The sequence below is a fragment of the Capra hircus genome, chromosome 19 (genome assembly GCF_001704415.2).
Source record: "Capra hircus breed San Clemente chromosome 19, ASM170441v1, whole genome shotgun sequence".
Lineage (NCBI taxonomy): Eukaryota > Metazoa > Chordata > Mammalia > Artiodactyla > Bovidae > Capra > Capra hircus.
In genome coordinates this window covers 40,135,736-40,271,081 of record NC_030826.1, presented here as the reverse complement: position 1 = coordinate 40,271,081, position 135,346 = coordinate 40,135,736, and the positions used below count along the sequence as shown (strand labels likewise).

The following is a 135,346-nucleotide window of genomic DNA, read 5'->3' as shown; positions in this document are numbered from 1 at the left end:
CTAGGAGATGAAAATTCTAGTTCCAATAAACTTAGTGTTTATATACACTTAAACCCTTTAGAGAATATAGTGATTTCCTACACATATGAAACATTGCTTAGATACATAAGCGCATGTGTGCCAAGTTGACTGAGTCATGTCTAACTCTGCAACCCTATGGACTAGCCCACCAGGCTCCTCTGTCCATGGGATTTGCCAGGCAAGAATACTGGAGTGGGTTGCCTATGCCCTCCTCCAGGGATCTTCCTGACCCAGGAAAATAAAATATATTTAAATAAAATTTTTTTAAAAAACAATTTCTTACCAGGTCCACCCCAGGACTACTGACTTTTTAAAAGCACTTGTTTTAACAAGCACTCCACCTAATTAATCATGATGGAGAACCAATGCGATGTGCATTGAAAGGCCTTATTGTAAGTTGCAGCGAAATTCAGTTGCTTTTCTCTGGATAATGGGATGTGGGTGATTTTTGTTTTCTTCTTTCTATCTTCCTATGGTTGACAAAAATAGTAAATATTACATGTGCTCTTTCAAAATGAAAGTAACTATATATTTTTTTCTGCTTCTGAAAATAATGTGAACTCCCAGGTTGCTCAGTGGTAAAGCATCTGCCTGTGAATGCAGATATAAGAGATGTGGGTTCCATCCCTAGGTCAGAAAGATACCTGGGAAATTCATGGACAGAGGAGCCTGGCGGGCTACAGTCCATAGGGTCAGCTGCGACTGAGTGAGTGAGCACGCATGCACAAGTAATGTATGGGTTCTGGTTCTAATATGATGCTGAACTGTTAGCGCTCCAGGAATTGCCCTCAGGGCTTTTTCTCTTTCACTCAGGGGCTGTACCCTTGCAAATCTCAGCAGGATGTCTGCAGGCTGTATTGAAAACTGTGATGGTTAACTGTATGTGTCAACTTGACTGGGTTAAGGCATGCCCAGATAGCTGGTAAAATAGAACTTCTGAATGTGTTCTGTGAGGATGTCTCTGGAAAAGATTAGCATCTGAATCAGTAGACTGAGTTAAGATGATTCCCACCAGTGCAGGTGGGATCAACCACTCCACTGAAACGAACAAAAATGTCGGGGATGTGGTGAATCCGCTCTCTCTGAGCTGAGGTGTCTGTTTCCTTCCCTCGGACCTCCATACTCCTGGTTTTCCGGCCATGGGACTCAAACTGAATTACACCCCAGCTTTCCCGATTCTCCAGTTTGCAAATGGCAGGCTGTGGGACTTAGCCACCTTAATTATGTGAGCCAGTTCCTATAATAAATCTCCTCTTATAAATAGATATACATCCTATTGGTTCTGTTTTTCTGGAGAATCTTGCCTATACAAGCTCCAAAGTCCATTTTGGTACCGAAAGAACCGAAAATGACCTAGGATAGTGGATGTGGCAGCCTTGGTTCTGAATGCTGCAGAGAAGATCACATGGACATGAAAAGAAATGCAAATAAAAGCTACAGTGAGGGGTGACTGCTTAATCCCAGGCCTTGCAGGTTAGTTTTTTCTAGGTTTGGACTCAAGGCTTCTGTTGAAACCATGCTCTGCCAGATCATTGGTCAGGCCAAGAAGTATTCTAGCTTGATCCCCCTCTTCCTATTTATTGGACCAGGAGGTACTAGAACAGCATTGTATATCACGTGCCTGGCATTGTTCAGTTCTGTTGTCCGCTGGGACGGAAAGAATAACCCAGACCTCTGGAACCAGCTGGGACCTAACGATCAGTACAAGTTCAACTCTGTGAGTGTAGATTACAGCAAACTGAAGAAAGTCCAGACTTCTAAATGAAGCATTTCACTATAAAGTTGCTTAGAATGAAGGTCTTCCAGAAGCCATTCACACAATTTTCCACCTAACCAGGAAATATTTCCCCTCTAAATGCACAAAACCATGTTAGTGTATTGTGTTGGGGTTTACACAGATTAATAAGTAGTCTGAAACTTAAAAAAAAAAAACTACTACAATGAGGGGCTTCCCTGGTGGCTCAGCAGTGAAGAGTACATTTGCTAATGCAGAAGACAGAGTTTCCACTCCTGATCTAGGAAGATCCCACATGCCGAGGAGTAACTCAGCCCGTGTGCTACAACCACTGAGCCTGTGCTCTAGAGCCCAGGAGCCACAACTACTGAAGTCCGAATGCTCTAGAGCCCATGCTCTGCCACAAAAGAAGCCGCCTCAGTGAGAAGCCCACACACCATACCTAGAGAGTAGCGCCCACTCTCCACAACTAGAGAAAACCTAATCACAGCAACCAAGACCCAGCACAGCCAAAAATAAACGAATAAAAAAAATTAAGGCAATTTTTAAAAAAAATCTACAATGCAGGGGACCTCCCTCATTAAAACTCCATGCTCCCAATGCAAGGGGCCTGGTATCCATCCTTGGTCAGGGAATTAGAGTCCGCATGCCCTAACTAAGAGCCCGTTATGCCAAGACTAAAGATCCTGTGTGCCACAGTGAAGACCCAACACAGCCAAATTAAAACAAAAGCTACAATGAGGTATCACACTGGTCAGAATAGTCATCATCAACAAATCTACAGCCAGGCCTTCCCTGGTGGGCCAGTGGCAAGACTCGGCAGGCATACTCCCATTGCAAGGGGCCCAAGTTTGATCCCTGGTTAGGGATCTAGATCCCACATGCCACAACTAAGACCAAGTGCAACTGAATAAATAAATTTTTTAAAAATCTACAGCCATCAGACTAAGGAAGACCTGGAAACGTAGGGGCCACATGAGCTACATCCTCAGCTGCATCAGCAAACACCGGGAGCACCCAGGAGGCTGGGACAATGCTGGTGGCATTGATCACCACAGACGCAACTTCAACAAACATCACTCAGGATACTCTGGGCCAGCTGGTATGAGGCATTACCACTTAAAAGAGGAACTAGAGCAGAACTTCCCTGGAGTTGAGGGTGACCCCGTGGTTGGCACCCTGAGCATCCAGTGCAGGGAGTATGGGTTGGATCCCTGGCTGGGGAACTGAGACCCCACATACTGTGTAGCCAAAAAAAGAAGAAGAAACAGAACTTCTGCCCAGATGTCAACCTTGATAAATTGTGGACTTTGGTCAATGAACAGACATGGGTATAAACGCTGCCAAGAACCCAAAGCAGCCTGTCATGGTGAAGGTCAAATTCTTCAGCCGAAGAGCTGAGAAGGTTAAGGATGTGAGTAGGGCACGTATCCCAGTAGCTTGAAGCCACGTGATAGGAGATGCCTTAAATGTTAACAACTGCTTTAAAAAATAAAAGGTCTAAATAATAAACTCTGGAGAGAGTATGGAGAAAAGGGAAACCCTCCTACACTGTTAGTGAAAATGTAAATTGGTGCAGCCACTAAAGAGAACAGAATAAAAGTTTCTTAAAAAACTAAAAATAGAGCTACTATATGACCCAGCTATCCCACTCCTGGGCATGTACCTGGAGAAAATCATAATTCAGAAAGATACATGCGTCACTGCAGCACTCTTTACAATAGCCAGGACATAGAAGCAACCTGAATGTCTATCAACAGAGGGATGGCTTAAGAAGATGTACACATATACATTGGAATATTACTCAGTAGTAAGAAAAGAGCAAAATAAGGCCATTTGCAGCAATATGGATGGACCTAAAGATTATCACAGTAAGTGAAGTAAGTCAAAAGAGAAAGACAAATACCATATGATACCACTTACATATGGAATCTTTAAAAAAAAAAAAAGAAAAGAAAAAGGGAGCAAATGAACTTATTTGCAAAACATAAGTAGAGTCATGGATGTAGGAAACAAAGTTACCAAAGTGGTGGGAAACTGGGAGATTTCCAAAGACCCGGAAGCTTTTTGTCCATATGTATTCATCTGTGCTTTGCTGTGACGGCTACAGCTATAAACTGGAGGAGAGCGTATGGACAGGGAACTTAGGGAGCCGCTGAAAGGTGTGACACAGGAGGATGAACAGGCAAGGGTGAGCCACGGTCGGTGCTCAGCAGTCATGGTCCACACTGAAATCATGTGATGATACTGAACCTCCTACAGAGTAGCTTCCCAAGGTCTGAAACAGTGGCCACAAGGCAGACAAGCACATCCTTTGCCTGGGCTGCAGCTTTTGGTAATAACATTTTGTGTCGTGCACAAAACTCCATTCTGATGGAGTAGACAGGTTTTTCATAACTGTGGAAAATCACAGTGTTAATTTAAAAAGTGAATGGGAGGGATTCCCTGCTTTCAATACATGCTCTTGTAAGCATGGAAGTTCAGTTCAGTCGCTCAGTCGTGTCCAGCTGTTTTGTGACCCCCTAGACTGCAGCATGCCAAACTTCCCTGTCCATCACCAACTCCCGGAGCTTGCTCAAACACATGTCCATCAAGTCGATGATGCCATCCAAGTATTTCATCCTCTGTTGTCCCCTTCTCCTCCTGCCTTCAATCTTCCCAAGCATCAGGGCATTTTCCAAGGAGTCAGTTCTTTGCATTGGGTGGCCAAAGTATTGAAACTTCAGCTTCAGCATCAATTCCTCCAATGAATATTCATGATTGATTTCCTTTAGGATTGAGTGGTTTGATCTCCTTGACATCCAAGGGACTCTCAAGAGTCTTCTCCAACACCACAGTTCAAAATCATCAATTCTTTGGTGCTCAGCTTTCTTTATCTTTATGGTCCAACTCTCACATCCATGCATGACTACTGGAAAAACCATAGATTTGACTAGATGGACCTTTGTTGGCAAAGTAATGTCTCTGCTTTTTAATATGCTGTCTAGATTGGTCATAGTTTTTCTTCCAAGGAGCAAGCATCTTTTAATTTCTTGGCTGCAGTCACCATCTGCAGTGACTTTGGCGTCCAAGAAAACAAAGTCTGTCACTGTTTCCATCGTTCCCCCTTCTATTTGCCATGAAGTGATGGGACCAGGTGCCATGATCTTGGCTTTTTGAATGTTGAGTTTTAAGCTAACTTTTTCACTCTCCTCTTTTGCTGGGGGCCAGCGCGAGGAACTCCGCCCATAGCAAAAGTCATGAGGAAGGAGGCCTGGCATACGCAAAGGCGTGATCAAGCCTCAGGAAACCCCCCATTCCCGAGCATCTACACCAAAACCAGAGTCTGTTTTATGCTCTCACCTACACCTCTGACTTTACGGGGGGCTCTCCCCCATCACCATTTCTCTTGGAGAAGGAGTTAACTTGCAGCTCCAAGGCAATAAAAATTCCTGGGCGTGACAAGAGTGTTTCAGCTTACAGACTCCTCTGAAGGTTATCTAGCCCACCTGTATAGGTTCGTCCGGCCACGGACGATTGTTTACAGCCTCCCAATCTGAGAGACACGAGATGTTTTAGACTTACTAAAAGCATATTCTTTTGGGGAGTTAGAAATTATTAGTATAGTGGGTTGGTTAGGAATTATATTGGTGAAGGTTTTTTCATTTGTTTTGTCAATGATTGCTGCTAATTCCCTCCCCTGGGTGGGACAAGGATGTCTCAGGTCAAACCTCTCTGCTGACAGACTAGCTTGTATGACAGGATTATCCATACTCCTGCCACATGATTGTTTACTACCTCTTAACCATAAACAGCACAGAGAGTTTTGAAGTATTTTGAGAGTCTTAATTAGCATAGGGCTTTTTCTTCTTGTTGAGTCAATGATTGCCGCCAGGCCTCCATATCCTTAGGCACCTGGGAATATATTAATCAATGTATTTGGAATATAGCAAAGGAAATATAGTAGTTTTTGATGTTAGCAATACTAGACTTTTTTAGTTAATGAATTTTCTCTTTTGTAATAGATCACTGTGCTTTGTTATAAATCACTGTGTCCTTGCTATGTAAAAATGTAACTTTATCATATCTTAAGACTAAATAGATCTTAAGGGGAGCATTGATGAAAGGATTTTCATTTGTTGGGCTGATGTTTGCTGCTAAATCTCCATATTCCCTGCCCTTATAATGAATATAACTAACATATAGGAGAAATAAGTATTAACCTTTAAGCATATAGGAGAAATAAGTATTAACTTTTAAGATTAATCATGTTAACCTTGGGTTAAATCAATTCCTTTCTTGATTGTAACTCACTACACCCTCACCCTATAGGAATACAACTTTATTTGGAGCGTGGTGCCTGGTTTAAGAAAAAACACCCTTGGAAGAAATAAGTTTTTTGGTTATCAGAAAGAAAGGATCATAAAATGTCAGCAGGTCTCATGGCCAGATGATGTAAAATTCCTAAGACCTTTTTATGTGAAGCACCTGATTTTGATAAAGGTCAGGACTGCTGACCCCCGCGTGACTCTGTATTCATACCTATATGTAACAAAAGGTATGTAAACAAACCCAAAAATAAAGAAATCGGATCAGTTTCCGGAAAGACTGATTCCCCCATGTCGCTTCTTTCTTGCTCCCGTTTTTCTGGCTAAATTCCCATCTGGAGCATGGATGCTATTCCACATAATCCAAGTTATTCAGCCTCTTTTTCTCCACTAATCTTCCTACTACACTATCCGTTTCTAATCTCTCTCTATATCTGTAATTAAATATGTATTTTTCCATGGATGCCGACTCCGTCCCCACCTTCGAATCACCCTGGATCCACCGGGGCTGAACCCCAGCACTCTTTTACTTTTAAGAGGCTCTTTAGTTCTTCGCTTTCTGCCATAAGGGTGGCATCATCTGCATATCCGAAGTTATTGATATTTCTCCCAGCAATCTTGATTCCAGCTTGGGCTTCATCCAGCCCAGCATTTCACTTGATGTACTCTGCATATAAGTTAAATAAACAGAGTGACAATATACCTCTTTGGTGTACTCCTTTCCCAATTTGGAAACAGTCTCTTGTTTCATGGCTGGTTCTAACTGTTGCTTCCTGACCTGCACATACAGATTTCTCAGGAGGCAGGTAAGGTGGTCTGGCATTCCCATCTCTTTCAGAATTTTCCACAGTTTGTTGTGATCCACACAGTCAAAGGCTTTAGTGTAGTCAATAAAGCAGAAATAGATGTTTTTTCTGGAACTCTCTTGCCTTCTCTATGATCCAGTGAATGTTGGCAACTTGATCTCTGGTTCCTCTGCCTTTTCTGAATCCAGCTTGACCATCTGGAAGTTCTACGTTCACACACTGTTGAAGCCTGGCTTGGAGAATTTTGAGCATTACTTTGCTAGCGTGTGAGATGAGTACAATTATGTGGTAGTTTGAGCATTCTTTGGCATTGCCTTTCTTTGGGATTGGAATGAAAACTGACCTTTTCCAGTGCCGGGGCCACTGCTAACTTGTCCAAATTTGCTGGCATGTTGAGTGCAGCACTTTCACAGCATCATCTTTTAGGATTTGAAATAGCTCTACTGGAACTCCATCACTTCCACTAGCTTTGTTCATAGTGATGCTTCCTAAGCCCCACTTGACTTCACATTCCAGGATGTCTGGCTCTAGGTGAGTGATCACACCATCGTGGTTATCTGGGTCATGAAGATCTTTTTTGTATAGTTCTGTGTATTCTTGCCACCTCTTCTTAATATCTTCTGCTTCTGTTTCTGTCCTTTATTGAGCCTATCTTTGCATGAAATATTCCGTTCGTATCTCTAATTTTCTTGAAGAGATCTCTAGTCTTTCCCATTCTATTGTTTTCCTCTATTTCTTTGTATTGATCACTGAGGAACACTTTCTTATCTCTCCTTACTATTCTTTGGAACTCTGCAGTCAGATGGATATATCTTTCCTTTTCTCCTTTGCCTTTAGCCTCTCTTCTTTTCTCAGCTATTTGTAAGGCCTCCTCAGACAGCCATTTTGCCTTTTTGCATTTCTTTTTCTTGGGGATGGTCTTGATCACCACCTCCTATACAATGTCATGAGTCCATAGTTCTTCAGGAACTCTGTCTATCAAATCAAATTCCTTGAATCCACTTGTCACTTCCACTGTATAATTGTAAGGAATTTGATTTAGGTCATACCTGAATGGTCTAGGGGTTTTCCTTACTTTCGTCAATTTATGCCTGAATTTTGCACTAAGGAGTTCATGGTCTGAGCCATAATCAGCTCCCCGTCTTGTTTTTGCTGACTGTATAGAGCTTCTCCATCTTTGGCTGCAAAGAATATAATCAATCTGATTTCAGTATTGACCATCTGGTGATGTCCTTGTGTAGAGTCGTCTGTGTGGTTGGAAGAGGATGTTTGCTATGACCAGTGTGTTCTCTTGACATAACTCTGTTAGCCTTTGCCCTGCTTCATCCTGTACTCCAAGGCCAAACTCGCCTGTTACTCCAAGTATCTCTCAACTTTCTACTTTTGCATTCCAGAACATGTGAAAATGAAAGTTGCTCAGTAATGTCTGACTCTTTGCAACCTCATGGACTATACAGTCCATGGACTTCTCTAAGCCATAATACTGGAGTGGGTAGCCTTTTCCCTTTTCCTTCTCCAGGGGGTCTTCCCAGCCCACGGTTCAAATCCAGGTCTCCCGCACTGCAGGCAGATTCTTTACTAGCTAAGCCACAAGGGAAACCCAAGTATACTGGAGTGGGTAGCCTATCCCTTCTCCAGCAAGTCTTCCTGACCCAGGAATAGAACCACCTGCATTGCAGGTGGATTCTTTACCAACTGAACTATCAGAGAAGCCCATTCCAGAATATACATTGCAGTTATTGGGGAGAGATTTGCAATGCACCATGGGGAAATAGCAACGTACTCCAGTATTCCTGCCTGGAAAACCCCATAGACAGAGGAGCCTGGAGGGCTACAGTTCATGGGGTTTCAAAGAATCAGACACAACTGAGAGACTAAGCACTAGCATGACGGGGAAACTATCGATCCCGCCTTCAAGAATCTCCATGGAAACCACAGTTGTATCTTCTCTTGCTGGATGGAACAGACAAGTCTGAATTGGATGGAGAAATAAGTGCATTACCACCTGTATGGTTACAGAATTCCGGGGCACATATTCAAATTATATGCTTTGTAATGGTCTTTGCCAGACAAAAACCATGAAGCAATGAACATGAAAAGGCTAAAAATGGGAACATAAACACATACTTTTAATAAATTCCAAAGCAAAAAGTTTGGAGAACTACATGGTGGAGAAGAGCTCTGGCAGATGCCACATTAACTAAGAAATCAGTGTAGGAACCTCCTACACTGTTGGTGGGACGTAAGTTGGTGCAGCCACTATGGAGAACAGTATGGAGACTACTCAGAAAACTAAAAATAGAGCTATTATATGATCCAGCAATCCCACTCCTGGGCATATATCTAGACAAAACTCTAATTCAAAAAGATACATGCACCCCTATATTCATAGCAGCAGTATTTACAATAACCAAGACATGGAATAAAACTAAATGTCCGTTCACAGATGAATGGATACAGGAGATGCGGTACCTATATACAATGGAGTACTACTCAGCCATAAAAAGAACAAAATAATGCCATTTGCAGCAACATGGATGCCACTAAAGATTATCAGCAAGTCAGTGAAGTCAGTCAGAAAGACAAATACCATATGATATCACTTGTATGTGGAATCTAAAAACCACTTATCCACAAAATAGAAACAGAAATAGACTCATGGACACAGAGAACAGACTTATGATTGCCAAGGGGGAAGGGGCTGGAAGAGAGACAGAGGAGGAAATTGGGGTCAGCAAATGTAAGCTATTATATATAGATTAGATAAACAACAACATCCTGCTGTGTAGCATGGGCAGCTACATTCAATATCCTGTGATAAATGGAAAAGAATATTAAAAAATGCATATGTATGTATAACTGAATCACTTTGCTGTACAGCAGAAATTAACTCATTATAAAAAAGAACTATACTTCAATTTTTTAAAAACATTTCAGTCCACCTTACATGATTAAACTGTTCTGAGTTGGGTAAATGACTCTACATACAAACTGGAAGATAAAGATAGAACTATAGAAATGATGAAGCAATCAAACTCACAGTGTTATGATTTTGTGTTAAATTTAGGAACATTTCATAATCATTCAGAATGTATTTGTGTTACATATATTTTTAAAGACTTATTTATTCATTCATTTATTTTTAGGCTGCACCACATGCGGCATGTGGGATCTTAGTTCCCCAACCTGAGAACAAAACGTGCCCCTCCCACACTGAAAGCACAGAGTCCCAACCACTGAACCACCAGGCAAGACCTTGTATTACATATTTTTAATGTTCCTAATGTTTAAAAGAATTTAAGAAGAAACCTGATAGATTAGCCCAGTAATTTCAATTTAAATATGTAACATATTTTTAGATGATATTTTAATTTTAACTTTGGGGGAGGTATGCCACACAACTTGCAGGATCTTAATTCCCCCACCAGGGATTGAACCTGCACCCTTGGCGATGAAAGTGCAGAGTCCTAACCGCTGAACTGCCAGGGAATTCTCAAAAGTTTAACAGATTTGATTAAATTTGTAAACACTACTATAAAATTGAAAAGAACTTGAATTTGTACATTTGGTTTGTTAGGTTTACAGAAGTTATTTTAATGCATCAGAAGATAATTATTTGTTAGAGTTTTCAGTTCCATCAGGCTTGGAAGTGTTTGGATTTAATTAAACAGGTTTGTAATTAGTGTCTATTAAGCAGGGGCTGCAGCCGGAGGAGCTACCCCACGCCCAAGGTCAGGAGGGGCGGTGGTGAGGAGATACCCCTCGTCCAAGGTAAGGAGCAACAGGCTGCGCTTTGCTGGAGCAGCTATGAAGAGATACCCCGTCCAAGGTAAGAGAAACCCAAGTAAGATGGTAGGTGTTGCGAGAGGGCATCAGAAGGCAGACACACTAAAACCATAATCAAAGAAAACTAGTCAACCTAATCACATGGACCACAGCCTTGTCTAACTCAATGAAACTAAGCCATGCCGTGTGGGGTCACCCAAGATGGGCGGGTCATGGTAGAGAGGTCTGACAGTATGTGGTCCACTGGAGAAGGGAACAGCAAACCACTTCAGTATTCTTGCCTTGAGAACCCCATGAACAGAATGAAAAGGCAAAATGATAGGATACTGAAAGAGGAACTCCCCAGGTTGGTAGGTGCCCAATATGCTACTGGAGATCAGTGGAGAAATAACTCCAGAAAGAATGAAGGTATGGAGCCAAAGCAAAAACAATACCCAGTTGTGGATGTGACTGGTGATAGAGGCAAGGTCCGATGCTGTAAAGAGCAATATTGCACAGGAACCTGGAATGTTAGGTCCATGAATCAAGGCAAACTGGAAGTGGTCAAACAGGAGATGGCAAGGGTGAACATCGACATTCTAGGAATCAGCGAACTAAAATGGACTGGAGTGGGTGAATTTAACTCAGATGACCATTATATCTACTACTGCAGGCAGGAATCTCTTAGAAGAAATGGAGTAGCCATCATGGTCAACAAAAGAGTCCGAAATGCAGTACTTGGATGCAGTCTCCAAAACGACAGAATGATCTCTGTTCGTTTCCAAGGCAAGCCATTCAATATCACAGTAATCCAAATCTATGCCCCAACCAGTAACACTGAAGGAGCTGAAGTTGAAAATTTCTATGAAGACCTACAAGACTTTTTAGAACTAACACCCCAAAAAGATGTCCTTTTCATTATAGAGGACTGGAATGCAAAAGTAGGATGTCAAGAAATACCTGGAGTAACAGGCAAATTTGCCCTTGGAGTAAGGAATGAAGCAGGGCAAAGGCTAATAGAGTTTTGCCAAGAGAACACACTGGTCATAGCAAACACCCACTTCCAACAACACAAGAGAAGACTCTACACAAGGACATCACCCGATGGTCAACACCGAAATCAGATTGATTATATTCTTTGCAGCCAAAGATGGAGAAGCTCTATACAGTCAGCAAAAACAAGACCGGGAGCTGACTGTGGCTCAGATCATGAACTCCTTATTGTCAAATTCAGACTTAAATTGAAGAAAGTAGGGAAAACCACTAGATCGTTCAGGTATGACCTAAATCAAATCCTTTATGATTATACAGTGGAAGTGAGAAATAGATTTAAGGGACTAGATCTGATAGAGTGCCTGATGAACTATGGACGGAGGTTCATGACATTGTACCGGAGACAGGGATCAAGACCATCTCCATGGAAAAGAAACGCAAAAAAGGAATATGGCTGTCTGGAGAGGCCTTACAAATAGCTGTGAAAAGAAGAGAAGTGAAAAGCAAAGGAGAAAAGGAAAGATATAAGCATCTGAATGCAGAGTTCCAAAGAATAGCAAGGAGAGATAAGAAAGCCTTCCTCAGTGATCACTGCAAAGAAATAGAGGAAAACAATAGAATGGGAAAGACTAGAGATCTCTTCAAGAAAACCAGAGATACGAACGGAATATTTCATGCAAAGATAGGCTCAATAAAGGACAGAAATGGTATGGACCTAACAGAAGCAGAAGATATTAAGAAGAGGTGGCAAGAATACATGGAAGAACTGTACAAAAAAGATCTTCATGACCAAGATAATCATGATGGTGTAATCAGTCACCTAGAGCCAGACATCCTGGAATGTGAAGTCAAGTGGGCCTTAGAAAGCATCACTATGAATAAAGCTAGTGGAGGTGGTGGAATTCCAGTAGAGCTATTTCAAATCCTAAAAGATGATGCTGTGAAAGTGCTGCACTCAGTCTGCCAGCACATTTGGAAAACTCAGCAGTGGCCACAGGACTGGAAAAGGTCAGTTTTCATTCCAATCCCAAAGAAAGGCAATGCCAAAAAATGCTCAAACTACCGCACAATTGCACTCATCTCACACACTAGTAAAGTAATGCTCAAAATTCTCCAAGCCAGTACATGAACCATGAACTTCCAGATGTTCAAGCTGGTTTTAGAAAAGGCAGAGGTGTGTGGGGCGCTCCGCAGAAAGAGAGAAGCAGTGGAACTTCCCTCAGCAAAGCCGAGGGGTCCCGAGGAGAGGTGAGCCTGCTCTCCGCCAACCCAGCCCCTTGGCAAGCAAGAGACAATCAGACGCGACAGGGGTTCCGTCTAAGCAGTTCTGCTTTATTGCCGCAAGCTCCCGACTTATAAAGGCGAGCAGGGGGTTTGCGAGGGACTTTCCATAGTTGCACCAATCACATTAAAGGTCAAATCGTCATGTGCCATCATTATAACAGGAGTCTATGGTGATCATGCACTGTCCACGTGCACGAAAATCAAGAGAGCCAATCAAAAACTTTGACAAACAACTTAGGCCACGCCCTCATCTCTTCCGCCAGGTGCCATCTTAGTTTCTGACCGCAAAGCTAACCCATCTTTTTTAAGGTTTCCCATTTAGGGCCCCACACAGAGGAACCAGAGATCAAATTGCCAACATCCACTGGATCATCGAAAAAGCAAGAGAGTTCCAGAAAAACATCTATTTCTGCTTTATTGACTATGCCAAAGCCTTTAACTGTGTGGATCACAATAAACTGCGGAAAATTCTGAAAGAGATGGGAATAACAGACCACCTGACTTGCTTCTTCAGAAACCTATATGCAGGTCAGGAAGCAACAGTTAGAACTGGACATGGAACAACAGACTAGTTCCAAATAGGAAAAGGAGTACGTCAAGGCTGTATATTGTCACCCTGCTTATTTAACTTATATGCAGAGTACATCATGAGAAATGCTGGGCTGGAAGAAGCACAAGCTGGAATCAAGATTGCCAGGAGAAATATCAATCATCTCAGATATGCAGATCACACCACCCTCATGGCAGAAAGTGAAGAGGAACTAAAAAGCCTCTTGATGAAAGTGAAAGAGGAGAGTGAAAAAGTTGGCTTAAAGCTCAACATTGAGAAAGCGAAGATCATGGCATCTGGTCCCATCACTTCATGGGAAATAGATGGGGAAACAGTGGAAACAGTGTCAGACTTTATTTTGGGGGGCTCCAAAATCACTGCAGATGGTGATTGCAGCCATGAAATTAAAAGACACTTACTCCTTGGAAGGAAAGTTATGACCAACCTAGATAGCATATTCAAAAGCACAGACAGTACTTTGCCAACAAAGGTCCGTCTAGTCAAGGCTGTGGTTTTTCCTCTGGTCATGTATGGATGTGAGAGTTGGACTGTGAAGAAAGCTGAGCGCCGAAGAATCGATGCTTTTGAACTGTGGTGTTGGAGAAGACTCTTGAGAGTCCCTTAGACTGCAAGGAGATCCAACCAGTCCATTCTGAAGGAGATCAGCCCTGGGTGTTCCTTGGAAGGAATGATGCTGAAGCTGAAACTCCAGTACTTTGGCCACCTCATGCGAAGAGTTGACTCATTGGAAAAGACTCTGATGCTGGGAGGGATTGGGGGCAGGAGAAGGGGATGACAGAGGATGAGATGGCTGGATGGCATCACCGACTCAATAGACCTGAGTTTGAGTGAACTCTGGGAGTCGGTGATGGACAGGGAGGCCTGGTGTGAGTCGGACATGATTGAGCGACTGAACTGAACTGAACTGATGCAAATTTAACTTAAAAATTATAATTGAACATGAAACAGCAAGTGAAAATGATTATTCTTATTTTTATACTCAAATTATATTACCTGTATAAAATAGCAAAGTGTAGAAGTTGAAGACTTAAAAAGGAAAAAGTTAGAATTTTTTTGTTTTAATAAATTGAATAAATTCAAACCCAAGGATATTGATTTTGTGCACAAAAGCGTTCTTCAGACATCAAACTCAGATTGGTAGGAACAAGCCAATTTGCTCTATTTCATAAAGAATGGGAAAGAGGCAGTTGTTAAGGGGGAAAGGATGACCAGAATGGATAGTGGAGGGACAAGAGGATGAAGGGAGAGGAAGAGGAAAGAGAGTTGCCAAAAGAGCTGGAGAGAGAGGTGTAAAAATGACTTTTAAAAAGTCTTAATCACTCTCATCACTCCTGCAAAATAATTTCAACACAAAGCAACATTACTTTTTTCTTTTTAAATCAGCTTTCAGTTCAGTTCAGTCACTCAGTCGTGTCCGACTCTTTGCGACCCCGTGAATCGCAGCACGCCAGGCCTCTCTGTCCATCACCATCTCCCGGAGTTCACTCAGACTCACGTCCATCGAGTCAGTGATGCCATCCAACCATCTCATCCTCTGTCGTCCCCTTCTCCTCCTGCCCCCAATCCCTCCCAGCATCAGAGTCTTTTCCTATGAGTCAACTCTTCGCATGAGGTGGCCAAAGTATTGGAGTTTCAGCTTTAGCATCATTCCTTCCAAAGAAATCCCAGGGCTGATCTCCTTCAGAATGGACTGGTTGGACCTCCTTGCAGTCCAAGGGACTCTCAAGAGTCTTCTTCAACATCACAGTTCAAAAGCATCAATTCTTCAGCACTCAGCCTTCTTCACAGTCCAACTCTCACCACAGGAAAAACCATAGCCTTTACTAGACGGACCTTAGTCAGCAAAGTAATGTCTCTGCTTTTGAATATGCTATCTAGGTTGGTCATAACTTTTCTTCTAAGGAGTAAGCGTCTTTTAATTTCATGGCTGCAGTCACCATCTTGAGGTATAATTTACATACATAAAATGCACTCACTATAAGTACACATATTGATGACTTTTGATAAATGTATACTCCTGCATATCCACCATCATGATCAAGATATAAAACTTTTCCATCACTCCCCAAAATTCTTAAGTGTCTCTTCAACCCTGACCCCCAACATTGATCTGATTTCTACCATTATAGGTTAATTTTATCTATTCTAGAATTTCATATATATATATGCTTTTAACTTCATATACATATATTAATGCACATGTACGTATGCTTTTGTGTCTGACCTTTCATTTGACATCATGTTTCTGAAAGTTAACCATATTTAGGTATCAAGTAGTCGTTCTTTTTTTTTAATTGCTGAATATTATTCCATTGTAGGACTTCTCTGGTGACTCAAATGGTAAGGAATCTGCCTCAGGTTTTATCCCTGGATCTGGACAATCCCCTGGAGAAGGGAATGGCAACCCACTCCAGTATTCTTGCCTGGAGAATTCCATGGACAGAGGAGCCTGGTGGGCTATAGTCCATAAGGTCGCAAAAAGTCAGAAACAACTGAGCGCCTAACACACACACACACACGCATTCCATTGTATGGATCTGTTTATCCATTCACCTGTTGACAGACATTTGGGTTGCTTCCAGTTTGCGCCCATTATAAATAAAACTGTTATGAACGTGAGAATACATACCTTGTTTAAAGCATATTTTTTCACGTCTCTTGGGTAGATACCTAGAAGTGGAATTGTTGGACATTTGTTTAATAAATCTTTGCCTAAGAACGTGCCGAACTTTTCAAAGCAGTTGTATCATTTTACCCTCCCCCTTACATTTTTCCTCAGTAATTTCTAGAATCAGATTTCTTTTGAGTAAGCCAGTAACTTCAATGGCCTCAAGGTGGCCCCAGTACATCCTGGTGAATACAAAAGATATTTTAACTGGAGGAAAGGAAGCCGATTCCATAAGTGACTTTGTCTACTGCATCTAGTCTTTCTGTAATTTTCCAGGGCCTGGTGGGCAGCACTCCTTTGAACCCAGGAGTATCTCTTTCAGGGAGGGAGTTACTTTGGTCTGCCCATCAACTGATCTGGAGTCAACCTGATCCCACTTCCGTCCCCGGAGTGATGGAGAGAAGGTCACAGGTCCACCAGCAGCGATTGTAGCAGCTTACGGATCTTGGCAGTTGTATCAGCTATTCAGAGCTCCAGGGAGGGAAAAGGGACTTGGAAAGAAGCCTCTTGATAACAAACCTGTCCCCTTCCCCACCTCAGTCCCAAAGTAGTTTCTCTCCTCCATCTTTCACTCTAGGCTTTCGAGGAAAGGAAGTGGAACTCCCAAGCCTCTTTGTCTCTCAGATGAGGCTGCCTGCAGGGCCCAAGCACCCTCAGGCCCAGTCATCGTCCTCAATGAACAAAGCTGCCACACGTACAACCTAGAAAAGCGTGACATGGGGCAAGAGACCAGGTGGGGCAGAGGCACGTGAATGAAGATGCGCCGGTTTGGTAGGAGCTGAGGTGACAAGGTAGACTGAGGCGGCCTCCTTCCTCAGGGAGCAGCTGGTGGGGGCAGACCTGGGGCAAACCTTATCTGCCTGACTCCCATCTCAGTGCGGAAGGTGAATACTAGAGGTGGACTTCTGACAGTGAGGGCTACATTCTCGCTTCTTCCACTCAAGGCCACTCAGAATAAAGATTCCTTTTCCCAGGCTTCCTTGCGGAGGGCAGGCCAATGATATGCGAGCAGGTGGGTCACGTGGCAGCCTCTCCGGACTTTTTAGAGAGATGTTCTTGCGCCTGTTTCTCCCACTTTCATCGCTTCCTCCCTCCGCTGCCTGGAATATGATTGATAGATTCTGTGAATCCTGCAGGAGGGGGCTACACCGCAGGAGGGGTTTGGAAGGAGCCGCCTGTCCTCTACTTAGGACTTTGGGGCGCAGAGCTGCTCCGCCAGTGCTGAACAGCCCCCGCCCTCCTTTTATGTGAGAAACAAGGTTCTTTCTGGTTTGAGCCACTGTTTAGTATTTTTGCTCTTAGAGCCAAACCTCATCCTAAATAATTATAGAGCTAAGGGAGGAAATAAGCCTGAACAGGGAAGCAGGTCCCAGCTGGTGATAAATGCAGAGCCTGAGGAGTCTATGGGGAACCAAAGGCTGAGGACAGAGGGGAGGAGGCAGAGAGCTGGGGCGACCAGTGACCAGGAGATCATCTGGTCTGGAGGCTTTTCAGACCAGCCTGAGGACCGGCTCAGAAACGGCGCAGCTCTGCGGGGGAAGGGCTGCAGCGGACTTGAAGGGAGTAACCAAGGAGAAGCGGCCATGCCCCCCTGCCTCTCACCCACTCTTCCTTCCTGCTGTTTGAGCTGGGACAGATTTTCACCATTAACCGATTTTGGAGTTTTCTTTTCTACCCAAGACTGTACATTCTGATTGCGGATCTCAGACTGAATATTCACTTAAGTGATCACAGGCCCTGGAGGAGATCAGAGGGAACAACGGAGGCGTGGGACCCAGCAGCGTCATCCTCTTGAGGCAGAGAAGATCTGCACCCTCTAAAACCCTTCCACCCCAGTTCACTCATTCAGCCACCACACAGATCTACTAAAGTGCCAGGAACTGTCTAGGCATTGAGGGCAGGATAGTATATAAAGCACCAAAAATTTCTGCCCTCCTGGAGCTACCATGCTAATAAAGGAGACGGATGCCACACAGAATAAATAAGAAAAATATAAAGTGTGTTATGAAGTGGTCAGTGCAAAGGAGATAAAGCTCAGAAAGGAGACAGGAAGTCAGAGGTTAAATTCCAGTTAGGGCAGCTAGAAAAGGCCTTACTAAAAGGCAGCATTTATATAAAGATCTTTTTAAATGTTAGAGGGACAGAGTGGAGAGAAAATATAGTTGTGGGTTGCTGATGTCATGGGTATTAATTTACCCATGTGTGTGCCTGCCTATGTGTGTGCCTGCCTATGTGTGTTCATGTGTGATGGACATGGGAAGTGGTTCCACGGTCCAACGGACCAGGGTTAGGTGTCTGGGATGGAGACCGAGTGTGAACCAGTCTGAGCCCCACACCAGGCCGCAAGTTGGGCCAAGAATGAGGCCAAGTGCCACCAGCTCTGGGCAGCATCAGTGACACCTCCTCCCAGGCTGGCACTATCTGAGAAGAAGGATGGACCCTAGAGATTGCTGAGTCTCCTGTGTCTGGCCCTGCGGTATCAAGGGCCGGGGACAGTGCAGGGGAACCACGGCTCCACGGCTCCCCCCTTGCCCACCCGCCACCTCTGTCACTTTCCACTCTCCACAGGCAGATGCGTCTGGTCTGATGAGGATTTTTCCAGGCTGGGCTGGTGGGCTGACCCAGCAGGGACTATTCCAGGGGCGATGAGGTGTGTCCCTGGGCCCCCATGGCTGGGGGCAGGAGTCATGGGTCAGGGAGCAGCTTTGCCAGGAGCAGGTGGAGGTAGGGAATGGGGAGGTCACTGGTGCTCCCAGCGTACATCCTGTTTTTGGAATGGGCCCCAGCATGTGCTTTCCTTTGGACTTGATCCAGGCTGGTGTCTCCCCACCCAGGCCCTGTCCCTAGGGAACCCCAGCACTCCCGAGCATTAACCTAGGGTTTTTCCAGGCAGGGCTGGGCTGGAGCCAGTGTGGGTGAAGGACACATTTCCCACCCCTTCTTGAAACCAGCCAGGGGTCCCCATCAGCACATGGAAAACCAGACAGGCCCCCATGGCCGGAGAGGAGACCAAGTGTCACCAAAGAGGTGAGTCCTAGCATGGCCCCACACAAAGCCCTAGGAACTGTCAGGCCCTGGGAAGTCCAGGCAGGCTAGAACCAGAACAGTTCCACCATGAGCTTCAGAACGTGGGCTCCAAACTAGTGAGGCTGGGTGTGAGGCCAGGACCCTCTCTCTCTTGCTGCATGACTGTGCCTTAGACCCTCTGAGTCTCAGCTTCCCATCCTTGTCAGGAGGATGAAATAAGCTAATTCTTATGATGAGTGGGGCCTGGGGCCCGACCCAGAGCAATTTCACAGGCGAAGGAGGAGAATGGTGTGGGTCCAGACTCCTGGAAAGGCAGAGAGGACAAATGAGCACTTAACCTGGGAGTGTCCCCTCCCTGGCCACTCAGGTCACCCTTGGTCATCCGAACTGCCCTTCTCTATGGGACAGCTTCTCTGGCTACCTAGAGCAGTAGAAGGTGACTCAGTTCAAAGCCTTGTGAGGGAAAAGAAACCTTTCTATTTACTTTTCACATTATAAAATGACACCCTCATTACAGTAAATCTGGAAGTTACAGAAAAGCAGGAAGGAAGCAAAAGCTTTTATTCAAGTCCCAAGGCCAGACACCCTTGATACCCTAATGTTTTTCCAAAAGGAACATTTTTCTGGGCGTGAGCTTTTCTGTGACATGGTTGGGACCTCAGCATTAAGATGCAGAGCTGGAAGGGAACTTGGGGATCAGCTGGCCCAGGCTCCTCAGCTGACAAGCCAGGAGACTGGCCCAGAAGAACTAAGGGACTTGTAATGTCAGAGCTTGAAGAAGAGTTAGCAGGTGTCTGTTGCTTAAAACACCAGTGCCACCAATACCAGCATCAAACCCTGTGCCAGCCCTGAAGACTGCCTTCAGGGGGGATAGTCACATGATAGTGGATCTAGGCCTTCCAGTTAGGAGAGTCTGTTAGAGATGGGCTTCCTTCAACAGGGATGAGCGCTGGGTAACCCCATTCCTCATTTCCAGTGGGGACTCAGCCCTGGTGTGGGGGTGGGGGTGGGGGGATGAGGGGATGGGAAGGGAAGGCTGGCAGAATCCAGCAATGGGCGTGGCCCTGTGTCTGTTCCCAGGGGTGGAGCCAGTCGACAGGGTCACCCTGTCCCTTTAAGAGAAGGGGGAGCACTCGCCCCTCTCAGGCATCCTGTCTTGCCATCCATCCTGACCAAATCCAAAAGGAAAAATGAAAGAAGGATCAGGAGAAACAGGTCCCAACCATTTCCCAAGGTTCTTCACTCGGCTTTAACATCCCAGCGCCAGCTGCAGGGTGAGTGGTTACGGGTGAGGGTCTGGGGGCCTGTGGGACCTGTGAGGGGGGTGTTGGGGAGTCTCTCGGGAGATTCGAGAAGCTGGAAGCAGAGAGACACCAGGGAGGAGATGGGAAGAGGTGGGCCAGCATTCCCACTGCACAGATGGTAGGAGACATCTAGGACAATGAATCCTGATGGAAGTGGGGTTCCTTCCCTTTGTGTCCACTCCCCAATTTTGAGACGAGTTCACTGCAGTAAAAAAAAAAAAAAAAAAAAAAAAAAAGGAGGGAGGCAAGAGAAATGGTGGGCGGAGAAAGAAGAGGGTGAATCCTTCTGGGTCTGCTGGCTCCACTTCACCCAGAAGTACCAAGCTGGGTCAGAGCCTTGGGTTCAGGGCACTGCTCTTGCCCACAGAAAGCATCCTGGAGCACACGAGGGCACTGCTGGGTTTCTGCTTCCACACATGTAGTCAAGGGCCAGCACGGCTCATCTCTGAGGTCCTTTCCCTCCAGCCTGGCCTCGGAGGAGCGCAGGATCCAACCCAGCAGTTCCATGGGTGTCTGACCAGAGCACCGGGGCTGAGCTCCTCCCCAGCGCCCCTGAGCCCTCCTAAGCTAAGCCCTTTGTTCCCTCAAAGCCCCTGCTAAAGCCAGGTCTGGCTGACCCCCTGGCTCACCTCAAAGTTAGAGGCGGTCCAGCTGATCCCACCCCGATGGGCGCGGAGGGTTGGGAGGGTTGGAAGGGTTGGGACCCTGATCCTTCCGCCTCTTAACTGCCCGCCCCGCGTCTATCTCCAGCGCCATGGGGGAGTGGGCGTTCCTCGGCTCGCTGCTGGACGCCGTGCAGCTGCAGTCGCCGCTCGTGGGCCGCCTGTGGCTGGTGGTCATGCTGATCTTCCGCATCCTGGTGCTGGCCACGGTGGGCGGCGCCGTGTTCGAGGACGAGCAGGAGGAGTTTGTGTGCAACACGCTGCAGCCTGGCTGTCGCCAGACCTGCTACGACCGCGCCTTCCCCGTCTCCCACTACCGCTTCTGGCTCTTCCACATCCTGCTGCTGTCGGCGCCCCCGGTGCTCTTCGTCATCTACTCGGTGCACCGGGCCAGCAAGGAGCCGGGCGGCGCGGACGGCGGGGCGGGGGCCTCGGGGCGCCCGGGGGACCGCCGCGCGCGCCGCTGCTACCTGCTGAGCGTGGCGCTGCGCCTGCTGGCCGAGCTGGCCTTCCTGGCGGGCCAGGCGCTGCTCTACGGCTTCCGCGTGGCCCCGCACTTCGTGTGCGCAGGTCCCCCGTGCCCACACACCGTGGACTGCTTCGTGAGCCGGCCCACCGAGAAGACTGTCTTCGTGGTCTTCTACTTCGCGGTGGGGCTGCTCTCGGCGCTGCTCAGCGTGGCCGAGCTGGGCCACTTGGTCTGGAAGGGCCGCCCGCGCGCCGGCCGCTGTAGCCAGGCCGCCGAGTGCGACAACCGCTGCAACCTCGCGCAAGAGGAGGCGCGGCAGCTGCTCCAGCCGCTGCCCGCCCTGCCCACGCGGCGATCGGGCACCGACCCCTACGCCCCACCGGCTTATGCGCACGGGGCGCCGGCTGGTGACAGCGAGGGCGGCAGCGGCCGCAGCAAGGCGTCGCTGGCCACCATCCGTCAGGACCTGGCCATCTAGAACTGCCTGGGGCGGGAGGTGAGGCCAGAGGCCGGACCCCCCCATCCCGGAGCAAGAAGTGTCTCCTCACCCACTGTTGGTAGGGTCCCCTGCCCCAGCAGATGACACGCAGGGTGCATGGCCCTCCAGGCAGCACCCACACTTCCCAGCGGAGCTAGGGACATCGAATCAACTAAGGCCTGTCCTTGGTGCCCTGATCCAGGCGGAAAGGAAGGAGGCCCGGGAGGCTGAAAGAAGGTGGACCAGAGGAGGGCAGAGTCAGTGGAGAGTGGACGTTCTGGAGGAGCCCTGGGTGTTTTACTGGAAAGGAAAACAGCTGTGATACCAGCATCCCCTGGGGACTCTCCTTGTTCAGACTGTAGCCTCTACTAAGGCTCTGTGTGCATGCACACACACGTGTACACACATTCGGTGTGAGCATAGGTGCCCTCGCATGTTGTAAAACCTGTGTAAGCACTTTGTGTGTGTGTATGCATGCATATATATCCTGTGTGAACTCTGGATGTGCACAAGTGTGCGTATGCACATGTCCATCTTGTGCAGGCTTTCTGCACACATGTGTGCCTACCCCTGTGTGCATTCTGCATCTGTGCGTGTGACGGGGTGTCCTGTGTGAGTTGTGTGTGTGATCTGTGACATGCCCCGTGTGGGTGGCCAGGATCCAGGGCAAGCAGCAGCCACGGTGGCGCCTCCCTTCCTCGGAAGATCTCCCCTCCCGATCGAGCCCACGCAGGAGGGGTGCTGGAGGGGAGGCAGTCCTTCACCCTGGGCGGGCCTCAGTCCAGGTACCAGCTGCACTCTCAACCTTGCCACCTGGGCAAGGTGGCTGGGCCCTTCTTTCATGAAGACAGAGTGGGGCTGGGGCTGGGGTCAGAGGGCAGGACTCTTTTCTAGCTTCCTCCTCCTCACCCTGCTGCTGTTACCCCAGTCCATAAACATCCTCCTGGCCCTGCATTTTCTTCCTTCACTTCTTCCCTCACTCCCACCCTCTGGAAATACAAGGAACTGTTTACAGGGCTGCCTCCTGTTCATTCCTGTCTCTCCTCTGCCCCTATCAGCTTCCTCCTTCACCACACCCGTGGGGATGCTGTCCATAAGCAGCCAGCACCTTCTCTGATGGCTCAGACAGTAAAGAATCTGCCTGGAATGCAGGATACCTGGGTTTGATCCCTGGGTCAGGAAGATCCCCTGGAGAAGAAAACGGCAACCCACTCCTGGCAAATCCCATGGACAGAGGAGCCTCGTGGGCTACAGTCCATGGGGTCGCAAAGAGTCGGACACTACTGAGCAACGAACACACACACACATACACACACAGACCCCTAAGTGAAAAATCCAGGGGTCACCATCTAACCACACCTCTGGGCCGTCACCAGACTCTGCTGAGCAGGCTGCCAGGGACCCACTCTGCACAATTTTCTTCTACACCTCTGGTCATTCCCTCCCTACCCTCCATTCCTTCATGCCTCTTCCTCAGCTTTCCTGCCCGGACTGCACACAAGCAGAGGGAAGAGTCTTTCTAAACAGGTGCCCCTGCTTACTCTTTGGGGCTCCCCTGTCCTCAGGTAAGTCAAGCACCTGAGCGAGGCTTCTGAATCCCCCACGTCTGGCCCTGTTACATCAGGTCTTCCCCAGCCCCTTCACCTCAGCTCCTCCAAAGTTTCCATGCTCCAAATCAATCTAAACTTTCTGTTCCTACCAAGGGTACCCAGATTTGCTTCTAATGTTTCAACTTGCTGTTCCTTTGCCTGGAGCAGCCTCCCTCTCTGCTGCCCCCCTTCCTCTAGTTAACTCCTCCCTGCCTTTTGGTCTCATTTGGGAAGAAAATGAATGCCTTTCTGGACAGACAGATCAGCCCCACAAAACCAGAGCTAAGGCCCCAAGGCAGCACTTCTGTTGGATACATAGCTCTCTCCTCCTGACAGGCCCATAGTAGGTATTTGGTAAACTTGCACTGGGGGGCTTCCCAGGTGGTGCTAATGGTAAAGAACCAGCCTGTCAATGCAGGAGACATAAGAGACACGGGATCAATCCCTGGGTTGGGAAGATCCCCTGGAGGAGGGCATGGCAACCTACTTCAGTATTCTTGCCTGGAGAATCCCATGTAAATAGGAGCCTGGCGGGCTACAGTCCATAGGGTTGCACAGAGTCGGACACGACTGACCTGACTTAGTACGCACACACACAAACTTGTGTTGGACGTGTTCTCCAGGCCCAAACACTTATCCACGCTCACAGACTGTGCCGCCATCTCTCTGCCCAGGGTGAGTTCTGTGTTTGCCTCCCAGACCCTTCCACATAGACTCAGACATGAATGTCCAACTGCTTCCCATGTATATTCATTCAACAAATACTTTTGAGCACATACTATATGGCAGGCACTGTTCTGCAGAAAGAGGACACGAGCCGCCTATGTCATTCCAAGTTTTCCATTAGTCACATTACAAAAGGAAAGGAAACATTTGTAATATATTTTGGTTAACCCAAAATATATTTTTAACATCTAAAATATTATTTCAAACACATCATCAGTATAAAAACAATTTCACAGAGATGCTTTACATGTTTCATTTTGTACTAAGCCTGGTGTGCTTGAAACCCTTCTCAATTTGGACCACCCACGAATCTCAGGTTCGGCTGTCACCTGTGACAAGTGGCTGCTGTATTAGCAGATCCATGTGCAAACTTGCCCTCTCAAAGCTTACATTCTGGTGGAGAAGGCAAACGATAAACATTAACTGTGCTACCACCCAGGGTAAGAGTCAAGGGAGAGAGCGCGACACCTGGGGGGTGTCGGGGAGAAGAACCAGCAACCCTCTAGCTGGAAGTCTCTCCAGGGAGAGCACTCACATTGGAGGAAATGGCAAGAGCAAAGGTCCTGAGGCAGGAATAAGCTGAAAGTGTTGGAGGCCCAAGAAGAGACTGGTGTGGCAGGAGTGGAATGAGGGGGGCAGAGGGGGTCACCAGTAACTCAGATGGCATCTCAACTTCCTTAGCTCTCGCCTCAGTTGCTGGGGCCCCCGGCCACCCGGGCCACCTCCATCCGCTGTTGCCATAGCCTGTCTCTGCCCGCCTTCCGCATCCTGTCAAACATCTGATCCTCCCGTTTCTCCACCTAAGCATTTTCTCCCCTCGTCACCTGTTGAGAAGCTGCCCAGGAGCAGCCATCACCGATGGCTTGGTGTATGCCCTCCCTCAGCCTCTGCTCTGGCCCCTGTGATTCTAATCCAAACACTTCTCTCACCAGCTTCAGACCCTTCACTGCTGGGGCCCTCAGGATCCAGTCCCACACCTGAGCTAGCCTTGTCCTGATTCTGTCCCAGCCTCTACACCCTCATCTCTTTTTATTTTTTTAATGGAAGGATAATCGCTTTACAGGATGGCATTGATTTCTGCCAAACATCAGCATGAATCAGCCATAGGTATACACGTATCCTATCCCTCCTGAACCTCCTTCCCACCTTCCTCCCCATCCCACCCCTCTAGGTTGTTACAGAGCTGGGTTTGAGTTCCCTGAGTCATATAGCAAACTCCCATTGGCTCTCTGGTTTACATCGGTAATTAAGTTTCCACGTCACTCTCTCCATACATCCCGCCCTCTCCTTCCTCTTCCCCTCAGTTGTGTCTGCAAGTCTGTCCTCTGTGTTTCCATTGCTGCCCTGTAAATAATTTCATTGGTACCATCCTCCTAGATTCCATATATATGTGTTAATATATGATATTTGTTTTTCTCTTCTCTGTGTATAATAGGCTCTAGGTTCATCCACCTCATTAGACCTGATTCAAATGCGTTCCTTTTTATCAGCCTCACCTCTTTTACTGCTTCAACCAAAGCCCAAAATGGTTAAAACACAGAGCTGGGGATAATGTCTGAGCCCAGAAGCTTTTTATTACCTCTGCATTCCACCTAGCTAACTCGTCCCCTTACAGATTTAGGTGGGCGGCGGGGGTACCTCTTTCAGGAAGGTGTCTAAGGCCTGCTCCAGGCCTGGTTAAATGTCTGAGTCTTGTGTTCCCCTAGCACACGTCAGCCGTTGATGACCAAACTCCACAGCACTGGTTCTCAACTGGGGGCGATTTTGTCCCCGAGGGGACATTCGGCAATGTCTGGAGACATTGATGGCCCCTCACGACAAATAATTCCCAGTGCAAAATGTCCCTTGTGCCATGGATGAAAACTGCTCTCTGATGGTGCACTGTGAACCATCCAGAGCGTCCTCAGACCCCAGAGGTTCCCAGCAGCAAAGTTACTATCCCAAGGTGGGCATTCTGTATGTTTGGGGGTCACTGACTTAGTCATCACAAGGAGGGGGATCCTTCTGGCATTTGGTGAGCAGGGGCTAGGAATGCCAGTGTCCCCCCACAATAAAGAATTGTCACACACACCTTTAGAATGTCCCACTGACGTTTACATAGTGAAAAACCTCTTTATAATTACCTGAGCCCAAAACTTGACTCTGTTTTACGTACAAAATATTGGGGGTTTAGTTCGGGTTTTTTTTTTCACATGGTTGTATTATTCATTATCTGTTTTTATTTCAACATACACCCATATTCTTTAACTTTCCTGGGCTTCCTGTACAGGATAACTTCTGACCTTCTTCTTTTAGATCCAAATATTTGTTAAAAATAAACAAATGTAGGACTATGTCCTATTGTCTGGTGATCGTGCCCGTGCGTTGACATATTGAAATTCACGGTTCAGGTCAGTTCAGTTCGGTTGCTCAGTCATGTCCAACTTTGCAACCCCGTGGACTGCAGCACACCAGGCTTCCCTGTCCATCACCAACTCCAGGAGCTTTCCTTTACAGGACAGTGTGACAGCATGGTGATTTTTTAACGCATGTGTTTGATATGTTATATTAAATTTCTGTCTAGTTCATAAAGAAACCTAATGGGAAATGTTAGAAAATATTTGCTAGAGGAAGAGAACCTCTGTCCCACTCCAACCGAGGCGAGACTGTGACATAAGTGAGAAGCTGGCACCACCTGGTGGCTGAAGTAGAAATGGCAGGTGGATCCCCACAGAAGAGACTTCCCACACAGGAATCTCATCCTGCAGGGGCGCCTGCTAACCTTCCCCAAACACAGCCTCTACTGCCAACTCCCTAGACCTCCCCCAGGCCTCAGTGCTTGACACTTCTTCACGGGCTTCAGAGATCCAGGAAAGAGCTCTGGCTGAGAGGTGGGAGCCCACACTGTTGTTAAGTTGTGTCTGACTCTGTGACCCCATGGACTACAGCATGCCAGGCTTCCCTGTCCCTCACTATCTCCAAGTTTGCTCAGATTCATGTCCATTGAGTTGGCGATGCCATCCAACCATCTCATCTTCTGTTGCCCACTTCTCCTGTCTTCAATCTTTCCCAGCATCAGGGTTTTTTCCACTGAGTTGGCTCTTTGCATCAGGTGGCCAAAGTAGTGGAGCTTCAGCTTCAGCATCAGTCCTTCCAATTAATATTCAGAATTGATTTCCTTAAGGATTTATTGGTTTGATCTCTGAGTCCAAGGGACTCTTAAGAATCTTCTCCAGCACCACAGCATCAGTTCTTCGGTATTCAGCCTTCTTTACGGCCTCAAGTCTCAGGTCTGTGCATGACTCCTGGCAAAACCATAGCTTTGACTACACAGACCTTTGTCCACAAAGTGATGTCTCTGCTTTTCAATACACTGTCTAGGTTTGTCATACTTTTCTTCCAAAGAGCGAGTGTCTTTTCATTTCATGGCTGCAGTCACTGTCCAGAGTGATTTTGGAGCCCAATAAAATCAAACCTGCCAGTCTCCACTTTTTTCCCCATCTATTGGCCTGAGGTGACAGGATCCCTTACTGCCATTCCCTGATCTGCCACTTGCTTGTCAGGTGACCCTGGGCAAGGGCACTGCCCTCTCTGGACCTCGATGTCTAGTGTGAGGGAGTTAAAACTGGTTTCTAAGGACGCCCAAGGCCTGTCGCTCCATCCTCTCAATCAGGAGCATCCAGGTGCCCTGCCACCTGCCTGTCCCCTGTACCTCCTGCCCACAGGGATGACGTTAGGGGTGAGACAGGGACAGTTCTTCCTGGAGGTGGAAGAACAAGTGGGCCGGCCTCCCAGGTTCCATCCCAATCCTAACGTCTTCTTAGATTGCAATGAGCAAGCCCCTGACTCAAGCCCCCCGGGCCAACTGCCACTCTTGCTGTGAAGGTCATCGGCGGTCACTAAAGATAGAACTCTGCCACTAAATGACTCTGACTCAAGCTCCAGCTTCCCAAGGGCTAGAGACTCTCAGAGAGCTGAGGTGGCTTTCTCTCTCGGGCTGGGGACTCCCTGAAGGCGGAGGCGGTCTCTCTCCCTCCCCCTCCCGCCTCTCTACATGGGTCCCTGACAGGCTGAGACCCACAGACCAAGGGCTTCCTAAGGGCAGGCCTGTCTCCTTCCAGTGTTTCCAGAGCTCTGAGCACAGCAAGGCAGGTCCCAAAGGCAGCTTGGGCCCCAGTCCCTGCCCGGACACCGAAAGAAGGCGGCGAGGCAGCGAGGCTCTGAGGCATGTGTAGAATAAATATAACTTTATTCTTTATCCAGTAGATCTCAGTGGCAAGTCCAACAGTAACAGGTGCACCAGCGGGCTCTGGGGGGGATGAGACCCCCAACCCCGGGGCAAGGAGGGCAGGGCAGAGCCAGCTCCCCCAGCCCCAGGGGAGCAGGGGTGAAGTGAGGGGACCCCCTGTAGGCCCGTCCTGCGGGGCAAGGAGGGGGCACGGGTGTGGGGTGGGGGGCAGGCCAGGGAAATGGAGGAACTCAGGCCCCAGTGTCTGTCGGCCTGTCTGTCCACTGTGTGTGTGTGCGTGTGTGTGTGTGTGTCTGGGGGCCCTGTGGGCGGTGCTGGTGGCCATGAGGCTGGAGGGCAGGGGAGCTTGGACCCCCTGGCCAGCCCCTTCACGGGGAGGGGAGCACTGGAGGGCTTCGGTGACGTGGGCTCTGATGGGGAAGCAGCTACGCCGAGGACACAGGGCAGAGAGACACATGCCTGGAGGTCCTGAGGCCCCGGTGCTCTGCCCCCAGCCCCATCTCGGGGGTGGGCCACTCCTTCCAGGGGTTGCCGGGAAACTGTCCTTGCCCAGTGGTTAGGCAGAGAGAGAGGAGAGGGCAGGCCTTGGAAAGTTAGTACTTCACAGTTTTAAAGAGAAAACTGAGGAGGAAATGGCTGGGGAGGGGGCCTTGGGGGGCACAGGGACTTGGAGAGAGAGGGGAAGCCCCTTTCAAATCACTCCCCTCCCCCAGGGCCCACCACCCCCCTCCAGCTCTGAATCCAGCTCCCCCCAATACACAGCACACTTCAGTATAAATGTGCTTAAAATGAAAATTCTTATTTAAAAAAATCAAAACCAGAAAAAAAAATTAAAATAAAAACAGAACCAGCGAGAATTAATACCTGGGGGTTGGTATGGCAAAGTATGTACAGGGGATTCCCCCACCCCTGGCCCACCCCCTCTGTCACCAACCGAGGCAGGGGGGTTCCCCAACCGGGGGGCAATGGCTTGAGAGTTCTGAGGATGGGGGAGCCAGGTCCTGGCATTTGCTGGTGATGAAGATGTGGCGAGGTGGGCAGAAGGGTGTCTTGATGAACACGAAGCCCCCAGGCCCCATCCCAAGGCCTGGGACCAGGGGTCCTCACTCAGTCCACGGCCACGCCCCTGACGTCAGCCCAGGCTCCAGGAGCGGGCAGTCCAACGCAGGCCCGGGTCTCTGTCTGAAGAGTCGCCGCCACCTCCTCCCTCCAGTCCCCCGGGCAAGGGAGGACAGGTGGGGCGCAGGGCTGGCGGGGGTTGCATGGTTGGTAGAAAGGCAGAGAAAAGCCAGGGCACGGGGTGAGGGCTGTGTCCACCGGGCAAGGGCAGTCACGGGGAGTGGGTGGCCGGGCTGCTTCTGTTTGAGCTGGGGCTGAGGCTGGGGCTACAGCTGCCGGGCGGGGCAGCCAGGCCGCCCCCATCCCGCCCCCCACTCCCCGCTTGTCCGCTCAGAGTGTCCAGACCCTCTGAGTTCTCCAGCATTTCCTGGATGAGAGGTGGCATGGAGCCCGGAATCTCCATCTTCAGCGTGATCACTCGCTCAGCCCCTGCAGGAGTGGAGAACAGGTCAGTGAGCCCACCCTGCTCCTCTAGCCCTGCATGCAAGCCTGGCCCAAGGAGGGAGCATGTAAGGGGTAGGAGGATCCACAGTACCAGTATCAGCTCCCGCCACACACCGAACCCTGCGCTCAGTTTTCTGACCTAAGCCAGCTCTCCTCAGCCCCCACAGCTGAAGGGCAGCAGGGCAAAGTGGCTCCCAACTCTGGCTCTGGGGTCACTGGGCTTGATGCCAGGCCCTTCCTACGTGCTGCTGACTCTCCTACTGACACCTCAAGACAACTCTGTAAATGTTATCCCTGCTCGGCAGATGGGTAACTGAGGCTCAGAGCCGTCGTATGACCCGCTCAAGGACACACAATGGTCTGGTTCCAGAGCCATGCCCTAAACTAGCATGCCAAGATGACACTGCCACCTTGGGGCTCACAGGCAGGGAGGTCACCTGGGCACAGTGGGGTCCAGGTGAGTGGGGCATCACATGGGCACAAAGATGTGGGGTACTGGCTCAGATGCAGGAGGCCTGACTCTGGACATGGATGGCAGACACACAGGGAGAGAGCCTCACCCTTAGCACTGATGCTCCGGAGGTCTGTGATCTTCATCAGCATCTTGGGGAACATGTGTGGGCGGCTGGGCCTCCGTTTCCGCACATAGACCTTCAGTGCCTCAAGCAGCGGCTCCTGCAGCATGTCCACCCTGTCTGGCTGCTCCAGGTCCTGCCGGTCTGAAGAAGCAGAGAAGCCCGCTCAGTCCAGTGAGGAACACAGCTGCGGGCCCCTTCGTGACCACCAGGGGGCGCCCCTGTCCAGGCCACAGGCAGAGTATCGTTGCTCCCCACGCCTCCCCACACACAGAGGCCCTAAGAGGCCCTCAAATGTGAGCGAAGAGGGGCTGGGGACAAGGGTGTCCCAAAGCTCACCCTGAGAGCCCACACCCCTAAACACAGGCAGTGCCATCTTAAGTAGAGGCAGGTCTCCCACTCCTGCTGGTTATTCTGGACACCAGCCCAACATGGCAGCACTCATGTCAATAAAATAGTAACAGCAGCCAACATTTCCTGGGTCTTACTCTGGGCACACTGTGCCTTATTTATTACCTCCTAATCCTCCCATCAACTTTATGAAGTGGAGACCATTACTGCCCCCATTTTACAGAAATGGAGGCTCAGAGAAGTTCAACGACCCTGCTGAAGGTCACATGTTGGCCAGGATTTGAATCTGGGTGGTCTGACCTCCAAGTCCTCACTCTTAAGCCCCCTGTAAGGAGCGCTGCCTGGAAATAGGGAACCAGAGCTCAGGTCTCCATCACTGTTCCCTTGCCCTGTGGCCACAGACCAGACCCTACTCCACTGGGACTCAGTTTCCTGTCTGACAGGTGCCTTTCTGATCAAATGATCCCCCAGCTTCTCCCTGGGAGAGGCTCTGCAAACCACACCACCACCCCTGAGCCTGGCCCCCAGACCCAGGGCCCCTGCCCACCTCCACAGATGAGGCAGATGGCGCTGAGCAACCCAGTCTCAGCGTCATCCATCTCCAGGGGCAGCAGCTGGTTGGCGAAGGCGAAGACCAGGTCCGTGAGTGGGCCAAAGCCGGCGTTGTGCATCTGGGTCCGGTTCAGGGTCAGCCCGTCCGAGAAGGTCATCGTGTCCTGCTCGGGCGTGTACCGCGTGCAGATCCGCAGGATCTGGGTGCAGAGGGTTCTCGAGTTCAGGAACTCACATCCGCCAGCACTTCCGGCACCAGCATCCCCCCCCAGGACCACCTGGCCAGCAGCCAGACCACTGCGGTTCTACAGAACCTTCTGTGCAACACAGTAGCCACCAGTCACACTGGTGACCGCTGGGCACTTGAGACATGCTGAGTGCAACTGAGAAACTGAATTTAATTTTAATTAATTTCAATTTAAAACAGCCATACATGACCAGCGGCTACTGTATTAGACAGTGCAAATCTACAGCATCCTGCCTCCACACAGAGAATTAAGAGGGAGACAAAACATTTCCAGGAAGGCCCAAACCAAAGGGGATTTTGGTCTATGGTTCCCAGGGCTGGGTACAGAACAAGAGCTCAGTAAATGTACCTCATCTTCAGCTCTCTCAAACCCTGACCCTGCCTCTTGCATCTCCCTTCCACCAGGAGCAGCAGCCTGGTCACACCCCAGGTTCCCGACCTTGGAGGTCGCCAAGAGGGAACAGGAGGGCTGAGGAAGACAAGAGAGGACAAGCCTCCCTCCAGCCTTGGATTTGACAGTCTCATCCGCCCCCATCCTGCCTCAAGTCCAGCCTACCCTCTGGCCCCACCAAATGCCCTGCAGGCCCCTGAATCCCACTGGTCCCACACCAGCAGGCCTTCCACATACCGCTCTACACACCTCTAGAGGCTACCTCCTCTGGGGCTCTTCCCTAGGGTCCAGCAGTGCGGCTCTCTGTCCTGCAGGGAGGGGACAGCCTTCCCCCATCTGCAGCCAGCACTTATCACAGTTTTGCAACCTCTGTTTACCTATCTGTTGCCTCCACCAATGGAAGATTCTCGAGAGGGGACAGTGGTGTGTTCACCTCTGTTCTGACACCCAGTTCAAGGCCTGGCCACACAGGGTCCCAGGTGAACCTTTATTAGACTAAATAGATGGGAAGATGGGTGGCTGGACGGAAGCACTGAATCAAAGATGGGCTGAGGCTGGATGAATGAGAGTACAGGTGAATGGTGCACACCTGGGTGCTGGGTGGCTAAGCAGACAGGTAGACATGCGGGGGAGAGCAAAGGTGGCTGTTTGGGTGGGTGGGCCTTTGGACAGGTTGACTCCAGACGGATTTTTAGGAAGGTGCTTATCTGAGCGGCAGGACATCCTCCAAGAACACAGGGGGCAGTGCCTAGGTGGGCAAGGTGCAGACCCTCACCAGGATGTCCAGGCAGGCAGCCTTGAGGAGGGTGATCTGGTCCGCAATGGTGAGGGTGGTGAAGCCGGGCAGTTGCTTGGCGAACTCCACAGTCTTAATGATGCACTTGGTGGAGAGTTCACTGAACTTGTCCCAGAGGTCAATGTCCAGGGAGACACGCTGTTCTGAGCTGTTGTTCTGGGCGGATGGGGGGGCGGGGGGAGGAAAGTGAGGGCCTTCCCCTGGTGGCACCCTTCTGGGCCTGGCTCTACCTGCCCCGCCCCACAGGCCTGCCCTCTACTGGCCTTCACTTCCTGAGAGGCGGGGAAGGGGCAGGCAAGGCAGCCCAAGCAGGGCTGTGGAGGGGCGGGCCTGGAGGAAGCAGGTGTGCCCCTGGGGGGCTGTACCGAAGTGTATTTGCCCAGCTGGGGGAGGGGCAGGCCTGACAGCTGGAGGGGTATGAGGCTGGCGGGGAGTGGGCCATACCGTAGTGTATTTGCCCAGTTGGCAGAGCGCAGGGAAGGTCTCCTGATGCGCTTTGCGCACCTTCTCGATGAGCTCCCCCACCTCTGGTGTCAACGTGTAGCTCTCGGAGCACTCGGGCTTGGGCACCTCCTTCTTCTTCTTGTTCCGGTCATTTCTCACGGCTGTGGAGGGCCCAGGCCGCACAGTGAGAGGGCAGGTGGGGTCAGTGGTCCATCCCCCCAGCCGTCCAACCCCAGCCCAAGCTCCTCCCACCAGACTAAGAGCTGTCATTGCACAGAAGTGCACACACGTTGAGTGCACAGGCAGGCGGGACATCCACACAGCCGGCCCCTTGGCCCCCCGCTGCGGTGCCCACCCGGCCCTCACGCTGAGGCCTGCCCCAGGGCCTGTGACCACAGCATGCGTGCCCCAGACCAGCTCGCTCTCCGGGCATCTGCTCCAGCTCACTCTCCAGGGTGAAAGCCCGTGTGCAGGTGTCCCAGGTCTGTGCTCCCAGCCTCCCTGCCCCCGGCCCTCCTGGCAGTGCTCGGGATGGGCTCAGAGCAGCTCCCTGGGCGGGCAGACACGGAGTAGGGCTCCCCAGCCTGAGAGTAGGGGGCCAGGTGGGAGACTCTCTCGGCCCATTAGCCGGGGGAGCTGACAAATCGCCGGGGGCGCTGAGCCGCACACACCACTCGGCTTTAAAGAAGCGATGGGGTCGTTACCAGCCGATTATCCCAGACACACAATCACTCACGGGGCCAGTGGTGGCGGCTGCTGACGCTGGAGGAAGAGAGGGTGGGGGGTGGGGGACCCAGGGAGGGGGTAGCAGGGTGGGGGGGGAGCTGGCATAATTTGGAGATCACTCATGTCGATTCTGCAAATTCAATAAAGTGCAAGGGAGAGAAGGGAGCGGGAGAGAGAGAGAGGGGGGATAATTTGGGAAGAGAAAATTGCAGCTGTGACAAGACGTTTATCATTCGGAAGCTTTAATTCTATTGAAATGGCAGCTGCTCAGCTCCGGGGCACAGAGCAGCCAGGGAGGAGGTGGAGGGAGGGGAAGGGGGAGTTGGCAGTGGGAGGGAGAGGGGGCCCCACCCTGGTCCCCCTGCCATGAAAAGCTCTGGCATCCGAAGGTGGCAGAAGCAGAGGAGGAGGAGGTGCTGGGCCTGCAGAGAAGGGTCCCAGGTCTGCAGGTCCCAAGTTGTCTCCCGCTCTGCAGCGTGGAGCCACCACTTCCTACGCTGCAGAACAACACAGCCCTTTCCTCCTGAGGCAGGAGGTGGCCGGGTACTTCAGGGTCCCTCTACTCCTGTCCCCCAACCATGTCCCCTCCCCACTTCCTTCTTCCACTGCCCTGCCCACAAAGGGCTAGAGGGTCCTGCAGCCCCCTCCCCCACCCCTTCCCCCAAGGCTCGGGCTCCATGGCAACGGCCACGCAGACAAGGAGGCGTCTGTCAGCGTCATTTATCTCTGACATCATCAATCACCGGTCACCAAGGCAACACCCATGATTCAACACAAGAGGGTCTCCCTGTCCAGCCCTCCTTCTTTCCCTCCATCGGGCCTCAGCTGAGCCCAAACTGGAAACCCCCATTCCTCTGGGACTAGAGAAGTCCCAATTCGCTCCTCCAACTCCAGGTCCCAGGCTCCACGAGACAAAGGCTCTTAGATCCCGGTGCCTGCAGCAACCCTAACACATGCACACAAATACCCAGCAGCACCCCTGTCCTCAGATGCACGATCGGGGTGGGGGGACTCCGGGATGCTTCCGAGCCCAGCCCCAAAGCCAGTCAGAGCCTGGAAGCAAGCTGGCAGGGGCAGACACGTGCACACACGTGAGCAAGCCCACACAGCCCGCCTCACACGAACAGGAAGGGCTGTCCGCCCATGGACACACAGATGGTGAGACAGACAGGTCCGTGCAGCTATACATGAACTGTCCTCAACCATGAGCCAAGGCACCGCATCACGGTAAGGTCCATTTACACCCACACGTTCATCCACATGCCCCTGCTCCTCTGGCTTTAGGGGCCAGGAGCTCACACCCTGCCCGGTGCGCGGCACAGCCCCGTCAGTGGCACTCACACTCCTTGGACATGCCCACTTCGAAGCACTTCTGCAGCCGACAGTACTGGCAACGGTTCCGGGTCACCTTGTTGATGATGCAGTTCTTGTCCCGGTGACACGTGTACACCATGTTCTTCTGGATGCTGCGGCGGAAGAAGCCCTGGGTATAGAGAGCAGGGAGTCAGGTCAGCCACACCCACAGTCGAGCAGTGCTGGCCTATAGCCTCAGTTTGAGGGCTGAGGGTCAGGCGACTACTGTCCCCAAGCCTTTGGCCATCCCCTACCCGAGAAAGCCAGATAAGACGGGGAGAAGGGTACACCTACAAGGATACCCCGGGAAGAATCTGAGCATCTGCTGCCTCCACACTGGGATGGGGAGGGGGCTTCCCCCACCCTGCGCACATAGCCCTGGCTTCCTCACCCTGGGGAAGGGGACCGCAGGCTGCTGGTGGGTCAGGAAAAGGGGCAGACGGGGCTAGATGGGAGAGAGACAGAGCTCTAGAACCCACAGCCCTGGGCTCGGAGTGCAAGAAAAGAAGACAAGCAGGAGGGGCCAGAGAGATACACACATAGGCTGGCCTGGCCTGACAGGTGGAGACATGAGTGCTCACGGGCAAGGCAGCAATACGCATGTTCACTAACCAGGCAGATGAGCACAGATCACAGGGTGACTAGGTTGGTCAGAGGCTGCCCATGTGGGCTAACAGAGAGATGGACAGACGCCTGACCAGGGCAGACCACGAACAGCTGGTCTGGACAGAACAGACAGACACAGAGAGTCCAAGGCCTTGTGCTTTTTGCCCTTGACCTCTGCCCTACACCTAGTGGCCACTCCACACTGAGGGGGAGCCGTAGGGCCCCAAGCCCCAAAGCTGTGCAGCTTCTGATCCCCAATCCCTGGGGAAGAAACAGGTATACAGAGACTCAAGCCCTGGGGAGAGGAAGCGGGAAGGTCATGCCCACAGCTTCCGGAAAGGTGGCAGTCGCGTCTGCACCCTGGAGCCTAACGTGGGCACATGGAAATCCGGCCAGACGCTGGGGAGCCCCAGCCCGGGCACCTGAAGGAGAGGCCAAGGCAAGGCGCCTGCTCCTGACAGCCTCCTGCCAGGCTGCCATGGTGAGGTGCGGGCAGGCCACCAGGGGCAGGCCTCCTGGGTCCCCAGCCAAGAGCCAGTCGGCAGCCAGTTCACCATGGCAACGCGGGCAGCGGGAGCAGAGCGGGTGTGAGCCCTGCCAGCTGGAGGATGGAGATGCTGGGGGCAGAGTCAGGGCTGGAGGAGGACCTCTGGTTTGGGAGACCCCTGCTCATCTATGGTAAGGAGGTCCTGCTGAAGGCTTCCTCTACTCCAAGGCTGCTGCCACCTTCCGCACAGAAGTTAGAGCAGCAGCTTTAGGGACACCCCCACATTCACCACTACCAGTACAGTCCCCAGACCCGGCAATGGGAACATCCCACTTATCTAATCAGGACTGTCCTTCCCCACGACCCCCTGGACTCACCTTGCAACCCTCACAGGCGCTGACCCCATAGTGGTAGCCTGAGGATTTGTCTTGACAGACAAAGCAAGGCTTGTAGATGCGGGGGAGAGGAGGCGGCGAGGGGGGGCTGGGCACGATCTCTTCGGAACTGCTGCTCTGGGTCTCGATGGCTAGAAAGAGAAGGGCGGTTAGAGAACCAGGCCACCACCCTCAGCACGGCGCACACCTGGCCTCCAGGTCTCGTCCAGGAGCCTCTCCCAGCTGCCCCAGGGCTGCCAGATGTCAATCTGGGGCAGGGGCAGTCTTGGGAAAGTTGGCACTCCCCCCAGTCAGACTGCCAATGATGCCTCCAGCATCCCATCAGTCCTGCCTACTTTCCCAGGACCCCACCTTCAACACCAGAAACATCACATAATAAACCATCAGATTAGTAGGTGGATGTGACTATACTGGGTGGGTGCCAGGTGTAGGTGTCAGCCTGGGTCCACAGCCCTGGCCACCCCCCCACACCCAGTCCCACCTCCCCCAGGTGAGGAAGGGGTTAAGGCCTGAAGGAGGGAGGGGCCAGGACAGAAGCTGGGGGCAGAGGAAACTGGGGTCAACAGGATATTCAAAGTTGGCCACTCCCCTACCCCTCTGCTTCCGCTCCCCTCTCCACCCCCACTACCAGCAGCGACAGCCCCTCCTCCGCCCAAGCGATCCCCTGGCCAGGGATCCAAGGCCTGGTGCAGAGTCAGGAACACTGGGGCACAGCAGGCAGGGACTCCCTCAGAGAAGCAGGGGGACCCCGTAGAGAGGGGGAAGAGTCCCTGTGGGCCCCGGAAGCCCATGGCTCTGAGTGCACCCTGGCTGGGGGGAAAGCATGACAAAGGGGGTCTGTTCCCATCAATGCTCTGTCTGTCTGGCCATAGAGTCCATAGTATGTCCGGGTTACTGTCCCCCTCCCCTCTTGTTATTCAGCTCCAAGAGGGCAGCCAGGAGGGTGACCCCGCCAGCAGGGGCAGCCCCCACTAGCGGAATCCTCCCCAGTGCCTGGCCCCATGCCCATCACCCAGGCAGAACAGGGCTGGGCTAGGTGGGGGCTGTCTGTGCCTCAAGTAAGGGCAGCTCCGGGTGCACTGTACTGGATGGGAACTGTGACCCGGCCACCCCCAGATTCCCAAGGGGCCAGTGGCAGCCTCCTGAGGCCTTTGCCAAGTCCACTGGTCCAGGGCCAAGGATGCCTCCCTGAGTAGATAGATCCTTACCTCCTCCCACACCCCAGACTCCTACCTAGCCTCACCCCAAACCCCAGCACACGAGGTTCTGGGATTCAGCAGGGCCCAGAGTTCCAGCCCAAGCACCTCATAGCATCTCACAGTGGCTCATGTGGCCCCAAAATCCAAGCACAGAGAAAAGCAGCACTCAGATGGGGGGCTGGCAAGCTGCAGGCTACCACCCTCCCCCCTTACCTGCAGACACAACCAGAGACTGCCAGGCGGCCGATGACAGGGAACCAGGCCAACAACCTTGGCAAGGCTTTCCTGGCTCTTAGTTGGGCCCGGGCACCACTTCCCTGGTCAGCCCGCTGACCAGCACTGCTATGGCCCTGCGTCCCTGTCCCTGCCCGGAGAGCAGCCTGCAGCAAAGGGTCAGTGGATGCTCACAGAAAACCCCCAGAGATCCAGCCTCTGCTGACCCTCCCCCACTACTCTGCTCCTCACCCCAAATCGAACTGTCCTGGCCTGGTTTTCCCCCACCTCACTCTCCCGGAGGCCAGACAAGCAAATCAGACAGGCGAGAGGCCTGAGAACAGCTGCTGTGGGGGAGCAGGGTTGGGGGGCCTGGGTGAGGCCAGGAGGCAGAGGGGTGAGCGACAAAGGAGCCCTTTGTTGTGCTAACTTTTTCCAAGACGTAAAAAGAGTAACAATAGACAATCCAGACTAGTGGGGGGTGGGGTTGTCAAGGACAAGGGGATGTGGGGGGGACCGTGGCCTAGAATCCGTCAGCGTTCCAACAAGCAGGGGACCCAATAAGCAGAGGCTGGAGGCACTGACCTACCCCCCTCCCATCCGCTCCTATCCAGTCTTTGCCCTGGGCCCACCTCCCCCAAGTCTCAAACCTCTCCAATGGACCAGAAGGCAGGGGGAGAAAGGACAGAGGGAGCTCTGAGTTCAGAGTGGGCTCGAGAGAGGGGAGGGGCATGGACGCACAGGGGTGGGGGTGCCCGGGTGAAGGACAGACAGCTCTGAGGCCAGGGACTGACTGGAGGGCCAAAGGCTTGTAGAAATTTGGAGCTAAGGCCAAGTCCAAAGGCTGTTTATGAAACTGGAAAATGTGCTTTTTTAAACTGTGCTTTTTGGCAGGATGGGGGGTGGGGGCAAGATGACCCAAGGTGGGGGTACAGTTTGGTTTCAGTGAGGCCTCCTTTCGGCCCACCCCATAGCAGCCGGCTGCCTCTGGGGCCGGAACTCTGCTCTGCACGCCCCCACCCCCAGCACACCCCCACCTGTCACCCAGGTAACAGCTCTGAGGTTTCCCACTGTGCCCTTTGAACCCAGAGCCCCGGCCCAGTCCCCACCTCCCCAGAGTGCAGCCAGCAGCCTCAGAGGAACAAGGGACACTCTGGGATCCTCCTACCTTCTGCAAAAGTTAGCCTGAACTCTGCACACCTGGGGCAGTAACGACTGCCACGACCTGGCCCCTCCCCAGAGGCCCCAGCACATAGACCTCTCCTCTTCCCGCAGAAGGACTGCACGGGAGAAGCACCACGCCTTCTCGGGCTCAAAGTTCCAGCGCCTGGCGGGGGGCTGGCACCGGCCCAGGAAGCCAGGCGTCCCCTCCCGCCCGTGCTGCCGGGCTGCCCCGCCCCCGGCCCCGCCGGGCTGCGGCCGGGCAGGAGGCGCAGAGCGCTCCGGAGTCCCCCGCGCCCCAGAGCCGCTCGCAGGCGCACAAGGGGCCGGTTTCCTGGAGGAGATCAGCAGGAAATCAGCCGGGCCCCCGGCCAGCGGCTCCCCTCCCAATCCAGCTGGCGCCCGGTCCTCTGCAGCTCCCCTCGCAGCCCCCGGGGAGGGCCGAGGAGGGGGCGCCGGGCGCTGGGTCCCGCCCTGCCTCCACCCCGGAGGAGGGTGGGGGTGGCTCTGGGTGCAGCGCTGCGGCCGGGGCGGAAGAAGGCCCCTACCCAGCGGCCGCCGATAACCATCTCTCCCCCTCCCCCCACTAAGGGCATCCACGTGCTTCACATTCTTGGACGTCTGGGAGCGGGCGGAGGCATGAGCGGCGAGATTGGTGGGGGACAGATGGAGACCCACTTCCTCTGTACCCCTTATCCTCTGGCGCCCCAAATTGGGGGCTCTGGCGAGGGAGGCAAGGTCCCCAGGGTCCTGAAGGGTCGGAAGGTCTCCTCCCACAGCCCACCTGCTGTCTCTTCCCACCGTCGGTGGAGATGGCAGGAGGGAATGCAGAATTTGGTGGACAGGGCCCCGAGGGCTCCTGTCATCAAAGGACACACTGGTGGGTTGGGTAATGACCCCATGTGCTCTAGACTCGCTCAGGTCACCACCCCCAGCCTCTAGGTCCTTCCTGTGCCCCACAACCACCCCCAGAGGCCCCCTCCCAGCCTACCCAGCCTTGGGGGCTGAGCCCACTGCCACACACCCACACTCCGACCACAGAGACAGGGCAGCCCAGGCCTCTGGCTCCATGCTGCCCCGTGTCCTCCACTTCCCCATCGTCCGCTGGACTCCAGGATCCCCCAGACCTTGTCTGGCCAGTTTGGGGCCAGGAAGAGCTGAGCTGCCCCCAAGGGCTGGAGCCCAAGGTCTCAGATCCTCGCTCCTCCCCAGACCTCTGGCAAAGGCGGCCGAGACTGTGGAGGGAACAACCGCGGCAGCCATACCCCCAGTGACCCCACTCTGGAGGGGGGACACCTTCCTTCGGTTCTGGGAGGATGGGAAGAAAGGTCCTGGTGTATGTCACATTTCTCACCTGTCCCCTTCTCCCTAAAGTCCACCCAAGAACACCCCTCCCTCCCTCCCACCGTCTGCAGCCTACCAGGCAATCTGCCCCAGAGGCAAAGGTCCGGGGGCAGGACGATAGAGGCTGGGGGTGAGGTGGCTCTAAGAGGGACAGAGATGGGCGTCGCCCCACCTCAGGTCTCTCTTCCTACGGCAAAGGTGTTGGGGACTGCCCTTCAACCTCCGGCAGCTCGCCAGGGCCCCAGAGACCCACTCCACCCCTCCTCCCTGGCAGGCAGGAGGGGAGGCAGCCAGTCCGGGAGTGGGGTAGAAGCCCCAGGGAAGAGCTGAACCCAGAGAAGACGAAACCAGAGCCAAGTAACAATAACCCCCTGAGCACCGTTCTCCCCCTCAGGTACACTACCTCACAGCTGGGTATAAACACGCCCAGGTGTGCACCCCGGGCACTCTCGGCTCCCGCCAAAGCACAGAGCCCCTCCCTTCCAGAGAAGCCTGAACCCAGACAGGGGACAGCCAGCGAGGAGGTGCCAGGACTCCAGGATTCTCATGGGCGGCCCTTGTAGGGACAGCCCAACGCCTGCCCCCATCCCCAGGTGAAAACAGGGAAACAAAAGGACACGCTGGGTTGGGAGGGGACACATTCCTCGCTTCCAGAGGAGCTCCAGACCCACAAAAAATCAAGCTCAGCCTCCAGAGGACAAACCGTTTCAGGATTACGGGGAGGGGGTACCCTTCCCACCAGATTAACTTCCCCTCTCCATTCCTGGTACAGCCAAGTATCCAGGACCAAGGCAACCCTCAGATGGACAGGTGGCCTGCCCCAAGATGTAAGGGTCGGGTAGGGTGGCCGACGGGTATCTGATGGAGTTGCCCCTTCTTGCAGCACCCCGCTGCCAACACCAAAGACACGGAGCGCTCCCCTGATACCCACCCAGACGGCACAAGGGCAAGAGCTGGGGGCAGCAGCTGCTGCCCAGAAGGGGCTGTCCCCCAGGCTTTGGCAGGGGTGGGATCAGAGGAGGAGGCCCCTCCTCCGAGAAGCAGACAAGCCCACTCGACGACCTTCACCCCACCCTCCTGGATGGCAGAAAGGACCACTCAGCTGTGAAGCTATTGGATTCCAAGCAAGGAGATATAGGGACTTCACTTCCCCTGCAAGAAGTGGAAGGAGAGATGAACAAACGTTTCCTGAAAAGACCCCCCAAAGTTTCTCTGTCGGAACACAACAGAAATAAGCGCCCAGGGTTACTCGAGGGGAGTCCAATTGTCCAACAAGGGCACCCGACGTTCAGCAAGAGAGTCAAGGGAAAGTGAAGGGTCAGAGGCAAGACCACCTCACCACGTCCCCAGTCCGCACCCCCTAGTAGCAGCGGAAGCCCCACAGTCCGCCCCCACTCCCAGCTCCCACAATAGGAGGGGGAGGCCAATACCTACAGTGGTTTGAGCCATTCCAAAGCGGAGTCCGGAGCGGAGTGGAGTAGGGGCCGGGAGCAGGGAGCCCCTTCTCCGGAAGCAAACAGGCCCGGTTCTGGTTATAAAAATCCACCACCAGGAAGGGATTGGGGGTGGGGGTGAGCCCCCCCACGTCCACACTCTCGTACATCTTCCCCGCGAATACAAGAGGTCCGGGCGGGGAAGTCCTGCGCGCCCCCTCCCTCACTCAGTCGGCGGCGCCATCCAAAAGCTGCTGGGGGCGAGGGGCACGTCCCCCCCGCCCCGACTGGTGACCCGGGCCGGGGGCCACCTTCTGCCCGAAGTCCCGCGTCCAAATCGGCCGGCCGCCCTGCGAGTCCCAGGTGAAAGCAGGCAAGTTGTGTGTACTGGGGGAGGAGGGGAGTCCGCCGACTGCCCTCGGGAACGCCCGGCCGAGGCCCGGGAACTCCGCAGCTTCACCTCGAGGGGGCTCCCGTCGCGAGTCTCATGGTGTCCGAGGCAGCGTCCCGCGGCTCCCCGAGCGCGCCGGCTGGGGGCGGGATCGGCGCCGGGCGGAGGGTGACCGAGCACTTCCTCCTCCCCACCACCCCGGGGCTCCCGGGCTTCTCCCGGGCGAGGATTCGGATGAGGTGGGGACCGCGCGGCTCCGCCTCCACCAGGCCCGGGGCGGGCGCCCGGCACTCGGTCTCCGGCGGTGCGCGCCGAGGTCCCCCCACCCCGGGCTGCGCGCCCCGTCCCCTGCGGTCCCACCCCCTTTCCTCCGCCCCGTCCCGTCCAGGCACCGCCCCTGCCTTAACCCTTTCCCAGCGGGTCCGGTTGCAGCGGGCGCCAAGCCGGGAACTGAGAGGGAGAGGCGGGGTGTGGAAGGAGATTGCGGGGAGCCCGGGCAGGGGGAGGACAGAAGAGCGGACGGAAGGGGGAAAAGGCTCAAGAGCAGGAGTGCGCGGAGTACGGACGGAGGCTGTGTACCGGGAGAGGAGGGGGCTCCACCGGGACGGAAGAGGGACGGGCGTCTCCCCCATCCCAGTTCCGGCTCCCAGCCTCCCCCGTGGTTGGGTCAGTCCCGGGCCCGGCGAAGCTACGGCGAGGGAGGTGGTAGGCGGGAGGAGGGGGGTGGTCCGGTGTCCTCCCCCAACACACCCCCCACCCAGCCCGGGCCTCATTTGCCTAATGCAATGCGGCTGAACTCTCTCTGAACTCGCCTGGCGGCGCCTCACCTCCGGGTGACCCACCCACCGCTGCCCGTGACATCACCCGCCCGCCAGCCCCCTGCCCGGTTGGGCCGCTCTCCGGGAGACGCCGGGAGTGGCGGCCGGAGACGAGGGGCCAGGGTGCTTGTGGCCAAGTGTGAGCGCCTTGCAGGGTGTCCCGGGTGTGACACTGTGCGGTTCGGGCACCGTGTGAGAATGAAACACCCGGCTTGTGTCATTGTCTGTGACATCATGTGTGACTCCGGCCACCCGCCCGACGGAACCCGAGGCGGCAGCTCCGGCGCTTTGGCAGAAATGCTGGTGCTGAGGAGGGCTCTCCCTCCACGCTCTGCGTGCTTCCGTCGAGCAAAGCCCCGCCCAGGGTGTCTCCCAGAGGCGGAACCACCCTGGGCCCCTCACCGTACCGCCCAGCCCTGGAGTGAGAAAAGGAGGGGCTGATGCCTTCCAGCTGACCACTTCCTCCCGGAAGCCCTCGGGAGGCCTGTTTCACTGGAAGAAAAGCCTACGTTGGGTAGGTGCAGGGAAGTGGGGGGATGCCCTGGGAGAAGAAGACATCTTATTGCCCGCTCTGGCCCTGCAGCCGAGTTCCTCTTTCTAAAAAGGGATAGGAATTTACGTGCTTCCCAAGGATATTCTTCTAAAAGCCAGATTTCTAAATTATGTGGTCAGGTAATCCTCACAGCCACTCCAAGAGATAAACACTATTATTCCTGTTTTACAAATAAAGAAACTAAGCTCTCAGCAAGGTTAGATGGGTTGTCCAAGATCACACTGCTAATATAGATTATTTGAACTTTCTACCATCAGAGCCCATATTCCCACCATGCCAAGCCAATGCAAAGAAAACTATTTTCTGATCACCTCCTAGGTGGATACCATGGGGAGCCTGCCTTTTTAGACCTTATGGTGAAACAGCCATTTAGCAAATAATCACACATATACGTTTTTTATTGCATATATACATATAATTGCAAGCTGAGATAACTGGTATTATGACACAAGTAAGCACATAAAAAACAAGGAAGCTTGAGGGAGAATTAATATGGGCACCTAATTTAGGCTGGAGGGTGAAAGCAGAGACCTAAAGAAAAAGTAGAAGTTTAAAAATTAGTTAGGCAAAGAGCAGGAAGGAGTGGAGTTCCCCAATAAGAGCCTATGCAAGGGTCCTGGGGTTATGAAAGCTGGAGAGCTTACTCAAGGAAGTATCAGGGGACTAGAGTAGATGGCATATACAACTCAAGAAGAAAAGGAGCACAAGGCCAGACCGTAGAGGTGGGCTGAGACCAGACCAGGTGGGCTTGCTGAATTTTATCTCAAATGCAGGGAGAAACCATTGAAAGGTTCCAAGCAGGGGAGAGGCAAGATCCGATTCACAGTGTTACAAATCAGCTTTAACCTTGGGAAGCTGTGTGGAGAATGGATGGTAGGAGGGCAAGAGAGCCCAGTCAGAACAGTCCAGGCAGCACACAAGTTAGCGCAGCCCAGGAAACTGCCAGTGGCGGTGAGTGAGTGAGAGCTACCCAGTCGTGTCCGACTCTGTGCGACCCCATGGACTATACGGTTCAGGCCAGAATACTGGAGCGGGTAGCCTTTCCCCTCTCCAGGGTATCTTCCCAACCCAGATCTCCCGCCAGTGGTAATAAAGGGAACTAATCAGTGTGCGGCTTGTGCTACAGCAAAGTTCCAGGACTGCAAAGCAGCGAAGTCTACTGGGCTGGGGGACAGGTGGGTGTGGGGCTCCAAAGTGAGGTCTCACCTAAGTGAGGTGTCTGGGCTGCAGAAGGAAAGCTGGGACCTAGAGCACAGATGCAAGCCGTGGCTGGGGATGAGACTGCTGGGGAAGAGGGCAGATTGCTTCCAAGGCCCTTGGTATCTTTCCTCCCAATGACACAGATACAGGGCACCAGTTATGTGCTAGGCCTTGCATTCGCAGCTTTGAGGTGCTCAAGAATCAGGGACTGCCCCTGCCACCGCAGACCTGATGATAGGGAACAGATCTCCCAAATGATTATAGCTCACGGTGGGTATCAGGTGGAGAGGAGTCCCTTTGTAGGAGAGAGATGAGTTTTATAGAAGAAAAAATAAGGACCTGCGGGCATTCAAAGGAGGTGGGGGGTGGGGTGGAGAGAGAGAGAGGAAGAGGGAACATCTATGAAGGTTTCTGGGAAGAGGCGGTATTCAAGATGTTCCTTGAAGGATGGATAGGATTTCCGGAGCTGGAGAAGGGGAGAAGTCAGGGTGAGATGCCTGTTCTGGGCAACAGCAAGGTCACGGGGCAGGTCAGAGTAGAACAGAGTGTCCTGGGGCAACGGGAGAAGAGGGAAAAGGAAGGTTCCGGCAGGTTCTGGCTGGCCACAGGGGGTAGCAGGGGAGGTGGGGAGGGCCTAGCGGCAGGTCTGGGGCCCCTGTCCTCCTCTGCCACATCCCCATAACTCCTCCAGCACTGTGTGCTTAGCAGGCCCTCAGCAGGTGTGGGCTGAACTGAACTGGCCCCCACTTTTCCCCCCAGGCACGGCTCCCTCTGGTCCCCGACCCCATGTAGAGGGGATAACAAACAGGAAATAATGAGACCCAGGAGCTGGACAGACATCAGGTCCCAGTACAGGGTGCCATCCCCCAAGACAATACCAGCTCCACGCCCCCACTCCCCCCGACCCCGTCATCACTGATCTTACGGGGTACTTGAAGCTCGCCCAGGCCCTCACCAGCAGGCAGGTCATCATGGCCTCCTAGCAGCCTGCCCCAGCAAGGAACAGATTAGGAGTCCTGATTTAAAGAGGAAACGGACTCAAGAGAGGTTGAGTGACCTGCCCCCAGCCACACGGGAAGAGCTGTCCTTTTAAGACTTCTGCCAAAGGGGCCTTGGTCCGTGGGCTGAGGTTCTCTGCAACTCAGAAGTAAGAATGGGGAGGGGAGGACCTCTATTTCTGATCTAGCCAGAGCTGAGGGCCTCTGGTCTACCCTGGGAGGTCCGGCTCCATGGGTTATGCCCCACCTTTGAAAAGGGAGAGGAGGAAGAAGGCGTTGTGGGCACCACCCCAAAGTGATTTGGAGAAGGGAAACATTTCCTCTTTCCACAGACACTACCCCTCAAAGGGTGGTCAGGCCTGCACTGGCACATCCCCATGGGCACAGGGCCCTTGGCATGGGCACACACTATGTCTCAGGTCTGGGCCAGCCTAGAGGACAGGCTTCCGTCCCGGAGTCCCCTCCCCCAGCCCATGCTGGGATCTGGCCCTGAGGGGGTCTGTACACTACCAGTGCTTCGAGATAAAAGGTGAGGGGGCCCCATTTTCATTCAAAACTCCATCCAACAGTCTTTCGGCTGACTCTGCATTTTGGACCCCAGGAAGGGCACTGCTAGCAGTTCCCCCGCCCCCTGGGCTCTCTCTCCTATTGTCCAGGGAAAGAGTGGGCAGGAGAGGGAGTGGCAGAGGAGAGGAAGTCTCCCCAGGCTCCCCCAGACCATAGAGCCGCTCCCCCGTTTCTAGGCATAGATAGCAAATGTGTGGATGGAAACGAAAAGTCTGGACCCGGTCTTTCGGGGCTCCCATCCCCAGTTCCTCTCCCCGTGGCTTCCAGCTTCCCTGCCCCCACTCCACAAATGGAAACAAAATAAGAATAAGAATGTGGCTTTTACACTCGGTTCCTCCAGTGTCTGTCTGGAGATGGGGGGAGGCTGGCCCGCTGAGCTCTGCAAACTCCCGGGGCTGCAGTGGGCTGATTCGGGGGCGGGGACGGGTGTGAACAGATTGTATCCGCAGCTTCCAGGACAGGATGGAGATCTGGCCCAGGCTTATCGCTCTTTCCCTCCAGCCTTCAGGATCAAAAACAGAAGAAGGGGCGTGGCTAGGGGAGGCCTTCCCTACGCCCCCTGCTGGGTGAAGCCGGGAGGTCCTGAAGCAGAAGCGGGGCTTCCTCCTACCTTCAGCCAGGGAAGCGGGGGTTTCACCATGGCCCTGATCCGCCCCCCAGACTCCTCATACCCAGGGCTCCCCACCATACCCTCCCGGGGCTGCCTATCTGGATGGCAGACGACAGCCCAGCTGTAGGGTCACTCAGCTCAGCCACGTAACCACCAGCGCTGTTTCCTCAGGTGTAAATGGAGATAATGTCCCTCTCCTAGATTGTCGGGATTCAGATTTGTAAAACAGAGATAAGGTCCCAGGCACACAGTGGGCGCTCCACAGATGTTAGCATCCCATTCTCTCCAGCTCCCACCCAGAAAAGGGTCACGATCCTCTTCCCGTCATAACACCCGGGTACCACGGCCACGAGACAGCCATGAGCGCATGCAAGACCAGGAGCAGAGTGCATTACGTCGGCGATCTTGCCTAACCTCAGCCGTCTGAGGGAGGTTCTGCTTAGATCCCTGTTTTACAGACGAGGAAACACGCTCGGAGAGGTTGTCACACTTAGTAAATGGCAAAGCCAGAACTCAAGCTACACAGCCTACTCCACAGCAACCCCTCCCACCTCATGGAATTCCCAGGGCAAGCAATAAAAAAAGGCAGGTGCGTTTCCTCTCCAGCCTAGACTAGCGATAAGAAAGAGACCCTTCCCCCTCCAAACACACAACACAATCACAGACCCCTCCCCCTTACACATTCAGTGCCCTAAGTCACCTCCCCCTGCAGCACACAAACACATTGACACCCCTCCTGGCTCTGGATCTGATTCTCCTCAAACACACTCTGACCCTCTCACCCAATACTTTTAAGCCATTGACCCCCTCCCCAGCACACACCCAACCTTGACCTCCCCACCCCTAAAACACACCCAACCCTCACCTCCCTCCCAAAACACACACAACCCTGACCCTCCCAACAAGGCACACAGAATCCCAAGCCTCCACAGTAAATACCAGTCCTCAAGAGACCAAGCCTCCAGGACTGGTTTGGAGGGGGAGATCTTGTACCATCCCTGGAACTTCCCACTCTGGCTTCCCGGGAGAGAGAGACAACAGCAGGACAAATACCCACCCGTCGCCACTGACCTAGAGAACAGTTCTGTCCTTCCACAGGCCACTGAGTCTCTGAAGCACACCCAGGGTCCAGCCTCCCCCCACCCCAGCTTGGCGAGAGGGATGGAAGGATGGACAACACCTTTGTTGGCGGCAAGTGGGAGGAGGGGGCCTCCTGTGCCAGGCTGCCTGCAGAATGGGTGGCAGGGGACCAGAACATACAATCACTCCTGGTGGGGATGGGGGCCACAGCTGTCCACCCTCCTGGGAAATGCCTGGCCCCCAGCACTGGCCCTCAGGTGGGAGGAGCGAGGCTGCCTCCAGGACTGAACTTTGATTTGTCATGCTGCACTACCCAGAGCTGAAAGCCAGGGTTACCAGGTCCCGCAGCCTTCCACGAGGAAGAGGGAGATGCCTGGCTCCCTCGGGGTGGATGGGGAGGTTCCTGACCTAAGGGGAAGGAAGGTCAGGGAGAAGCTCAGAAGCTGGGGGTCTGGGTAAGCAGAGGTGTTGTTGTTTACCAGGAAGAGGCAGGGAAACCCACTGGCTCACAGAGGGAGGGGGGCAGGAAGGGGCATTGCTTAACCAGAAATGTGGGCACCCCACCCTGGGGGAAGAAGGTTACCAGGGTGGGAGGTGGGGTACCCGGAAACCCTCCCCACCCACCTCGAAGAAAGAGGAAGAAGGTTGCAACATTCAAAAAGGAGAGCAAAACACTCGCTTGTCCGGCACAAGATAGGGGTCAGGCCAGCCCTCCGTGAGCCAGGCCCCAGGGGGGACAGTGTCCAGGGCCCTGTTCCCAATCACCTGGGGAAGAGCAAGCTGTCCACCAGCACCAGGCTGAGCGCTCTCGGTTTCTCCCTCCCTAAAAACCCCACCCTGGCGGGAAGCAAGACACTCTAGTTCCTGGAACTGGGATGTGAACTCCAGTTCCCACACAGATCCCAGGCACCCCAAACCCACTCGCCCCTTCTCCAGCATCCCCTAACTCAGAGACTGGCCTCTCCCATCACCGAGCACAGACTGAAGACCAGGCCAGAATCATTCTGACTCCCAGGTCACGATGCTGCCCGCTGTGCCCCCTCCATGGGAGGAAACAGAAGGTGAGGTTTGAGGAGGCAGCATCCGCCTGCCCCCTTCCCCGGGGCACAGAGGGTAGGGACCTAAAGGAACACAGACTTAGAGCCCCTGCTCTCAGCGGCTGGTGGGGCTGGAGAGGGAGGGGGCCACCGAGCAAGCCAGAGGAGGCGAGCCAGGAAGCAGTGGTGGCGGTGGGCAGCCGGCCAGTGCGGGCAGTGAGGCTCCGAGCCAGGGCCTGCCCCAGGGACAAAGAGACTCCCTGGCTCCCGGGAGAGTGCGCTACCCCCAAGCTGGGAAGGGGGCACTGACCCAGCCCAGCCAGGCGCACAGGGCAGCGGTGCCAGGCAGCTTGCCAGTGGCATGGGAGAGGCGGTGGGTGCCCAGGGCAGGGTGTTCAGTCCCTGCCTGCCAGGAGAGGTGGGACACGTTTCCCAGGTCAACAGCTGACCGGCCAGGCCAGTCCGCCGTCCATGGCCCCCTTCTATGGCTTCCACCCCCTCCTGCCCCAGGCCAGGCCCCGGCTCCCTCCTCCCCCAAACCCTGGCCTGGCGCCCAGCTGGGCCCTGGGGGCCAGAGTTACTGTAAGCCGCCTGGCAGGACCGAGGCCTGGACTCTGCCAGCTGGCCTCAGTGCCGCCACCTCCCACTACCTGGCTCGGCCAGCCAGGGAAGGGTACCGAGACCCCCACCCAGCCAACAGGCGACCCCCCATGGCAGACGGCGGAGGCGGAGAGAAAACACAGGCCCTGCCAAGAGCAGGCCTGCGGCCACAGCCAGAGTCCAGGCCTGTGTCCCCTCCCGGACTCTCCCCCCATCCCCAGGCTGCCTGTGGGGCCCTCCCCTGCCCCGGCGCCCTCCCCACAAAGGGAAGCACCACCCGGCCTGGCCAGCAGTGAGGGGAGGGGGTGCTACTCCAGTCCCTTCTCTCAGAGGCGCTGGATGGGGTGGGCTGGAGGTGGGGTGCTGTTCTCAGCAGACCAGCCATCCCCACCAAATGTCGAGAGGTTTGTTTACCCGACTCCAGCCTCCTTGTCCAGTGCTTGGAGCTATTTATAAGGCCCTCAACGGCAGAGCACATGAGGGGGCGTGAGGGGCCAGAGGACAGCATTGTCTCAGCTCTCCACACTCCGTGCCACCTCCCAACATCAAACACAACCACGGCGATTAGCCTACTGGCCTTTCATCCTCAAGCCCTCTTGTCCAGCAGGTCCCCCCGTCTGGAGGAGACCTGGCCGCTGAGGAAGAGATGTGCCCAGAGGTCCAGCCTTGGGCCTGCCGCCCTCCACGGCCCCCTCCCACGACACTCCCCGACCCCACTTACTGGCTGGGGATGGCGTGCTATAGCCGCTCACTGGAAGCTGGTGCTGGAGAGTGGTCAGAGCGCCTGGGGGGGAGAGTCCACCCAGCATGGGGGGGAAGAAGAAGGCGTAGGGGGGCACCGGGTACCCATTGAGGTGCCCTCCCCCAGGTGTTGGGCAGGAGCTGCTGTTGCTGGCCATGCCAGGCGGCCACAGTCAGAAGCACAGGCAGACAGTCTGGCGGGCTTCAGGCCGCCTCTCCTCGGGGCATGGGGCCTGGGCCCAGAGGGGGCTCGGGTGGTCAGCCCACCCCCCCTTCTGTCCCGGAGCTGCAGTCCAAGGCCAGCAGGCTAATCTCAGGCTCCTGGCACCCCCACTCTAGGGGGAGCCGGTGGGCTAAGGGATGTCCCGAGAGCCAGTCCTTTAGTCAAGCGGTTCTGCGAGCTGGCACTTTCCCGGGAAGGTCCAGAGCAGGCCTTCAGGATGCCGAAAAGGAAGCCTCTCCTGGGTGGGCCCCGGCTAGGCGGCTGTGGGGGCCATGTCCTGTGATGCTGCAGAGAGAGAAAAGACAGGTGAGTGGACACCGAGGAGCGGGCTCACGGGCATTCCCCGTGGAGCTCCCCAACCTGGGCGGCCGGAGATTTTCCCGTGGCACCCGGCTGAGCAGACAGCTGGCACCATGCCTGGCTGGCAGAAACAGCCTGGGAGTAGGGCCCAGACACTGCTGGGGGCGGCAGGACAGCACAGCCAGGCTGGGGAGATGGGGACAGAGCCCAGAGCGAGGAGGGCCTCTCACCCACAGTCCTGAGAGCAAAGCGTCCACGCTGCCATGCCACCCCAGAGGATTCCTGCAGCAGAGAAAGGCAGCTGGCCCTCCTTCCCCCAAAGCAGGTTACCTGAGGTCAAGATACAGAGAACGTGTGCTTGAGAGGAGGAGGGAGGGGGAGGAAAAGCCGCTTCCCTAAAGCATTGGCACTTCTCAGAAAAATGACTCCTAAGCCAGGGGGCCTTACTTACACCACTTCCCCCCCAAATCCAAGCCCAAGCACCCCAGATGGGTTTGTCCCACAGGCCCAGGGAGGAGGCCCGTTTACATACCTACAAATAGGGAAATGGGAGCTGAGGACTCCTGAGTATCATCTCCATTGCCTAACAGCATGATGGGCTGGGGGTGGAGAGTGTGCCAGGGGACTACCTAGCATGGAAGCCCCCTACTCCCCTCGCCCACAATGAAGAAGCAAGGGAAACTGAGCTCAGACTTCACCCACATCCTCTGCCTGGAGAAGCAACCTCCCTGGAGGGAGTGGGAGGTGAGCAGAAGATGAGAGCCGAGATGCCCCCACCACCATCAGTGTATACACAGATCCACACCCTGTTTGAACAGCTGGGGCCTGAGGATACACAAAGATAACACCGCAGGTAGCAAGAGACAGAGGTGAACCCAGAAATTCCACGACACAGTGAGACAGACAGGCAGCAACAAGAGCAAAGAAAGAGACAGAGAGAGACAGAAGCATCCACAAGAGGGCCAGGAGGATATATATGAACAGTATCAATAAACATGCATGTATTTATATATGAGTGTGTGTATACACACACATACACACACCTGTGACATATATGAAAAAGAAAAGAGAAACATGGCTAATCAAAGCCACAATGAGATACCATCTTGCATCCACCAAGATGGCTATAATCAAAAAGACTGATAATAAGTAGGTGAGGATGTGGAGAAATTGAACCTTCATACATAGTTGGCAGGAATGTTAAATGGTACAGCTGCTTTGGAAAACAGCCTGGCAGTTCTTCAGGAGGTTAAACACAGAGTAATACGAACCAGCAATTCCACTTCTAGGTATCTACCCAATTGAAGGTAAAACATTAAGTCCACACAAACACCTGTACATGGATACGAACCTTCACACCAACACTCCTCATAGCCAAAAGAGTAGAACCGACCCAAATGTCCATCAACAGATGAATGGATAAATAAAATGCCGTACATCCATACAGTGGAATAGTATTCTGCCATAAAAGGAACAAGGCACTGGGACTTCCCTTGTGGTCAGTGGCTAAGACTCCGCGCTCCCAACGCAGGCAGCCTGGGCTTGATCCCTGGTCAGGGAACTAGATCCCACACGCTGCAACTAAAAGTTCCCATGCCGCAGCTAAAGATCCCACACATGGCAACGAAGATGAAGGATCTCGAGTGCTGCAACCGAGACCTGGCGCGGCCACATAAATAAACAAATGAATATTTTCTAAAAAGGGACAAAGTCCTGACACATACTATATCAGGGATAAACCTTGAAAACACTCTGCTGGTTGTAAAAGACCACCTGTTGTATGATTCCCTCTATATGAAATGTCCAAAACAGGCAAATCTAAAAAGGCAGAGTAGATTGTGGCTAGTTACGGGGTGGGGGGGTGGTGTGGGTTTGAGGGAAATGGGAAGTGACTGCTGAATGGTATGGGGGCTCTTTTTGGAGTGATGAAAAATTTCTACAAGTGAACATGGTGATGGTTGCACAACTCTGTGACTGTAGTAAAACCACTGAATTGTACACTTTACTAGGTGGATTTTATGGTATACGAATTACATCTCCATAAAGCTGTTAAGGGGAGGAAGGGAAGAGAAAAGAGAAGAAAAGAAAACAGGGCCACAGAGACTCAAAATAAGGATGGCCTCCAACCCCTTCCTCTCCAAGCTCAGGCCATAATACCATGTTCCAAGCTCCAGGCTCCAGGCTCAGACCTGGAGTCCAGGGGACATGCACATGGCCAGCATTTGGCCAGGAACGATGCCTGAGATGGAGGAGTTCTGCCAAGGCCACTGTGGACGAGGCCAGGACTTCTGGGCCCAGCTGCACGAGCCAGCCAGCCTGTGACTGTGCGGGGCTGAGGGGGGAGGTGGGGACAGGTACTTGCAAGGGAGGGGGCAGCTCCCCAGGAGTGAAATCTGGACCTTGTTAATGACCATGATTTTTACTGTTACTAATTATGACCTCCTCAGGGCCTCTCTTACTCCTGAATGAGGTGCCCCCTTCCTTCCCCAGGCCCCCACCGATTCCCTCCCAGGCAGAGAGGCTGATGTCAGAGGAACAAGGGCCCCACCCATTGGGCCAGCTGCCGACCTGGCCCCCCTACACACCCCTGAGGGGCCCCACACAAGGGGAACTCGAGCTAGCACGAGAATGAGGGGCAGGCTCAGCCTCAGTAGTGTTGACAGTCAGACCCTCACTCACACACACACACACACACACACACACACACTTGCAGGCACTTACACACAGAGTTCTAGGGGAAGTGTCCAGTGGGCAAGGGCACGTTTGCACACCCAGCCTGTGTGCGTGCAGACACGCACGTGGCACACGAGGAGGGGGAACCCAGATACACGCTCCCCCACACCTAGGCTCCACACACAATGAAGCCGGCTCCAGGTGTGCGTGCATGGCCCAGGACACAGCTCCTCACAGACACACAACCACAGCCTCACGGTTTCCCTGGTCCTCACCCAGCCAGGCTGGCCTCTGCACCTGCCTCCCTGTGGGCCAGCCCCCCAACAGAGCAGGGTCCACAAACATAGAGAAGCACTCCAGTGGATTCAGGTCCACAGGGGGGCTACCTCCAGAGGTGAAGCCCAGGAAGCCATTCACTCCAGACTCCAGGCCTCCTGACCCAGCTTTTGGAGGGTGGGGGCGGATTCAGTCTGGACCCTCTGGAGCCCACCCTTACCCCAAAAGAGAGACTAACAACAACCACCTTAATATGCTTCAACTCTGCCCCTGAGAAGTTTGAAACTGGACCATACTTCAAACCTCACTCACAGATACACACCCCAGGGAGAGGCTGGAAGGCGTCCCCCACCCCCATCAGAGCTTCACCAAAGGAGCTCAGCCTGCAAACTTCAATGCAAAGTTACTCAACTCCCTGGGGAAGGCCTTGAGTCAAGGGACGGGGTAAAGGTCACAGAAATGGGCCAAGGGCCAGGCTGGCCAGGGAACAGGGATGGGCAAGAGCAGGGATGAGGTGGGTGGGGTCAAAGAGCCCAGGCGCAGCCTCAGTAGGTTTCTCTGGAACCGTGACCACTCTCGGGGAGATGCCTGGGCCCTGGCCCCCGGCACCCGGGGTGGAGAAGACACTGTCAGAGAATCGAAACCAGCACCAAAGAAAGGGAAAACAAATTACCCACATCCAACCTCCACCCTGTGCCTGTCACCTCCACTGCCCACGGGCACCCTCCCTCGAGGGAGGGAAAAACCACAGGCCCTCACCTCCCATACAGCGAGCTCAGCCTCAGCACAGCACAAAGGGGGTGGCGGGAGGGTCGAAGCGCTGACCACCAGCCAGGCACTCCTGCCCGCTGGGGACTCCCCCACCCTCAAAGGTGCCAGGACCCCTTCCCCAGAGTCAGGAGTCCCAGCCACCCGTTCCTTAGGTCCCCAGAGTCTCACATCTAGAGAGAGACAAAAGGTGGCCGAGCCGTGAAGACAGCAGAAAGAACCAAAGGTTTTGAAGGGTCAAATCTCAGCTCTGCCACTCTGGGTGACCTTAGACAAGTCACTTAACCTCCCCAAGCATCTGTTTACTCGCCTGTGAACTGCCTACCTCAACAACTGGCTGTGTGATTTCAGAGATTAAAGTCCTGGAAAGCACCCAGCACAGTGCCTGGCACACAGGAGGTGCTGGGCAACGGGGTCCCCCGCCTCCCCCATGTCTGCCAGCGCCCCCGCAGCGCCTCCCTGGCCCATGTGTCTGCGTTCCCTTCCTTCTCCCTAGCCAGTACTAGTATCTGCTGACGGGGCTGGGCGGGAAAATTACCCATTTTCCAGGGTCTGTTTCCCCCCTAGACTAAGGAGCGGAATGTAGGGAGAGGAATACTCGGGGTGTGGGTGGAGGCCTGACCACAACCCTTTCCCAAATTCCCTTCTTTCGTGTCACAAACCAAAAAAGGGAAACCTTTGGATTTGGGGAGTGGAGGAGGGGAAGAGAAATAGTCGATTTATTCCCCTGCCCTCAGGGAAGGGGAGCCAGGGGTCCTCAAACCCAGCTGGCCTTGCCCTCCTCTTCATCTACTTCTCTCTGTTCCCAAGTTCCCCCACAACTGAGGCTCCTAAGGAATAGAGGCCAGGCAGTTCTGGATGGGCCGAGAGAGAAGGGGATAAGGATTGAGGAGCTTAAAAGAAGGGGCGACAGGGGCTTTCCTAAGCATTCTAGACAGTCAATGAATCATATGCAAATGACACCCAAAGCGCAAGCTCAACTTGAGGGTGGGGGGCAGGGAGTCCAGCCCTGGCAGAAGCAAAGACCCAGCCTCTCTGGACCCCCTTCCCCTGCCAGGAGCTGGCAGAGCAGGGCAGGGCGGGACAGGGCAGATTTCAAACCAGAACAGTGGGCTGGAACTATTTATAAACTTTCCAGGAAAACACACACACACACATACACACACAAAGCCACAACCTCTCCCCCTCCCCCATACTTCTCAGATCAGCAAAGTAATGAACATTACTCCTTTTTCGCCCTTTTCCAGGGGCCCCTCTCTCTTCCCGGCCATGCTCATCCTCTGTTTACCTTTTGCTCACCCGGCTCTGGGCTGCAGGAAGCCAGCAAGGCCAGCCTCATTTTGAAAGAGACCACCCCAGGCAGGGCAGAGGAGGATTGGCTGGGTGAGGCGGGGACAGGTGGAGGGCATCTCTTCCCCGACCAGTCCTCAGAAGCCTAGGCCTGCCTTGCCAGAGCTAGGAATTGTTTGAAAACCTGCCCCAAGCGCTTGCAGGGCACATCACCGGAGACAGTCAGGGGAGACCTGAAGTCCAGCAGCTGGCCTCAGGATGCTACCACTGCGTCTTAAGACGCAGCACTTACTCCCAAAAAGTGGGTCTCATGTCTCCCCCACTTGTACCCCCCGGCCCAAGCTTCTGTCCCAGCCCCACTGGGCTGCCTGATGTCCACAGGCCATGCTCCCCATGTGACTGAATCCCAGGCAGAAGGCAATTGGATAACTCAAGCCCAGGACAGGCCAGGTCTGCAAGGAGGAAGTTGGGGGGGGGTGGTCTCTGCTGGTCAGGGCAGTGTCCCAACTCTTGCACCCCCAGAGACCACACCCCAGAGGCCCATGGGAGATGTGACCGGGGCCTCCAAAGCCCAGGGTGAATGGGGGACCCACTCAGAATGAGAGCTGAAGCCTCCCAGCCGATCTTCTCTCGGAGCAGAGAGCAGGTGAAAGGGCAGGGGGCAGCTCAGGCCTCAAGGAGAGGGACCGGCCCACGGGGAAGGAAGAAAACAGGAAGAGGAAGAGATGAGGCTGCTGAGGCCACAGCCAGACCACAGGAGTATGTGGACCACACAAAGGCAGCTCTGTCCGGGTGGAGGACCAAAGGGGCACAGACAAAAGGGGACCCCCCCCCCAGCTTGGAAACCACCGTCTTGTCTTCACAACCAACCTGGCATGGGGCTTTCCCCACCCCCACCTTGGCAGCTGCCCCCTCACCACTGTCTCCCCTCTCCGCAGGGCAGGAAGTACAACTATCACAATGCAGGGGGCGGGGGGAGATGGGGGTGAACACAGAGCAGAAGGGGTGTGTGTGTGTGTGTGTGTGTGTGTGTGTGTGTGTGTGTGTGCAGGTACAGGTGCTGTGTAGGTGTAAGGCTACAGCAATCTACCCTGCTAACTCCTCAGCCCTGCCCCAGCCCTGGGAGTGCCAAATCTGAATCTGAGGGCAGACAGACTGTCAGCAGCACACAGTGCCGAGCCCCCTTCTCAGCATGCCTCCCTAGGGACCGCACTGCAGGGAAGCCGGGAATGCTCCCCCTCCTGCCTCAGGATATCCTTTTGGCTCTGACCGAAGACCAGGCCTGAGTCAGACTGTGCCCCGCCCCATACCCCTCCATCCAGCAACCCCCCAGGAACTTCCTACTCCACACTCGCCTACTCAGTTGGGGTTGGAACTGGGGGAATCTCTTCCCCCACTTTAGCCCCCGCCGAACAGAGAAGCCCACCAGGGGGTGGGGCGGATGGTCACAAAATCCCAGGACCTGCCCCTTCAGCTGAGGGCCTGTGGGATGAGGGAGAAATGGATGCAGGCTGTGTGCAGAGGTGAGAGGAGGCGCTGCAGAGCACCACCTCCCCACCCCCAAATCACACAAAACCGGGGATCCTGCCCAGGGCCCCTCCCTATTCCAGCCTGGACCCCAAGAAGCCGCAGGAACTCCTTGGGGAAAGTAGTTTCCATGAGAACAAAGGATGGGAGAAGGTTCCTAAGGGAAAGGGGACGCGCAGACGTTCCTAGAACGGGAGTCTTTCTAGGCCAACAGGACCCCCAGGTGGAGGTCTGCACAACTAGTCAGACTCAGAGTTAGCCACAGCCAAGCGCAGCCAGACGTGGTCACAGTCTCCTCAACACTGAGTCTGACTGGGTGGCTGCGACTCCTTCCCACAGACAGAAGTCTGGGGGGCCATGGGGGATCTGGGGCATCGGAGACCACACACACTCAGCCTGAAACAGCCCCTTGGGCAGGCCCCCTCCAACCACCCCCCAACTGTGGGCCTAGAGGGAGGGGCAGTTTGCTCCCCACAAGAGCCAGGGTAGTGCCCAAGGCGGCCATCTCCATGGCAACCAACAACAAACATCCCGGGAACCACGGTGGGACAGGAAGTGGCAGTCACATGACAGGAAGACAGTTTTTTTTTCAGTGGGGGGGTGATGAAGCTTGTTAGCAGCCCCCGCCCCGGGGGAATCAGCGGTCCCCTAAGTTTACCCCACTTGGAACTGGAGGGAAGGGGGGCAGCTGGGAAGGTGCACCCCCACACTGCAGTGGGCGCAGCTGGTCGCAGGGCCGACGGGCCCTCCCTCCCCGCCTGCCACTCATGGTTCTCCCCGCTGGGTCCCCCTCCCTTCCACTTCCTGCCGTGACTGGAGATCAGAGAACTCCCCACCACAGCTTCCCCTTCTCAAGTCTCGATTCCTGGGCTGAAGGTTTCACTGTGGGGCGAGGGACACAAGGAAGGAGGGCTGGGGACCTGCGGAAGGACCCGGGGGACAGAAGCTCCAGGGGAGGGGCTGGGAGGGAGCTACTCCAAGGGAGGTGTGTACACACAGGCACAGCAAGAGTGGGTCACGGTGACATACCAGCGGGCGCAGTGACACAGACTGCCTGACCTCAGGCAGCTCTGGGTGGAGGGGAGCACAACCACTGGATCTTGCGCACCCCACTCCACCCTGGTCCTGAGCCTCCAGGTTCATCTCAGGCGTCTACTGGCCTCCAGGCAGGCGAGGTCCCAACGGTGCCCAGCCCACACCACCTCTCCCCTGCCTTCTGTGCTGAGGAATCCCCTTCCCAGCTCCAAGGTGCCCGCCCAGACGAGGGCACCTTGGCCGGAGGTGGGGGGAATGGAACCTCCCGCCACCCCCCTCCCCTTCTCTGCAGATGTCCCAGACTATATTTAGCCCAAACCGGGCGGCCAGCCAGACCCAGACTCCCCACTGGCCCGGAGCTGAGCTCCCAGTTTTTATGCAATTAAAACATTAACAGAGAACCACCCCCATCCACACACCCCACCACCAACAACCCCAGTCCAGCCAGAGCGGCAGAGCTCAGAAAACTTGAACATGGGCAGCCCAGCTCTGCAGCCGGGGATGGGGGTGGGGGTCATTGGGCAAATAGCAATAAATTCATCCCCTTGCCCATCTCCCAGGCCCTACCCCCACAGGCAAGACAGGCACATCATCCACGAGATCAGGTTGACACTTGGGAGGGGAGGGGAGGCTTTCCTGCTTCCGGGGCCGGAAGGGAAAGGCATACCCAGTGGGTGGGGGGTTGCCTGGCTGCAGAAATTCCACCTGTCATTTTGCAGCCCCCCTCCCCGGCCAGCTCCAGTTACAGGGCTGGGGGTTGGCAACAGGTGCTGGCCAGGCTGGCAGCAGACTAATCCCCTTTCGCTCCCCAGGCTGACAGTGGTGCCTGGAGGTCCAGGCAGGGGCCCTGGCCGGCAGGATGCTGGGTAGAAGGAGGCATTGCTGCCTGGGGCCGGGGGAGTGGGGAGCCCAGACCCCTCCTGTAAGACCTGGCCCCCTGGATTGTGTGTGCTGGAAGGTCTGGCGAAAGCAAGGAAACCTTAGTTCCACAGCACCTATTTCATTTCCCTAAGATGCCAGGCGGGCGGGCTAGAGTGTGGGAGGTCTGTCTGCCTGCCTCTTCCTCCTCCTCCTCTCCAAATTCCAGGAACAGGCAAGGGAGGCTCCAGTTGCGGAGAGAGAGAGCAAGCAGGCGGTCCCAGCTGAGAGGGAGGAGGGGCGGGGACTGGAGCGGGAGGCAAGATCCAGACGAAGCAACAGACACCCACACCCAAGCCAGACGGGACAGACACACCGACACTGACACATTCTCACACTCTGGGCCTACTCCTCGAGTGCCGCCCACCCTGCAGGGACACCCAGACTCCCGCAGCCAGCCCTGCCAATCTCCAGAACACTCCCTGGACACACACAGAGATCCAGGACTTCGCCCCCACCCCACATCCCCCCACAAACCCTGTGGGCTCCACACAGCAGCCAGAGGGTGGAGAGGGGAACAGAGGGAGGAAAGACAGCAGGCGTCAGAGAGGACGTGTAGCCAAAACCCTGGGAACTAGGGTATCAGTTGCCACACTCCTTTCCCAAAACCCAGTAAGTCAAGACAACCCTGGCCATCTTGCCAGGGGCCCTGCCAGCTTCCCACACTCCCCAAACCACCACCAGGAAGGGTGTGGGGTGCTGGGCGAGAGGAGATTTATTCATTGCATTGGTGGGGGGAGGATAGGATTACCTTCCCCAGATGCCCATCACCCCTGAACCCAGACTCTGGAAGCCAGAGTCCCAAACTCACCCACCCATACAGCCAAGTCAGGGTCCTGCCCTGTCCATACCACCCAGAAAACAGGGAACAGGGCACTAAAGTTTTATCTGGGGGCAGGCCCCACCCTGTCACATAATTCTGAGGACCACCCACCTAAGACCCTCTAGTCTGATCAAGGAGTGAGGAGGGGGTTTGGGGGGGGGCTCCCTGAGGGCAGACAGAGCCAGGTTCCAGGACCAAATGATTTAGAAGAAGGGGAGCTATTAACTGGGGTCAATACCCCCAAAACAGACCCCAAGGGGCACTCAGACGATGCCCTTTCCCCCCCAGTAGACAGGGTGGCAGGAACCACGTCATGGCACATGTGGGTGACTGTGCCCAGCGGGGGAGGCATGGGGGTGATCAGGATGGGGCTGCCCACAGCTAGCTTCCTGCCAGGCAGCCACATGGTTAGGAGTAGGAGGGGGACCAGGGAGGTTTCCCAGAGTGGTAGTAGGGACATTTAGGGTCAACCTGAAGGGCGGGGATTTGGGGGTTATAAGAGGAGGCAGCCAGGATCAAGTCGCTCCAAGCCCAGGGTCTTCTCAGAACTGCCCCTGCCTCTGCACTGCCCTTACCAGTCTGGCGAGGAAAGTCCTGAGGTGCCCACCTCATGTACACTCATTCACACACTCCAAATCCAAGATCCTCCACTCCCATGGACCTACCCAAGTCTGACACCAGTGACCCCTCTGTCTCAGGACCGACATGGCCCAGGCTCCAGGCAGAACTGACGTCCGAGCCCCTCCCAGTGCATCAACATCTTTCATAGTCACAAACTCCCTGACTCCACAACCACCACCCCCCGCCTGCCCCCTCCAGCTCCAAAGACTCTTTTATCCCCTCCCCCAGACTCATCTCCACCCCTCACAGGGGAAGCCCCAAGGCTCCAAGGCACCCCCACTGCAACCTGGGGCTTCCCCGGCCCAGCCTCCCCATCAAGCACAAGGCCCTGGAGGAGAGTTTGGGGCTTGAGCCCATTTCCTAGCAAGACCTGGCGACCTTACTGAACCACTTCCCCAGAACAACCCTGCAGCCAGGGAAGGGAATGCGAGACATTTCTGAATCTCCTAACTAGGAAACTGGAGGAGGGATGGCAGTCAGGAGCAGAAGTGAGGGTTGCGGGTAAGCCCGCAGTGGGTAGGGGTGGGGGAGTCTCCATCTGAGAGCATACACACACATACATGTGCACACATCTCCCAAGTAGAAGGCAATCTGGTTACAGAAGAGGGAGCTGACATCAGGTGAGGGCCAAGGGTATCCCCTCCATACCAACACAAGGGCAACCTATCCAAGGCAGGATGAATGGTAGCGACGTGACTCCAAGACTGGGGGGCTCTTCTTATCTGACTTTCACATGAGTTAGTCCCCATCCCCAGCCTGGCACAATGGAGGCCTGGCCCCCTTCTCAGGGAGCAGCCTGAAAATAAGGCAATGCCCAGAGAGGAGAAGGGGCACTGCCAAGCAGACTTTCCAGCGCCCCCCTTCCACATACACATCTGGCTCGCAGCTTCCTCGCTTTCTGGGTGGCACCAGGTCCCAGACACCCTTGGCAGAGCAAAGACGACCAATCTGTGCCTTCCTCCCTATGCCCCCAAATGCTTCCACAACCCCACAGTGCCACCAGATTCAGAGACATCCCTCCCCTGGCTGCACTGGCCCCTGTCCCCAGTTCTGACGGCTCCCCGCACTCCACGGGGGACACCAGCTGAATGGGCCCCGCCCCCCAACCGGCTGCCTCTGGTGGGGGTGGGCCCCGGGGCTGATTCTCCCCAAACCACAGGGCGGCTCAGATAACAGGAGAAATAGGAGGGGGCTAGTCCGTTGGGCATCCGATCTCTCCCCAAACAGGTTTCAAAGTCTTTTTGTTTTACTTGTTTGTGAAAAGAAGCGCGAGAGAGGGCAGGAGTTCCCAGCGTGGATTCTGCCACAGCTCGGCTGCCGGAGACACGCGCGGCAGACGGCCCCAGACATCTCCCGGCTGCGCGCGAAGACACCGGAGCAGACAGACACACAGACGGGGCTCCCCCACCCTGAGCACGGCGGCGGGTTGGGAAGCCCAGGAAACCCCAGGTTCCCGTCGGAACCCGCCCGGCACCGGGTCCCCGCCAGCGGGTTCTATCAGGAACAGGCCAAGGGGCCCCAATGCCTGCGCGAGCCGGAGGCTCTCCAAAATCCCCAGGGGAGAGGTTACCTCGCAGTAGGGGAAGCAGTCCGGCCAGGTCACCCGCGGGCACAGCGTATGCCCTGACCCTGAGCCTTGGAGCCGCTCGGCGTCAAGAGTTGCGGGGTCCAGGGAGAGGAGCGGTTTGGGGGGCCGCGGTTCAGGGGCGCGGGGCTAAAGCAGCGGCCATGGCGAGTCACGTGCGGAGGCTGAAACTTTACCCGGAGCCCCAGACTGGGGGGGCGGAGGGTACCGAGCTGCGGGGAGGCCCTCACCCTCGGGCCCGCCCCCGTCCGCCCACCGACCAATCACTAGCCAGGGGCGGGCACACAAGATCACGCCCCCTCCCCTCCTTAATAGACCCAGGGAAAGGGCGAGTCTTAAAGGAGCCGCGCCTAGCTGAAAGCTCGACCGTGGGAATCTGGGAGAATCCCTCCCTCGGCCCCAAAAGAAGAGATTGAGAGCGAGAAGGGGAGTTCTGCGCAAAGAATGGGATGAGGATTCAGTGGAGAAAGGACTGCCATGTGCGGTATCACACTCCCTTCCCCCCAACCACACACACCCACACTCAGGGGCGAGGATCACGAGCACACACCCTTCACACCTAAACCTGGGTTAGCCGGGCGGCGACGTAAATTGGAAACAAATACAGAGATTCTGGCCCTAGTGGTCAAGGCTCTGACCCCTTTCATTATAATCTTTCTCCTGGAGCCCCCAGAAAATGGGAGCTGTGTGATCTTGAGCGAGTCGCTTCCTTTCTCTAAATCTCAATTTTCTCACTGGCAAAAAAGGAGTGCAAAGGCATGTAGACCACCTCCAAGCACGGTCCCCTCCTCTTCCCCTAAACACCTTTCCAGCTTGGGTGGATCGGAGGAACTCTGGCCCAACCCAACCTTTCAGCAACCCCCAGAACCCTTCCCCCAAAAGAACAGCGATTCTTAGGGGTATTCCAAGAGCCGAGCTGGGGGCGCCCAGGAGCACCCACAATCTCACACTCAAGCTTCTCTCTCCTGGTCCAGGCTGCAGGAGACAGGAAAGCTCGCATTCTTGGGGCAGAATCTGAGTCACTCTCCCTCTGCGGAGACCCCCAGTCTTAGCCTGCTGCTCCGTTTGAGAGGACCATCTGCCCACCTCTAGCCGTCTACGGCGGGAGGGAGGGGCGGGGGGCGGACAGAAAGAGGAATCAATAAGTGAACACCTCCCTCCAGGTCCTTGGTCAGAGAAGTGGCCACAAGTGCCCCCACAGGACTTCCCACTATAAGGGGAAGTGCCCACTCCCAGGCCTCCTGTGAGGAGACAGCATGACCCGGCTGGCAGAGCTCTCAAACCCACCGCCCCGACAGTCCCCGCTTTTTAGACAAGGAACCCCAGTCTGCGAGTGGACACTGGATTTAACCCCCGATCGCCCGGCACAGGTAGCACAGCCGGGTCTAGGACCAAGGGATCTCATTGTCTCTCTCCAGCTTGGGGCCCCCCGCCTGTTTGAGGTAGGACAAGCAGGGTCAGCAGGACACTGTGCCCTGAGGTCCGGCGGCGCAGGGAAAGAGCGTCCGGGTGACGCTTCCCCAGGCCCCTTCCCGCCCTCTGGGCCAGGCTGTCTCCCGCTCCCGTCTGGATTTCCGTCCGCCGGTGCGAACCAGCCCCTCCCGCCCTGTCCCGGCCAGATCCATCCGCAAACATGCGCTCAGCGGGCAGGAATGCGCCAATGGCTCCCAGATGTGCACGCCGATGCTTAACCCCTTCTCCCCCAACCCCACCCCCCCCCCAAAAAAAAGGCCTTCTAGCTAGAGTCCAGCCAGCAGCAGGGGGCGCCGCTCAGGGAGGGGACTCAGTGCCAGCCGCCCCCCAGCTCGCACCTTCTCCTGCTAGATTCGGCCAGTCTAGATTCTGCCAGGCTTCCTTCCCGCGGAGGCCAGAGGGGAAAGATCGTGGACACTAAAATGCATCGGCATACTGCCTCCCGCGAAAGGGGGCCTTCACGCACCCCTGCCAGCACATGGGGTCAGGTTCACTCGCGCACATGGGGACGCAGGTGTGCAAATGCACACGCATGTGCACATTAGCACACACACGTATGCACACATATGTATACACACAGAACTAGCGCATACAAAGCAGGCATTTGTGCACCCACAAGGTCATGACGCAGAGGGGAGGCACACTCCTGAAAAGACAGAGCGGGAGACCCACATGCAGATGCGGGCAGAAATTCATGCACCCACAAACCTGCTCCCCACAGAGGGCAGACACGCACAGAAAATTGACATCCATGTGTACAAGCACACAGCCGCACACTTTAGGGCACTACCTCACTGCTGAGTTGAACTCCAGCTCTGCAGGACCCACTCCAGGGTCCCCACCCCCGCCCTCCATGGACTCTCAAGCAAGAAGGAGAAGCGCTCCGGGGCCAAAGGAGGGAGACAAGCCACAGTCTCAGGGACTCCTCACTCTTTGAAAAAGACGCCCCTTCTTGGGGCCTAGCCTTCCCCTCTGGCAGGCAGAGGAGATAGGCTGAGGGAGGAGCCTGAGCTGCTGATTTCCCAAGACAGGCATCCCTCTCCCAACTAGAGGAAATCTGAGAAAACCCAGATAGGTGTGGGGCCAGTGACAGCCTCAGTCAAACAAAGGAGATACAAAATAGCTGTGAAACACCCTGGGAGAGCCTACACTTCCAGCAAAACAAGGCCTCCCTTTCTCTGCCTGTGGGGAACTCTTGAAGAACAGCATCACTGGCAACCTGAACAGAGGATGAGAAATACTGCCCCCGCAAGACCGCCTGGATGCAGGTGGGGTGGAGATGTCTACTGGAACCTGAACTGACCCCACCAGACTCCTCTCCCCCTCGCTAGCTGCTCAGCTTATCCCCCGCAAACCCCCTCATGGCCCCACCCACCCCGCTTTCACAGTCCTGGAGAGTCACCCAGGGCAAGGCTCCTCCTTGCCTGGTACAGAGGAGGAAACTGAGGCTCAGAAAGGGAATGGCCCTGCTCAAGGTCATACAACTTGTTAGTGGCAGAGCTAAGAGCTGAGACTCAAACTCACAACCCCTCCTCAACCCCCCATTTATCCTGAATATATTTCCATGCAGCACCCTGCTCCCTCTTCCTTCATCCCCCAACAGAGCACAGGCCAGAAACACCAGCCTTGCCTGGCTCTGCAGATTTGTGGGTGGGCCCAGGACATGCCAGAGAGAGATCAGAGAAGATGCTGGGGGCTACATACATAGCCCCCCAACCTCACCCCCAAGCCCAGTGCCCACCTGCCCAGCAGGCATAGCCAGTGACTCAGCTGCATCCGGGGGAGATGCCAGGACAGTGACTCACCTACCGAGAAGAGCTGAGCCTGGCACCTTGCCAGCCCCAGGACAGAAGTGACTTAGTCACCGAGACTATGATACCCAGCAGGCACAGCCCAGGGATTGGGGACAGGGGCAGGCCATGTCCTCCATGGTTATCTGCATCCCTGATGAAGAACAGGCATCCTGGGGCAAGCCATGGCGCTACCCACCCCTGAACCCTTACTACTGCCCACACCCACCGTGACAGGCCCTGCTTCCGTGCCGACAAGTTTTCTGAGACCCCTGGGCTGCCCTGCCCCTCCCCTGAATGAAGCCTGCCCCTTGCCCATCACTCAACACCCACTCTCCCCTCAGCCCCACCTCCTCCTGCCACCCAAGTTGTACCCAGGCTGTGAGTCTCCTTTAACATGTCTTGGCAGCACCTCCTGCCCCCACAGCCCCTCTTCCCCCCGCCATACACACATCCACTCATACACACTTCTGCCAGCCCTGCTTCTGCCAGCAGCTGCTGAAGTTGTTCAGCGGGAGGGGAATCGGGGTGCAGGGATTGAGTTACCAGAGGCTGATGGGGTGGGCTGTCACCCAATCCCTTCCCCAGCTCATCCTCCCCCCTGGATACAGCCTCCCTTACCCACCTGCTCCCCTCCCACCTCTGGCTGGCAGCCTACTGCCCTTTAAGCCCCTCCACCCCCACTCCACCCAAGCTAGAAAATAAATGTTCAAGGGTATTTGTCATGCGAAGACCAGCCCAAGATATTGAGAGAGAGAGAGAACAAGAGAGAAGACAGAGACAGACAGACAGAATCATTCCTGTGCCCAGGCTACAGGCACTAGGTGTGTGGATCTCTGTGTATGTTGAGCCAGAAAGGGACTGAGTAACTCCCCAAGTCTTGGGAGAGTTGATGGGGCCCAAGGGGAGCCGACAGGCTGAACAACCTCAATCCATTTGCACTATTGATTTCTCATACACTGCAGCCGGCCTGATGAGGGGGGATGATAAATCAGCCCCCCAGAGACACAGAAACTGAGTGGAGAGAGGGGGAGGGGCCCCTGCACCACAGTTGGTGGCCCACTGAGACCTGCTTGGGGGGAGGAGGCGGGCTGGGCGGCCGAGTGGCAGGAGGCAGGGTGGGGAGTGGGTGTTGGATTAAAGCCTGTCTAGGACACCTCCTTCGAGCTGGATCTGAAGCTGATTGGAAGAAAGAAGGTGGTGGACAGAAGCACCTTTAGCTCCCAAAGCAGGGCTCTGAACAACCCCAGAGGGTGTTCTTCACCCACTGGTCTATGGAATGGCGCCCCCTGCAGCTATGCAACATGCTGGGCCCTGGGATGAGGCTCCTCTGAGGGACCAGTTTCTCCTCTGAACTTTATCCCCCACCTCTGGGCCTCAGAGGGCTCACTTCTGACTGTGATCAGAAGCCAGTGGCAATCTCCCTGCTCCCACCCCCTTCCTTTGTTGGGTGGATTGGCAAACAACCATTGTGACCTAGGCGTGGCAGGACAGGGGCTCACAAAGGGCTCTGTATCCTAGTCCTTGGTCGGTCCCTAACTCCTCCTGGGACTGTGGGCACAATCCCCCACCCTCGCTGGGTCCCTAAAATGGGGTTAGGCCGGATGCCCCTTTTCGAAGGTGTCTCCAAGCTCTTGGCTAGCCAGCCCGTGAGACTGTTGGAACTCGCCCAGCACCTCGATTCACACCAGTGGCCACAGGCCTCCTAAACAAACCCCAACCCTGACCTCCTTCCAGCCTGGACACAGACTCTCTCCACACACGGCGGAGACTTATAAACAAACCAAGCTGGGGTTTACCAAAGACCCTGCATAAACAAGCAGAGAGGGAAAAAGACCAGGAGCCTGGCCAGGCCCTACTTGCTGCCAGACAGACAGACAGACGAGGTAGCACAGCCCAGTGGGGGGAAGGACTGTGACGAGAAAAACAAAGGGTGCAAGGGGCCTGGATTGGGGTTCCAAAGCAGCCAATGATGGGGTGAATGTCCAAGGGCAAATCAGATCCCCTCTTTCCCGCTCTGTAGGTCAAAGGGATGGGCCAGGTGCCTCCAAAGCCCCTTCTGGTTCTATTGGGATAGAGAGAGCCCTGGGGGTCCCCAAGACTCCCGGCCCAGTCCAGCGCATCCTCTGGTCAGGACCCTCTTCTCAAGGCCCTACCTCTGTCTGCCACGCCTCCTCCTTGCTGTCTACTGCCCCCCTGGCCCTTCCTCACTCCTCCACCCACCGGCTTGCCCTCACCTTGGCCAGCCCCTCTGCCTGCCCCGTGCTTTTCTGCACGTCCCTCCTGCCAGGGGACAGACCAACTAAAAATAGTCCCTGCAGCCTTTCTCGCCCACAGCTGCCCAAAGAGCAGGAAATGAGGGGGGCAGGGAGGCCCATGTCCTGCTCTCCCCCACAAACTCCCAGCCCCAAATCAGGTCCAGCCCTCCAGCCTGGGACGAGTGCCAACTTGGCCATCTCGGGGGCACCCCACACCCCTTCCCTAGGGGAAGGCCTGCCCATAAATGCCTACAATCTGAGAGCTGTCCTCACCCCACGGGAGGGGGAGAAGAGGCCAGCGGTCTGGAGGGAAACCTTCCCAATTTCTGACAAATCAGTGCCAACCACACTGTGGGCACCGAGAGGGCAGGGCCTGGCTCCACGGACTGGTCTTTTGAGGGCAGAGGGAATTGGTGTGGGGAACTCTGTGCTGGTTCTCTTCATCCTGGCCCAGCTGGAAGGAAGACAAAATAGTGCCCCAGCCTCAATTATGCTAATCCCCCAGTCCCCTAAATGTGTGGGTGCAGACAGAGGGGTTTTGGTAGCCACCCCCAGATGCCATGGGGAAAAAAGCTTTAGAGGAGAGGTCTTGGCTCCCACACATAAAGATGGAAGCCTGGAGGCAAGAACAGGTCATGCCTGCCAGGCTGGGCATATGCTGCCCCCAAGCTGAGTCAGAGGCTGGGAGGGAGGAGCCAGACGCTGGGTGCCAGGGGCTACAGAGCCTCCACCCCTATCCTACCTGGGACTCCTGACACCTCCAAGCCCTGGGAGAAGGCCCTCCCTGTGCAGGAGGAAGGAAACCAGCTTAGCGACTCTCTGGAGGCCTGCAGGGCAGCTCTGCACCAGGAGGCAGGCGGGAAACCCAGGAGTCTTGGCTCCTGGCCCAGGGAGGGAGTGAGAGAAATACCTCGGAGGGGAGGAAACAGCTTGGAGAGAGGCAGACACAAGTGCCCCCAGCAGCTCCCAGAGGCGACCCTCCAGGAGGAACTGGCCAGAGGGGCTGCAGGGGGAAAGTGAACACATTTCTGAACAAGAAGGGAGAAGAAGGCAGAGCCCTAGGGATGCAGGAAGCAGGGCAGGCCAGCCAGGCTCTCACCTGCTCTCCTCTCCTCCCATCAGAGCCTGTCAGAGTCCGAAGTGCTTATTAAGGGCACTAAATATCAGGGAGGTCCTAGGGGCCTACTTGTGTTCCCCCCTCCCCTTATCTCCAGACCTCAGCCTGTTCGTTCCTGAGCTTCCCCTGGCACCCCTCCCCTGGGGCCCAGCCAAGTCAGGAGTCAGCAGGCCCAAGGTGGTGCCTGGGAGGCCTGGGCAGTGCCAGGGGCAGCCCTCATACCATCCTCCCACTGGCTTCCCTCCCGCCTGCTCTCGGCCGCCACACATATCTCAGCTGTCGAATCCGATTAGGGCTCTTGCCCAGTGAGCCGGACAAGGAGGCCACTGGGCAGGGGAGAGACAGGGACAAGGACGCTGAGCAGGAATGGCAGGAGGAAGGTGGAGACGGGGCTCAGGGGAGAAGGTGTGGAGCCCCAGAGGACCAGAGAGCTGATAGCCAGCTATGACCCGCATTAGGGGAACTCTGCAGCCCCTAGGGCAACAACCTGGTTCCTCCATCCCAGAGATGGGCAAGGATGGGGGAAGGAAACTGAAGGCAGAGAGATGACCTAGATTAGAAAAAGAATCCCATGCTGGAGCACTATCCCCGTCCCCCCCCCCACCCCGCCACACCCCCACCCACTACCATTTGTACTGGGCTGTAGGATACATCGTCTTATGAGGTCTTTATGGCTGCATCCCTATCAGGCAAGCTGGGCTTGTTACTAATAGCCATTTTTATAAATTAAGAAACTAGAGGCTTAGAGACCTGCATAAATGCACGTAGTCAAATAAGCGAGCTGAGTCTCAAACTCAGGCCCGATTCTCAGTCCACTGCTCACAAGCAGAATTTACTTTCCTTCCTTGGTCAAGAGCAAAACTGAGTCTGAAGTCACTCCATTATCCACATTTTCCTCCAAAACCACCCCTTAGGGGATCTGGGGGATCATGGAGGAATACAGAACATACCCTACACCTAGATAGAGTGACCAGATAGGGGTGCGCCACCCACCCACCACACAGAGAGCTAGAGGGGTTCCCTCAAAGTGTGACCTGTCCCTTCCATGGCTCCCCAGCCCAGTCTGCTACACCCAGAGGCAATACACACACTTACACACATGGTTACTCAGACAAGTCATACACCCCTCTTGCCGACCCACCAAACCAGAATGGGATGCCCAAGATCTTCAGAGAACAAGGCCTGTCAGCCCCCCAGGAGAGGGACAAACGAGTCACCGCAAACACCAGGCATCATCCACCCCTCTCCCAGAGAGCCTGCAGGAGGGAAGAAGCTTCAGGGCAATACCAGGAGCTCGAGCTCTGAAAGCCAAGGAGCCTAGGGAGCTGGCATGGCTGGGTGGCCTCCCTGATTTGGTCCACACCCCCTTCCCCAGCCATCTGGGCTGATTCTATTCTGGCCTGGGCCGCACTCTGGGATCTCTCCCCTTCCATGCATATAGCCACCTCTATCCCAAGCTTATAGATCTTACAACCATATGGTCTACACACACACACACACACACACACACACACACACACACACGGAGTGGGTGTGTGGGGGGCCGCTTTTCCATAGGTGTTGAGGTGTTGGCAAGGATGGGAAGGGCTCTAACCTGAAAGAACTTCCCCCCACCCCAGGGAAAGGTCACCCCCACACCCCCCAAAAAGCTCACAATCTCCACCACCCTCCCACACAGCCTTTGGCCACTCCAACGTGCCATGAGCCTGGAAGGGGGGACTGGTTCTACAAGGAGAGTAGGGAGTGGGGGGCAAAGTCCTGGGCTCTCAGGGGCGGGGAGGGAGGGCAGAGAGGAAGCGAGAGAGAAATCCCCAGGGAGTCTTGGCTTCCCCAGCGGTCTCCCGGTCCCGCTCCCGGTCACCTTAGCGTGCCAGTTCTCCCCTCGAGGTGAGGTGGGGGAAGGGGGATTAGGAAACACTGCAAAGGAGGGTGCGGGGTCTGGCGCCCGGGCAGACCTTACCCCCACTTTCCATTCTTAGCCGGAGAACGGGAATGCCTGAGGGGCGTGCAGCAAGGGCGCCGGAGGGCGCAGGGGCTCCGAGCTCCCCGGCCCCCACCTCCCTGGACTACAGCGAGCCGTGGGGGAGGAGAGATGGGGAAAGCCTGAACTGCCGAGAGGGAAAGGGTCAGATGAGAAGCGGAGAGGCCGGGCGGAAGGCGGCCGAGGCAGAATTGGGAAGGGGTGTTCGAGGTCCTACCTGCTCAGGTACGTGCCGGCGGGGGGCGATGGGGTTCCCAGGAGAACCGGGGAAGCCCTCTCAGCTCGATTCAGGATTCCCCCCTGCTTCTGGGTTAGGCTGCTGCAAGAGGCACAGGTTCCCGTTGGGTCCTAAAGCCCACTCTCCAAACTCTCCCCGCCCTCTTCCACCAGCCGTGACTGGGTCAGCGGGTGCAGAGCTGAATCGATGGGGAAGAAAGAACTCACTGGTGAAAGACGAGGTCTGAGTCATGGGCTGGGGACAGCCACAGTCCCCGGTGTGAAATACACAGAACATGGGAGATTTTAGTTGAGGATATTATGGGACAGAATTAAAGAAAACATTGCCTCTGCCTGGCCTGAACAGATGGATTTGAGCTTTGGGACTGAAGGTGGGGTTATGATGGCTTTTCTCACCACTCCCAGCTAGCCTGGGATCTGGGGAAGGGGGGTGGTCACTTTGGACAGGAGCTCACTTCTACTCTCCCCCTCCTAGACAGAGCACAGTCTCCCCTAAATTATCCCTAAATGCCTAGGAGGAGGAGGTCATGCCAAGGGGAAAGAAGACACTGATTTCTAGCAAGTGGAAAGGGCAGTATGACTTAGGTAGCAATTGGAAATTGGCATTTTTATATCCTTAGACTGAGCCCTGTGTGTCTGGGAGTGTGTTGGCTTGTGCAGATATACGTAGCCAGGTGAGAGGATAAGCCGGTGGGGCTGGGAGTCTTTGGGTTACATCCTTTGGCAGGAATGGCAACTGTCAGTGAAGGAAGGGGATGAAGAACCTAGGGGTCGACTCGGGCTCCCTACCTGGCCCTCAGTTGGGTCCTGAAGCTTTACCAGAATGAATATGTTAAAGGAGAGTATTTTCCCAGGTACTATTTAGGATAAATAGGGGGCAAGAGGGCCTCAGCATTAGATCAACTTCAAAGTTTTGTCTAGTCGCTCAGTCATGTCCGGTTCTTGGTGACCGCATGGACTGTAGCCCACCAGGCTCCTCTGTCCCTGGGCTTCTCCAGGCAAGAGCACTGAGGTGGGTTGCCATTTCCTTCTCCAGGGAACCTTCCTGACCCAGGGGTCAAATCCTGTATTTTGGCAGGTGGATTCTTTACCGCTGAGCCACCAGGGAAGCCCGCAACTTCAAGGTTACAGACCCAGTTTAGAATAGCCCAAATTCTCAAAGGGAGAACTCAGGGTTGGGGGGCAAGGTGGGCCAGGAAATGTGGAGGGAAGGCCGAAGAGGGCCTGGTAAACATTTTGCAAGCACCTCCAGCAGCAAAGCAGGGGAAACGTCACAGGGTGAAGGGCCAGGGGAAGTCAGGGACAGAGTCATGGAAGGGAGAGGGCACGGCCTCTTCCTAGAAGGGGGAGAGGGTGGCAGCAGTGCCTCCACCCCTGCGTCAGTCTGGCAGGAACTGGGGAGAGGAGCTGGATGGCAGGTTTGGAGGGCCCCAGGGTGGAGCCGGTGGGGTGAGCTCAGGTCAAGCCTTTCACCCTAATGTGCCTCAGTTCTCTCCCAGCTGTTAACCAGGGCTCTGGGTTCTTCCCAGGCAGTTAATGAGTGTTTACAGAAGAGCTTGGAGATCTTCAGATCTCAGCTGGGCCACCACTACAGTTATAAAGCTCAATAAGGGCTGAGTGTCAGTGGGGAGGGGAGGAGCAGGGGAAGAGGGAAACAGACGACTCTCTTACAACCTAAGGATAAAGCCACGCTCAGAGAGCAGAGCCAGCCTCAGCTGCCACAGGATATCCTTGTGCCCAGGGATGGAGGTCACGTACCCTCATCCTTCTTACCACCACCAAAGGCTGGCCCGCAGCTAAGTGTGGGCAGAACCCAGACTACAGCCGGTCTTCATTAACTCCAGCTCTTTTTCACCCCCCACTGTGAACCCACAGCTTCTACAGGCCCAGGCTGGAGGGGCTGCCCTAGCCCGACCTCGCTGCTGACTCTGGGGTAGGGGGCACCGTACTGTAGGCCAAGCTACCAGCTGAAAATAAGGTCGAAGCAAGACTCGCTTTTCCCACTGGGAGTGAGCAGAGAGGAAAGAAAGGAGTGTGGGGGTGAGAGGGTGGAGGTGGGGGAATTTAGGGCAAACAGCAGGCAGTGAAGTCAACTGGATCTAGGCCCAGAAACCCCCACACCCTGGGGCCAAGTCTTACTCTAGCTTTGCTTCCAGCCCGGTTTTGGCTGGGCCCCAAACTAGGGAAGGCCCTGGCTGCCCCTTTCCGCCTCCCTACCCCCACCCTTATTAAATACACATTTTATCTCTCAGCATCTTCATTATCTTAACTGAAGGAGACAAGCAGTGGATGGCGGCGGCAGAGAGCGTCAGGAGGCGGGGGGCGGGTGTGGGGAGCAGGCGCACCCTTGTTGTAAAGTGCTGATGAAGCTCTTTCAGGCAGTGTGGGAAACAGAGGCGGGATCAAAGGCAGCGAGGCTGATTCAGAACTCAATTAGAGCTTTTTAAAAAAGGAGCTGGCTCCCTCCTTTTGCCAGGCTTCAGACAGCCTTTACCCAGGCCCCTCGCACCCAATTAGCTTCTACTGGGGGCCTGGGGCCGGGGTTGAAAACCAAGGGGAGGCCAGAAGGCACAGCTTCTCCCCCTGCAGACCTACCCCTTCTAAGAAGGGGGAGACCTGCTGCTGTGTGTAACTTAAAAGGTCTCGGAGGGCACCTGATCTTTTCAGGAGGAACCTGAGATCACACCTTTTCCTCAAAAGTTAAAACAGGACACCAAAGTTGGGCTCCTCCCTAACCCCTTGCCAACTAGAGGCTGCGCAGCTTCTGGCCCATCTCTGGGGACACTAGGTAACAGCCAGACAGACACCCCCTCCTCTCAGCTAGTAGGTGGGACTCTCTGCCTCAAAGCCAGGGGCTCCTGGGAGCAACATGGAAGTTGCCTCAAGCAAAATATCACATCAGAGGGAGCCACTGGAACACATCTGTGAGGCTGAGAAACACCGCGCTGCCCACAGGATGGAGCGCCCCCTCTCCCTGCTCCACCTCCGCGCAAAAGCACCAGCCTGGCTGCCTCCAGATCAGAACTGTCCTCAAGATGGAGGGGAAGGCGGCGTCTTACTCCATCATGGATCTGTTCACTCAACAACTGTTAATGGAATACGCCCCCGCCAGGTCTCAGGCACTGAACTAAGTGCCGGGGACAGATACAAATATTAAAAAAGCTCTCCACCTCGGTTCTCTGTTTTGGTCTCTCTCAGTAGTCAAGGTAACCTCTCCACAGATATTTTTAAAAAGCCCCAAGTTGTATCTCCTTCCTACTTCTCAGTTTTTATTGGTGTATCTTAAAAGGGCGCAATGAGGGGGAAGAAGGAAAGAGCTCTGCCAACTTTGGATCTCTGGGCAGCTTGGACCTCACACCCTCTTGCCAGTCATCCAGCCACAGGCAGGTCTCCCCTGAGCCAGAATTGTCAGTTGCAGCTCCGGGGTTGAAACTCAAACCAGTTTTATTGTGTCTCTGTGCGTTCCATGGCAATACCCACTGACACTCTATGGAAGCTTCCTCTGCCTCTGTGAAGAAATAAACAAACCAGGAGACAGACACACACACCCCACCACCTTTGAGAAGAAGAATGTAGGTCAGCATCTCTGCCACTACTCCATGTGAAACGGCCTATGCTCCTGGCAGAAACCAGTAACCACAAGCCCAGCCCAGCCCCCTAAAAATCCCACCGCCTTCCCAGAGCTCTCAGCTTCAGCGAGAAAAGGACTTTCTTCCTGCTGTCTGCTCCCAGGCTGTCTGCATTACATTTAAGACTCCACTGACAAACGTACATCAGCCTGTGCTCCCACAAGGGCAGCGGAAGCCAAGCAGGGACTCGAAGTCAGCTTCACGCATCGTTGACGGAACCAACCCTGTTCCAATTGCTGAAGTCTTAAGAGCAGCAATGACCTAGAAATTGACAGTGGGGGGAGAACCAAAGGGAAGTAAAACGAACTAACCAGTACACAGAAAACCCGATTTCCTAATACCAGGGGAAAGGGAGAGGAGGCAGAGGGGGGAAGAAATTTGGCCTCTTTGAATCTGCAAACGCAATCTTGGCTCAGTGCCATAGAGGATACACAGCAGCCCCAATGCGAGTCAAGCCATGTTCCCGACTCCAGCCCTACAGTTAAGAGGAAGGCGCCAAGCCTCAAACAGAACAAGGTCGCTCCTCTTTGGGCAGGATCCTACTGTGGACACAGAACAGACAGCAGCTGCCCACAGTGTGGAAACAACCTGTAAAGCGGTCACGTCTCTTAAGGCTGCAGCATCCAATAAAACGTAATTTAAATCAAGCCTCGCATCTGTTCTCAATCCCATTCAGCCTCTGCTTTCCATCAGCCTTCGGACAATCTCTGCAATTACGCTCGTTAACCCTTATAGCCCCGGACACTTTCCAAGCTGCTAGATATAGACCTGTGTTCTCCCCTCACAAATTGACCTCAGAGCGAACAAATGCTCTAGTGAAGGAGTGTGAGACATTCAGACTCCCCTACACACACTAGCAGGTAGTGTTCATTTCAGAGGGCTCTCTCTGTGTGCCCTCCTTCTATCCTGTACCACCTGCTGCAGCCCAGATCACATTGCAAGGATACAGTGGGCAGCATGAATGAAACAGTGGCCAACTGATCATTTGTACACATATCAAGTTCTCAAACCCAAGCCATGTCAGGAAGGCAGGAGGCAGAACTCAGGGAGCAGCACAGACTTGGTCACTGGCTGTCAGACCATTCCTATCACACATGGTTTGCATTCCAAGCATATGCTTGAGTTATAAAAGTACAGCAGTCTCCCAGAGGAATCAAACTTCAGTTTCTTTTTCCCTTCCCTCAACTACCCCAGTCCCACACCTGCAAGCCTAAGGCAGTCAGTGTTATCATAGTGCCCTCTGGTGTCCCCATGACAAATTGCCATTTAATGCCACTGGAAGCCAAACCCAGAAAAGTGGGGACTTGAGTAACCATGTGGATTAATTTAACTAAGGGGACTGGAAAAATGAGGTTTCGATGACAATCCAAACCCAAACGAGGGCATCTTGAAACAAGTGGCTTCAGCTGAGGACCGTGGGACGGTTTGGGGAGGAATTTTCACATTGCCTTCTGAAAAGTTCGAGCTCTCTTGAAACGTGATAGCTGAAGAAAACAAAGACTGCAACTTGAAAATAAATATATTCACAATCTGTAGTCACATTCTCCTGACCACCCCCACAACCTTGGGAGTGCCCAGGAAACTCAACAAGTCTTTAAAATGTCACAGTGTGGAAGCATCCGCAACATAACGTGAACACAGTACACTCCAAAAAAAAAAAAAAAAAAAAGATATCCTTTGAGCAAAGTGTCCTCCAAATCTCCACGTCAACTGGCTTATTTGTCTGGAGTCTCCTTTTTCGTTCTGCTTCCTCTGATCCAAAAGTTCTTAAAAATATACCAATGTTTGAGGAGACTAAGAAATCAATATATGGACTTTCGGCAGCACCCATCTGTATACCTGTAAGCATGCTGGTTAGGGGCACACTCAGGGTAGAGGCGGTGAGCGTAATTAAAAAGGGTCTACTTGGTAGTTTGTAATGCATAAATATAATAAAACTCAAAGATATAATTCTGTGCTAATAGCCATGAATCTATATATTTTTTATCAGTTTTAAGTAAAAAAAGGTCATCTGCTTTCAGACCTGAGTGTATAAAGTACTAAAATGAAGACTCCATTGGTCTCTAAATGCCAGCTGGATACTTTCGGGTGGGGTATTAGTAGAAAAGAATTTAAGGCAATCCAGTAGCTAAGATATTTCCAACTAAAGCTTTGTCTTTCAGAGCATGCTCTATTTCCTTCTCTTCAATCTTCAGAGACACCTGCAAGGAAGAGAAAAGGACTTTTTTTGGTGGGGAACTCACAAAAGCCAAGTTTTTATTACAGAAACCTTTACTATGTTAAACTTTTCTCACAAGAGTCAAGCAAGTTAAACACTGCTTTTCCAATAACATGGGGGGAAAAAGAATCTGATTCATACTATAGCCCTATCTTCACACACCTTAAATCCTACCTAACAAAAAAAAAGTGTTGATCTAACTGTGATCATTTTTACATCTTTACTTTAGCAAAATATAAGCTCTTGAAAGCAGGACAACTAAAAGCAATGTCACAGAGAAGCAGTTCGTTGTACCTTTGTGAAGCGGGTTTCCTTGTTTTTCTTTAATCCGAAGATGCCTCTGGCCTCCAAGAGGCCTGAAAGTGACAAACACTCTGACTGGGCCACAGCTGCCACCTGCTGTTTGCGACAGACGTTACTATAGGCTTCGTGTAACTGGAAGGAAACAAGGGAAATCAAATGTCGTTTAAAAGCCCTATCTCTTCTAACTTTGTAATCTTTTAAAATAAGGTAAATCTGGGTTTGCAAAAGAGTTATCTGAATACCCCAATGCTCTCCATTTTCAATAAAATCCTTGAAAATGCATTCTGGAGGTACCGCCAAAAACCTACAGTGTGATGCAAGGAGGGGGCTTTATTGTGTTTCATAGGGAGAGGCAGAAATAACGGGGAGAAGATTAATGGTAAAGTCTCAACCATAGCCCAAGGGAAATAAAAGTCAGCTGCCTTTTACATGATACCAGTACTTATTCTCACCGTTAAAATCCATTTTTAATTCACATCAGCTGCAGCAACATAGGCCTTTAGGAAATTATCTGCTCTGCAAAGCAGATTCTCCTCTCCACCCCAGCTCCATCTGCTGAGATTCCTGACTAACCTTCCCCAGGGTGACCTCTTTGATTTTCAACCGCCTGGTCAAGAGCAGCAAAGAGCAGACCAAGATCTTCTGCTGGAGGGGGAAGGAATCTTGTGCTCCTTCTCGGCTCAAAGTCATTCTGTTTCCATCAACTTCCGAGATGACTTGTGATACGTGAATAACACCAACCCGCTTGGGAACCAGTGACTCAGAGAGTGATTTACCTATCAAGTAAATAAATCAGGATTAATTCGATTTTTAAAATATTGTACTTTTACAGTTAAATATGAATCGAGACAGATGATACTAAGTTTTGGTGGAAGGAGAGGTTCCAGTTCTGTAACGAGAAGTCGAAGGATGAGACACAGTGCGATCCTCAGGAAGATGCCAAAATGTGACATGAGTCGGAAAGTAAGGTTATCATCTTTCTGGGCAGAACAGTGAGCTGTTTCATCCTGTATGATGCAATTTACTGTCAAAAAGATGAAGTCTACCTCATGAAAGAATAAGGACCAGACAGAGAACTAATGTAAGGTTCCTAATATCTCAAAGGCAAAGAAGGACAGAACCTTGAATCAAAGATGACTGGGCCTGGTCATTGTTAAAGGCTGGAAAAATTACCTAATATTTCAAATCAAGTGAGTGGCTAAACGTGGACAGTCCTAAGTCCTCTTGATAGCCTCCCCAACTGACCTTCGAGGTTTGGTTCATTTGCCCAAGCCAATCTCCAGGAGAGCAACACTTGAGAAAATGTCATCGGATATTTCAGCAGATAGCGCCATCTCAGAGGCCGGAGGTTGGGAAGCTGCCAAGGAGCCACAGAGGACTGTGGCCTCATTGTCTGGATGCAGGAATGGCAAGACGGAGGAGGATTTGCTCTGTAACAAACTTTGCCTCATGTTACTTCCTGAGACCAAGTCAGCTGTCCCACAAGTTTGCTTGCTTCGGTTGTTGTTGTTCAGCCGCTAAGTCGTGTACGACTCTTTGCAACCCCAGGGACTGAAGCACGCCAGGCTTCCCTGTCCTTCACTGCTTCAATTCCATGATCACAGACGGGATGCTACCGAGCACTAAGCATACTGGAGAAACTGGAGTTCAGTGGTCAAGAGGCAGAATCTCACAAAGCTGAGAAGAATTCAGGTCTAGTCTTACTCCCTATCCAATGGCTGAGTCTCTTCATAACAGTTCCAAGAAGAGGTCACCTACCCAGCTTGTGTCTGAGTCTCTTCAATACTGGGACACCCCCACTGTGTCAAAAGAAGACCAGTTAGTGCTCTTTACTGGGAAGTGCCTTCTTTTTTCTTTTTTTGGCTGCACCACGACGCATGTGGGGTTTTAGTTCCCCAACCGAGGATCAAACCCACACCGCCTACACTGGAAGTGCGGAGTCTTAACCACTTCCCTGGACCCACCAGGGAAGTCCAGGAAAGTGTCTTCTTATATTTAGTTAAAGTCAGTCTCACTGTAGCTTTCTAAAGCCATTAAAGCTAACCACATCTACCAAAGGTTAAAAGACAGGAATTACATTAGTTTAATAATTTATGATAAGAAGTCACAAATTCTTTTAGTTCTGTGTGTGTGAGCGCTGCTCACCAGGTCCACTGACAAGCCTAAATGTTACTGGTAGGGGAAAAAAGGAATGATGTAAAAAGTTGAAGAGAAACCAGTATCTAGTCTGTGCACTGGCAGATATTACCTACTATCAGTCAAAGCACTGTTTGGCTACTTCTGAAATATTTTTATTAATCTTCTTTCAACAAGTTGATGATAAGGAAGAAACAATCAAATCAGACTGTTCTGTTTCTAAAGATTAACACTGGATATTAACCACAAGATATGCAGTTCACGGCCATTTTACATCCTCTATAGCTAAGAGGACAAGGCTGAGGGAAAGGAAAACTAATTTTGTCGTTTTTGTGAAAGCTTGCAGTTTACTGTAGCAATGCTATCTTTGTATCGCCACCCTCTATGGCTTGTTGAAAGTCTAGCGATATCCCAAGTGGAACTAATTCTTTCCCTGTCTGACTCTTATTTCCTGGGCTTTGCTTTCACCTATATCAAGACCTAAAGTGCACTCGATATATAAGTACCCAGAGAGACGCTGATCCAATCTTAGCGTCTAGTTTTCATTCCTAGGACTCGGAAAGAAAACCAACTGTCCCAACGATTCATGTAACACCCTGGAGAACCCATTTCCAGTAATGCATGGATTACAGCACTGGCAGGCAAGACTGAAATAAAGTAGATGAAACTGATGAAAAACACAGACACCCATACACAAACGGACAACAGGGTTTAACTATGCTCATCTCATCTTTTTATTTCTTTCAGAAAAGTAAAGCTTCTAATTATAAAGGAAAAGGAAACAGAGATAAACTACTCACATTCAGAGAGTGGTTTGAGGATAGTCTGACTTTTGACATCTGACTCTACGATTTCAATGGCCCGCCTGTAAAAAAAGAAAAAAAAAGTATTTCTAGAGTTAATTTAGGCTGAGCCAAACCAAACACCACACCAAACCACCAAGCCCCAAAACAGGCACATTAACACAAAGCAACATGTTTTATAATTTTAAAACCCAAGAAAATTGGATTATGCCTCAACTCCAGGGGACTTAATTGCCTCGAAATAAATCATGGACCAGGGAACCTGAGAAACTTCAACACTACTCAATTTCCTCTTACAGAGGCTGAGTAAGTCATCATACATTGAGCCAATGATAATATTTTGGACAAGGAAAACATGTCATGGATAGAAGAGAGGACATGAAGTGTGGGTGACTGACTAAAGAGAGACAGCACCACCCATACACTCCAGCCCTAAAAGAGGAGCCCGCAGTTATCTATACATAGGCTGTGTGTAGGCTAAAACCACACCGGCCTACATGACTCTTGCTCATAGCTGCAGTCTTTATCCAAGTAGTTTGCTGACTAGGAAGAACTTTCAAATCCAGGATCACACCATCTAGCAAGAGGAAGAGCTTACTCTCCCACTGCTCTCTCCAAAGTACTTTGCCCACAGGAAGCCATGCACCAGACCTGGATCTTCTGCATGGCAGTAGGGGGAGGTTGGACCAGCGGGCCAACACAGCAAGTGTCATTTTAATGGACCCAGTGTCCTACTGGGAAAGAAGAAATTTCATCAGTCAGCACAGAGGCTTTCCCCAGCAGGAGAGGCTGGGGGATGGGAAGGGGGAGAGAGAGAGGTCTGGAACACAACTATGGGGGACCACCAGCTGGAGGAAGGGGTGCTCACAAAAGCAAAGGAAGGGGCAAAAAAAGTCTCAAGGCAAGGATGGTTCAGGTTCATAAATAAACCTGCTTGAGACCAGCTAATGGAAGAGTAAACTGGAGTCTTTTTTAATACAAATGTAATTAACCAATCTATAATCACCACAGGGAGTGCCAGCAACATCTCATTTGTTTCTCCCTCTGTAGGTAATGGACTGATAATGTTTTAGACATTAGCACGGTGGAAATGCAGAGCTCCCCACTGAGAAACAAGTCCTCCTTTCTGAACGTAAAAAGTGGCAGAATGGAGCCTCTTAAGCCACATTCATTTGAGTTACACAAGACAATTAACAGCATTTCTTCTTTTTAATAAAAGCAGCCACCAGTGCCATAACTCACCTGCAAATATCAAGCGCTTTGCGAACATCTCCCGAAACAGCAGAGACTTTGCGGGCGCAGAACTGAATGGCAGCATTGTCTAGGACCTGGTCATTAAATGCCTTTGGACAAGACATAGAAGTTTACAGTTGAAAGTACACAGCTCCTCTTCTGCAGTTTTGGTCTCAGACATGAGTACTTTCACGCTTAATTCTAAACTTGATTGACCAAACTGTAGGGTCTAAGAGATGCCTTTTCTGCTTAGGAATGGGAATTTCATACATTGAAGCATTTTGTAGGAATGTGGTAGAGGTTCACAAAGGGGAAAAAAGCAACTGAAACGTAAATTACCAAAACTACACTATACTAAAATCTACTTGGTCGTTTACAAGAGAAAGTGCTTTCTTGGTCCTATTTTTTTTTTTTTTAATTTTTTGGCCAGACCATGAGACATACGGGATCTTAGTTCCCCGACCAGGGATACAAGCTGTGTCCCCCCAGCATTGGAAGTGCAAAGTCTTAGCCACTGGACCGCCAGGGAGGTCCCAGGTCCTATTTTTTTTTTTTTTTAATTTCTTTTTGGCTGTGCTGGGTCTTCATTGCTGCGTGGGCTGTTCCGTGGTTGTGGCAAGCAGGAGCTACTCTCTAGTTGTGGTGCACGGGCTTCTCATTGAGGTGGCTTCTCCTGTTGTGAAGCACAGACTCTAGTAGTTGCGGTTGCCAGGCTCAACTGCACCAAGGCTTGTGGGATCCTCCCAGATCAGGGATGGAACCCGTGTCTCCTGCGCTGGCAGGCAGATTGCCACTGAGCCACCAGGGAAGCCCCCTCAGGTCCTATTTTAAGACTGTTGCGTGTGTGTTAGTCGCTCAGTCATGTCCGACTGTTTGCGACCCCATAGACTATAGCCTGCCGGGCTCCTCTGTCCATGAAATTCTCCAGGCAAGAATACTGGAGTGGGTTGCCATTTCCTGCTCCATGAGACTATTAGAGAAGCATTTGAGTGACTCCTCTCTTATGTTTATTCCAGTACTGAAGCACCCAATAAATGGAGCCATGGGTGGAAATTCACACAAAAATGTTCTCACTATGGCCCACAGGAATGCCTTGTTTAGCAATGGAGTCAAAGCAAAATATTTTAGAACCATTGTTAGGTTTCCTTTTCACAGGTGATACAAGGAACAGACACTTTGGTACAGTGCTTGGCACTCACCTGATTCAGTCGATCCTGCAAGATGGTGGCTATCTGATTTTTGGTATAAGGTGGGAAGTTCAACAGCTGTGGCTTGCATTTTTCTCTAGCTTGAAGCCTCGGCAGAATTCTATCCGTGAGATCCAGAGTATTAGCAATACCTGAGGAGGAGATATGTAACACTTATCATCAGTGGTCAAATCACCCTAAAAGGAAAAATAAACCTTCTGAAAGCTGAATAAAATTTCTAGTCATAATCCAGCATTCCAACTGTTGCTTCCCACTTGTCCCCAACTCTCAATACTCATTAGGTTAGATGTACACAATCATCGAAGAATGTTTTTTATTTAAGTGTTCTTTATTTCTTGGCTGTGCTGGGCCTTCATTGCGGCATGTGGGAAGAATGCTCTATTCAAATTAGGTTTTAAATTTTGACTAATAGCAGGACCAGACACTCCCAAAATTGACTGTTGCTGAAATGCAGTATTATGTCATTTCTATTCAGAGTTAACAAAACTGATTTGATTTGTGAAAGTCGCTCAGTTGTGTGTCCAACTCTTTGCAACCCCATGGACTATACAGTCCATGGAATTCTCCAGGCCAGAACACTGGAGTGGGTAGCCATTCCCTTTTCCAGGGGATCTTCCCAACCCAGGGATTGAACCCAGATCTCCTGTATTGCAGATTCTTTACCAGCTAAGCCACAAGGGAAGCCCTGATTTGATTAAGTTCCCTATTATTTTATAATAACTTTCCTTAAAAAAAAAAATTCTTCTTTTATTTATTTTTATTCTTTTTTGACTGAGCTGCACAGTATGTGGGATCTCAGTTCCCTGACCAACTCATGCCCCCTACCGTGGAAGTGTGGAACCACTGGACCACCAGTGACGTCCCTATAGTAACCTTATTATGGTAAGAAAGCAGAAAGCTGGTGTAAGATAAAGTAATAGGTGATAATTCCCTGGCAGTCCAGTGGTTAGGACTACTCACTTTCATAGCCAAGGTTCAACCCCTGGTTGGGGAACTAAGATCCCACAAGCTATGTACATGGTGAAAAAACAACAACAACAAAACTCATAAGCCGAAGAGATCTAAAAAAGAAGTCTTTAGAACCACCACGTAACATGAACAACAGAGCACTAACCAATCAGCACCAACCGAGAATTGCTTAGCCACGGCCATTCAAACAGTGTGTACAAGACATCCTGCCCTCTGCTGTCCAGCTGATCCATCTCGTCCAACACCAACACACTACAAAGAAAGAAACAATGAGGATCCATGTTCACCTTCTTAACTCTCCAATCTGTTTGATGTGGGCTGACTCTAGGTCACATTCCTACAGCTCAAACCAGTTTGAAGGTAGTCATCTACCCCATTTGGTAACATACAGCAATGAGCTTAAAAACATTTTCCCCCAATTTGAAATTAGAAGGTTTTTCTTTTTTCTTTTCTTCTTTCCCTTTAAGCTTATGTAACTACCTCTCAGAGAGAAAATATAGGATATGTTCTTTTCATGAGTAAACTGGTAAATTCAAGAGACGAGACTGTGAGTTTGTGGGCAACAAAACTTGCAGACTTTCACAAAGCAACATGCAGCAGAGCAACGCTTACATCATGGGGCCCTTCTCTGCAGTCATATGGTTTTCCAGTTTCCTCATCATGTCCTTCCCAGCTGGCCTGGATACTTCTTCCTGACAAATCTCCTGAGCAATGGCTGGGAATACAGCCTGGGCACTCCTCAAGGACATGCAATTCAGCACGATAGTTTTAAAGCCTCTTAGTTCCTTCTAGAAAAATTGCAAACAGGCAAGTTAGTTTGGCCTCGGATAAACTTCTGATGGAATGTGATGTGTCTTTGAGGGGTTAACAGCATATAAGAAAATAAGCTCCACTTTCATTTGGAAAGATTTTGACAATGAAATTTAAAATGTCTTATTTGGGAGAAAACTGCAATCCCTGAAGTACTTCCACTTTTTCTTAACCCTTAATAACCAGATGTCATTTTAGCAAGAGCATCATAATTCAGACTCTCAATGTACCTTGAGGTCTTGCAGAATTCGGCTTAAGCAGGCAGTTTTTCCAGTTCCAGGAGCACCAGAAAGATAAAGACTTCCAGCTTTTTTCCCACAGATGTGCTCCCTTAGGAAATTCCTGATGACATCCATCTCCTTTTCCCTGGCAGGCAGCTGATCCGGGACAGCTGTACTCAGGACCTGTTTCGCTTGCTGGTAGCAAGTGCCTGTGCCAGACATGAAAGGACAATTAGACACAACAGAGGGTACCAAGAAGACCCACCGCCTTTCACTTGGAATCACCAGCCTTGGTTACAAGGCTGCACTGACAGCTGCCATGAAAGAACCAACCCTCTTGCTTGAACAGTCTCAGACATGCAGACTCTTTCTCCGGCGGACACCTCTGCTCAGAATCGGTTGTGATGTCCTGACCTTTCGGAACTGAGGAATGTATTTTGTTTTGGTGAACTCTGGTGCGTTCTCTTTTGCCAGGAGACTTAGTTGTCAGCTGATTGTCAAATACCAGTCTGCGTCCCTTTGATGTCTGTGAGCAAGGGGGACCATTCTCTTTCTTGCCTTGCTTTGGTGGAGAACAGGGAGATAAACGGGGAGTGTTGCACAGGTTGTCATCACCTGAAACATTAAAATCAGAATGGGTCACTTATAGCAGTGGACAGTGAAAGGATTTGGAAAGATCTCTGCATCCGCCCCTCAAAAGGGGGATGGAATTTCTACCAGGGTCAGAATCACCAAAATAAAATGCCTCTCAGCCAGAAGCAAACATCGGCCACCAGATGGCACCACTGAGTCTTACTAGTTGGTGGCGGTTTTAATGGGAGGAAATTCTAGGATTGCTCTAAAACAGGGCTTTCCAACCTAGGCATCATTGATATCTTGGACCAAATAATCTTTCATTGTGGGGGACTGTCCTGTGCACTGTATCATAGTGAGCAGCACCCACTGTCAGTGGCATCCCCTCAGTTATGACAACTAAAAATGTCTCCAGATACTACCAAATCACCCCTCATTAAAAACAAGAAAGGGAAAAAAGGAAACTTAAAGAAACAAGAACGGATTATCAACCACAAGAATTGTCACCTGTTTCTCATAATTTCACAACCACTGAGGCAAGTTTCAAAATACTATATAACAGTGACACTGACAGCATCAAGTTCAGTATTAAGGAACTGAAGATCAGCCCTATGAAGCAGTTCAGAAAGTGATTTCAAAAGTAGCTTAACTCTGAAGTTCAGTAAGCAGTTAGCAACCATTCTGAAAATAGCCAAAGGGAACAGAATCGTCTTAATTGTACTTAGAAGGCTGTTTCAAAGTCATCTTATCATTAAGAAAGGGGTTGAGAGCTACCGGTTAAAAAGTACTCAAACAATGGCTATCTTACCCAGACGTTTTCTGGGGCTAAGAGGCAGAATTTTTGCACAAGAAGAACGCAGGATAGCCTGGGCATTTGTCAATTCTAGTTTGGTGTCACTGGAGCTTTTAGCTTTGTCCACTGTCCGAGACGGCTTCTTTTTTGGAAAACTGATTGTAGCCTGTGACTGGGAACGGGTTCGAGGCATGATGGCAGCACAGCTGGGTACAAAAAAAGGAACGGGACATCCAGTCAATATGTAAAAGTGAAGGAAAAATAATTAACATGGAACTTAAACCAATGATCAACACTCATTTCATAATCAGATTATGTTATGACAATATTTTAGCATTTAATTCTGGTTCATATCCAAATCTATGCAACAAGAAATACCTTGTCTACCTACTATACATAACAGGCTGTCATAAGTATTTTAGGTATTTACTAAGCTTCCCTTGTGGCTCAGCTGGTAAAGAATCCACCTGCAATGCGAGAGACCTGCATTTGATCCCTGGGTTGGGAAGATCCCCTGGAGAAGGGAAAGGCTATCCACTCCAATATTCTGGTGGAGAATTCCATGGACTGTAAGTCCATGGGGTCGCAAAAAGTCGGACACGACTGAGCGACTTTTACTTTCATTTAAGTTTTAGAACCATTTTAGAGGTAGGTACTATTATCCTTTTCTTACTGATAAGAAAACTGAGAGGCAGCGAGACCCAACAACATAGCAAAGTAAGATATAAGACCAGGTATTCTGGCTCCAGAACCCAAATTTTTAACCACTCAAGCCATGCAATAAGAAGTTGATCTTTATTGGCGTCTATAGCACTTCTAATTCTCTAGCTCCAGGCCCGGAGTAGATCATTATCACCATTTTAGCGCAGCAGCCTCCATACTTACAGGCTTCCCCAAGCCCTCAGTCCCTACTCCGTCCAACCTCGGCCCCACAGAATCCCAGACGTTCGGGGAACATCGCCCTCATATCGCACTCAGCACAACTGTCAGACCATTCCGAGGCTGCATTCCTCGCTACCCGACCCCGACCTCATCACCTTCCTGCGATCTGAGCTCTCCTCCCGCGGTCCTTGCCCCAGGCTCTCACAAACTCCGCCGCCCCCAAGGAGAGGACCCGGGCCTCCTCTCCTTTCCACCATACAGGGCTGCGTCACCTCAGTGCCGGCTCTTCCTCACGTCTCCGGCAGACAACTTTAGGGACTGTCCACGACAAGCTGCAGGATAAAGCCCACACAGACAGCAGTAAAGCCCAGCCACGCTCGCGCCAAATCTGCACAGCCGCAGCTTTCCCGCCTCCCGCCAAAGCCCTGCCACCCTTCTGATTGGGTGTCGCCAGAGCGCAGCGCGCGCCTTGGAGGCAGCCCCCTCCTTCACAGCCAATCAAGCCGGAGGGTACGCAACCAATAAGAGAGCCCCAGGTCTTAGCGCCACAGTGAGGCCACGCCCACAAGTCCTTTTACATCCGGGGCCTCTGCGGAAAGACCCGCGGTTGCGCCGAGGCCGAGTGGAGTCCGGTGGCCCCGCCGCAAAGCCCGGCGGGATATGTAGTCTTTGCAGCTCGCGACTGTATTCCCACGCCCTTTTTTGGTTCTCGTGCCCTTTCACAGTGTTGCACGTACCCATTTTTATTATCCTAGTGGGCTAGACCCTGATGCTGGGAGGGATTGGGGGCAGGAGGAGAAGGGGACGACAGAGGATGAGATGGTTGGATGGCATCACCGACTCGATGGACATGAGTTTGAGTGAACTCCGGGAGTTGGTGATGGACAGGGAGGCCTGGCGTGTTCATGGGGTCGCAAACAGTCGGCCACGACTGAGCGACTGAACTGAACCGAACTGAACGGGCTAGATTTTCAGAGAGCTACTACATAATCATTTAATCAGTTCAGTGTCTCAGTCGTGTTCGACTCTGTGACCGCGCGGACTGCTGCACTCCAGGCTTCCTTGTCCATCACCAGCCCCTGGAGTTTGCTCAAACTCATGTCCATTGAGTAGGTGATGCCATCCAACCATCTGATCCTCTGTCATCCCCTTCTCCTCCTGCCTTCAATCTTTCCCAGCATTAGGGTCTTTTCCAATGAATCTGTTCGCATCCGGTGGCCAAAGTATTGGAGCTTCAGCTTCAGCATCAATCCTTCCAGTGAATATTCAGGATTGATTTAAGATTGACAGGTTTGATCTAACTGCAGTCCAAAGGGACTCTCAAGAGTCTTCTCCAACACCACAGTTCAAAAGCATCAATTCTTTAGCACTCAGCTTTCTTTACGGGCCAACTCTCACATCCATACATGACTACTGGAAAAACCATACCTTTGACTAGATGGACCTTTGTCGGCAAAGTAATGTCTCAATGCCTACCATTATTTGGGCAATTCTGGGTGCCAGGTTTGATGCCAAGTGCTTTACTAATGCTCAACACTGCAAGGCACAAAGCAAATCCGCTGAGGGTTAGAGGTCACAAAATTTTTGGTGGCTTTGAGGGCCTAGGATCATTATTTGGTACCAAAGTCAGTTTCTTTGTAAAGCTCTGCATAAATAACACTGCACTTCATCACATTAGCCCCCTTATTTGTGTTTCAAAGATGAGAAATAGGGCCAGGCCTTTGCTTTTATTTTGTTACAGATAAGAATATGATATTCTGTGTACCTTCCCATTACTAGTCCCATTGATCCACACAATGTGGGGAGTGGAGAGAATTATGGCCCCTTAATTTAAAAATATTTTTTAATGGCTAAATACAAGGGTTTCAGGACCAGAGACGACCTCTATAGAAGAGGCAAGCTGAGCTTTTAATGAAAAAATATAAATTAGAGCAGTAATTTACAGACCAGCTTCCAAAGCTAATAACCCAGTTAAGCCTCAGGCGCCATTAAAAACCAAAACCCATATTCTAGGTGATGGTAAGCATTTATCTCTCATCCTTCTATATCAAATGAAATAGAGCAATAAAAGCAAGTAATAGGAAAACAACAATATTACAATCAAGTTAGTTGTAGTTGATTCATATAGGGTATAAAAGCCAATACTTATGTGTATGTCAGGCTTTCAGCTCTGGTATTTTACCTATATCACCCTATTAATTCTCATAGGAACCCCATGAAGTTGTAATTATTTCCATTTCACTAATAAGGAGACAGAAATAAGAGAGGTTGAGGAGATGTGCCCAAGATCACACAACTAGTGAGTAGAAGAATTGGAATTCGAACCCAGGAAGTCTGAAAGGAGATCAAACTCCTAACCACTTAAAACATCCAAGGAGTAATAGAAAGTCAAAGTTGCTCAGTCATGGCCAACTCTTTGAGACCTCATGGAATTCTCCAGCCAAGAATACTGAAGTGGGTAGACATTCTCTTCCCCAGGGACTCTTCCCCACCAAGGAATTGAACTCAGGTCTCCCACATTGCAGGCGGATTCTTTACCAGCTGAGCCACCAGGGAACCCAATAGACAGATGCAGGTCGTATAGTAGAGAGAGGGCTAGGGAACACATTTGAGGAAGGCTTTCTAGGAGATGAACACTGTAAGGATGAAGGGTATAGGCTGCCACAAATGGAGAAAGTGTTACCATAGAATTGAGGCTTTTTTACCAGCTGGTATTTCTGATTTCTTAATAGGGCAATAGAACCTAGGAAGCAACTTCCATTCTTGATATTTATTTCTATAACCTGGGCACCTAAAAATTGTCCTTCATAACCAACGGTAACAAGTGCCCAGTGAGCTTTTAAGGGATGGTGGTGAACAACCTACCTATCTTAATTACAGAGGGAGCAGAAGAAGCCATGGGTACTTAATGTGGATACTGGAACCTATGGAAGCATCCACCAGGAAATACAGCACTGGTCCAATGCCGGGGTCCAGCCCCGGTGGATCCAGGGAATTCGAAGGGTGGACAGAGTCAGGGAGGAAAAAACGTATTTATTTATTAATATAAGATTAGATTAGGAAGAAATAGTGTAGTAGGAAAATTAAGTGGAGAAAGAAGGCTGAATAACTTGGTTTATGTGGGAAGCCAATAAAGTTCCAGACAAGGAGCTTGCACTATCTACGTTAGGCCACCAGCGTCCTCTTGAATATTGGGGGGTGCCCCACCTTGGGCTCCCCCTCACGTGGATCTTAAAAGCCGGGACAAGTAAGTAGACATGGTGAGCCTCCACGCCCCAGATGGGAATTCAGCCAGAAATTAGAGAGGAGACATGGGGGAAACCAGTCCAGCGACTGTCCCGTCCTCTATTGTTCAGAAGGCCTTTTATACTTTTTGATAATACATGGAGATCAATGGGTAACACAAAGTTATACAGCGTTAGCAGCCCAGCTTCTTATCAAAACCAGGCGTTTCTCTCTGCATACCTAGTTGTATACACAAATCTTAGGTAATTTACATCATCTTCCAGCCAAAAGGGCCAATTAACATTTTACAGCCTTTTTTCTGATAAGGGTTTGTCAACCAGAAGACTTATTTGTGTTGATCTTCCCAAAGTCTGGTGCCACTCTCAGAAAGCACTAAATAAAGTTACATTCTTACATAGCAAAGATACAGCAACTTATAACAAGCAAAAGGAGTACAGTGATTTATAACAAAAGAAATTAACTCAAAAGTCTGGTGTTGCTAACATCAAAACTACTATATATCTTTTTCATATCCTGTTTACATTAACATCCTGCCAGGTGCCTACAAGATAAAGAATATGGAGGCCTGGCAGCAGTCATTGAGTCAAGTGAAAACCCTCTACCAATATGATTTTTAACTCTTTAGAAAAGGCTCTGGATCTTTAAGATGCTTTAAGCTTTGTGCCTCTCACGGTTGGGGGGCTGTAAGCAATTCACAAGCTGTAAGAGGTCTGGGGAACCTGTTAGGCAAGCTAGAGAGCTATCAGAGGGGTTTAACTGAAACATCCCTTTCAAATGCAGAAGACTAAAGCCCTGATTTGACTTTTTTCAGAGAATATCAGAAGAGCAGAGTACAAAAGCCGGCAGATTTTTTGGTTTTGGGGGTACATGCTCAGGAAATTCCAGGGGGAACCCCTGAAGCCTAATCATGTCCTTGCGTTTTGTCAGGCTTCCTCCCTCATGACCTGTCATGGGCGGGATTCCTCACGCTGGCTCCCGGCAGTCCAAGAAAAGCCTACAAGAGTTAGGGACTACTGGGGAAGCAGGCAGAGAACTGCAGAATGTCCAGGTTGAAAGGTCTCTGAAAGGATACCTACTTGAAGCTTTCTCTTTCCAGTACTCCAGTAGTTATGATGAGATACCATCATGTTTCTTGCTTCTGTGCCTCTTCTGTGCTGTTTCCTATGTCTGGAATGCTGCTCACCATCCTTCCCTGGCTAATTACCATAAAGACTCTTAGTATACCTCATAGGTTTCTCCTGGTGGCTGTCCTGCTCTCCTGCTAGACTGTGAGCTCCTTGGAGGCAAAGACCATGTCCTATTCATCTTCATACTGTCAGTGTCTGGCACAGAGCTAAAATATGCAATCAGTGCTTGCTGAATGAATGGAAAAGATATTCCTGCCAAGCGGCTATCCATCTTTTGTGTGAACATTTTTTGTGGTCAGACAGCATACAGTCCTTTAAGTCTCACATTCGCCTAAACCTAGGATTGGAGAATGAATTATGTGTAAAATGATCCAGACTGGGCTCCAGTGATGTCAGAGACAAAGCATCTCTCCATCGTTATCCTCCAGGGTGATGAGGATCCTTTAGTCCTTTTAACTCTGTCTGCAGAGTAATGGGGAGTCAGAGACAGGCAGCTTCCTTACAGTAACTTGCAGTTTGTGGCTGGGCTGGGTCAGGAAACACTGAAGTGACACTTTCGCTGTAAGCAGGTATGCCTCGGTAATAGTTAAAAGTGGGACAGACTAGTGTCCTTATCACCTGCTAATTCACACACAGTATCATGGGGGAAGGAATGAAATCACACAGGAAGAACCTGTCTGGCATCCTTTTGTGAGTCTGTCCGCATGTCTTTGTGTGCACTGGTGGGTGTGACTAGCAATATCATCCCAAAAGGACAGAGAGAGCTGATAGGAAGTTAGAAGTTAAGGGTCATTTAGGCAAGCTCCATTTGAGAGCTATTCAAAGGCACAGGAGGAACAATTACATCAATAAATAGGTAGTTTATTAATCATATTAATAACAACGATGAATCAAAGAATCAAGAATTCGGCCTATCTGGCAAATATGGATGAAAATGAAAGGAGGCCCTTCCCCCTCCCTCACTCCCTCCCCCATAGGTTTTTATATCAAAACTATGCGAGTGAGTCATCCACACACCCGTTATGAATCAGTCCAGGAAATAATTCCAAGACCTCTGCTAGTGATGAAAGTACAGGTTAAGCTCATTAAATCCATGGTGATTATGTCAGCTGACCACAGTAAGCCGAGACTGTCTGGTTCAATTTCGACACCTAAAGTCAAAGTTCAAGGAAGTCAGCTAAGATTTCAACTTAAAAAGGAGTGAAGGAGAAAAGCCAACATCCACATAAAAAAACCGACACACACAGTCCGTGTTCTGCCCTCACCTTTTCTTCACACCTCACGGTGAGAATCCACCATGCGTACAGGCGGAGAGAACCATCCGGGACAGAGAGACAAGGCCTGGGGGATCTCCTTGGGCTCCCTGAAACCATGGGCCAAGGAGAGTTAGTGGCAAATACAAATAATGACCAACTCTCAGGATCACCTGGTCAGCTTGGTGAAGTGGAACTGAGTTTCCAAACACAGCAGGAGAGGAGGAGGGAAAATTCTCAGGAAGCTGCAGGTGCTTATGTCCAAGTGAGTGTTTCTACTGTCTCAAGGGGACCTAGAGTCAAACGACACCCCTGAGACAGCAGACTTCTTCCCACTCTCTGCCACCACTTGCGGCAGTATCCCAGACAAGAGTACACAGTATTCAGGTTTTTGTGTTTGTTTTTTAGCAAGGTTTAATTAAACTGCACGGCGTCCAGAAGAAATGTACCAAAGAATCCAACCTGAGACCAGATTACACATTTGGGGCGGGGGGATGGGGGGGCATCAATGCTAAGTGGGGGAGGGAGTACTTTAATCAGAAACAACGCCAAAATAAATCATACAATAAATTATTTCTTAAAAAGAGAGAAACTGATCGACATGCCAAGATGGAAGCACACATACATACACACGCTGTTCACACACGTCACTCTAGTCTTGCATTCAGTGTTGATGAGGGCTCCCGTGCTGGTCGCCATGGGAAAAGACAAAGGCTAGACATGAGAAGAGAAGGCTCAGCCCCTCTGCCACCAGCGGAATGAGGTTCAAGACAGTTAAGAGAGGGAACCCACTCACTTGTCGGAAACAAGAGTAGAAAGAAGGAAACAGCAGTTATCAAGGAAGATTTAATTGCTTCAAAGAGGGACAGAGGGAGAAAGCACAGAAGTCTAACACAAGTAAAGGCACAATGAACGTGGAGTTGAATGGAACCAAACCCTTCCTTCGGTTAGTCATCCTTTATTTTGTTTTTCTAAGTGTTTTGACGGTGGTTGTCGTTTTGCTTCATTCTGCTTTTAAGAGACGAGTGCTGAAGGCAGAGTTGTAATGCCTCCCATTCCCTAAGTTAGGGTGGCGCCCAGAGAACCACCATGACCACGTGGAGCTGGGGACTGAGATTCAACAGGGAAAGCAAGCCTACAACTGGAATGTCAGGAATCTGATCTGTAGCTCATTGTAGGTTGGGTTTCCAGAAGAACAGACAGCTCAGTGTAGTGCCATCAAAGGGCCTCAGCCGCCCTTTACTCCACCCCCAGAGCTTTGCAGAAGGGAAGGACCCTGGAGTCACACTTCTCCCCCACTCCCATAAGCACGCAGCCTACAGATTATTTCAAGTGATCAGGAGAATTAAAACACACCCCAACCCTGAGTTGCTCTGTAGCAAGTCTATTTACAATTTTCTCTCACCTCTCCCTGGAGGTGAGTCTGGGTTTCAAGTTGGGAAGCTGTGGGGTGAGGGGATGCCCCCAGTGCAGTGGCCAGTCTCCTTGCCTCCGCCAGCTGAGAGAGCTGGTATACTTTCTGGAGGCCGGAGCCTCCCATCTGTTGGTGGGATAACCCGAAGTGCTCTCGCTCAGCGGGCCCAGGCAGTAAAACTACTGGGGGCGCTGTGGCTGGAGGAAACCCCCACCAGAGAGAAAACCTGGAATATTAAAGTGCTGTGATCCAGGTTTGGGAACCAGAGATGAAGGACACGGGGACATCAAGCTCATTGAAAAACCTGGAGGCCACTGGCCTGTTTCCCAGAAAGGGCAGTAAGAAACAACTATTAAGTTTTTCCCACTCGAGAAAAACAGCATAAAACCAAACCCACACAAGGGCTTTTAGCACAGCTTCCTGATGCTTAGCTGGGCAACGTCTCTTCCTTCCAGGAAGGAATAAGGGGGCTAATGGGACTGGGCAACAGCCTCAACATGAGACCACCCAATCTTCCACTGAAGAGACGACATTCCCACAAGCAGATTAAAAAGAGCAGTTTAAAAGGTGAGAAGTTTTAGTGCTCTTATAGCCAGCCCACCTCAAACCTATATTACAAGCTTTTTACAGCGTACAAAATAGATCAGTAACTATGAGGCTCACATTCCCATTCTTCAATAGTAAATATACATGATAATAAATCTGTTATTAACAGAGGGACCAAATAAGGTATAAGGCAAAGACATTTAAATAGGTACTGTGTCATCAACATGCTCTGCGGAAGAAAATCCAGCTGACTAGATCTAGTCCCAGGCCTTTTCCCATGAGGCCAAGAAACTGAACGTACAATCCATACCCACATGACACAGTCCAGATTCTGGGGAATATGGGGGGCAGCAGGTCACAGGGGAGGATGAAGGAGCCCCAATGAAAACCTGGGGTTTGGCTTTTACGTGTAACGCTTATTTCAATGCTCTGTGTTTGAGTAGTGGGGGGTAGCGGGGGAAGGTAACACTTTGATAACATTGTACAAAAGGCATCAACTCCCATTTCAAAAATAAATGGGAAGACTTCACAGTCCAAGTTCAGTAGCCGGTCAGTGTCTGCCCCGGAACTCTGCTGTGGTGTCGAGTCCTGCACTTTCTCCTTTGCCCTCCACTAGCATCCCCTCTCTCAGCTCCCCTGGCTTCAGGATGCCAGGGATACTGCCGAGAGGTAACTGCTAACAGATGTGAAAATAAGAATTATAAATAAAAGAACGATTAGGGAGAGTGTGGTGACAGACCTAACTGTGGTTTGCCTCAACAGTCAGAATGGTCCAGGGCATGGCAAAGGACAGCAGACCCCAGACAAGCAACCCAAGTTAAGAGCTCTCTCATCTAGCAGTGGGAAGACCTGGGTTTCACTGGGCACCATGAAAAGACCCTTAGTTTGTGATCCAATAGATTGGAAAGTCCCTAGGACAGTTAAAGCCTGTGACGTATCTGGTGAAAAGTCTTCATGGACTTCTTCCCATTCGTTCCAAACAATAGCATGGTTCTTCTGCCCTCACTCTAAGCTCTGAGCAGCGTCTGCACTCAAAGGCTTGAGCAAACCACACCAGCTGGATATGGAGCTCCACTCTGCTGTCGGAGAAAGGCAAGTCCCTATACCATGATCCAAGCTCAGGTCCTACCTAGACTGGGAACCTCCATTTTCTCTGGGCTCAACTAGGACTTGGAAGACGAAACAATGTTGCTGGCTGCCACAGAAGATCAATTAGATCAAAGCACACCTCACCCAAGTCACTGTGCTTCTTGGCACAGAGGAATCTGACTCCCCCAGAAGCTTCCTCACCTGTCTCTACTCAGAAATGTTAACCTATGCAGGCTTGTGGCTAAATGGTGAAGGGAATGGGAAGAGCCTGCTCAGTCAGCTGGGCTATGAATTTCAGAGCCGGTGGGCCTTAGTTAAAAGTCTTCACAGCCCACAGAGCTGGACCTTTCCACAAGGTGCTTCACCCTTCCCTCCTTTGTCATCCTGGGGGCTGAAGTTTCTGAACAGGACTGAAAGGGCCAGGGGCTTCTGGAGCCAGGCAGTAAAAGACTGAGGCAGCCTCGAGGTCAAGGTTAAGGCCAAGGCCAAGGTCCTATTTTCCTATCTCTCACTAGAGGTTTTAGGGATTTGAGAATCCATAATGAATGAACGAAAGGGACTTTTCTCTTGAGGGGATAAGGTGGTGAGAGAACGACAACATCCCTCAGCCTCAGCACCTGCGGAAGTGGAGCAGGGAGTCCCCGGGTGCTCCCACCACGGCCCCTGATCCCTGTGCTGCAGAGGAACTGACCAGCTCTGAAAGGATGCCCAGTTCTTTTCACCTTCTCTTTTCATTGATGTTTAGTTCACCTGGTTAGTATTTAGTGTTTCTATCCAGCCTATTTCTGGGTATGGGCGTGGGGTGGGGTTACAGCAAAACCAAAATACCCCTAAAAATAGAGCAGATCCATTTCCTTACCTATGCTCCAAACCTGACCTTTAAAACAGATCATTTCCCTGCAAACTCCTTTCCTGTTTCACTAAAAATGCCCACTCCCGGAAGTCCTGGCCATACCAGCTTCCTAAAATGAAGAAAGATAATGTAGCCATCAAGTTCCTCTCTCCCCACCCCCCTACAGTGGGTAGGAGAAGGTGGGAGGACCATTCTCCACCCTATCCTGACAGTGAGTTCATTCATCACGACAAGGCACCTTTCCCCAGAGGAAAGCAGGAGACATGGAAGCTGCTTCCTCATCTGGCCAGCAGGGCTTGCTAGAGGGATGGGTGCAGGGCCTCAGGCCCTGCTGTCAATACAGAGTCCGGTCACCAAGTCCAGAGATGAGATGCATAGATGGAGGTGAGTTGGGAGGGCGCTTGGAGTCTAGAGGTTGGTTGCACTGGAGAAACACATCAGGAGCTGTCATGCAGGTTTCAGGGGAATGGAAGGGACCATCTGAGAAGAGGAGAGGGTCCATCCTTTTCCTGAGGAGCAGGACCAAGCCAGGCTTCACCTGAGAATGGGGGGCAGAGGTGGGGCTCCACGGGCAGCTGAAAAATAAATAAATAAAAACCACATACATAAGGTCACTCACCAGACCCAGAATCACCCAAACATTCCTAAAACAAGAGACAGACAGGCTCTTTGAGCTATCCTTTAAAACCTGGGATGAGGTTTTGTCTTTTTAAGAAAATGCAGACAAGAAGAAGCAAATGTTAACTTAAGAAAAACACACATCAATTCTATAGCCTACATAATTATGGAAGAACTTCCTTGATTCTCTTCTTACCTCGGTTTGTTTTGCTGGGATATATCCTCTGAAAGTGTTTATACTCTTCTGGAGCAGGAAAGTCTTCGACTGGATGGAAAGAATATTTTGACTCAAAATCATCTGCAAAAGGAATACAGCATTAACTCCTATCACCACCTAATTAATTCCTAATTCTACCTCGGCTCCCATACGCCTCGCCACTACTCCTAACCCTTCCTGACGCACTGAGAGGGCCTGCCTTGCTCAGTAAACCCATGAGGATGGCAACAGTATTACTCTCCATGCCTTGAATGCAGAGTGTGTTCAAAGACTCTTTACACTAAGGAATGAGTCTTTGAAATGGTTCTTTACATCTTTCCACAAACTGGTTCTTTACAACTTTTGGTTTGGATGTTTCCAGACCAGGCATATCCCAGTAAAGGAGCCCAACTGTTTGCCTGGGAGGGGAAGGAAATATAATTCTGTTTTAGCGACATAGTCATCTTAAAGACTATCACCATGGGAAACCAACTGAACTGAATCCACAAACTGGGAGAAATTAAGCTAACCTGGGAATATGTGTCACCAGCTAGTGGGAGATTTTGACCAGGTGATTCCTTCTCGGTCCGGCTCCCCTCAGGGAGTTCTGTAACACAGCTGGGAGAGCCATGGCATGGCCTCTGCTCCGACCTCCCACAGCTCCTCTACATGAAAGCTCAAGTTTCCTACGGGTGTGACTTGATCACATTCCACAAGGCACACCTTCTAAGCAAAAACCCTAGTCCACTTAATAGGAACAGACCAGAGCAGGAGCAGAGAAGAGGTAATCATTAAAGAGTCTACAGTGCGCAGGCTAAAATGGACCGTGAAGATTTTTCCAGACTTCCTCAACAGTTGTTCAGTTGCCCAGTCGTGTCCAGCACTTCGCGACCCCATGGACTGCAGCACACCAGGCCTCCCTGTCCCTCAACAGAGGGTCTAACAATACCTGCTGGACAATCTTTACTCGGTGCTTCATGACAGACCTCTCAGGTGGAGCCCAAGATTCATTTATAACCTTGCAAAAGTGGACCTGATAACCCTAGTCCCTTTAGTCAACCTCCTTGTTTCACAGATAAGGGAAGTGAGGTCCAGAAAAATGAAGTGACTCCTTCAAAGTAACGGAGCTCGTCAGTGGCTTTGGATTATCAGATAAATGCTGTGCATACAATGTTCTGTTTTCAAAGGTCCAGAAAGGAGCCTTTCTTCCTCGGAGAATACGAAATTCCTACCTCAATAATCCTGAAGAGGATATAGTCTCGGACCTAAAAGCTAACCACAAATAATGAGCCTTGAGGAACAAGAGAGTGGCTTCAGAGTTAGCAAAACACTTGCTGATTTTACTTTTAATCTCTTCCAAAGCAGTCGAGCTGAGAATTCACCTAAGGAAAGCAATGTACATGGATGGGAACAGAAGTCTGAAAGGAAGTCAGGAGAGGAACTGCAGTGAAGAGGGTACCAACTGGCCACGCCCACTGTGCAGTGGCCACTGGAGTCAGTGAAGTCCCTTAAGAGCTATGAGACCAATACTGCTAGCTACTCACCCAAGAAAGATCGGACAGTGGTGATGGAATCTCTGTGGCCATTCCTCAGGGGCGGCGGTGGCGGAGGAGGCCCGGCTGGCGTTCTTGAGGGCGGAGGTGGGGGCTTTCCTCGGCTCAGGGGTTCTGACCCGTGCACTCGGTATGGTGGTGGGGGAGGGGGGGCATCCCTGGCACCATTTCGGATCATCAGTGGCGGGGGTGGAGGAGCTGCAATTAGAATCGAAAGCAGTTAGGCTTGGATGCAGGGACAGTGATGGGCAGAGGGATGTGAGAGGCATGGGCCAAAAGAGCACCTCGGTGCCTTCCCAAAGAGCCAGCCTCTAGGAGCCTCTGGGCAGCATGCTGAATGTCACACCCCCTCCTCTCAGCCCTGTTTCTTTTTCAAAATTTTTACTTTCTTTATTTGGCTGCGCTGGTGCAGTATGTGAGATCTTAAGTTTCCCTGACCAGGGGTCGAACTCGTGCCCCCTGCCCTGGAAGCACATAGTCCCAACCACTCGGATCACCAGGAAGTCCTCCTGTTTCTTTAGCAACATCACATTCTTCCAGAGACAAAGTTCAGAATGAACAGATGACCCTTTTTCATTTCGCATGACAAGTCAGGCAAGAACTCTACTTACTCGTGATGGTTTCTTCTTGGCTTTTCCACGCCTGCCTCCACAATTCAAAGTCAGGGCTTTCTCACTTTTAGCCGGTTCTACTGCAAAAAGCCTCTCCATTGTTTTCCTTGCTTCTGATCTCTTAGCCTTCCCATCCATTCTGCATACCAACAACACACTAATCTTCTTCAAATACTAGCTCAAACTTTTCCAAGGGCTTTGCATTTCTTACCTCATAAAGTTTCAAATCCTTAGCTTCCACAAGTATCACCCCACGATCTTCCTTGCTTACACAGTAATCTACCACGTGGGTAACCTGATCTTGCCTTCATTCTTTCCTTCCTTGCCTCCTAGGTTGAACTGGCACCATTCATCCACACTCCCACTGTTACCTCTCTCTCTCTCTACTACTCTACTATGCTATATTATAATTATTCACTATATATGCTTCTTTCCCAGGATACTGTACATTCCTTAAAGTCAGAGCAGTGTCCATTCATTTGAGTTTCCAAGCTCAGCCAGATGTATAGCAAATGGTAGGTATTTAATCAATATTTGCTAAATAACCTGAATTACCTATGCTTTCCTCTTGTGACCAGTCCTTACTATCAAATCCTACCTATCCTTGAAGGTTTAACTCAATTCCCATCTTCTCAAGGCTTTCTCAAAGCAATCCACTCTATTCTGGTTCCCTCTTTTGTTCCCTGACAGCATTTATAGACTATGTCACTTATTCCAGCACTCAGTAGTACAGACTAAAATGTGTGCCTTTCAAATTATGTATAACAGTTTCATCAACAGAAGTTACATATTTCCAGCGACAGGCTCACTGCTCAAAAAAAAAAAAAAATCGGGAAAGCCTCTTTACAATTGTCTTCAAACCCAGTCAGACAGATCCATAAATATTATTATATGATGGTCATTTCCCATTTTCTGAGGTTGCACCACCAACAAAAATATTCGTAAATATGTCTGACTTTTCGCCATTTCCAAATATCAAATTCACCCTGAAAAGTCAAAAATCTGCCATCAAGCATTAGATAATATCAAAAGCATGCTGGATATTGGACTTCCCTGGTGGTCCAGTGGTTAAGAATTGTCTGCCAGTGCAGGGAGGGAACACAGGTTCGATCCCTGGTCCAGGAAGATCCCACATGCTGCAGAGCAACTAAGTCCACACACCACAACGACTGAGCCAGTGAACTAATTTTTAAAACTTATTGTAGCCAGCCCTGTACAAGTATGTGGCACTATCCCCACTGCACTGCATAAATGAAGAAACGGGGACTCTGGCTATTTATCTAAGGTCACAGATCTAACAGACCCAGAACACGCCTACTCTTTCATAGTAAGAAAACTGCTACATACTGCTTTTCATAATTACCACAAGTATTAATTACCTCCCCAACAAATGTATAACCCAGTGAGATGGAGGTATGTCTTTTGGTACCTAGGCTATGCCCAATAAGAAGTTGTTACTTACACAGTACACAAGAGAGACTACTTTGCTTAACAAATAACATTGTCTTAATAATAAGAGTATATATTATTCCTCCTGAATTACTGTCAGAATGTCTATAGAGTAACTGTAGTTAAGCATGAAACAGTAATGGGTTGATGCTTATAGACAAGGAGTCTGGCACTGTAGGCCCAGTAAATGTCAGTTTTAGCTTCCCACAAAACACACTCAGAACGTAAACTCTCCCTCAATCTCCAAGGTCTGTGTAAGCATGGACAGTGTCCATTAGAGATAATAATTAAAGAGAAACCTCCTTAACACCTCCCAGCAGATCTCCGAACCGTTTTCATACCAAATCTGCTCAAACCAAAGCTCTTTCAGGTCATCCTTAAAACATTTCCCTCATGCTCAGATTTCTTCAGTTCAGTTCAGTCACTCAGTTGTGTCCGACTCTTTGCTACCCCATGAACTGCAGCACGCCAGGCCTCCCTGTTCATCACCAACACCAGAGTTCACTCAAACTCATGTCCATCAAGTTGGCCATCCAGCCATCTCATCCTCTGTTGTCCCCTTCTCCTCCTGCCCCCAATCCCTCCCAGCATCAGAGTCTTTTTCTAATGAGTCAACTCTTCGCATGACGTGGCCAAAGTACTGGAGTTTCAGCTTTAGCATCATTCCTTCCAAAGAACATCCAGGACTGATCTCCTTTAGAATGGACTGGTTGGATCTCCTTGCAGTCCAACAGACTCTCAAGAGTCTTCTCCAACACCACAGTTCAAAAGAATCAATTCTTCGGCGCTCAGCTTTCTTCACAGTCCAACTCTCACATCCATACATGACTATTGGAAAAACCATAGCCTTGACTAGATGGACCTTTGTCAGCAAAGTAATGTCTCTGCTTTTGAATATACTATCTAGGTTGGTCATAACTTTCCTTCCAAGGAGTAAGTGTCTTTTAATTTCATGGCTGCAGTCACCATCTGTAGTGATTTTGGAGCCCCAAAAAATAAAGTCTGACTGTTTCCACTGTTTCTCCATCTATTTGCCATGAAGTGATGGGACCAGATGCCATGATCTTAGTTTTCTGAATGTTGAGCTTTAAGCCAACTTTTTCACTCTCCTCTTTCACTTTCATCAAGAGGCTTTTTAGTTCCTCTTCACTTTCTGCCATAAGGGTGATGTCATCTGCATATATATATATGCAGAGGTTATTGATATTTCTCCCAGCAATCTTGATTCCAGCTTGTGCTTCTTCCAGCCCAGCATTTCTCATGGTGTACTCTGCATATAAGTTAAATAAGCAGGGTGACAATATACAGCCTTGACGTACTCCTTTTCTTATTTGGAACCAGTCCGTTGTTCCATGTCCAGTTCTAACTGTTGCTTCCTGACCTGCATATAGGTTTCTCAAGAGGCAGGTCAGATTTCTTAGGGTCCTGGAAATCTGTGTCTACCCAGACTCCCTGGTGGGGATAGGGCAAGTAAAGTAGACAGCATCAGCCAGGCTCAAAAGGACACCAGTGAGGCTGTGAGCAGGTGGCAGTGATGAGAGCCAACCTGGACAGGCAAAATGGAGCACAAAGAAGAACCACCTGCTTGGTATGCTTAGCTCAGGGACGGTAATCCTGACCAGGTTCTGCTGTTTGTCACATCCAGTTTTAAGACTACTTCAAGTGACAGAGCTGGAATCCAATGACCTCAAGAGACAAGCACTGTGTAAAAGACACCTCAGGGTGGGAAGATCAACTTTTGTAATCCAAGATAAACCTAATTTTGAGTAAAGCATAATATTACTGATTCTTTTGTTTTAAACTGAAGCAGGGCTTCCCTGGTGGCTCAGATGGTAAAGAATCTGCTTGCACTGTGGGAGACCCAGGTTCGAACCTTGAGTTGGGAAGATCCCCTGGTGTAGGGAATGGCAACCTGCTCCAATATTCTTGCCTGGACAAGTCCATGGACATAAGAGCCTGGCAAACTATACTCCACGGGGTGGCAAAGAGTTGGACAGGACTGAGCACACAGACATAGCTGATTTACAATGTTGCACTTATATCTACTAAACCCAACCTCCCACTCCATCCTTGATTCTTTTCAAAAGAAAAAAATGCCCTTCAAAATAGTGTTTTACTCTACAGAGGAAAAATTCAAAAAGAAACTTTATGGACCAATAAGAAGGGATATTTTTGGTCTTTAAGCACCCTGGGCAAGGCAAAAGACTCCTTTTGCCTTTTTTACATATTCTTTTGCCTTTTTACATATTCTTTCAAATGTTAAATCATTCATAAAGAAACAGAAGTACATTATAACATGTTAGCATTATCATAGTATGATTAATTAATAGAAATAAGTCCATGAAAACTACCCAGAAGCCCTTTGCATAAAACCACTAACTCACCAGCACACCAGTTTATAAAGCACTTCTAAGCATCCTTTTATTTACAGCCACCTTTGAAAGTACTATGAATATCATTTTACAGATCAGGAAACAAACTCAGAAATCAGAGTGATAGGCCCAATCTCACAAACAAATGGAGCCAATACTCAAAAGATCTCTGACTAAAATATCTGAATTTTTTTTTTTCAGAGTATCATTTTTAAGAACTGTTGCTCTGGTTACTGATGCAGAAAGTAGGCCGAGGCCTATGGCAGGCTTCAAAGTTGGTGATGGCTAATAGAAGAACAAGACTCATAACTTCACAATATTCTAAAGAAATCACAAAGAAAGAACTGAGAAGTGGGAAGCAAGAAGTCTACAGACATTTAAAATGACTCAATTCAACCCACGGAAATTACATTTTCCCCTGCTTCTATTCCTGGTTGGGTTTAGAAAGACATGGGCTCTGGCTCAGATAAAGGGTCATTAAAAAAAATTCTTTAGTTAAAAAAAATTTTTTAACCAAAACTTTGTAAAATCAAAGGTCATGTTGGGACTCTATCCTTACAGCTAAAGCCAGGGAGACACAGAGCTGGCCATGTACTAGGCTCCTGTGTGACCACCTGATGGCCAGCCCCCAGAATAGATGTCTCTGTACTTAGTCAAGCAGCATGGTTAATGGTTAAAGGTTAATGGGCCTTTAATACATGCTTCCTGGTGACAAACCTCCCTATTCGATGATTTCACCTATACATGTGGGGTGTCAAAAGCCAAAGTTCAAAAGCCATTTGTGGAGGGTGCGGCTCAAAGCCCAGTGATACAAAAGAATTGTTGCTATTTAGTCTCTTTAGTCGTGTCTGACTCTTCTGTGACCTCATGGACTGTAGCCTGCCAGGCACCTCTGTCCATCGGATTTCCCAGGCAAGAATACTAGAATGGGTTGCCATTTCCTTCTCCAGGGGATCTTCCCAACCCTGGGATTGGGTCTCCTGCATTGACATATAGACTGCTTACCACTGAGCCACCAGGGGAGCTGATACAGCAGAATATGGGAACCAAAATTCCTGGGCCTAAGAAGGGCTTCCCTGGTGGTTCAGATGGTAAAGAATCTGCCTTCAGTGCAGGAGACCCAGGTTCGATCCCAGGGTCGGGAAGATCCCCTGGAGAAGGGAACGGCAACCCACGCCAATGTTCTTGCCTGGAGAATTCCATGGACAGAGGATTCCGGTAGGCTACAGTCCATGGAATTGCAAAGAGCTGGACACAACTGGGCGACTAACACTATAGAACACTAAGAAGGCTCCAGAGAGCTGTCAGAGTCTCATTCACTCTCTACTTTCAGTTGGGCTGTTCTGAAAGATGACACAACTTCTTCCACATTTTCGCTTGATTTGGAGTCCACAGAGCTCACCGTCACACCATAGAACCCTTCTCTTCCACCTTTTCAAAGGTTCCTGAATCTTCTCCTCACCCAGTCTGGCAGCATGGTCCTTGCGACAATCACTCCCTAACACACCCCCTTACCTCCCTTGCCCCACTCTCCCTCATGGTCACACATGCCTACAAAACGCTAACCTGGTTAATTACAACTCTGCCCCGACTCAGGACTGGCAGAGACGCAGCTGAACGCACGTCAAGCTGATGAATCTCACTTGAAACATGTGGCCCCCAAGCTGGAGTGAGCCTTCTGCCTCACTGGTCATCGCAGCACACTTCCCTCTTTCACTCACTCACCCGTGCGCCCCGATGGCTAATTCATGCTCTCTTTTCTCTCCTCAAATCTCTCTCTAACTCCTTACCCACATTCACAGATGTCCGTGCTTTCAAACTCACCAAGAAAATAGAACCAAAAAAAAAAAAAAAACCCCAGAAGAAACTTTCCACATGCTCCCACCACTACACCCACCTACCCACTTGCTTCTTTGCCTATATGCTCAGTCATCCCTCTTGCTACCCAGAAGAACTATCTGAATTCTTACCTAAGGCCAACCCTCGACCTGTGGATCAGATTTCATTCCTTTTTGCCTCCCTGAGGATTACCCAGGCAATCTCCCCTTCCCTACAGGATCATTCCATCAGCATACAAACAGATGTTGAAACCTCTCCCATCTTGGAGCTTGGGGCAGGGGGATCAACCCTCAATCTCACATCCTCCTCCAGCAACCATTCCGCATAGCTGCAGCCCTCTCCCCTTACAGCAAACTCCCTAGACGTCTACTGCTGTCTTCATCAAGGCTTCTCCTGTTCCCGCATGCTTGAACCCAATCCAAGCAGACTTCACTTCACTCTCTCCTCAGCACTCCACTAAAACTACTCACAAGGGTAGTTTGTGGATCCTCAAAATGACTCTTGGTGTTGCTGAGACCAGTGTCATTCTCAGCCTTCAACTTACCTGACCCACTTGCGGCACAGGCCCCGGGTGCTCACGGACTCTGTCTCGGACTTTCCCCTTACTCTCTCGGCACTGCCCCTTTCTTCCTCACTCCAGGCCCTTTCTCAGCTTCCTCTGCCTTAGTACTCTCATTGCTCCGGCCTCTCCTATATATAGGAAGGACTCATGCCCCAGACTTCTCCTCTCCTTTAATGAACTCACGCCCCAGGTGGTCTCACCCCAGCACATAGTTCTCAAAATTCCTCAAATTCCCCTCTCTAGCCCACCCCATCCCCCTGAACTGCAGAGTCTCAGAGCCAATCGCCAATCCATGATTTCCTCTCAGGTCTCAAACTTGACATTCAAAACTGAACACCTAGGACTTCCCTAGTGGTTCAGTGGTTAAGAATCCACCTTCCAATGTAGGGGACTCGATCTCTGTTCAAGGAACTAAGATTCCACATGGTGTGGGGCAAGGAAGCCCCCGAGCTACAGCTAGAGAGAAGCCCACGCATCGCAACTAAGACCGGAGGCAGCCAAATAAATAGATATTTAAAAGCAAAACAAAAAAAAATGGAACACTGATCTTTCCCCAAACCTGCTGTGACCCACCCATACACCATACACCCAGTTCACAGCCCTAGCCTCCTAAATGCTCTCCCTGGCCCCTCTGTCTTCCTGTGGTCTTTCCCAACACAGGGTCCAGTGACCTTTTCAAAAGGTAGATCAATGCTACTTCCACGTTCCCATCCTCCCCCCGACCCACTGGCTCCCCATCTCACACGGAGTAAAACCTGAAGTCTTCACAAAGTCCTCGGCAACTCTGTCACGGAATCTAGCTTTCTGACCGCCACGTCCTGCCGCTTGTCCCCTCGCATGTCCTGGTCTTGCCACAACGGTCTCCCTGCTGTCCCCAGTCTCAGGGCCTGAGCATCCGCTGCTCTCAACGCCCGCTTAGTGCATTCCCTCAGTTTCTTCAGGTCTTTGCCAAACTGTCACTTTATCAGTGAGGCCTTCCCTGACCCTGCTTTTACCCTCATCCCTGCAATTTAAGTCTTACCTCATCCCCACTCCAGTACATCCCATCCCCTTTCTCTGCTTCATATTTCTCTAAAGCATCTATATACTATGTGTTTATATATATATTTTTGCTTGTTTTCTTTATACATACATACATACATATATATATATTTTTTTTTTTCCTATTATTTTCCTCAGTGTTCAGAACAGGATTTTTTGTCTTTTTTAAATTTATTGCTGTTTCCCTAACAACAGAATCTGACATGTAAAAAGGCACTAATAAACCTGTCCAATGAGTACTCACTTCAGTCAATGAAGGACAGCTTTGGTGAGAAGGGTGAAAAGGAAGAGAGACTCAGTTTGGGTATGAGGGGAAACACAAGGTACTTCCACGCACTTACCTGCTCCCCGGCTGGGGGGGTCACGGGTTGGGGGAGGTGGCCTATTACTCTGTGAAGAGGGGGAGGCTGAGGTGGGCGGAGGAGGCGCCAGGCCTCTGGCAGGCCCTGGAGTCTTCCTATGCAAAGAATTGTGTCTCTGTGGCAGCTCAGGGGCTGACTCATTCGTGGGGCTGGAGGGTCCGTTGGGGACCCCAGGAGGCTGGCGGTAAGGCGGCGGCGGAGGAGCCAGAGACTGGCCACTTGGTCCCGATCTGACATTCACAGGGGAAGGAGGCGGCTTGACTGGGGGTGGAGCAGAAGGTCCCTCTCGACCCGGGTGAAGCCTCTGTCCAGGCGTGGGCGGCAGGGGTTTCTCTCTGTTGTAGGCCACGGCTTTGTTGCTGTGCATAGGCAGGGGCGTGGGGGGGGCGTTGGCACGCCGCCCCGGGGGAGGTGGAGGAGGGGCGGAGGAGCTGTGCTTCATCCCGGTACTGCTGGTGGGACTGGGCCGAGAGAGGTCCGGTAACGAGGGTCTCTGCGTCCGGGGCAGCTCTGGGAGTGAGGCCCGGCTGCTGTCTGTGTCATCTTGAGGACGCCCGCTGGCTGTGGTCCCTGGAGGCCTCGGGGCAGCAGCTCGGGAACTGGGGACTTGGAGGGCTGGCTTACCAGCCAGGTTCTCTGCAAATACAGCAGGCAGCACCAGGTCAACAGAGCCAAGCGCTCGGTGGGGAGTCACCTCCGTGCCACCCCGCCCCCTCTGCGCAGCCTGCACGGCAGCAGGTACGGTTCTGGGCTTTAACCCGGTTTCAGGCTCCAGGTCCATCAACAAACACTACTGCTGCCAGTCGAACGCACTTTCACCGAATCCCTCAGCTTCTGCTTGATTCTACTCTGTCACTCCTCCTCTGCTCCCACTCCTCTCTGTCGCACCTCTACCGTGTTCCTGATTCCCAGGGGTCCCGCTTGGGATCAGTCAAAGACGAAGGCGCTTGGGAAATACCCTAAGCAAGTCCTTACCACATACCTGAACTGTCCTTGGCTCCCACAGGGCGCAGCTTCGGCACTCCTCCTTGGAAGAGACCTCCCTTGGCCTGCAGGGCAGCTGCTCCAGAACTGTACCCACCACTGCTTCCTTTGGGTTCTGGAAAGCACACCATTGGGATTGTCATTTCACGTGTGCTCTGAGCTGGTGACCAAGTCAGTCCTGAGGAGAAACCCGTCCTTCTCCCTGGGCTTTAATTTGCAAACCGCCACTGCTTTTGTCCTTCCACTGAAACAGAAAGTGAGCCTCTCTGCTCCACAGCTTCAAGTAGGCATGGGGATGAAACTTTGGGCTGTGATGACAGAGAGTGAAAAGAACGAGAAGCCAATCTTCCTTTATTTAGGGCAGAGGGGTAGCCAGGATGAGAGAGTTCTTTAAGCTCTCCTTTCCAAGTCCCAGATGGTCAGGGGCTGACGGCTCTGGGACCTAGGTGTGAGCCAGCTCCCCAGAGGCCCTCCAGCAAGAACACTTGCAGCAATCATAAAATCATTACTGGCTTCAGCTTATCGGTTTTCAGGACTGTGGTGGTTTCCTCAGAGAAAAGCCAAGAATGTGCCCTAACAAGCACAAGAGATAGAAAGAGACGGGAGGCTTAAGACCCCAAGAATGTGTCTCAAAGGTCAAAAAGAAATTTCTGAGGCATTCAAAGGTACAGATGAGAAGACAGTCACAGAACACCCTAACACAAAACTCCCACCCAAGATCCAACAATAAAAATGACAGCCAGGCCGAGTCTCCAGGTCGACCCTGGGGTCCTGGCGGTTCGCAAGGCGATGCAGCTTAGACTCACTCTCGAGGATGGGAGCGCTCCGATCATTAACGTTGGTCACCTTCTTCAGCTTAGTGCCCTTGCAGATGTCCTGTAAGAGGGCGCCTCGACCCCGCTGCTCATCTCGACTCAGCTTGGGCGGCTCAGTGTTTGCCTGAAAGAAGAGGGAGACAAAAGTTCACCCTCAATATCCTCTTCATCACAAGTTCAGGATAAATGTCTTTGGCAAACTGGATTCCATGCAATGCCTGTCTAGCCTGATAAGGTACATGTGCCAAATGACACCCTTCTCACACCCTTTTCTCATGCTGCCCTTCAGTGAAGGGACAGCTCTCCCTCCTATTTAGAGGCTTCTGAGAGGAGGCCTGCACCAATGCTAACAGAGCACCTACGTACTAGGCTTGCGTCAGATGCTTATCTGTATGGTATCATCATCATCAATGCAAACATTTGTGGAGTCCCTACTATACCAGAAGCATTGTGCTAATAATAATAAGCACATTACTTTCATGATCTCATTCAAATCTTGAAATAGTCCTATGACCAACTATAATAAGAACGCAAGGACAGACACCTAGATTAATGGAACAGAACAGACACTCCATGAGCAGGTCCAGATCTACGTAAGAAAAAATGAAAGTACAGTTCATCAGTGCAGAAAGGATAGGTTATTAAATACCAGGTGTTAAAAACTAGTGGTTAATTTTCTGGAGGATGCACCATGGGGCATGTAGGATCTTAGTTCCCTGGCTAGGGCTCAAACCTGAGCCCCCTAGAGTGAAAGCTCAGAGTTCTAACCACTGGAATACCAGGGAAGTCCAACGAGTGGTTAATTTTCAGAAAAAAATAATAAAGTTAAATACCTACCCTAGGGCTTAACTCTGGCTGAATTAAAAATTTTAAGTGTAAAAAATAAACCCACAGAAGTACTATATGGAAAAAAATAGGTAAGGGGAAGGACTTCTTATCAAGACAACCAAAATACAAGAAAAGACCAACAGATTTCTTTATTACAGATTATTCACTTAGGAATATAATATGCAGATAACACACTGGAAGGAGAAATTATCAGTGACAAATGTAACATATGATAGAAACAAAGGTAGTGCTCTAAATCTATACAGCATTAACAAACAAGATGACTCAGAAATCAATCGGATAGTAAGCAAAAAAGATTATGAACAGTACTGGGGTTTCCCAGGCGGCTCAGCAGGCAGAATCTGTCTGCAAAGCAGGAAATGCAGGAAACTTGAGTTTGATCCCTGGGTCAGGAAGATCCCCTGGAGAAGGAAATGGCAACCAACTCCAGTGGCTTGCCTGGAGAATCCCATGGACAGAGGAGCCTGGCGGGCTACAGTCCATAGACAGGATCACAAACAGACCTGACTGAAGCGACTTAGCACACACACATGAACAATACAGGGTACAGAAAGTCAAAAGAGCCAGCAAATATGAAAAGAAAAAACCTTCAACTATAACAATAAAAAAAATGTAGTGTAAAACAGTATTATTATTTACCTATGATATTGGTTAAGGTTAAAATTACAAAAAGAGTTTGTTAGCTTTGTGAAGGAACTGCCTGTATAGCTCCTGGCACACTGAAGATGTTAAAAAAAATGTACAGAACAAAAATCTGCCCTATGGTGGTCACAGGATTCAGGAGAGTCCAGCACAGGACTTCCCTGGTGGTCCAGCGGTTGAGACTCCGTGCCTGCACTTCAGGGGGCACAGGTCTGATCCCTGGTCATGGAACTAAGACCCTGTACGCCACGTGTGCGTGCCTGCGTGCTCAGCCACTTCAGTCACGTCCAACTCTTTGTGACCCCATGGACTGTAGCCCTCCAGGCTCCTCCGTCGATGGGATTTTTCCTGGCAAGAGCACTGGAGTGGGTTGCCACACCCTCCTCCAGGGGATCTTCCCGACCCAGGGATCAAACCTCCTGCGTCCCCTGCACTGCAGGTGGATTCTTTACCCACTGAGCCACCTAGGAAGCCTACATGCCATGAGGCACAGCCAAAAAATAGCACAAAAGTCTAGCACAAGAGTTCTACTTCCAGAAATTAACTTGAAGAAAATAACTGGAGCAGTGCACAAAGATAATAACAGGAACAAACAGTTTACAATAGCATAAAGCTGAAAGTAATCTAAAAGTTCAACCAAAAAGAACAACAAGGAGGATGCCAGTTAAGCAACTTCAAGTGCCTACCTTCACCCTTTTCTGGCTAAACTCTACTCATCTTTCAAGATTCAGCTCAGTATCATCTCCCCCCAGAGGCTCCTCTTATGGCTGCCTCCTCTCCTTCGACCACTGGTGAGGTGCCCTTCTTGTGGCCCCATTTATCTCTGCATAGCATGGATTTTGTCTGTCGACTTCTCTGTCTCACTCATTATACTGGGGGCCCTTAAAAGCAGAAACTGTTTCATTTCAGGTTGACAGGATCACAGATGATTTTTATCTGCTTCTTTTTGCTTATCCGTATATTTCCTCTTTTAATTTTTAAATAAATTCGTGAAATAAATTCGTGTGGAGAGTCAAGCAATATATAAGCTCTTATATGGGAATTCCCTGGCAGTCCCACGGTTAGGACTCTTGCATTTTCACTGCTGAGGGCACAGGTTCAATCCCTGGGCAAGGAACTAAGATCCCACAAGTCAAGTGGTACAGCCAAAAAACAATAAAAAATGTTTTAAAAAAATGAAAATTAAAAAGTATAGAGAAGATTAAAGCATAGATAAAATTATGTGGCTTTTCTAAACTGTAGCCGGCCGAGTCTCTGACCCACACTAAGCCCCCAGTGAAAAGGCTATGAGGGAATGATGAAGAACAATGCAGCGCCGTAACCTAAAGGCCACAGGGATCCAAGGATAACTGTGGATCTTTGAACTCTACTCTATCAAGAGCAGTTCTGCTTTTACCTACTTTACTTATTGGGCTTCCACATAAAATTTCATCTGAAAAGGGGATCCAGGGCTTCCCCGGTGGCTCAGTAGCAAAGAATCTGCCTGACAAGGCAGGAGACATGGGTTCAATCCCTGCTCCAGGAAGATCCCACGTGCCTCTAAGCAACGAAGCCTGGGAGCCATAACTGTCACGCCAGTGCTCTAGAGCCCAGGAATCACCACCACTGAGCTCACGTGCCACAACTACTGAGCCCTCGAGCCTAGAGCCCATGCTCCCCGAGAGAAGCCACCTCAATGAGAAGCCAAGCGCGCAACTAGAGAGGAGACCCTGCTCACCACAACTAGAGAGGAGACCCTGCTCACCACAACTAGAGACAAGCCCACACAGCGATGAAGAGCCAGCACAGCCAAAATAAATGAGGTTTTCAAAGGGGATTCACACATATTCTCAAACAAAATGTCTAAAACCCAAAACTTCCAAGAAAAAAAAAACCAGAAGTTGCCAGGCCTGAGTTCTAGTCCTAGTACTGAAACAAACTAGCTAGGTAAGTCTCTTTGGGGGCACAGAGAAGGGACACACCGACCTTTATGTCACAAATAGTTTAACAGGGAAGAAACACTGATGCCATCTGCTCAGAGCTCCACTTAGACTGAACCAGGACAGGAAAGCCAAGACGAGCCATTATGGTCCTAAGAGGACTTCTCAGGAATCAGAACTAATTGAGGAAGACAGACTTTATTTATTCAGTCTCCATCTTCCCACACCATATGTCTTACACCAGGAAGCCCTAAGTATGCATTCAGGTTTTGGGATAGCCGAGTGGAAGGACGACCTACCTGATGAAAAGTGGGAGGTGGAGGAGGACCGGGGGGTGGTGGAGGAGGAGGAGGAATTGGCATCCTTGCCCTTCGTGCAGTTGGCACTGCTCTCTCTCCGTTTTAATCTGCAGCTTTAGGTCACTCATATACCTGCAAGTGAAGCAGAAATAAATTCAAGAGAACAACTTTGCCTCGAGAGACACAGAGTACCAGAAGAACCAGAGGCCAGGGCACGACACCAGAGAAACTAGACACTCATCTCCCAGGCGCACTGGGATCCAGTCCTAGGCTCAGGAACTCTTTTCCGTAAAAGGCCAGATAAAAACAATACTTTAGGCTCTGTAAACTGTCTACGGTCTCTGTCGCACATTATTCTTTTGTTTTGCTTTGACAGCCTTTTACATTACTAAACTTCATTTTTAACAGTGGTTTTAGGTTCACAGCAAAATTGAGCAAAAAGTACTGAGTTCCCTTAAAACCTCTGTCCCCCCAGCCAAACATACAGTACCCCACTATCTACATCCTGCTGTGGTACATTTGTTATAACTGATGAACCTACACTGATGCCTCATAATTGCCCAAAGTCCATAGTTTACATTAGGGTTCACTCTCTTTAATTAAATCATTTAGTTCTTTTTGGCTTTGCTCTGGGTCTTCATTGTTTCCGGTGGGCTTTCTCTAGCTGCAGTGCTTCTCACAGACATGGCTTCTCTTATTGCCGAGCACAGGTTCTAGGACACGCAGGTTTCAGTAGCTGTGGCTTGTGGCCCTAGAGCTCAGGCTCGGTAGCTGTGGTGCATGGGTTTAGTTGCTCCAAAGGCATGTGAGATCTTCCTGGACCAGGGAGTGAACCCGTGTCTCCTGCATTGCAAGGTGGACTCTTAACCACTACCAGGGAAGCCCTAGGGTTCATTCGTGCAGTTGTACATTTCATGGGTTTGGACAAATATATAATGCAAAAGCCCCTGATGCTGGGAAAGACTGGGGGCAGAAGGAGACAGGGGTGACAGAGGATGAGATGGTTGGATGGCATCACCAATTCAATGGACATGAGTCTGAGCAAGCCCCAGGATATAGTGAAGGACAGGGAAGCCTGGCACTCTGCAGCTCTTGGGGTCGCTGAGTTGAACACAGCTTAGTGACTGACTGAACAACGAATAATGACAACTGTCCACCAATGTAGCTGGCTCTGCAGGTGGTGCTAGTGGTGAAGAACCCATCTGCCAATGCAGGAAACCTAAGAGACACGGGTTCGATCCCTGAATTGGGAAGATCCTCTGGAGGAGGGCATGGCAACCCACTCCCAGTATTCTTGCCTGGGGAATTCCAGGGACAGGGGAGCCTAGCGGGCTACAGTCCATGGGGCTGCAAAGAGTTGGACATGACTGAGTTACACAGCACACACATAAACACCAATGTAAAACCATACAGAGTCATCTCACTTTGCTAAAAGTTCTTTCATGCTCTGCCTATTCACCCCTCCCTGCCCCCGTCCTTTGGACCCCTGGCAAGCACTGAGCTTTTTAATGTCTCCCCAGTTTTGCCTTTTCCAGAACTGCCACACTGTTGGAACCATCCAGCATGTACCTCTCTCAGATTGGCTTCCTTCACTTGGTAAGATGCATTTCAGTTTCCTCCATGTCTTTTCACAGCTTAATAACTCATTTCTTTTTAGCGCTGGGTAACATTCCACTGTCTGGATGTACCACAGTTTGTTTTATCCATTCACCTCCTAAAGGACATCTGGGTTGCTTCCAAGTCTTAGCAATTATGAATAATGCTGATATAAACATCCTTGTGCAGGGTTTTGTGAGGACACAAGTTTTTGACTCATTTGGGTAAATATCAAGGAGTAGGACTGGTGGATCATATGGTAAGAGTATGTTTTGTAATAAACTGCCAAAATATCTTCCGCAGTGGCTGTATCTATTTGCAATTCTCACAAGCAATGGGTAAGAGTTCCTACTGTTTCATCTCCTTGCGAGAATTTGGAATTTTGGTCATTCTAATAGGTGTGTAGTCCTGTTGTTCTAATTTGCAATTCCCAAAAGACACGTGATGTTGGAATCTTCTCAAATGCTGACTTGCCATCTATATATCTTCTTTGATGAAGTGCCTGTTCAGGTCTTTTGCCCACTTTTTAATTGGGTTGTTTTCTTATTGTTGAGTTTTAAGAGTTCTTTATATATTTTAGCTAATGGTCTTTTATCAGCTGTACCTTTTGCAAATATTGTCTCTTATTCTGTGGCTTGTCTTTTCATTCTCTTGATCTTTACATTTTGAAAATGTAAAAAAATGTTCTTAGTCATTGTGCCGTACAAAACAGATCATGGACCAGATCTGATTCATGGGCCAAAGTTTACTGACCCCTGATACAGTCATATGACTGGAATCTGATAAGAGCATAAATACTATGTGCAAATTTAACCCATCAGTGGCTGAACACTTAAAACTCAGAAACTATATGGCTGTCTACCTGCTAAAGAGTTTGTAAGTGTTCCTCATTTCACAAATGAGACTAAAGCCAGGGGACTCTTACCCTAAGACACTGAAGTAGGGGGCAAAGATAAAACCAAAACTCAAGAACAATACCTCCAAAAAGTCACTCCAAGGAAATTCCACTTCTTGAACCCCTCAAAGTCAAAGCCAAATAACTGCAGAGGTTTCGTTCTAAACTCTTTTGTTATAGGAGTGAACAAAATCTTTCTGTGAATAAAGAACACTTAAACACTTCTCTCAATGCCCGGAGAATGATAAAACGGCAAATATTTCAGAGGTTCTATAAAACCAAGAACCTTTGTAGGTAAGTAAAATCTGATTAAAAACATGACTGTGAATGTCTTCAAAATCCCAACTCCTCCCAGTGTAATGCCACTGCCCAACAGAACTTTCTGCTCCAACCACAAAAACCTGGACACTACTCTGGCTGGGTGGCTCCCGTGGGGAGTAGTGTCTCAATTCACTTCAAAGAACAAGCAGCTGGCTCTCCTCTAAGGAGACTACCTTCTCATTTCTGGTTTCAAAACTAAGTCTAGTTTTCCTTTCCCAGGAATCTAACATACTAGACTTGAGAAGTTGGTCAAAACAGTAAATGCTCATAAGCAGAACATCCATCACAGAGTGTGGGGGGTGTTAAAATGAAAGAAACATATGGAGAAGAAGAAATAAACTTTCTTCTATTGAATTCTCTGGGATTACTATGACCATTCCACTTAGGTCCCCATAGCCGGCATATAGCCAGCAGCCTAACAATAGGGAAAATTATAGTCCATTCAGAAACAAACACTGTCAACTAATTCCAGTCACCTCAGTTTCTGCCTTTTCTGGGCTTCCCATTTTACTTACTTTGGCCATTGCTACGGCTGAAACTGTCTTCTAGAATGACCTGGAAAAGAGGTCCAGACAAGTCCCTAATTCTTCCCAGACCTACAAGCTGATCCAACCTAAGTGCTACGAAATAAGAAATAACCTAAAGGGAACCTTAAATCTGATAGTGAGTGTCACTTATTAGGCAAAGCAGTAATTCTCTAGCAAGGCAAACCTTTTTTTAAGTCACCCACTGCAAAAGACCACTAAAACATTACACAGTTAAAGATACCTTTTAAAATAGGCTCAATTCAAACTCCAATTTCAAAATAGATCCCTCAAAACAATCACTTTTGGGAGTCCCCTGATGGTCTAGTAGTTAGGATCCTGGGCTTTCACTGCCATGACCCGGGTAAACCGATTGAAATCTCTGGTCAGGAAACAGGTCCTGCAAGCCGTGGAGTGTGTGTGTGCGCGCGCACACACTTTTATCAAGTGACTGTCTTTAGCGCCAACTTCCAGCAGTGGCTCTCAGCCTCTCTGCTGCCTTCACAAAGACGGCAAGCATGTCACCCTCCTGTCAGGGACACGGAGTATACAATGATGCCCTCTACAGCAAAGTATTATCACTCCCATTTTACAGGTGAGAACTCTGAAGTTCGAGGAGCAGGGTCTGTGTACACACTAGGGTAAGAGGCAGACCGACTGAGCTAAGGGCAACCCCCATGATCACTCAGGAGGAAACTGCAGAGTAAGGACTCAAACTCAGGTCTCCACGTCCCTTTCTACCTCACTCGTCACTATGAAACAAATCTCGACTGCAAGCTGGTTGGGTTTAGCAGTCTTCCATTATTTTTCCTAAATAAAAACTTAACTCACTCCAAATTCCTATCTTAATGATAGAATACAACCAGATCTCTACATTTTCCCAGAGCAGACCAATGTGTACAAATTTAAATTAACCCAACTTTCCTTTCCCTGAAGATTCCCCAAAGAAGTGTTATTCAAACCAATTCAAGATGGATACTACAAGCACTAACCCAATGCAGAAGGTCTGCTTTGAGAAGTGCTTTCAGTTAAGAGCAAATGAAGCAAAAACCATTCATAAAGCTTTATAAAAGAAAGACAAACTTTAGTGACTAATATTGTTTAATCAGAGGACAAATTCAGGCCTTCTGGAATCACTGTCTATTGCATTTTTAAGAATCTAACACTCGTGAAGTTAAACAAAAAAGAAAAAAAGTTCATCACAGAATTAAGTCTTTCCTTTCTGATCTATTAAATCCAAACTACAAACCTCACCATCTCTGTTTTTCGAGTCCCTGATTTTCAGAAAAATTCTCATTCCTTTCTTAATCCCTTTCATCTTAAAAACCATGATAAAATAAGCTTTATACATCGTCAGGAGTCAGTTTCTTTGAAATAAAGATCAGAGAGCATTATTTTAAGTCTTCTTAATGTCAACTTTATCTCAGAATTCAGAGATAAGTCTCTATAAAGCTCAAGCAATGCACTTTTTAAAAAGTGCTTTCTTTTACTCCTCGAAAGACAAAACTTATTTTTCTATTCAATTTCCAAATATTCATACATTTTAGGAGCAGGAAGCCTCCTGAGGACAGAAACAATGATGCTGCCTTTTAATTTGATGAATGAAGAGTCCAACTTAGCTGCTTTCTTCATATATTTAAAATGATCTAAGAGATATTATAGTTACCACTACAATTTGAGGCCTTTATTCAAATGGTATTCTACTGTTATAAAACTGAGGTTTCGTTTACAAGTTGTTTTAAAAAGAAAAAATAATTTTTAAAAATCTAAATCTTAATGCCATCCACTTTCATGCTAAGAGACCTCAAGTAACAGTACTTTCCTTTGATCTCAACTTTGATTACACAGTAAATTACAGTTTTTGTACCAAAGTACCCAACAAAATTCCACAGGGGGGGAGAAAAAAATGACCCTGAACATTTTTTAAGTAGGCTCTCTCCCTCAGGAAAGACTCAAGGGCCTTAGTTTCACCTTACAACACTCAGTCGTATGGATAGGTATTTAAGATGTTAACAAGAAAATCATTTATTTTTTGGCCACGCTGCACAGCATGTAGAATCTTCATTCCCTGACCAGGGACTGAAATGGTACCCTCTTCACTGGAAGCACAAAGTCTTAACCCCTGGACCGCCGGGGAAGTCCCTATCTCACCTTCTTAAGCGCGTGTTTCATTCCTTAGGATCCTGTTAAGGGCTCCCCTGGAGGCTCGGTGGTAAAGAATCTGCCTGCCAGTGCAGGGGACACAGGAGCAACCTCTGGTCCAGGAAGATCCCATGTGCCATGGAGCAACAAAGCCACCAAGCCACCCACGACAAAGAATTGTCCGGTTTAGAAATGTGAATAATGATGAGATTGGTAGACTCTGTTCAGTGGCTTGACAAGACAATTTTTTTACCATCTCGGACCTTACATTCTAGAGGAAGGAAACAAGGAAACAAATATAATCTCATATATCAGTGATAAAAAGAATAGAAAAAGAGAATCATAAAGGAGAGTGTAGGAGCAGGGTACAGTGTTGTTAGATGGGCAGGGGCTGGGGGGCTTGCCTCTCAGAAGCGTCTCTGTGAGCAGCCAAGCCCTAGGAACATCTGGGGAAAGCATCTTCCGAAAAGAATTAACAAACATCAAGGAGACGGAAATGAGTTTGATGCGTTAGAGAACTAAACGCCAAGGTAACTGGAACAGAGTGAGAAGAATGGTAGGAGATGAAACCTGAGACTTTATAAGCCATGCTCCATATCCTCCAATTAAAAATAAACAAATAAGAAGCCATCCTCCAAATCCAATAGTAGTATCCTTCTTTGGACTTCCCTAGTGTGTGGTGGATGGGACTCCACCTGCCAATACAGGGGACACAGGTTCAATCCCTGATCCGGGAAGATCCCACATGCCACGGGACAACTAAGCCCACGAGCCACAACTACTGAGCCCACGCACCTTGAGCCTGTGCTCCACAACAAGAGAAGCCACTGCAAGGAAAAGCTCACACACCACAACTAGAGAGTAACTTCTGCTTGCCGCAACCAGAGAAAGCGATGAAGACCTAGCTCAACCAAAACAAATAAATAAAAATTTTAAAAAGTAGTATCCTCCTCCATCCAATATGCCTATTATACCAAAGAAGGCTAAACAAACCAATAGCTTCACATCCAAAGTAAACAAGTTCCACCTGTTATCTCATGCATTAACCCCACAGACTACCTCACCTCTCTTTGGCTTGAGCACAGCTAGGGACCTAGGTACTAACTGGAAGTCTTCCAGGGTTAAAAGTTCCCTGCTGGGAATTTGCTTACCCGTCCACCTTCAACCTTGCACCTGAAAAGCAGAAGTCTAGGGAAGCGTGAGCTCATCGCCACAGTGGCAGAAGGCATCCAGTTCCCAAGCCACAGAACCCCACACGAGAGGAGAGCCAGGAGCTCCCTGAGAGGATTCGCATGCCACTGCCAGAGACTAACAGCGGGAGTCAAACAGGTTCCTCTAATTACGCAAGAACTGACATCAACAGAGAACTATGAACACGCCTCCATGTGTTCTATGACAGAATACTGTAGAGTTTCCACTAAAGCAATTTTGGTTTCTCTAAAACACAAAGAAACAGACTAGAGTAACTTTCTTGTTCCACATCTTGTACCACCCTTCCCTCCTCCTAAAGCTTTATATAATCTAAAAGTAATCTACAGCCCTCTTCTCTCAGTGGAAAAGGTGCTCCCTCTCCCTTGAAATTCAATTCAGTCAAACCTCTGGTGAAACAGATTTTTATCATGTATGGCCATGGAAGTAATTAAAATTCCAAAGTTACTCCATGAAGGATAAAAAATCATCTTTCCAATGGCAGGCATTTTCCATCAAGGAAATTTAACTGCGCAGCAAACCTGATTGATACAACAAGTAATTTTAAAAAAACCTCTTTACTTCAGTGATTTTTCACTGTTACAAGCAGCACACAATCCTGGAAGAAAAAAGGATGGAGGCAGAAGTGCACGCACGTGTGCGTGCTTAGTCGCCTAGTTGTGTCCAACTCTTTGCGACTCCATGGGCTATAACCTGCCAGGCTCCTCTGTCCACAGGATTTTTCAGGCAAGAATACTGGATGGGTTGCCATTTCCTCCTCCAGGGGATCTTTCCAACTCAGGGATCAAACCCGTGTCTCCTGTGTCTGCTGCATTTCGGACAGATTCTTCACCCACTGAGCCACCGGGAAGGCAGAAGAAAAATACATAACTTTATGATGATAATCTTTCAAATAGAATTTTTCTAATAAGAATAAAATTATATGTCCCAAAATGCAGCTTTTCCCCCTAATAAGACTCTTTCCTCTTGTCCCAAGTTATTTTTCAAAAGCCTGAAAAACATGAACTCAGAAGTCTACATATGCATAGACTACTTGATGAGGCAAATATCAGGTTCCACAGGTTATATATGATTCCCAGATACAGGGCAACTCGGCAACCAAGTCCTCTCATCTAAAAGGACCACAAATCAATGAGAAGTCTACTCTTGCATTCAATTAAATAACCAGTTGTGAAGAACGGCTTCATTAAAAAGATGGCTAAAGATAACTAATACAAGAGCAACTGTAAATACAATGCCTGGAAATCATCATAAACAAAGATGGTAAGAAACGACCTTACCAAACATCCCCAGCCCCCACCACACCCCTCAAAGCTAAGAGAAAATCCTACTAGTCTGAAAGCAGCGAAGTATTGGGAGGGTTGCTGTAGTTTCAGTCGCTAAGTTGTGTCAGATTCTTTTGAAACCCCATGGATTGTAGCCCACCAGGCTCCTCTGTCCATGGAATTCTCCAGGCAAGAATACTGGAATGGGTAGCCACTCCCTTCTGCAGGGGATCTTTCCCATCCAGGGATCAAACCCTCACCTCTTGCATCTTCTGCACTGTAGGGCAGACTGTTTACCACAGAGCCACCTGGGAAACCCATTGGGAGGGTGGGGGAACATACATAGAAAACAGTCAATTGCAGTAAATCAGTTACAGTTCAGAGTGCTGTAGTGCTTTAAAACACAGCCAGGGGGCTTCCCTGGTGGTCCGGTGGTTAAGAATCTGCTGTTCAATACAGGGGATTCGGGTTTGATCCCTGGCTAGAGAACTAAGATCCCACATGCCTCAGAGCAACTAAGCCCGCACACAGCAACCACTGAGTCCGCACTCTCAAGCCCATGTGCCACGCCTAGAGAAAGCCCGAGCGCCACAACTAACACCTGAAACAGCCAAACAAATAAATAAATGAATATTTTAAAAATAAATAAACCCACAGCCAATGATCAATAGTCAATGAGACGATAATGCTTTATTTTTATTATACATTTTTTATTTTTTGGCCACGTGACTTGTGAGATCTCAGGTCCCTGACCAGGGACTGAACCTAGGCCATGGCAGTGAAAGCCCAGAATCCTAACCACTATGCCACCAGGGAATTTGCAAGACAGTAACACTTTAGATTTCACACTGTTTTTGTAACTTTGTTCACCAAAACTGTTTCAATGAAATTTGTAAAAATCTATTACAGCTGTTTCAATAGAGCTGTTTCATCTTAGAACGTAAGATGTCAGAGCTGCCACAGCTTCCTCAGGCTGCATTTAGCTACTAGGAGCCACAGACTTCCCTATCTGAGAACTAGGGTACTAGGCCTCTATCTACAACATCACTAAGACAGGTACTCATTTGGCCCCTGATCTCCAAGTGAATAACCGCAAGCAAGGAGCAGCTGCAAACCCCTCATTTCCAGATGCTTTACATACTGATGGTAAAAGATACAACGGTTTTTCCTTGTAAGGCCTAGGGAGCTATAACACAAAAAGAAGAGAATGTGCCCTCTCGTACTGTCAAAATTAAAAACAAACTTCAAATCACAGTACTTTAATATCTCCAAAAATGATGCTGCATAAATCTAAGGCAGATAACTAGTAAATCTGTTTTTAAAGCCTGAGTCAATTTTCCATTTCAAAACAACAACAACAACAAAAAACAGATTTCTGGATTTGGACAGTGAAATGATGCAGAGTAGCTCAATGTTCGTAACTAATATTTCCTCCCTGCCCACACATCCCAGGAACCCGTGGGTTTAGAAATGGTGGCTTAAAAAAATGGAGTCACACAAGGCCAAAGTTATTACCATTTGCCAGTATTTAACTTACAGAAGAGAGGAGTTAATCAGATGAAGGACACATTCTTAGAAATCCAGACCAAAGCTAGACAGACTAAAACACAGTTAGAATACAAAAGCAACTTAGGATAGCAATATATGGTTTAGAAGGTCCTTCTAAAACAGAGCTTCCAAACTTGCCTGAAGAAAAAACACATCCTAGGGCATGTTTAATAAAAACACACACAAAGATTTCTGCGCCCTAATCCAGATCTACTAAAATCAGGGGGAAAAAATTTAAGGCATAAATTTTTGTAAAAAGAGAAAATGGGAAACGAGACAGCAACATAAAGACAGATCTCAACAAAATTTTGGAAGCTGGACAGCAGATACACTAGTGATAAATAACTTCACAGAAAGGAAAAAACCAAATGCCTGCAGTGGAAAGAAGCAAGCAGATTTCTACCACAGAATCTCAGAAAAGGCTCAGAAACTGGAGGCATCTAGTATGTCTGGAGAAAGGGGTGTAGGAGGGGCTAAAAGAGAACTGGTTGAAAGTCTGTGTAATGTACCTGTTGCTAATTCATGCTGATGTGTGGCAGAGGCCAACACAATATTGTAGAGCAATTGTCCTCCAATTAAAAAAAAAAAAAAGAAAAACAAAACAAAGACAAAAAGTCTGTGTAAGAAATACGATTCTTCTATCCTTCTGTCCGCGCCCTTACACTGCCTGGCAGAAGATGAGAGAAGCTGAACCAGACGGTCTCTGAACCAAGGGACCAGTGGTAGCTAAGGGTAGCTGAGCCATACTGAGAACAAATGGGGATCAAGCAAGCTAACTTGTCCTCAATAACGAGACTTCTCCCCATCCCCAGCTCTCTTCTCCCACTCAGCTCCAAAGACACCTGCTGCTGGGCTAATACTCTCCAGGCAGAAAACCGGAGCAGTCCTCTCTGAGGAAAGTGACCAGTGCCAATCCACCCTAAAATGGTGCCCACCACTTGATGAGCCAGGGATCTGCACTCAGCGTTTTAGTGCCCTATCCTTAAAAATGAACAGATAGCCAAGAATTATTAGACGTTTCAAGAGAACCTCTCACATGAAAGACAGGAAGCAAAGTAAATAAGCAAAACAGAATTCCTGACAACATGCAAAAAAATGTATACATAAAATTCTGAGATATGTATACCTATGGCTGACTCATGGTGATGTATGGCAGACACCAACGTAATATCGTAAAGCAATTATCCTCCAATTAAAAATAAATTTTTAAAAATTTGGAGAAAATTTCTTGGAAACTAAAAAAAAAAAGATGGTAAATATTTAAAATACAAGAGCTGGAAGAAAAAACTAAGGCTGTCTGAAAACTGAATGAGGGAAAAAAATTTACAAGGGAAAAAAATTGAGGGCTAGTCTAGGAGTTTCACCATCTGGATAACAGGGGTTCTGAGAAATAGGGAGGAGAGAAATAATTATCAGAGAGAGAATACATTATAAGAGATGATAATACAGAAAAACTTGACAGATGGAAAGGGTGAAAGTGTTAAGTCGCTCAGTCAGGTCTGACTCTCTGCAACCCACAGACTACAGCCTGCCAGGCTCCTCTGTCCATGCATTTCTCCAGGAAAGAATGCTGGAGTCGGCTGCCATTCCCTTCTCCAGGGGATCGTCCCGACTCCAGGGATTGAACCCAGCTTTCCCACACTACAGGCAGATTCTTCACCATCTGAGCCACCAGGGAAGTAGATGGAAATAAGCTGCAGACTGACATGGCCCACTGAATCTCAAGCATGATGAATTTTTTTCCCCCTGGCCATACTGTACAACTTGTGGGATCTTATTAGTTCCCCAACCAGGGATCAAACCTGGGCCCCCACTAGCAGAAACATGGAGTCCTAACCACTGGACCACCAGGGAAACTCCCAAGCATGATGAATTCTAATATCCACCCCAAGGCACATCACTGCATTTCAGAATACCAGGGATAAAGACAAGACCCTAAATGGGACTAGTCTGGTGGTCCAGTGGTTAAGAAACTGCCCTCCAATGCAGGAGGCAGGTAAGACAAGACCCTAAAATCTTTCAGAGGAAAAAACAGATTCTATACAAAGAATCTAGAATTGAATAGCACCAAATTTCATAATATTATTATTGAAAGTTAGAAAACCACAAAGCAAGGTTTAAAATTTCCAAAGAAATATGATCCCCAACAAAGTATTTTATATCTAGTCAAACTATCAACCAGCATGAAGGTAGAAAACAGATGATTCAGACAGGCAAACCCTCAAAAAATGCACCCATCCTATAGATCTTTTTCATAAAGTCTCTGGAAGAGACTCCACTAACATGTTTAAATGTGCTGAGAAGAGATACTTCCATCCAAGGTTAGGGATGAATTAATGACTGATACTTAGTAAGTCAAGCAAAAAAAGGAAATAAGACAAGAAAAAAAGGCAAATATAATACTTAAGGGAAAAAAAATATATATAAAGAAGGAAATATAATCATAGTACACAGTCATTATACTGAATGCTACTTTTTTCTCTTCTTTTGATAACACTCACCTCTACTCCCTTCTGGACTCACAGGAGAGGAGGGAGGCTGTAGGTCTGGGAACTACTTTTCCTAGAATCCCCTGTCACTGGGTTGTGGTTTAAATCCCACCAACACATAGCATTCACTCAAGATCTAGAAGATAGAAGGAAGGTAGATGCCATTATTGGTCTTCCAGGAACAATGAGCAGGTGTGTAGCCTCTGACAGATGACAGACACGTGGTTTGCAGCAGTTTTCAATGATCTGTAAATTGGCTGCTTTGGTGTTTAAGGCAGTCAGGATTATTAATGACTGCAGTTTCTTTCAAACCCTGCAAGTGGCTTTCCCTGACCTATGCTCCCCTGGCCTTTCATGATTTGATAATCTGTGAAATACCAAGAATGGTTGGTTTTTCTACTTGAATCGTGATATATGATATATAATACCAAAACATATAGAATATTGATTTAATCAAGATAGTGATATATATATATATATAATGCAGAGAGCAGGAAGGGTTGTGCATGAATAGCATCATAAGAATGCAAAACTCAAGTGTCCACAGCAGAAACTCAATAGATAATATCTAAGAATGGAAAAATCAAGACATAACAGTGTAAGAATACTATGTAGAAACATGAATATACATCAGAAAAAATATTAAAAGTATTATTAAATTATTAAAAATATTAAAAGCATTCAGAGGATAGGTAAGGAGAAATGGAGCAGCTCTTTAAGTACTATAAGACTTATAGTACTATTTGACTCTTTATATATTCTTACTATTTTGATTTTAAATTTAACTACTAAAACCAAAAACTCTAACACTGCACAACAAAACCAAGCTTCAGACTACCAAAATTTCCCAAGAAAGGTCAACATTGGATCTACCAATGCAGTTAAACAATGTAGAAAATCCCAAACAAATCAAAATAATTCATATCTCAGGCTCAACTGCAATGAAGCAGGCTGCCTAATGTGACCTGAATCTGTGCCACAGCCTGGGTGTAACCAAGCAAGGTTCACCACCCAGCACTCACACCATCACAAGTCAAGTACGTGAGGAACTTCCAGGCCACCATGAGAACTCATAAGCAAAGGTAAGCACAAAAATAGAGGGATAAATCTTAAAACCAATTACTTAGCCCCCTTTTCAGGTCTTGTTCTCAATTTAATGCAACTAACTGAAAAACAAAAATAACCAACATCTGCTATCAAAATATTTTTACAAGTTCTAAGAAACTGTTAATGAAATTAAAAGACTTATCAAGTAGGCTGAAATCTAGTCACTGATGACAAAAACCAGCTCTTCTCATTTGAGGCTGGCCATCTCACAGGACTGGCGCTTGGCTTCTATGTGCATTCCATCATTTGCACAGCACAAATATAAAAGCAGAAAACATATACAGACAACAGTCAGAGGAAGGAAAATCAGTGATGACAGTCTCCATTAAGAAAGGGCCTGAAAGAAAATTTAAGCAGATGCTCCATAAAACGTTGATCCAGACTTCAAATGGAAGAAGTGTCATGCCTCATTTCAAAGATAATATATTAAGTCCCAACTCACCACAGAAAGTCTATTAACAAAGCTGCGACTTTCACTGCAGAAGAGTTTCTTCTCTCCCTCTAATACCCTTAAGCCATCAGATATACAGATGCTCCTTGCTGAAATGCTAGGAAAATCTGCACATTTTCATTCCGAGATCACTAGTGATAGTCTGCAAAATCAGGAGTCTACTTTGAAGTATGAAAACAGGGCAAGCTGATCCAATTACACAAGTAAGAACTAAATCAAAACAGGACCATCTGGGCTTTGAGGAAGAGTACTGTGATTCCTGAACAAAAGTCAATATAAAATATACTGCAGATACAGCAGATAAAAATGGTTTCATATATTCAGAGTTATAATGGCCCTGAGCTACTGGTCCTTTTGCATGTCCAGTAAGATATATGCACCATGTTAAGACATATGGCCTAGATGACAAATTATTTTCAGTAGTTCACAAGAAGAACATCTGTGTTCTCTCTCCAGCCCGTGAGGCTTACCAGAAAAAGTCAATAATCCCCAGAAGTGAAGAGGTTTTTGTTTTTTAAATAACCAGGTCTGGCCAACTAGCCTATCATCCGCCATGATCTAAGAACAGCTCCCCAACAATCTCCAAACCAGTTCTCAAGAGCCCCACATTTTAAGTTCTAATCCAGCCACAAGAGTTTAATGGGCAGGATCTAAAAGAAATCAAGACTAAAAGAACAGGCTTTATTCAGAAAATTTTTCTGAAAACATGTTCCGCTGAACAGAATTCCAATTCTTTATGATATTGATGATTTCAGCATCAACAACGGTAAGCTAGTCCCAGTGGAAAGAACTAACAGAAAAAAAATCTCTATTGGAAAGGCTGAACTCAAAATGAACTATGCCATTTACCTGTATTTTTTAAGAACTCACACTCTCTGAAGTCTTGCCTCCTATCTCTCTGCTTCTCACTCCCTAAGGTCCAGACACACCGGGACTCCCTTCAACTCTCCACACAGCCACGTTCTTTCCCTCCTCAGGACCGTCACCTTTGCCATTTCCTCCCCTCATCCTTTAGGTTTCAGCCTTAGAAGTCAATTCCTCAGGGACCTTCCCTGATCAGCCGCCTTCTCCATGAACTAGGGTCAGGCTTCCCATTTGCACTCTCTACAGTACTGTCGGCAACAGTAATTAATTACCCATTTAATGGATGTTTTCCCCACTAGACCATAACCGCATGAGTGCAAAGGCTGAATCAGTTTTGTTTTCACTGTTGCATCACCAGGACCTACCATAGTGCTTGGCACACAGCAGGAACTCAAAAATTGTCAAGGAAATGAATAACAGGGCCCCCAATAAAGCAGCCTCAGCAGTTCTAATTTACCCTACAGATATAATCACACATGCAAAAGGCCAAATATATACAGTTTTTCTCTGGAACACAGTTTGTAACAGCAAAAGACTGGAAACATTAAATATCTACCAGGATAGGGCAGGTACTCTTTACTGTTCATATAGAATGACTGACTGCCAAAATAAGTTTTTTAAAAACTGTACATAGAATTAGTGTGTGACACTCATTTTAAAAAATGCAAGACACATATATATTTACTTTGTACACATTATCTCTGGAAAGGATGTCAAGAGGACTTACCTGGTGGTCCAGTGGGTTAAGAATCTGCCTGCCAATGCCAGGGATATGGGTTCCATCCCTGGTCTGGGAAGATCCCACAAGCCTCTGGACTAAGCCCATGTGCCACAACTACTGAGGCCTGAGCATCCTACAGGCCATTCTCCCCAATAACAAAAACCACTGGAACATGAATCCCAAGCCCTGCAACTAAGAAAAAGCCCACGTGCAGCAAAGACCCGGCGCAGCCAAAAATAAATAAGACTAAAAAAAGGGAAAAAAGGATCTCAGGAAACTGATACTATTAGCTGACCCTGGGAAGACAAACCAGAACGAAGGGTAGACCAGGGTAAAGGGCAGGCTGCTCAATGCCACCATTTATTGACCTTTCAAATTCTGGGCCATGTGAGTATATTATCTATTTAAGAAAATAATAATATTTTTATTATTATTTTCTTAAATAGATATTTATTATTATTTTCTTTAAAGTCCTGTCCTTGTAAGATACTGACAGCAAGAGTTTAATCTCATACCTGGATCTTTAATGACAAACACCCTGCCTACATCTGAGCACTGGGAAGGTGGAAGTGGAAAGAAGGAAAACTCACTCTCCACACGTCTCAGACAGCAGGCCCCATAATACACTGTACCCCTTTAGAAAATTCCTTTTTTAAAAAAAACCAAATGTTCCAATATGGACATATGGAGACTGTTCCACAGTCAGAGGGTTTATTGGGAGGGAAAAAGAAAGAGATTACTTGATTCAGGTTTTCTATGAGCACAGAGAGCAGGCTGATGAATTCGTATGGAAATATTATCATAAATACCAACTAAAAACAAATTACTTTACTCAGGGGCCTCAATCTAAATGGAGCTTAATATAAATCCATGAAGTTTAAGAAGCTAAAAAATTTTTGAAAACCAATTATTAAATGGGGAGGAGGACATCCCTGGTGGTACAGTGGATAGGAATCCGCCGACCAATGGAGGGGACGAGGATTAACTCCCTGGTCTGGGAAGATTCTACACGCTACAGAACAAGCCCGTGCACCACAACCATAGAGCCTCTAGAGCCCCCGAGGAGCTGCAACTGCTGGGCCCAGGCTCTACAGCCTGTGCGCCAACAACAAGCCACTGCAATGAGAAGCCTGTGCCCCGCAACAAAGAGCAGGCCCCACTTGCGGGAGGTCGAGAAAGCCCACGCGAGCAGCAAACACCCAGCACAGACACCCCGCCCCCCGCAAAACTTTTTTTAATGGGGAGGAAATCTACACGTGTTCCTTGTTTACAAAGATCTGCCACACTTCAAGACATTCTTCCGGAAAGAAAGACCTGAGACTAGGTTGAATACAACTCCAATAATCGTATTTGCTACCACAGTCAAAGCCCTGGGCCAGGGTCAGACCCTCTGGATCTGAACCTGCTTGTCAGGAACAGAATCCTCTGGGCTAAGGAAGGGAGAAGAAAGGTGAACCCAGGGCCACCAAAATTTGTTTTGAGGTTCTCTCCAATGTTACAGGGCCACTGCCATATACTAGGAGAAATGATCTTCATAATCCATTCCAACACCTAAAGGAGACACAGTTACCTTCAAATAACCATCTCCTGAAAAACAGAAGTGCATCCACTAAGCAGAACACACTGAAAAGAGCATTTACTAAGTAGAATTAAGTATTTAGGATGGTCATACTAAATTGTTACAACTTTGCCAAGCCTAACTGGCAAGTGAGAAGCCAATTCCTGGCTTTCCTATTTGATAACATAACCTATTTGCCTCCACAGGCATCAGCCAAAATCTTAAGAGAGCTAAGACAGAGACACATATTGGCAAATGCCTTCTTTCCCTACTAACATTGCTTTTCTCCATAAAGCTCTATCCAGTATTTTTAAAAACCCTTTGATAATAATACCAAAAAGTGCTCATGAGTTTAGTCTGTGGCTCCCTAGGCTCAAAGGCTTGGGAATGAGAATGAGGTGAAAAAAAGTCGGAAACACTCTCTTCCCCTCAACGCCTTGGACTTTCAAAGCTAGGCAAAGGCAATGATTCTGCATTTAATCACCAGATGAATAAGAACCAGATTTGAATTTAGAAGAAACATAAAGGAGTGTAAGAACATTCAGTAAAGAGTACCACCTCCATTTCCTCGCAGAGAGGCTCTCAGGATCTGCCAATGAACCTCACTTTGACGTGGAACACCCCATCTACTCTAATCCAGGCCACATCCCCCAAGAGACAGTCAACCGGAACTCTGCCAACTTCTGCTCGGGAGCTGTGTGCAGAACAGTAGCAACAAGAGCCTACTTTGAGAAGGAGATCAGCAATCACACTCAGGAAGAAAAGAAGTTATTTGGCACAGGGAAGCATGTTGCCAAAATGTTAGTCACAGCTTCAAGGTCCCGGTTTGTGTTTCTGCAACTATTCTCTGCTTTGACAGAGTCCATTCTCTGGCCCAGGAAACCCAGCTCAGCTTCTGTCACCCTCTCCCTCTGAAGCAGTAAAGAATTCTTTCAATTTGGTGGTATCAAACTGTGACACAAACAAGACATCCACCAGAGACTAAAAAGGAGGGGGAAAAAATGTGCAATTTGCTGTTTTCCACTTGGGACTGGCTCCAGCAGAGCAACAGAAACACATGGCAGGATAGGAAAAACGGAAAACCATTATGTGAAAGAAGCAGGCTACGCTAAAAGTCTGCCCAGAGCCTCCCCAACTTTTTTCCAAACCTTCTTAAAAACAAACCAAAAAAGATGCACTGTAGGCTTAAATGACAGCAAAATATTAAGCAAGTTTTTAACCCTCGAATAAGTGTACAGATAGGTTACATCCTGATAAGCCCATCATAAACTGAAAATACCATCAAGTCGAAAATACATTTAATACACCTAACCTATAGGACATCAGAACTTAGCTTAGCCTAGCCTACTTTAAACATGCTCAGAACACGTACATTAGCCTACAGTTGGGCAAAATCATCTAACACAAAGCCTATTTTAAAATAAAGTACCAAATAGCCCTGGTTTTTCCAGTAATCACATATGGATGTGAGAGTTGGACCATAAAGAAAGCTGAGCGCTGAAGAACTGATGCTTTTGAATTGCGGTGTTGGAGAAGACTCTTGAGAGTCCCTTGGACTGCAAGGAGATCAAACCAGTCAATCCTAAAGGAAATCAATTCTGAATATTCATTGGAAGGACTGATGCTGAAGCTCCAATACTTTGGCTGCCTGATGGGAAGAACTGACTCATTAGAAAAGACCCTGATGCTGGGAAAGATTGAGGGCAGGAGAAGAAGGGGATGACAGAGGATGAGATGATTGGATGGCATCACTGACTGGATGGACATGAGTTTGAGCAAGCTTCAGGAGTTGGTGATGGACAGAGAAACCTGGCGTGCGTCCATGGGGTCGCAAGGAATTGGACACGGCTGACCAACTGAACTGACTGAACAGCTCATGTCATTTATTGAATACTGTACTAAAAGTGAAAAATGGAACAGCTGTATGGGCACAGGATGGTTGTAAGTGTATATCGGCTGACTGCGAGCTGCGGCTGTCTGCCTCTGCTCAGCATCATAAGAGAGCCAAATATTGATAGCTCAGGAAAAGATCAAAATTAAACATTCAAAGTACAGCTTCTACTGAATGCATATCATTTACAGCCATTGTGAAGTTGAAAACTCTAAGTCGAACCATGGTTAGTCAGGGACCATCCATATGTACTTCATACCTGCAGTTCTTCCTGGGGTTGGGTTGCTGAAACAACCTGAACCAGCAGCCCATGATTTTCAGAATTAATTCAGAGCAAAGGGAACAAAGATTCAAGTACACCAGTTTACCCTCCCAAAGAGCCCAAGACAGACTTCCCTGGTGGTACAGTGGTAAAGAATCCACCATGCAATGCAGGAAACACGGGTTCAATCCTGGTCCGGGAAGATTTCACATGCCACAAAGCAACTAAGACCCTGTGCCTACCTAAGCCAGAGAGCTGAAACTACTGAAGCCCACATGACCTAAAGCCTGCCAAACGGGCCTCCAGAATGAGAAGCCCTCGCTCCGCAACTAGAAAGCAGCCCCTGCTCGCAGCACCTACAGAAAGCCCATGTGCAGCCAAAAATAAAATAATAAATACATAATTTTTTTTAAAAAAAGAATATATCAAAGAGGCTAAGAAGTCAAGAAAGAACATCCACCAAAAGGAATAGAACTCGTCTCTTCCCTCTTAAAAGCCATCAGTAAAACCTGAAAACCCCACGGTTCTCAACACCTTCCACTTGCCCCTGCATTTCATCTCTGTGCTGACATCACCTAACTAATCAGTACCAACTAAGGTAAACATTACTCTGATACCAAGTGTGAAGCAGAGTTAGAAACTGCCCCCTCTTAAGCTAATCCACGTCAGACTTCAGAAATGCCAAGACTTTCAGGAACACGTCTAAGCTAAACAAGTTCGCCTATGCACCAAGTGTTTAGAGTATTACACTCAAAGGAAAACCTAGAACAGTCAAGATGTTAAAGGATTAAGAATAAAGAAGCCAAAATTGGCCATGAGCACACCAGTCCCCAACAACTGGCAAAAAGGGCCTAAGTGACTGAACCAAAGCAAAAGGCTCAACTACCTAAAACTATTTTTTAGTGAATTCTCAAAGAGTTCATGAAGCAAGTGTTTGTCAAGAGTGAAATACTCTGGCAGCTAGAAAATAAAATACTGCATTCTCCCACATTCTCCATCAGTTCTCTCCATCAACCAACCTCTTTCATCCCCAACTCTAACTTCCCCATCCCCGTCTTGACCGCAGCCAATACAGTGTAACACAACAATATGAAATTTCTGCTACTAAAAGTTGACAATAAGAAAAGTTTAAAAATTGGACATGTATCAAATCCAAACCAAGTCTTCCCAGGCACAAGGCACAAAAAAAATGGACAATGTTGAGAGGAAGAAACTGAGAACGACGTATCTTCTAAATATCAGTATCTCAATCTTATTTTCAGGAAGCACTTCTTTGCAACCACTTTAAAGATCCCATTTGCTTAACACAATCTTTTAGATGCAGAAAGGGATCAAACCAACAAACCAACATTTCCAGTGGGGGGGCGGGGTAGGGAGACAAAAACTGATCTGCCTCAAAGTTACTTAGTAAATCCACATGAGGGCTAGAACCGTCCTTATTCCCTGAGGTTCTCTTCTGATGTGTAGAAGAAAGAAAAAAAGTCACCCAAAACATGCAGTAAGTCATTCAGAAACAAACACAGGGCAAAGATAACAGCGTGAAAAGGAAGGTGGATCCTAGGGAGGTGGCGGAGGCCAGAATTAAGACTTCACATCATTCCAACCTGAGCCCTCAACTGCAGATCGCGCTCCCTTGCGAACTTCAACATTTATCAATCCAACCTTAAACTCGATTCTGATTTCTTCTCAACTAACGTTCTCAGATTCCCTCTAATGTAAGCAATTTCCTCAGTTACCCCATAACCAGTGGTTTTCACTCATCAATCCCCAAATATCACAGCGGCCTCCTCATCCGGAGCATCCTGTTAATTACCTGTTCCCAACAGGTCCTCCCTCCCCATCTCCTTTTGCGCACGGTTACCTCGCTCCTCACCCCAGTCGCCGTCTTACTCACCTCACCCAACCCTTCAGGATTCCTTATTTCCTGTCTCAACAACCTTCCTTCGCATCTCAGTTAGCGCTCGCCCCACACCGATTCCCGACCACTCCTCCCTACTTAGATTCCCCACGCCCCCTCTTCTCCAGGTTCTTTAGACCCAGCCTCCAATCCCCCTCCCCTTAGGTCCCACCCCCAGGACCCCTCTCCCCCACAGGCCCCTCCTCCAAAGTCCCCTCTCTCCCTTACAGCCCCGCCCCAGTCCCCCCTCCCCCGGCTCGCCCTCCCATTCAGATCCGCAGGTCATTTCAGAGACGGACCCACCCTCCCTGGACCCACCCTTCCCGACCTGGCCGCAGCGGCTCCGGGAGCGACTCCTTCGCTACCTCGGCTCTGGCTCCGTCCAGTCCTGCTTGCCCCGCGGCAAGCTCCCCTTCTCGCCGCCGCCGCCCCTTTTGCCAACCCGGAAATGGATCTGCTCCCACCGTCCCCAGCGTCCGCGAACAAAATGGAGGAGGGGGAGAAAGGAGGAGGGAGCAGAGGGCGAAGAGACGCTACACGCATGCGCACCTGGAGAGCCCGCCCCTTGCCGGTTTACGTAAAAGCGGAAGCGGTCGGTGGCCGCCATCTTGGGAAGGTCACAAGAATGTTGCTTAGCAGCTGAAAAGCAGGGTTTGCAACTTTGGTTGCAATTAGAATAACCTGAGAAGAGTTGACTAAATAGTGATACCTGAATTCCACACCCAGAGATTCTGATTTAATTGATCTTGTCTGTGGCTAGGCATCGGAACTTTTAAAACTGCGCAGTGATTCTAACATGTTGCTGAAGTGAAGAATCACTGAGCTGAACAGTTTCAAATATCTTTTTCATCTTCTTTCCGCGTGCTCACGCGCACACACACACCATAAATGTCCTTTCCTAATTTCGAGTTAACGAAGAACCCCCCCCCCCAGTCAACCTTGCAAGGGCTCAGTTATCAAGCTCCGGTTGTCATGGAAACGGGGAGGCAGGCCCTGCTAACTAGTCACCCATTAACGTCATTTTAGCTGCTTAACCCGAACACCTGTGAACATCGGTCTTCACTTTCCCGGGCCTGGGCTTCCCCAGTTTCCATGGCTGGGGGTTGGTGCTGCAGACTTCCTGCTGTTTGGGTCGGAGGTGGTGGCGGGGGTGGGGGGGGGTGCGGGAGGCGGCGGGGAAGGAATCCTTTGCCCTCTCTGGCGTGCCTGCTGTTAGCTCTGTTAGCTCCA

The 135,346-nt window shown here is 50.2% G+C and overlaps 4 protein-coding genes, 1 long non-coding RNA gene and 1 pseudogene across 14 annotated transcripts; 3 read left to right on the top strand and 3 right to left on the bottom strand.

Annotated features, from left to right (window-relative positions):
• LOC102177925 lies at nucleotides 1,538-1,786 on the top strand (annotated as a pseudogene).
• Nucleotides 20,346-23,087, top strand: GJD3 (gap junction protein delta 3). Its single transcript, XM_013972179.2, has 2 exons — nucleotides 20,346-20,451; nucleotides 21,232-23,087. Exon 2 carries the CDS (start codon nucleotides 21,236-21,238, stop codon nucleotides 22,088-22,090), a length of 855 nt encoding a protein of 284 aa, XP_013827633.2. The 5' UTR covers nucleotides 20,346-20,451; nucleotides 21,232-21,235; the 3' UTR covers nucleotides 22,091-23,087.
• Nucleotides 28,617-72,049, bottom strand: RARA (retinoic acid receptor alpha). 4 transcript variants are annotated; one of them, XM_018065032.1, is made up of 9 exons: nucleotides 71,940-72,049; nucleotides 51,045-51,572; nucleotides 37,102-37,250; nucleotides 35,620-35,761; nucleotides 33,553-33,713; nucleotides 33,088-33,264; nucleotides 31,670-31,874; nucleotides 30,757-30,915; nucleotides 28,617-30,181 (listed from the first exon to the last, which is right to left on the bottom strand). In XM_018065032.1, the coding sequence occupies exons 2-9, from the start codon at nucleotides 51,220-51,222 to the stop codon at nucleotides 29,964-29,966; spliced, it is 1,389 nt and encodes a 462-aa protein (XP_017920521.1). In that variant the 5' UTR covers nucleotides 51,223-51,572; nucleotides 71,940-72,049; the 3' UTR covers nucleotides 28,617-29,963. The 4 variants fall into 4 exon arrangements, with proteins under 4 accessions (XP_017920521.1, XP_017920520.1, XP_017920522.1 ...); XM_018065031.1 differs by lacking the exon at nucleotides 71,940-72,049 and adding an exon at nucleotides 63,089-63,311; XM_018065033.1 differs by lacking the exon at nucleotides 71,940-72,049 and adding an exon at nucleotides 51,818-52,027.
• LOC108638284 lies at nucleotides 71,552-76,306 on the top strand. Of its 2 annotated transcripts, none has more exons than XR_001919746.1 (3): nucleotides 71,552-71,628; nucleotides 71,721-71,947; nucleotides 74,915-76,306. It is a non-coding gene; the product is annotated as an uncharacterized LOC108638284 (long non-coding RNA). The 2 variants fall into 2 exon arrangements; XR_001919747.1 differs by lacking the exon at nucleotides 74,915-76,306 and adding an exon at nucleotides 72,113-72,329.
• On the bottom strand, nucleotides 77,090-88,170 carry CDC6 (cell division cycle 6). Of its 2 annotated transcripts, none has more exons than XM_018065030.1 (12): nucleotides 87,893-88,170; nucleotides 86,871-87,061; nucleotides 85,823-86,104; nucleotides 85,499-85,698; nucleotides 85,071-85,246; nucleotides 84,604-84,710; nucleotides 83,481-83,620; nucleotides 82,291-82,391; nucleotides 81,046-81,110; nucleotides 78,683-78,885; nucleotides 78,101-78,241; nucleotides 77,090-77,789 (listed from the first exon to the last, which is right to left on the bottom strand). In XM_018065030.1, the coding sequence occupies exons 2-12, from the start codon at nucleotides 87,046-87,048 to the stop codon at nucleotides 77,700-77,702; spliced, it is 1,683 nt and encodes a 560-aa protein (XP_017920519.1). In that variant the 5' UTR covers nucleotides 87,049-87,061; nucleotides 87,893-88,170; the 3' UTR covers nucleotides 77,090-77,699. The 2 variants fall into 2 exon arrangements, with proteins under 2 accessions (XP_017920519.1, XP_005693833.2); XM_005693776.2 differs by having other exon boundaries at nucleotides 88,010-88,170.
• On the bottom strand, nucleotides 92,951-134,612 carry WIPF2 (WAS/WASL interacting protein family member 2). 5 transcript variants are annotated; one of them, XM_018065027.1, is made up of 10 exons: nucleotides 134,445-134,612; nucleotides 125,378-125,501; nucleotides 118,864-119,125; nucleotides 113,377-113,508; nucleotides 109,659-109,791; nucleotides 108,851-108,967; nucleotides 107,848-108,504; nucleotides 99,624-99,830; nucleotides 98,080-98,181; nucleotides 92,951-97,840 (listed from the first exon to the last, which is right to left on the bottom strand). In XM_018065027.1, exons 4-10 carry the CDS (start codon nucleotides 113,437-113,439, stop codon nucleotides 97,800-97,802), a joined length of 1,320 nt encoding a protein of 439 aa, XP_017920516.1. In that variant the 5' UTR covers nucleotides 113,440-113,508; nucleotides 118,864-119,125; nucleotides 125,378-125,501; nucleotides 134,445-134,612; the 3' UTR covers nucleotides 92,951-97,799. The 5 variants fall into 5 exon arrangements, with proteins under 5 accessions (XP_017920516.1, XP_017920517.1, XP_017920515.1 ...); XM_018065028.1 differs by lacking the exon at nucleotides 118,864-119,125; XM_018065026.1 differs by lacking the exons at nucleotides 118,864-119,125; nucleotides 125,378-125,501.

What these genes read in the sequence shown, in the direction of transcription:
- WIPF2 (XM_018065027.1), bottom strand. Translation starts at nt 113,439, where the DNA reads ATGCCAATTCCTCCTCCTCCTCCACCACCCCCCGGTCCTCCTCCACCT. An exon ending in GGGAGCCAAGGACAGTTCAG is followed by an intron (nt 108,505 to 108,850) that starts GTATGTGGTAAG and finishes CTGTATTTGCAG; the next exon opens with AGAACCTGGCTGGTAAGCCA. An exon ending in CACTGTCCGATCTTTCTTGG is followed by an intron (nt 98,182 to 99,623) that starts GTGAGTAGCTAG and finishes TTCCTTTTGCAG; the next exon opens with ATGATTTTGAGTCAAAATAT.
- GJD3 (XM_013972179.2), top strand. Translation starts at nt 21,236, where the DNA reads ATGGGGGAGTGGGCGTTCCTCGGCTCGCTGCTGGACGCCGTGCAGCTG.
- RARA (XM_018065032.1), bottom strand. Translation starts at nt 51,222, where the DNA reads ATGGCCAGCAACAGCAGCTCCTGCCCAACACCTGGGGGAGGGCACCTC. An exon ending in CATCTGCCTCATCTGTGGAG is followed by an intron (nt 30,916 to 31,669) that starts GTGGGCAGGGGC and finishes CTGCTTCTTCAG; the next exon opens with ACCGGCAGGACCTGGAGCAG. An exon ending in CCGGAGCATCAGTGCTAAGG is followed by an intron (nt 30,182 to 30,756) that starts GTGAGGCTCTCT and finishes CCACTCCTGCAG; the next exon opens with GGGCTGAGCGAGTGATCACG.
- CDC6 (XM_018065030.1), bottom strand. Translation starts at nt 87,048, where the DNA reads ATGCCTCGAACCCGTTCCCAGTCACAGGCTACAATCAGTTTTCCAAAA. An exon ending in AAAGCGCTTGATATTTGCAG is followed by an intron (nt 81,111 to 82,290) that starts GTGAGTTATGGC and finishes CTTTTTTTACAG; the next exon opens with GCGGGCCATTGAAATCGTAG. An exon ending in AGGAAACCCGCTTCACAAAG is followed by an intron (nt 77,790 to 78,100) that starts GTACAACGAACT and finishes TCTTCCTTGCAG; the next exon opens with GTGTCTCTGAAGATTGAAGA.